Source organism: Pseudopipra pipra, chromosome 17 (genome assembly GCF_036250125.1).
Source record: "Pseudopipra pipra isolate bDixPip1 chromosome 17, bDixPip1.hap1, whole genome shotgun sequence".
In the NCBI taxonomy this organism is placed as follows: domain Eukaryota; kingdom Metazoa; phylum Chordata; class Aves; order Passeriformes; family Pipridae; genus Pseudopipra; species Pseudopipra pipra.
The window spans coordinates 2,889,117-3,023,903 of NC_087565.1; the positions used below are offsets into that span (position 1 = coordinate 2,889,117).

Here is a 134,787-nt window from a genome sequence, read left to right on the forward strand (position 1 = left end):
TCCTGTTGCATTTGACTCTGTGCATGAGCCCTGTCTTTTGGAACATGATCCCTCTATTTTGGTGCAGGGGTTCTGCCTGCACGCAAGCCCCTGGGGGATCTGATGCTTTTGCTTTGTCAGGATCAAGCCCAGAGTCACTTCCTGAGGCAGCCCTGTTTGCTCAGCAGCTCCAAGCAGCTTTCCCTCAGGAAGTTTGGAGCCCTTTGCCACTGGTGCTGTCACCGGCCCAGAGCGGGACCCTCTGAACCCAACTGGTCACGGATTCTCTGAATCCAACTGGTACAGGACCCTCCAAATCCAGTCATGGCCATGGCGCCCATTTGTCTGTCACTGCCACTTCCCTCCTTCCCTCAGCTTTTAACTCCAGAGGGAGTAATGAACTTGGGCAGAGATCAATGCTCTGCTCTGAGCTGGGCTTTATTCTGACATGCGGCAAATGCTGCAGCGGGTACAACTTTTTTTTTTAAATATTGATTAGTAACACTGGTACCAGGCAGCTCAGCTCCTGCCCAGGGACCTGCCTTGCTGGAGGGAATGGGAAGAACACCCCCACTCCTTCTACCAGAGCCCTGCCGAGGGAAGGGCAAGGAAATACAGTCAGTATTTTCAAATCCAATTTAAAGAATCTCTTTGTAGCAAACATCTGTCATCTCGTGGCAGAAAACACCTGAAAGAATCTGATTTTTACTGTTTATCTAGATAGCAAATATCCTTCATATTGCTCTGGCGTGCACAGATACTCTCGTGTGAGTGATGTCTGCCCTGTGCCTCCCCCAGTGCTGGGGCCGGTGTGTAGGGGAGGGAAGTGGCACCACCGGGTCCCTCAGGGCATTTTAAGGCTGTTCAGAAGAGGTGTGTGAGCTGCACAGGTGCCAGTGCTGTGGCTGTGAGCCACTGCAAGGTTCAGAGGCTGGTGCTGTCAGGGGGTTTGGCCTCGAGATTTGTGGAGCCAAAGGGAGATTGGAATCTTGCCCATTCCATGAAATGCTGCTCATGGCAGGAGCAGGGTGGTTGTTCCAGCCGTCTCTGGAGTGGGGGATCCCTGCCTGGCTGCTGCCATCGGCCACACTGTACTGTGTGTGAGCCTGCACCCACCCCGGCCCCAGGGTTTTCATTTCGAGACAAATCTCACACGGTCTGGGGCAGGAATCGGGATACACGTGGGGACACGTGCTCTTGCTCTTTCCTTAACGTTTAAAGACCCCTCAAACTACCCCCAGACGGGCCCCGGCCACAGTCAGTGCAGCCGGAGCCCCGGGCACCGAACCCGCCGGGCACCGCACCCCGGGCACTGCGTCTGCAGACGCTGGGGCCGTGCCGAGATGTGCTGGACCGTACTGAGCTGGGCTGTACCGGGCCGTACCGCACCGGGCTGTGCCGTATCGGGCTGGTCGGGCGGAGCCCCGTGCAACGCCGGGCGCTGTCCCGGGTGCTGAAGCCGCTCCCGCCGAGACCGGCGGCGTCCGGGGGTCTCGCCCTGCGGGGAGCGTACCCACGGCCGCCGGGGGTCGCGGGGAAACACCCTTCCCCGGGTGGGACCCGCGGGTGCCGCGGTGCCGGGGAGTGCCGGTGGTCCCCGCGGGGCGGTGCGGAGGGTCCCGGCGGTGCTGGGGGGTCCTGGCGGGGCGGGCTGGGGAGGTCGCAGCGGTGCCGGGGGTCCCGGGGGGGGCAGTGCGGGGGTCGGGGGGTCCCGCGTGGGCGCGGCGGGCGCGGCCCCGCCCCGCGCAGTTTAAGAATGAACCGTGGGAAAAAAACTTGGGGGGTGCGCGCGGGCCGGGATCCCTCCGCCGGGCGGGGGAGGCTCCGGGCGAGCCGCGGCACCGCCTCGGCGCGCGGCGCCCTCCGCGCGAGGGAAGAGCTCCGCAGCGCGGCGGCGCCGGGACCGCGGCGCAGCCCCGGGGACAGGGCTCGGCCCGGCGGCGCCGCCGCCCCCGGGACGGACGCGCCCGCGGCAAGATGGGCGCCCTGGCCCTGGCCCTGGGGATTTTCCACTACCTGGGGCTCTACCTGCAGCTCGGCGCCGCCTCCCGGCACCCCCCGTGGGACGCCCCGGCGACGGGCAGCGGTGAGGCGGCGGCGGCGGCCGGGGCTCGGGCGGGGGGCGGCTGCGTGGGGGGCGCTCCCGGGGCTCGGTGCCCCGCGGGGCTGGCGGCGGGTCGGGGCGGTCCCTGCACGGGCAGCGGGACGGGTGCGGGGGGTCGGGGGTCCCGGTCGGGCTCCGCCGCCGCGGGCAGCCCCGCGTCGCGGTCCGTCGCGCCGGCGGCGCCGAGGAGCGGAGGGCGGCCGGGGCGAGCCGAGGCTGGGCTTCGCCGCTCCCGTCCCCGGGGCCCGGGGGGCGGCCTCTGCCTCCGCCGCTTCGCTGACGAGTCGGGGGCTCTGCGCGGTGCGTCCCGGTGCCCGCCGCCACCCTCCTCCCGTGTCCGTGAGCCTCCCGGTGCCGCCACCGCCCGCACCCCGTGTCCGTGAGCCTCCCGGTGCCGGCTGCCGTCTGCACCCCGTGTCCGTGTGCTTCCCGGTGCCTCCCGGTGCGCCGCCCGCTGCCGCCGCCCGCCCCGCCGTGCGGTGCCCCACGCCCCGGCACCGGGGCTGCTCCGCCGCCTCCCGCTCCTCCGCCCGCTCCGGTGCGCGGTGGCTCCGCGAGTCGGTGCTGCCGGGTCCGCTCGGACCCACCGGCGCTGGGGAAGGAGAACCTGTTCTGCATCCTGCACTCTCCAGTGACGAACCTGTCCTGGCGTGGGGGCAGTTTCCCTGTGGGTGCCGAGAAGGGGACAGGGGACAGAGCCCCCTCGGAGAAGGCTGCCGAGACCCTCCTCGCTCTCTGTTGGGGTGACACGAGGAAGGTGAAATATGAGCCCGAGGAGTGACCACGGGAGCGTGCTGGGTGCTCGGGGTCCCAGCTCTTCCCCTCGCCCAGCTCCGGAGCTCTGGCATGCAGAGGGATCCACTCTCTGCCCCAAGGAGCCTCCAGGCTCGCAACGCCACGGGCCGTGCCAGAGGGGAAGGTGTGAGGTGTCCCGCCGTTTGCGATGTCCCTCGGCGGTGCAGTGTGTGGGCCAGCAGGTACCTGCCTGCCCAGGGAAGGGGTGATCAGCCTCTGCATTGTGGGGGGATCATTACGGGAGAGTTTCCAGACCTGCCAGCCTGGCATGCCAGAAGGAGAGGTGGGTGAAGAGCCTCCATTAGCCGCTGCTGCTCCCCTCAGAAATTCAGCAGTAGGCAAATAAATAGTGAAATGGTCGCTGCGAGGGAGCAGGGAGCCAAGGAGAAGAAATATTCTGGGAGGGTGAGTGCACTTTGGAGCCACATTACAGCTTGCTACTCGAGCAGTTCTGCAGCAACTCACTTAATCACAACAGAAACCTTTATTAACGATACTGAAAAGCAGTGAATAAGTGGGTCATGTATAATAAGCCATTTGTGTTCAGTAGGTGAATACCAATTTGATAAAAGCCGTGTGTGCTGAAAACCTGTATAAATCGCTGTTTAGCAGATCGGAGATTGATCATTTCATTACAGGCTGCTACAGCTTTCCCTCCGCACCGTGAAGAGTCCGGCAGGTCGGGGATGTGGAGCGGGAGAGGAGGCAGGGCCGGTGGGATGGATTCGGCTGTGGCTGGTGGGGTCGGGCAGGTCCTGCCAGGCTTTGCCCGCAGCAGGCAGTGCCCGGAGCTCGCTGCCATCTCTGCCCGGGGCTGGCGGCCTGGAGGAGCCTCCACAGTGTCGCGAGGCTCTGGCACAGCCCGGGAGTGGCTTCGCTCTTCCTTTTAACTTGCTCACAGCGAGGGAATTGACCGGGAGCAGCATGTGCTCCGCAGGCATGGCCGAGTGACCGTGAGCACTCCCGGGGCACGGGCGGCTCCCCCATCCTGCCACCCCACAGTGGTCAGCAAGGCTCTGCTCGCAGGGCAGCCAGGGCTGTGGGGAGGGAAAAGTCACAGTCAGATAAAGTCCTCTCCCTGCCCGCACAGCAAAGGCTCTGCCTTGGGCAAGGATAGAGCCAGGATGGGCTCCATCTGCCCTGGGAGAGCGCCTGAGCCGCAGGATCCCTCCCGCCATCCCTCCCCTACCCACAGCGCTGCCTCTCCCCCCTCTCTCCTCTCCTCAGGCTGGCGCCTTCAATTATTCATGCCCCCCATTGCAGCCTGTGCACGCTGGGCTGCTGCCATCGGCTTTCACACGCGCTGGCTGGGAAGCTCCAGCCGCCTTCCCAGCCTGCTGGCTCCGGAGCGGGGCAGGGGAGAGGTGCGGTGAGGAGGACAAGCCCGTCTCCTTCCCGGCATCGTGCGCAGGCGGTACCTCCTCACCGTCAGCAGAGCCGCGGCTGGAGGCTGGAGGGAGCGGGGCCCGGGCTCCCCAGGGCACTGCCCCGCTCCGTTCCCGCACACCCCGGTGATTATTCTATCAATTACTTTCATAAACACTTTGCATTCTGCCGGATTTTTTCACACTTCCTGATGGGAATTCTCCACCCGATGTGTTTTTCCTGCTGCTGTTCGTGCAGTCATTCAACGCAATTACATCTGACACCTCTCCTCATCAAACGTCTGGGCTTTCTCTTCCCTTGAAGCGGCTGACAGACGACGGGCCAGACACTGGGAATTATTACGTTAGGACAGTGACAGCTAATTTTAATCATAACGTTCCCCGTGAGCGAGGTGGGAATCAAACCAGCAGCTGCCACGGCTGTGCATGGTCTGGGAGCCGTGGGCAGCACGGCAGGGCTGGAGCAAGGACCTGGAGGGGACCAGGGAGCTGGATGATCTCCACTGCTCCCCTCTTCATCAGAGGCCGGGCAGGCACCCAGGTGGGGACCTGGTGAGTGCTCTCCCCTTCATAGCTCCTCTGGGATTTTGGTTCACTGTCCGAGTGGGACTCATGAGCCTTGGGACAGACAGCCCTTCCTGGCCCCATTGCTGATGGCTCTGGCTCTCTCTGAGCTCCTTTTCTCCATGGCCACTTCCCCTCCTGCAGGCTTCTTTCCCGTCTGGCTGCCTGCTCCCTACAGCTCCATCTGCAGTGGGTGCTCAACTGGGCACCAGGGATGTCAGCTGAGCTCGGTTGTGTTGGGTGAATTGGTGCCTTGTAGTGTGTGCTCCGTGTGGAGCTGGACTGGGATGAGCCCACCAGTGATGGATCCGGCAGAGCTGGGCAGGAGGGGGCCGTGTCCGTGAGCACCGGGCACTGCCGGCTCTGTGGGATGGTATCAGCACTGTGTGGTGTGGGCAGCTCTCAGCAGTGGCTGCCAGGGCCGGTGGCTCATGTTTTGGGTGCTGGGTGTGACACCAGGGGGCTGATCTTGAGCAGAGCAAAGCTCCTGTCTGCCCCATCCCAGCTCCTGCCTGCTGGGAACCATCCGCTGGCAGAGAGCAGCACCAGAGCGAGTGGTGGCTGCAGGATGGCTGCACGTGCTGCTGGGGTCCCACTGGGAGCTGTCAAAAAAGGCCATTTTAGGGCTTTAGTACTTATGCTATCAAATAACAGCTCTTCCTTGTGCCCCTTGCGAGGGAATTGTCTGAGAACTGCGACTCCCCAGGAGCCAGCCAGGAGCAGTGAGTCCCCTTGCCTGGGTAAAGCTTTGTGTACCCAGGGCCAGGCTGGGGGGACTCACCACTGACATCTCTCCCTGCAGCAGTTAAACATTAGGGCAGCAGGACGTACTGGGGGCAGGAGCTGGAGCATCCAGACACGATGGGGCACTGCTGAAAATACCTGCAGGTTTCAAGGTTAATTCCATCTTCCCAGTGAAGTGAGTGCTGGCCTGATCACAGTCTCACTGAATTAGCTGGATATTTTTTTGTTTTTAAATCATGCTGCAAATTTGAGCTCCTTCTGCTGCTAATGTGACAGTAAGCAGGGGCAGAGCAATGGAACTGCCATCCCCAGCATGTGGCGGGAGCCTCCCGGCCTCAGCCACGGCCACAACACTCCAGCCTGACGTGTCTCGTGGGAAGAAAGATGGCTCTGGAGGGGAGCTGCGCTCGCTGCCCAAGCCCTCTGCCCGGCTCAGCGGCCGGAGCCAGCGCCACCTGCCCCCTCTCACCAGTGCCGCCGTCACGCCGTGTTTATGCAGCGGTTTGCACCGTGATGTGTTTTCGGCGCCCTGGGGTCAGCATCCCTGCTCGCAGGCTTGTCAGGAGGAGAGGCATCCACAGCTGTTAGCGGTGGTGGGAAGGGGAGGGAGGCTCTAGCTCGACTTGCGCAGCAGCCCCGGTGTCCCCGCGGTGGGGACAGTGTGGGTCACACGGCCAGTGCACTGGGGTAGCGCCCAGGCCTCTGCTCCTGGATCCATCCGGAGGTGCCTTCTGTGCCTTCCGATGTCCCGGGGTGTGTCCTGCTCAGGCAGCCCACAACAATGGGTGGGGGGTCCTGTGGCACCCAAGAGGATCCATCCCCTTCTGGGTCCCTGCTCGGTGTGTGTGCCGGGATGTGCCTCGGGTGCCTTTGCTGCCAGCGGGACATGGTGCTGCTGCAGCCGGGGCTGTCCCTCCATCAGCCACACGGGTCAGGGATGCCTGGGGAGGGGAAGGTGCTGGAGGGGTTGTGGGTGCCTGGGGAGGGTGCCAGCAGTGGTGGATGCTGTCGGGCACGTTTGTTTTTCCTGCAGTGGTGCAGCTCAAACTGAGCAGGTCAGAGCCGGCCCTGTGCCAGGCATGCAGGGCAGGGTTTGGATGGACATGCCAGTGGGTGCAGAGGGGCTCCTCAGCTCCTCCAGCCTCTGTGCCCAGCATGGGACAGAGCAAGACCCCAGCCCCACTGTTTCCCAACATGTGCCACCCTACCAGCCCAGCTGTGGCTCTGGTGAGGGGCTCCAGCTCTGTTGGGCAGAGAAAGAGGCTTCCAACTATCTGGTACTGCCATGGCTTAGGGGAAAAATCCCTCCCAGACCAGATGCCTATGCTGACCGGGTGATTAACAGGCATTTGCAAACGTCCAATGCATATTTAATTGCCCTCCAATACATGTTTGCACAAACATTAGCCCGAGTGCGTGCCCACGGTGCTGCTCCAGTCGTGGGTGTCTTTGGTACCTTGTGGGGGCTGTGGTGGGGGGCCATGGGAACTGGGGTCTGTGGGTCATTTCCAGGTACTTGGGGCGATGCATGACCTGCCCTTGCCCCCAGCAGAGGGCAGGTGGGGGCTGCCCCATCCCCGCTGCCCACAGACCCGCTCTGCGGTGAGGGATGGTGCCGCCGCAGGGAGGGAGCACACAGCCTGTCTGTCTCCAGTTTATGAGAGCACCAAGCTGTCCCAGCAGGCGTTTTCAATTCCGTTTATCTGTGTTTCCCCATTGAGTTCATTTTATTTCCCCTGATTTTTGTTTCCTGGAAGATTTATCGATCCTGGTGTGCTCAGTTTATGACAGGTAGCAGGCCATAAAGCACGCGGAGCAACGGCCCCCAACGGCCCCCTCCCTCCCGCCACCGGGACACTGCAACAATGTCAGTGGGAGGAGAGGGGTTGTGCTGTGTGACAGAGGGGCCTGGGTGGGCAGGGGGCTGGGGTGGTGGAGGGGCTGAGGCACTGGCCAGCGTTGGTGATTTGTCTGGTGCTGGTGGGAGCAGGGTCCAGGCAGCTTGGCTGCCGTGGTGCAGGGTCCACGCCCGGCCATGGGCCTACTCGTGGCTGGGGGCTGCCTGGTGGGATCCTGATCCCCTCTGCCCATGTCCTCATGGAAGTGCAGAGCTGGGGCTGGGCAGTGCATCAGCTCCTGTCCTCACCCCATCACCTCTGTCCAGGCATCTGAGGTCTGTGTCATCCACTGGGAAGGACACACGATGCTGCTGTAGGGCACATCTGAGAGACATCTGTCCCCAGCAAAGGTGATGACCCTGGTCATCCATCCATGGGACCTGCCCTCCTCTGGACGCACTTGAAGGTGGCTGAGCCCTGGGGTTAATTAATACATATGCTTCCCAACTAAAATCGGAAAGAAAGAATGTGCTTGATTCAATCCAACCTTTTCTCCACTCCTCTGCCGAATTCCTGTCTGTGGGAGCAGATTTTATTTGTGTTTAGAAAAATTCGGACCTGGCTGGAGCCCTCAGGTCATCACTCTGCCTCTCCACTGCTGGAGCTGTTGGACCCAGAGGGCTGGCACAGCCTCTGCTGGACCCACTGCCTTTGGCCTTCACTTCTTCCAGCAGGAATCCTGTGGGGAAAGAGCCTGATCCTGGCTGTGGCCAGGGAATAGGTGGGCGAGTGCTGGTTAACAGCTGGACACAACAGCCTCAGCACCACCGTGGTGGGAGCACAGAGGAACCCTTTTCCCTGTGTCAAGGATACCCTCCTGCTCCTGCCACAGCCCTTGGCCCCCAGAACTGTTCCTTTGGCAGTGGCTCCCTCCACTCACCAACACAGAACCCAAATGGCTGCTGATGCTGGGTCCTGGGCAAATGGGGTGTAGGAGTAACACTGGGAACCCCACCAGGAGACCCGGCCTCGGTAAACCGTGGTGTTGGGTATTTTCCTCAGTTCCCTGCTGAGATGGATTAAAGGAAAGCGATAAGTGGATGGGATTTCCACACATCCAGAGGGATGGGGAGATATTAGAGGTATTAGCTTTTCGTCTGGGCTGATAATAATTGGTTTTCAGACGGATCAGGGCTGGTGAGAGCGCTGCTCCCGATAGGCTGTGTGTCCCAGGGGGCTCTGGTGGCACCGATGGGACCTCACAGTGGCTGTGAGCCGGCAGTGCCGGCAGCATGAGGTGGCGGGTGAGGACGGGAGTCACAGGGCAGCCTCTGCAGCCACAACAGTGATGGGGCGTGCAGGGGGCTGGCAGCCCTGTCCCGGTGCTGTGCCGTGCAGGGGGCTGGCAGCCCTGTCCCGGTGCTGTGCCGTGCAGGGGGCTGGCAGCCCTGTCCCGGTGCTGTGCCGTGCAGGGGGCTGGCAGCCCTGTCCCGGTGCTGTGCCGTGCAGGAGCCATCAGAGAACGTGGCAGCAGCGTTTGGCGGAGCCCGGCACGCCGGGGCCGTCTGTATGGAGGAACAACAATCTCTCCAGAGGAGATGAAAAGAATTCTAATTACATCTCCGAACAATATTTGTTTTGAGTGAGGAAAGCAAACCATATGGCATGTGGGAGCCTGTTTGGGGCTGCATTAACCGAGGATTTGTTTTTCATTTGTGCCCTGATCTGAGAGAGATGCGATTTTTGCTTCATTTATTTATTACACCTTGGAGGCACAGGGGGTCCTGCACTCACTCTGGGGCAGAGGCCCCAGGGGTGCTGTGGGAGTGGGGGGCCGCAGGCTCCTGCTTCCTCCCTTTCCTCCCACTGCTCTTTGGGAAGTGCCAGGGGCTGGGTAGGCCAGGTGGTTCTGCCGGGGTTGGGGACGGGTCACCGGTGCAGGCAAGGGGAAGCTGCAGATGACAGGGACCTGTCTGCTCTGCTGAGGGGATGGGGTCTGTTTGGCTGGGGACAGATGCAGGCACTCCTGGAGACCTCGCTCACATGGCTGGAGGCATCGTCCTTTGCCGGGAGGGTGGTGTGCCCCTGCAGGAACCTGCAGCCCTCGCTCTGTCTCTCGCAGCCCTCTTCACCGAGACCCCCCACGACATGACGGCGCAGGCGGGCGAGGACGTGGAGATGGCGTGTTCCTTCCGCGGCACCGGCTCCCCCTCCTACTCCCTTGAGATCCAGTGGTGGTACGTCCGCAACCACAAGGACTGGACAGACAAACAGACGTGGGCTTCCAGCCAGGTAATGCCCCTCGTCCTCCCCCTCCATAGCAGCACAGAAAGGCAGAGCCCTTCCCTGCTTTGCCCAGGGGAAGGGGCTTTGCTTGCAGCCACTGTTGGGTTTTGGTGGGGGACCCCATACCGCAGCAGCATTCCCAGTGCTGACCGGACCTGCAGAGCAGGGTCTCACCCCTCTCTGCACTGACCGAGGAAAGCCTGGGGATTCCCTTGGTGCAGGATCCTGCACTGCATGGCATCTGTCTGCACTGAGGTGCTCTGAGGCCCACGGGGCTGGGCTGTCCTGGCTGCCCTTCCCAGCTGAGGGTCCGCCTGGCCCATCCCTGTGACCAGTCTGAGGTAGAATCTTTGTTTTTGTGCTTGTGCCTTCCCCTACCTCATCACCTGCTCGTCCTTCCTGGCCCTGCACCCTCCATCCCTCCCTTTTTTCCCTGTTTCCCTGTGTATTGGTCCGGCAAACAGCCTTCTCTTTATTTCTCTCTCTGTTCACACAGAGATAAGGGCCAAAGAATGGGAAGCGGCTTTGGGGATTTTAATGAGCCTTTATTGTCCTGTCTTTGGCAGAGCTGCTGCTGGTGTTGCCATAAATTGAGAAGCCTTGGGGCAGAGCTGCCAAGAGGAGCATTGCCAGGAGCCAAGGGTGGCGGGGCCAAGGGTGGTGGGGGCACTGGGAATGCCCAGCCAGTGGCTGCTGAAGGGGATTATTGGTAGGAATGGGGGCAGGTGCTGGCAGTGATGGGGACAGGGTTCCAGGGATGGGGGGCACTGCTGCAGTGGTGATGGCACAGCGATGGGGGCTCCATCCCCCGTCCTGGATGATGGAGCTGAGATGCCAGGGACCTGTGGGTGAGCACCCCATGCCCCCTGGCCGCTGTAGTGCTGCCAGTTCCTCCCATCCCAGGTGCCTGGTGTGCCTCCATCTGCCCTGGGTGCCTGGCTATGCTGGGGCTGAGCAGCCCCTTCTCCCTTCTCCCTCTTCCTCCTTGCCTGGGGCAGCCACCCTGGGGGTGGGAAGGGGTCCGGTGGCCTCCTACCTACTCCCAGCTGAGCTGACCATTTCTCTTCCCTTTCTGGTCTCCCCCCATGCTGCTCCTCCCACAGCTGAAATCATCACCACCAGAGGAGCCCGGGAAGGATGCAACCAAAATCAGCGTGAGTTTGGGTGATGGTTCTTGGGGGGCTGCACTTGAGGGCTCACTGGAATGTTCTGCTCATCCCACCAGTGCCACAGGCTGGGAACACTGGGGTAGGAGGGCTGGGTCTGCCCTGGCTTGGTGCTGGGGGTGACCTACTCTTCCTGGCACCAAGTGGCACAGCCTGAACCCTGAGCCCCGTCCGGTATCTGAGCGACACATTAATGCCAGGGATAAAGTAATCCAATTGGCTCAGCGGATTAGCATCCCAAAGCCATTTAGGCTCATGTGAGCAGAATGAGGAGACACTAATCAGTTAAACACAACACTCTTGGCCTTCCACTGTCCAGCATCTGCCCCTGGCTCTCCCTGTCTCGGGGGGCTTTGTGTTTGGGGGTGCCACAGGCACAGAGCAGTGTCGGAAGGTGCTTCCCACCATCACCCCTCCCCTGCCAGCCTCTCCTGGCTATTCCATTTTTCCCTCGCTGAGCAAGCAAGGGGGGATAAGGCTGTCCAGATGCCCAGGATTAGTCCCTCATCCCCAGGAAATGACCAAGAGTCTTTTACAAGGAATACAGTGCCAGAACCTTTCCCAGCGGAGGGCATCACCTCTCTATGCCCGTCTGCAGGGATCAGCATGTGATTCTCTTGCTGGTAACAAATCCCCCTCCAGGGTCAACGTCCCTTTTGATCAATTCACACCCGCAATCCACATCCAAACCTCAGCAGGTTCCTCAAGGATCTGTCCTTACCGGGGTGCTGTGGCTTGCTGCCCCACAAACAGCAAAGTTCCAGGGCTGCTCCTGGAGCATCCAGAGCCTGGGCTCTGCCAGGCTTTGTCAGACACTGTCTGCAGGCTCAGAGTGCTGCTCCCCATGTCCCACCCCAGCCCTGCTCCCAGGGCAGGAGGGGCAAAGGCAGGTGCATGGAGCCATCCTTGGGTGAACACTCCCCCTCATCTCAGCATAATTAGGCAGTTAATTGCACTCTGGGATGGAATCGACGTGTGTGAGGGTGTAACTGGGATTTATTTTGAACTGCTAGAGGTGCAACGCCTCTGCTGCCTCCTCCAGATCCAGCCAGCAGGGAGAGGCTGGAGCTTCAAACCTCTTTTATTTATTGTTATTTCGAATGTCCTTGATCATGAAGTGTTTACGGAATGGAGGAGGTAAATGAACACATGTGGTTCTGATGGCACTTGTGGTACTGCCATGGCAGCGGGTGACTGGGAACAAACAGCAGCACCAAACGGTGAGAGGTGATGTAAATCCCACTCAGGAGCCACCATGCCAGGAATCCCTTGGCCGTTTGTTATCCACCAAACACACCTGGTGCTGGAGGCACTGGCTCTGCCTGGAGCCACTGCACTTTGTGGGGATGAGAAGGGAAACATGACGGGTCTGGGTTAATTTTTTTTCCCTGCACGGCACAGGGCTGAGCTGGGTCTGGGCACGGCACATCTGCCCACCCTGGCCGTGCCAGGGGCTCTGCCCTGCTCCCATGGTCAGTGAGGGCCGTTGCTGCTCTGTCTCTGCTGGCGGAGCCACAAGAGTTATGGATGGTCATAAAATCCTCCCTCCTGAGGCTCGGTGACCTGTTGGGCAGTGGCTCCGTGGCCACTGGCGGCACCAGCAAATTGGGGTTTTATTTTATTAGTTCTAAATTTCCCAGCCATTAATTTCAGTGACTTCTGGCTCTCCCGACAAAGAGGTTTTTTCGAAGCTCCTTTCCCATGACAGTCTCAGCATCTGGGCACGCTCTCACCGGGACCTGGCAGCTCCTGCCCCTGCCTTGTCCTGTTCAGACCCCCAATCCTGATGATGCAGGACTGGGACTCATGGCTGCACATGGGCTCTGAGCAGCCCCAAGATGCCCTTTGGGGTGGCTCTGGCCATGAGCTGTAGCACCAGCTGCCTCTCAGCAGCCCATGGTGTGCAGGGCAGCCAAACACAGCAGTGTGTGTGCGCTCATGTGTGCTCACGTGTGAGCAGGTGTGTGCATGTGCCTGCATGTGCTGGCTGCCCTCACGTTGTGTGGCTGTGGGGACACTGAGGGGTCCTGGTCTCCACGCTGCCTCCTTTGCCATTTGGGGCAGATTTTGCCTCTCTCTGGCCCCGTTTCCAAACACCATAAAATCCTCAGCTAACAAATGCAGCGGCGAGTAGAAAAATGGCCTTTGCCATCCAGTGTGATTATAGGGAACGGAGCCAGGGGCCTCGGGGCGGGTTATAAATCTGATTTATTGACCCAGCCCAGAGCAGCCACGGCTCTGGCTAGTGAGTAAGTCTTAAATTTCATTGGGTGATAAATACTGAGAGCGAATCAATTTGGTAGAAAAGCTAATTAGCCGGCGTGGTTCCGCATCGATCTCCGAGCCCTGCGTGGCCGGGTGTGAGCCAGAGCTTCCATCATCCCACAGGCCTGGGCTGGGGCTGGGTCCCCCCTGTGCCAACTGCCCGGCTTTGCCCACCTGCACCATGTCCTCCCCAGAACGCGCCTGGGGCATGGAATGGTGGCACACGGTCAGAGGTGGCACTGAGCTGGGTGTCTGGGGGGAAGTGGGAGTCCTGAGGACCACCTGACCTGCCATCTGCCCTGCTGCAGGTGGTGAAGGTGGTCGGCAGCAACATCTCCCACAAGCTGCGGCTGTCGCGGGTGAAGCTGGAGGACGAGGGGACGTATGAGTGCCGGGTGATCGACTCCAGCGACGGCAAGGCACGGCACCACAAGGTGAAGGCGTACCTGCGGGTGGAGGCAGCGGGGGGCCCGGGGCACCCCCAGGACACCGAGCTGCGGGGGGCCCCGCTGGCAGAGCTCGCCGCGCCGGGCTCAGCCCACGCACACCACCACCACCACCACCACAAAGCCGGGAGGGAGCTGAAGAAGCGCTCGGCAGACACGTCCTGTGTGCTGTAGGCGGGCGGTGTGGGGGGACGCCGGAGCCCCCCTCCGCCCTGGACTCAGCGGAGCCATCGAGGGTCCCGCACCCCCTGCCAGAGACTGGCCCCACCACCCCATCTTGTTCACCACCCCCCACCACCTCCCTCTCCCACAGGCCGCCGCAGGTTTCTCCCCCCAGCCCTGTGGTGCAGCGGTGCCAGGGCTTGGTGCGGGAGCAGGACTGTGTCCGTGCCAGGGGCGCATCGCTGGGACTGTGCCCGGGGCCAGGGTGTGTGCCCGCACGTGGTTGGTCCTCATCCCCACGGCCTTCTGTGGGCGGGCGCCCGCTGCTTGATGCCACCGCAGTGCCGCGGGCTGTGCTGTGCCCGAGCTCTCTACCCAGTGGAGATCCCCCTGCCCATGGTACCTTCCCTGCCCTCCCTCGTGCTTCGCAGAACCAGCCGCCTTTTCCCGTAGGTTGCCCCGTTTAGTTGCTCCGTTCCAGCCCCACAGTGCTTATCTAAGTTCCAGCCTCCATCCTACAGCCCGCGTGTATCTCCCTGCCCTGCCCTGCCCCTGCCTGCCCCGAAGCCCCCCAGCACGTCAAGGCCTGAGCTCAGCAGAGGAAGGACGGCATGGCACACTCCTGGCACGCTCCTGGCACACTCGTGAATCGCTCAGCCAGGCAGCTGCCCGTGCTCCGTGTGTGCCCAGGGAGCCGTGCTGTCGGAGCTGGCCTCTTGCACCCATCGCTCCTCCTGCCCTTTGCATTTGATGGAGGAGAGGGGCTCATCTGCCAGCCCTGCCCGTGCTCCCCCCATCCCGCTGCCCGTGCCGGCGAGGCTCACGGCCCCTCCTGCCAGCTGAGCATCCCTCCCTCCCACGCCAGGGCACCACGTTGCCCTGGCCAGGGTCTGGCTCATGGGCTCCTGTGTCGCAGTGCAAATGGCAGAGCCTGTCCCCAGTGCCCCCTCGGGTGTCCACTGCCACTGGGGACAGAGCTGTGGGGAGGGACAGGGGGTCCCGAGCCTTCCTGCCCGGGTGCCAGGCACTGCTGCCCTGCCGCCCCCTGCCCGTGCCGCCCAGCCTGCCGCCACCAGACCTGCTGCAGCTAATAAAGCTCTTTAAACAAAGCCTCTCCGGCTCTGTGCTCTCTGTCTGTGGCACAGCGAGGGGACACGGCTTTGGCATTGCCTTGGCTAAAACGGGGCTGGTGGGGCTGGGATGGGGATGGCGATGGGGGCGGGCATCAACATGATCACCTGCAGCTGCAGGCTCGGAGCAGTTAAAAGCTGCAGCCTGGGAGCTCCTACCCAGCCTGGGAGGGAGCTGCTGCTGTGGTTGCCCTGAGGGGTGTAGGATACGGCTGGGTCCCAGGTGAGCTGGGGTTGCTCCGAACTGCGGGTGGCTGGGTGGGCTGCCATCCTTGACACCGGCCTGGGTTTCCAGCCTAACAGTTGGGGGTTCCCAAAGCAGGGTGCTGACTGCCCCTGGGACCTGGCTCTGCCTCTCTGGTGGGAAAGCAGCTCCCAGCATTGGCAATGCCCAGCCTGGCCCCAGATGCCTGAAGTCCCCCAGCTCCCTTGCAGCTTGTTACTTGCTCCTCACTGTGCTGTGAAGGAGTAAGGGCAGCTGGCTGGTGTCAGCCTGTGCTAGGGGCAGGAATGGGCACAGGGAGCTGGTGCCTGTGGAGCCACGGTCACCTTTGCCACCCGGGGAGCTGTGGCCTTGGGGAGAAAAGGGCACAAGAGAAAAACATTTAGGTGCTGTAGGGTGAGAGACTGATGGTGTAAAATTCCACTTTGCCAGGAGCAATAATGGTGGCTGTGCCATAGCAATCCCTGGCAGAGCCAAGGGGTTGGGTTTGTATTTGGCTTCTCCCAGTCAGGGAATGGGATGGCTGGAAGGTGAGGGATCAGGAGGCATCGGTCACTGGTGCAGCAAAACACAGTCCACAGGAAGAGCAAGAGACAAGCTGGGGAGGGCAGTAGGCTGCAAATCATCTCAAAAGGGGAGTAAACAAATTGCTGCACAGTCTAGTGATTTGTAAAACCCAGAGGTGAGCTTTAACAATAACAGGTTTTATTAGAAGAGATTAATTTTGCTGAGCTTATATGAAGTCTTGGGAGCAGGTGTTGGAGGAGAGGACCCTGCTGGGTTCATGTGTGGGGCCCAGCAGCACCTGGTGCTGGGAGCTGTGTGTGGGACTGTGCCCCTGGGTGTGGGGGTCCCACATGGTCCTATCCAGGTTTGTGCATGGAGAAGGTGGCTGGACATGGGTTTCTTGGCTTCTTCTCCTCAGGGAGAGTGGCTGGAATGGGGTGAGCCAGGGGAGCAGGGTGCCAGCAGTGAAGCCCCTGGGCTTGTGAAGGGGCTGAGCTAAATATGCAAGTCACTGCTGGGGAGGAACCAGCCTCATGAAAATGCCATTTCCACACAGTCTCTCTCCCGGCCATTATCCTGCTTCAGACAAAAGCAATTTACTCTGCCTCCAATAAAGCAGGGGCGATAACGAAGCTGAGATGAGCTGTGACAGGTGGCTGTGTGACAGGCAGGCCAGCCTCTCCTGCCACCCACACCCACCCGCTGAGGCCATGGGGAAAGTCTCTGGGAGAGCACTGGGAGACACTGCTGCTGTGGTTCTCTGGGGGTCTCAGTGCAGTCAGCTGTGCCAGAGCCCAGGCTGGGGGATGTGGCTGGTTCCTGGGCACTGGGCAGTGATGGGACAGTGCTGCCCTCAAATCCTGTGCCTGTCCTGCAGGATGGTGAGCCTTGGCACGGGCAGGCTGGGTCCTCGGAGCCCCCACTGCTGCAGAGGCGAGCAGAGCCAGGCTGGATTCAGCATCTGCACCTGATGGATGAGTTTTATCAAGTGCTACAACAACCCAGAAAACTGCACCAGCCCCAAGGGTGCTTGGAGACCAAAGGCAGTATTTCACCTCCCTGCTGCCCTGTCAGACCAGCTCTGAAGGCTCCTTTGTACAGAACCCAACCAGCGTTAAGCACTGAACAGATATTAAAAAAGGATAAAGCTGACCTGCAGCCCTGTCCTACTGGGTAAAAAGCCACTGACTTGTGTTTTCCCTGGAGAAGAAACTAGGAGTAAAGCCTGAATAAAACCAGGGAGACGAGGGGAGGTAATCTCAGCTGAGGCAGGTGACACACCCCCCCCCCCCCCCCCCCCCCCGCAGAGACATTTTGGATGCTCACCCAGGATCCCCAGTACTGATGCACAAAGCCTGCTCCATGTAACAATCCATTTATTGCTTTGGGTTTTTTGTTTGTTTCTGAGCTTGCTCCCAAATTTACAGTCAAGATCTATCCTTTTGCTTCCCTTGCATAGAACTTCATGTGTTAGGAGGCTGCCTGCTGCCAGGAGCCACTCGGGTGAAGCTGAGGGATCCAGGAGTCGGTGAGGTTTGTGAGCAGCCAAGCAGAGCAGTGCCTGTGAACAGGTAGATATTTCACCTAATTCTCCTTGGGGGGGAGGGGGTGTTTGAAATGGCCTGAGAGAACCAGGTGACCTGGGCACAGGAGAAGTCGTAAATCACTCCCAGGTGTAAATCAGGGCTGGCTGATTCTCCACAGAACCTCGCAGATGGTGAGATGGGGAGCAGAGCACGTTCAGCGGTCTCTCCAGCCGGTCTCAGCAAACCGCAGCTGTGAGGAGCAGCCCCGATGCTTCTGAGAGGACACGCTGTTCTTGCCAGTAACATCAGTGAGAAATTTATTGGAAATGCACTTTAACTTTGTCTGAGATTCACTGGTTTTAAAAAGAACAGGTTTTTAGTGCACCCCAAACCACATTCTCTTCTTGGAAAGGGTTAAGGCAAGGAAAAACTCTTGCTTTGACCTGGCAGTTGCTGTCCAGCTGAGAATGAGGGATCATCACAGCTGTGAGGAGGTCAGAGGGGTGTGAGGGGTGCTGAAGTGGCACCCCCCAAGGATCAAGCGTTGGGAAGTAATTTCTGGAAGATGACTCACTCTTCATACTGAAGAATTTGAAACAGATGTGCTGTTTTCTCTGCATATGGTGCTGGAGAGGTACAAGGCAGGAGGAGTCAGGGTCATGTACCACCCTCATCCTCAAACAAAAAACCAAACCTTCTGCCATGAGGTGTCTCAGCCAGTGCCCTGGACTGGGCAGCCCTTCCTCTGCTCCTGAAAGACTTGGGGCCTCAATGACGGCATTCTCCCAGGTGAGCTGTGTCCTGGTGGTTCCTCTTTCCCCTCCCAGTTGCCGTGTGGGTCTGTCAGGGGGGAGATGCCTCCCGTGTGCTGGCCCCTGGCCCTGTGCTCTCCTGCTGCTGCAGCCTCTGCAGCAGGAGCAGCACGTTGTCGGTGAGCTCGTTCCGTGGCCGCCCCATCCCGCCGAGCGTCACCGGCCGCAGGCTGGCGTGGGGGGGCTGGCAGGGCCCGGGGCAGCACACCTCGTTCAGGAGCAGCCACGTGCTGTCAGGGTCCACCTGCATCAGGTGCAGGAAAACGCTGTGGAAAACAGAAGGAAGAAAGGAAAGAAGAGTAAGGAGAAGGCCTTTTGGTTGGCACTCGACAGAGTCATGAAGAGCTGAGGAAAACTCTGATACTGGTGATCTCTGGCAGCTGAACAGACTCAGCAGCTCATTACAGAGGCCAGTGCAGTGGCCCCTGTGCCCAAGAGAAGGCAGCTCTGTGTCTCACAGCTACAGGCACATGGGAGAAAATATTTACTATGCTCCACAGTCAGTTATGGACATCAAAGAAGCAGCTGGTGCAGAACTGACCCTGGCATCGTGGGCTGCTGCTGGCACAAGCCTCTCTAAACTAGCCTGTCCCACGAGCAGAGCCCTGCAGTCACCTCCCCAGCATGTGCTGCTCATGTCTGGGATCTTTTGGGCAACAGCTGCTGCAGAGATCTTAGAAGAAGCTGTCTGTTTTGTTCACCACCCCCTCTGATATTTGGAGAGTGAGGGAGTTAACCCATCTGAGCTTCTGTCCCTGTCCCCTTTCAGAGAAACCCAAGGGTATGTTGGGAAAGCTGACTGGGCTGGACCCCAAGGGAAGCTCAATGCTGTATTTGAGGACTTTTTGCTCAAGTGAAGTCTGCCTCCATCCCAAGTCCTTATCAGCTGCCTCCAAATTTTCTTCCTTCAGCACAGCACCTTTCACAAAGCAGGATTTTAAAACAAAACAAAACCTTTGTTAACAACAGAATGAAGGAAAAGAAGAATCACAACTTCCTCCATGGCTTTACTGCTGTGTTGATGGTTTTAACTTTGCATTTCAATACCCCCTTAAGATGGGATTTGCCTTTCCAGCATGCCCTTCACACTGGGCTCCAGCTGAGCTGCTGGGACACAGCTGCTGCTGGAGAGCAGGAAACTCAAGGAGCTGAAGAGCAAACTGCTGATTTCTGTGACCTACACTTACCCACCCACTCCTGCCAGTTCTCCCTGCGGTACCCTTTGGGCTTAGCTAGGTCTGTGTCAGGGTTTAATGCTCAGAAGGTGTACTAGGCTTAACGGGTATTAAGTTCTCTGGCTGTGCCATGGACAAAATTAGACTGGAATTTGCAGGCTGCCCCGGCAGCCCTGCAAGGCCTCTACCTGCCTGGTGCTGAGTGCTCTGTGAGCACCAATGGTACTCAGCACTCCACAAACCTACAGGACAGCTTTCCAAGATTCCAGTAAAGCCCAGCCACAAGACTCAGTTCTCCAGTTTCCACTGAAATTATGGGGCCATGAGAAGAACAGCAGCGCTCAGTGAGCTAATGGGAAGGGAAATCATGTAGGTCTGTCTCTGCTCCCCAAAGGAGCACAGGACTGAACCCCCCTCTCTAAAAGCAAAGATCATCTGCTACAAAAGCCACACAGAATCCAGACCTGATTGCTGTCCAAACTTCTCCCTGAAGGACTTTTATCCCTAAAGTGAGCTTGCTTCCTATGTAAAGCAGGGAGAAATCCCTTTGAGGAGCTCTCCTCTGAAAGGGAGTGCGGTGCCATGGGTAACTTGAAAGAGCACAGAAACGAGATGAAGGCATGAGAAAGCTCCCTCTCCTCTTCACAATAACCCTGTGGATGTGTGACTTGTTACTCTACCAGTAGCCAAAGCTGCTGCTTTTGCCTCTCTGCCATTTACACCTCGCCTGTCCCTCAGTGCAGGTCTCTGAACAGCAGGAGGGGAGATGTCACCACTGAAGCTGCTGGCAGCATCCCCTCCCAAAGGTGCAGGCAGTGCCTATCTGCCTGCTCCAGAGGAGCCAGCAGGAATGTGCTCCATGGTGATAGCTGGGCTTGGCAAGAGCTGCCTCGACAACGTGACTTTTTTCTGGGATGGGATGGCCAGATGCAGGTGAGCTCACAGGACTCCTTGCTCCACCAGCTTTGTTCCTGCAGCTCTGCTGACTGGAAGGGGAGGACTGGCCCCACTCTGTGCCAAACCAAGGGAGGCACAGGCTGGCTGGCAGGGGCAGGGTCCAGAGCTCACACCACTGATATCCCGGCTCCAGCTCTCCAAGCCCTGTCCCTGGTGCTCGCTTGGCTGTGCCAGTGTGAGCACACAGCTCTATCTGCCAGCAAACACCAGGTCCCAGAAGTTCCCCCCAGTTTATGATGGGCTGCTGCTGGTGGGCAGCTGTAGAAAAAAAAATCCTCACCCCTTACAGCTGGGAAAGGACTGGGCAAAGGTGGTGAACAGCTAGGAAGCAAACATGGGAATGTGGAACACTGTTCAGCTGGCTGCTGCTCCCCAGCACACCACAGCTGTAGCTCTTACACTCACAGCACAGGCACTCTGCTCTCCAACCTCTCCACAATCAGCTGCTCCGGGGGAGAGCGACCCTCAGAGATTATCCGGTCCTTGGAGCACTGCTGCCTCTGGTGCCCGTAATGGCTCGAGGCTGTGATTATCTCTGATAGCCCGGAGTGCTCTGCAGCTTAAAGAACAACTTGACTTTTACATGTTCAAACTAACTCTGGGGTAGTTTCCAAGCAACCTGTTTCCATAGCAAAGAATCCTGGGGTTAATCCAAGTTTGTTTTCTATTGTTGCCTTTTTTTCTTCTTTTTCTTAAATATCACTTTATTGAATTTTGCCTTGTGCAGGTGGCTGTTCTGGTGTGCTTCAGCCCAGCCTGGGAATGACAGCTGACAATCAGTATCCTGCAAACCACACAACCAAACCAAAAGAGGTAAGCTGCATAATCAACCTTGGTATCTCAAAAGGTCCCAAAATAGCTCATATTTGTCCCAGGTGTACTGAACTTATTCTACCAGCACAGAGCAGCTGGGTCATTCCATTGCCTTGTGTTTTCCCAAGCTCTAAGCAAAGACAGAGCACAGTGACCAGGCTGGCTGAAGGACAAGGCTTCCTGGCTTTTCATCCCTGCTCAATGTTCAACTGGATACAGCTCACCACAGGCTTCAGTAAGAACTGGGAAAATTATTTCTACATCTAGGGGGAGGGAAAAACCCCATTCCTATCCAGGCTGTTGACTGAAAGGCCAAACACAAACTTCACAGGCTGTAAATATTCAGTAGGAATTAAGTGTAAATTTTGAAACAGAAAGAATGGAAGACTACCTGTCAGTCTTGACAGAGGCCAATGGCAATTTCTTAATCTCTTTTCCTTCAAGGTTTTATTTCCTGGAGTGAAAAGCTTGTCAGGGATGACACAACTTCATGAATTGACAAGAAGCTTAAATTTACATACTGGAACTTTCACCAGCTCCCCTGACCTTGTTCCCAGTGCTGAGGTCTCACAAACCCCCTTTTGCTGCTCAAGTGTTTCTGGGCACTTCACTCACCCTTTGCACTGGTTCATCTTCAGTGAAGGCAAAGACTTATCTAGTGCCCCTGGAATTCCCAAACTGTTCTTCACTAGGTTTGGTCTCTTTGGGGATTTTGGATTTGGTTTTTTGTTTGTTGTTTGTTTGGTTTTTTTAAAAAGCTTTGGAGACTACTCTCCTGGAATAGTCCCAGCAGTCATCTTCTAGTAAAACCTATTGTTATTGTTCCATTTGTCTCTTCCTCAGACATGCTGGAGTTCTTTTTTTCCCAGCATCTATTCTTGCCTGTTGAGTATTGCATGAAGCTGCAGTTACAAAAAATCACTTACTCCCACTGCTTCATCTAATAAAACTACAGGGTCCCATAAATGGGATTAAGCAGCCTCCTTGGGGCATGATAACCTCCATGGATGACAGCCAAACTATTTTTTTCCTTCCTACCACCTTTTTTACTGTGGCTCCAGCACCTTGGCCAAAAATTCCTGCTCAGCCCATTGCATGCCTACAAAATCCTCACAGAGACAGTGCAGGGTGTTTGGAGATACAACTGACTGTTTGAGTCCTGACCTTGTTCTTGACAGGTCACAACCCACCAGTTGAATAAGAATCCAAAGAGCTGAGCAAAGGCCAGTTAGTGTAAATCACTATGGCAAGCTGATTCCAAACATCCTTTTACCTCATATGATTTCTGCAGTGATAAAGCTGAGTTATGTGACGTATGCTGGCACTCAGGCTGGGGCTAAGATTAGTTCTGGTCTATCTGTTTTTAGAAGCATTTAAAATGCAGAATTTCTCATGTGTCAGGCTGATAACGTTGCCCTTGCCTAGATGGAAAGGGCCTTATGTGTGACAGCCTGTGTCAGTTTGCAGGATTACTTTCAGGCACATGCAGAGGAAGGAGAAGGGCCAGAACTTACAGCAATGGGGTGGTTCAGCAGCTGGAGAATGGAAACTGAAGTGTGGCTGAGAGGTGATTTTTATCCAGGTGCTGGAGCTGATTGTTATGGTGCAAACTAATTTTGACTTTTCCAAGCTGAAACCTTGTATTAGAGTACTATAGTTAAAAGTGTGATACCATTAACTCTGATCCATACGGGCTCCGAGACCAGGGATCACACAAGACTAAACCAAAAAAATAAACCCCAGAAGAAACCCCCAAGTGCTGCCATGTGCATGGTTACTGTCAGGCCAGACATAATGCATGCCTCAGTGCATACACATGTCTAGTCAATAGAGTTAAAGAGGAGAGAGCAAGGACTTCTGTGAGCAGCTTGGTCCAGTGACATATGTGATGTATGGTGCATCAAAGGCATGGGGGGAGGAGCAAAACATATGGCATTTTTCCCTTTAAATAGAATAAAAATAGTATGCAGGAGAAAAACGCTACTAGCCCTGAACTTTGCAGCCCTTTTCCTCCAACAAGTGAGCTCGCTTCAGCGTGCAGCTTCTGAAAGGGCTCATTTTGTATTCCCTCCACCCCTGCTGAGGAGGGGGGGGGGAATTGCACAGCTTCTCAAGCTGCTTAGTTAATGATTTAAAAGCCTCAGATTCCAAATATCTAGATGAATCCTGGCGCTCTGCTTTCCACCCAGCACTGCCGGCACAGACGACGCTTTATTGCCGTAAGGGTCTGCACGCCCACAGCGCAGAGCCCCTCTGCAGAACAAATGCCGCCCGGAGCCTGCTGTGCTGCCGTGAAAGCCTCCGAGGTAAAAATAAACCTCCTCCCACCCCCGCCGGGATACAAACAAAGGAATGCTCCGGCCCCGGAGAGTGCTCGGCTCGGAACTGCTGCCCGGCCACACAAAGCCCCTGCGCCCCTGGGAGCCCGTGCTTTGTGAAAGGGAACGGATGGGATGCCCTTCCCTTTGCTTCCCTTTCCAGCAGCCTGCCCTGGAAATCTGAAAGCCGCAGAGCCTGCGGAACCTGCTGGCTTCCCCTCCCCTCGGGGGAGGGCAGGGTTGGCCACACAGGAAGAGGGGGGCTCGCTTTCACCCCCGTCCTTCAGCAGAGGGGCCCGACTTCGTGATTTATGTCCTGTGTTCTGTTAACTGGGCTCGTTTTGTCTCCTGACATCTCCGGCCTTGGTTCCAGGTGACAACATATGACAATAGTGATTTCTTATCCTGACAGCAGGAACATGCTGAGCAGGATTTTGTACACCAAGCAGCAAAATACGTCTGTCAACACTTTATAGAGCTGGTGTGTGTTCACCTAAACTGTTTGTGCTCTTTCAGACTCTCCCGGCCTTCTCAGAGCAACAGTGGTGCCAAGACTGACAGCTTCCCAAACAAACTCCGGTTTACCTGGCAGAGCCTGGGTTGGTGTGATGACAGGAGCCAAGGGAAAATGGAAGGATAACAGAAGTAAATCCCCCAGCCTGCAGAAGGTATTAAGTGATAAAATACAAGGGAATGCCTGGCACATCCCCTTCCATAGCTGTCTTTCCTCTGCAGTTTGATGCCACCAGTGGGCCAAGAGCCTCAAATATTCGGGCATAGGAGTGGGTTAGGAAGAAAGTAAGTAGCAAATCTTCCCCTCTGTCCCCAAATGCACTGCAAGGTCACCTGAAAGTCAACTGTAACTTCTGAGCAAACTGACAGCTGACATCTCTACCTCATTCTAGGGAGTAAATGATACTTCACCACTGAAAACTTCCACAAGACCCCCGTTGTACAGGACTCAAGCATGCCAGAGGGAGGAACAAGAAAGGTGCAAAAGGAATGGGATCACCACGCTCCCTCTGTTCCCCATTATCTGTACACCCAACACACCTGTATTTGAGAGACATTACCTCTGGGCAGCTTCCTGCAGTTTCACGGGTTGCTTGGCGCTGAGGTAAATCAGGCAGGCATCTGCCACTTTATTCAGGTCACTCTCGCCTGCAGAAATGGAACAGGAAAGAAGGGTAGGAGGTGACCTCCTCAGCGGCTGCTGCCTAATGGAATCAGCTCCAAATTGGCAGCAAGAGGCTTCTGAGCCTTTGAGCTGTCTGACCTGGAACTCTTCTGACCTTGCCTCTTAAGCATCTTGCTGCAAAGCCAGGAAAGCAATCAAGGGCAGGGAGAGGAAAAGAGCAACTCGCCAGCAAACCTTCTCCCTCATCAAAGTCAGCTCCAGAAATTTAACTCTGATGAATTTCTGAGAGTTTCATTCAGTAGAAGAGTGTGATGTGCTGGATTTAAAGGGTCACCCAGAGAGATGCCCCAAAATGGAACCAGTTGAGCTAGTCAGAACTCTTATCTGGGCTCCAGTTTGTCAGGTAAGAACAAAGCATGGCCCAACAGCAACCCAGACACTCCACTGCATACCCACTTTCTATGCACAGGTAGGATGAGCAGTCAGATTTTCCATGTGCTGGGAACCTTCTCTCCCATTTGTCTCCTGGGGAGTGAAGTGCACCCAGCACCTCTTTACAGAGCTCCCAAGAGGACAGATTCAGGCTGGAGAAGATCAGGAAATCAATCCCACGGGGTAGCAGGAGGAGAATGCAGCAAGTTGAGATGAAAGAAGAGGCAAGGCTGGCAGAGATCCATACAACCTGTGCTTGCCCTGGTACTCACCCATGTCCAGCCTCTGGCAGAGAGAGCCCAGACCCTGCAGCACAGCCAGCTGCAGCTTGAAGGCGAGCGTGTGGCTGTACACGGGCCCGGCTCTGGCACTTGCTGGGGCCTGGCTGAGGAGGGAACTGGTCAGCTTGGGCAGGACGTCTTTGGAGAACCTCTGCCTCAGGAAGTCCCCACATGTTTGAGCCAAGGTACACAGCACCTAAGGGAGACATCAGTTACAAGGGTGCAGTGCACACATGGGCCTGGGAGGAGCTCAGTGATCCACGCCAGCTCAGGGGGTTCAGGCATTCATTCCCCCTGGAGAACTTTTTTTGCAGGTGAGAGCAATGTGACCACATCTGCTCCAGTTTCCCCATAATGAGCAAAAGGTGAATGTTTGACAGGCTGAGTGAGCTGCACCCTGCTCTGCAGTGTTCACCTGTCTGACCTTCTGGGCTGCCCTTCTCTCATTAGCACAGTAAAGGTAAGAGCAACTGTGCAGTCTTACTCAAAATTACTGGAGGAGCCTCTGATGGAAAATGCCATTAAATATCATCATATCATTAAATCCCCTTCGTGGTGCAGACAGCCCATCTTTCCAAGCACCCAAGGGAGCAGAAAGGCCAACTGGCCACAGCACAGGGCACTCAACACTACTGGTGTGTGCCCAGGATCAAACCCAAACTGGGTAGAGAATGGCCCTAAATGCATGTAAAAACAAAAAGGGATCCATGGGGCCAGAATGCTGATTTCTCTTGAAACTTTACTGAGATCATGGTCTCAGTGTGCAGGACTGAGATGCTGGTTATGTTGTGTTTGCCTTAGACTGATAAGACACTTGTCTTGGAATTTAGGCAGAAAGACACTCCAAGGGGAATTCATAACACAAAACCCAAGCTGGGTGGCTAATTGTAATGATCACTTGAACTTTTCAAGAGTTAATTAGTTTTTGTATAGCAAATCTCTCCCCTCTTTGAGGGCAGGCACATGACAGATATGGCCACTCTGAAATTCTAGTGCATGGCTTCTTGAATCTGGGCAATCAAAACTCTCTTTATTCACACTGAAGGATTCTAAAATGAATCTCATTCTGCCCAGCAGATGAATCCCTGTGAAACCCTGGGGCTCGTAACCTCTGGAAACGTGCTTTACTGGCCATCCTGTGACTCAGGAGGAGACTGTAGCCAGCTGACAAGGTCAGGAGCTCTTTAATAATGTTAAGTCTTTGTTTAACCTCTCCCCTGCCCTGCCAATTCCTCAATCGTGAAATATTCCCTTATCTTCAGCCTGAGACCTCCAAAGAGGGTGCTGGGACTGTGGCTCCAGCAAGGCACTGTACAGTGCCTCTGACAGCTGCTCAGGCTGTAGAACGGTTCTGTTTGTCCCTGCAACAACCACCAGCATTGCTGCTTCCCCCAGGAACAGTGCCAAGGGTTCACCCGTGGACCAGCTGCAGTGGGAGTGGTACAAGCCCACCCACTGCAGGGTGGTGATCCCATGCTCCAAACCCCATTTAAACATCGCTGCACAAGCTTGGGGCTCCTCTCCAGAGCTGCAGCACTGCTCAAGCCACTTCCCTTCCAAGCCCCAGCCTGAAGGCTGCTGGCAGTCGCTGCCGTACCTTGAAGGCTCTGAGCACTGCCAGAGGGTCGTCACTGATCAGCCGGGTGACGAGAGCTGGCCAGACACGGTGAGCCATGGGAAGCAGATGGTTTCCATGAGGATGCAGCACAGTTACACAGAGCTCCAGCACGTCCAGGACCTGGGCAGGAGGGGAGGGAACAGACTCTGAGTGCTGCAGTGCCAGGCATTCAGGTGGATCCCAGCATCCCATTGGGAAGCCAGCAGGGTTTGAATAGCAAAGGGTGTGGTTTTACTGCAGCAGGAACTGGGATAAGTGAACAGAGCTCAGAGCACAGGCCTGTTTGGAAGGGACAAGTACTGCAGTGATATAACTTGTGCTGAGTACAGAGTTGGGCTGGGAGCAGGGCAGGATTCCGGGCCTGATCCCACAGGCTGAACTGCACATTCAGATCCCACGGGGGCAGCAGGATCACCTGGCAGAGCTGGGGCTGCTGGGCTGAGAATCTGGGTTATGCCTCACTGCTGCATTTTCTGTCTCGCTTTGCACTTTAAAAGGAGGCCACCTTCAAAGGATTTTCATAATTACAAAAAAGCCAGGCTTTTAGCCCTGCTTATCATCACCCCAGCAACTTCAAAAACATTCATCAGCCTGTGCACTGCAGCCTGAGGAAGGGGGATGGGAGGCCCAGATGGAAGAAAGATGCTTCTGCTTCTTCCACCAAAGGCTGAGGCACGAGACTTTAACTGTCACGAGCATCAAGGGAAGGTGCCCAACACAAAGCCCCCCTCAAGATTCTGTTCAGCTTGGCTGCCATTCCTAACCCAAACCGCTCCCAGAAAACTGTCTCCCTTTCTCTTGCAGGGCTTGGAGGACCTGTCCTGCTCAAGCATATGGCAGCACGAACCTGGGGATGGCAGGGAGCCCAACGTGCACGGTGCACACGCTGACGAGCTACCAGCCCCTTCGTGGGCACCATCTGTCCCCTCAGAGCCAGCGAGTACCGACCTTCAGCCGCACTCGGAGGCTCCTGTCAGACAGCAGGTGGATGCACCTCTCCATCACATCCCTGGCCAGCTGAGCGTGGATCGGCAGTGGAGCTTCTCCGTCAGTGTCACAGTTGTTGGGCTCTGCCTTAGCAAGGGGGGGAACCTCATCTGGAAGACAAAACCATTCCTGAAGCTACAAAAATGACTTGGGAGCTCTGGGAGATCGCAGTACCCGCCTATAACTACTCTGAAAACTCCTGAGTGAGGCCTTTGGCATTTTTTAGTGTAATTAGACACAGTCAAGCCTATGCTAGAGTTCTGTGAGGTAGTGTCAGGTTCAGATAAGAGGGTTGGGGCTAGGGAAGGTTCGCTTGCTTTACGGGACAATGCAGTTGGTCTGACATTTGCAGTTTCTTCTCACCATGGACTTATTTCCCATTGATTTTTATTAAAAATGAAAAGCCTGGGTATTTAAAGATGAAGTATTTAAAGGTCAGGATTGCAGCACAGCCAAGCAAAGACAAAAAAGTTCCCCATATGAATGTCTGCAGTGCCTGCCCAGGTCAAGTGAGAAGGGAGCGGTGGCATCATTAGCCAGGAGAAAATGGCACAGGGGTTCCCAAAGGAACATGAGGAGGAAAATGCAGTAGGATCCTGGAAAGAGGAAACTTCTGGCACTGAACCCAAATGACCTGTTACGAGGTAAGGAAAAACAGTGTGCTCGTGTCTTAGAGCTAAAGAAGCCTTGATCTGCAAACGTTTTGCTCCCGTCCTCATAAAGAACAAAGCAAGAACACCCAGCAGCACCTTACATGAACCAAGATCATCTCAAAGTAGACCTGAGACTGTCAGCTGGGTCCCAGGTCCTGGATGTGACAAAGGGACACCTCGTAGGTCATGGTCTCTCTGCAAGCTGAACATGCTCCTCTCCAGCCATGCACAGTACTGACCTGCCTCCTCCTCCCCCGTGTCAGGAACATCACCCTCTGCGATCTGCTTCTGGCTCACGTAGTCAAGGAAGAATTGTTCCACTTCTTGCCTTGTCATTGTCACCTCGTGCTGCCCCTGGGACTGAGTCCTGCTCTGCCCCTTGTCACTCTGCCTTTGCTGGTGTTCCTCAGCGCTGCACATTCCAAACCACTGGACTGCAAAAGAGGAACCAACACATCACTGAACAGCCACGATCCCCTCCTGCAAGTCAGCAAGGTGCCATGATTCCTTGAGAGAAGAGCTTGGCTCTCATGTCTCATGGGATAGCACTACAGATCCAGGCACCTGCTGTCACATCCCTGTCACCTCCCTGATGGTATGGGAACATTAAAACCAAAAAGCAATACACTCCAGGTACTCCTACAAGACACTTATGGGAGCACTGAATCCTTCCTTTCTCAGCCACAAAAGGCCACGTTCCTGCAAGGCTGCAGGCCAGACAGAAACTGGAGAGAGGAAGCTACTGGTGATCTTTGCCTGAGCACTGGCCACCAAGCAAAGCACAGTTGCCATCATGCTACAGCACCTCGGCTTCCTGAAACCTCCCACAGCAAATGGAAAGGTCCAAGACAAGCACCCTCAGTGACAGCAAGGCTGAGTTACACAAAGTAAACATCATTTTGGTACCTAGAGCTGTCATGACTGAGTGGAGGACCCTGAGGAAGGTGGAAGCCTGGTTGTTATAAGACTGATCTAGTGCAGACAGGACATCTTGGATAATGTCTTCTACCAGTGGCAGCAGGCTGGCATCCGAATGTCTCAGCATTGTGTCCAGGACCTGGGAAGCATGTGACTGATGTGCCAGCTGGCGCAAATTCAGGGAAATCCCGTTCACCAGATAGTCAGAATTCTCATTAATCAAACACTGCACCGAGTCATAACTGCAGGCCTCGCATATGTCTGCCAGTGTCCCCAGTGCTGTCTCACTGATGAGCAGAGTCCTGTCTCCAGCCTTTTCCAGCACAGGGTACAGAGCTGACAGCAGCAGCAGCCGGAATTCTTTCCCAAGGACGGCAGCAAAGCAGCCAACGCCCTCCAACTGGATGCAGATCTGCCAGATGTTGCTGTTCATGGAGCGGGTCGTGACCTGGGGCTCCGGGGATGGAAGGAGGACGGTGCTGCACGGACCTCCCGGACGGGCAGTGAGTCCTGAGCGCTGCACAGAGTGCTCAGGGCTGGCTTCTTCTGTGTCAATGCTGGTGATCAAATACCAGTTTGCCTGGTCAGTGTACTCATCCAGAATGGAGGTTATGGACCCTTTGAGATCATCCACGCTCGGCGGGACTTCCCTCTCCTGCAGGACATCCACTCCCAGCCCGGCAGCTCCCATGACCAGCTTGTTGAGGACCATGGCTGCCTGCTTTCGGTACAGGCCAGACTCGCTGTACAGCCCCATGAAGTGATCCACCAGCAAGTAGAGGTTCCCGTAGTAGCCAAGAACACGGCACACTTGCTGAAGGAGCTGGAAAACTTTCTCCTCTGTGAAGAAGCGGAAGTATTTCTTCTGGTGCCTGCCCCTCTGCACACCCTGCTGCCAGGAGCCCGGCGGCCCCCAGCGCCGCTCCTCTACGATCTTCACATCCGTCACGTCCAGCTCCAGGACCTGCACCAGCGCCTTGGACAGGCGCTGCAGGTGGGACACGGAGTTGAGGACAATGTTGATCTTGGGGCCCAGCAGCTTCAGGTAGCCCAGCAACAAGCTCAGCGTGGAGACCTTGCCCGTGTCGTCCTGGGAGTTCATCAGGCGAGGAAGGGCTGTGGCCAGGGAATGGAGGTTCTCGGAGAGGACGTCAGCAAGAGCCCTGTTCTGCACCACGATCCTCTGCTCTGCGATGCCTCGCAGAACCTCGTTACACCTGCTCTGGACTTTGCTGTTTTCATCATTAACCAGCCCAACCAAGGCCTTTAAGAGGTGACTGAATGAGTCCACCAGTGACTGACTGCAGTTACTCAGTAAGTGGTGGACCAGTTCTACCAGCTCCAGTCTCACCTTCCAGTGAGGGTGAACTGAAGAAGACTCAACCACTTTATGCAGGAGGAGAGAGAGTTTTTGAGCAGTACTTTTACTCCAGTCAGGTCCTCTGTGGACCATTAGCTCTGATACTCTGCTTTGTTCCACTGGCAGCTTTCCCTTACTCTTTGGGATTCTGGCTAGTTGTGCATCGGACATTACCCAGCCAACAATCAGATAGAAGAGTCTGATGGCAGAAACGGTGGTTTTGTGACCTTGTTTGATGTCTCCAGTAATAACCCGAGACAGCGTAATGGAAATCCCAGGCAGAAAAGAAGCAAACAAATCCCCACATTGCTGTGCCTCCTCTTCATCCAGGTGTCGGTGCTCCTGGCAGTCACACTGCAGAACCAGGACCTGTAAGCACTCCAAAGCAGAGATCTTGATTTGCTTTGCTTTTTCTTGCTCTGCAAGGCCCAGAAGCAAAGACACTGCAAATCCCAAGAGCGGGAGGGTGGAAGGTTGGTACAGGGACAAGACAACATCCCCATAAGCCGAATGCATCAGGGTGTGGAGCGCTTGGATCACGGCCAGCTTCAGCTCCTCGGACAGCGGGGCGGGCTTGCCCGAGCTGGGCGGGGGAGCCAGGCAGGTGCAGAGCTCGGAGAAGAGCTCCTGCAGCAGCTCCCGCTTCCTCACGCACGTCGCCGCGAGCACGGAGGAGATGCACTGCACCAGGCTCTGCACCAGCCGCTCCTGCTTGGGGCCCGGCACCCGCAGGGCGAAGCGCAGCGGGAACAGCACGTACTCCTGCAGCTCCTGCAGGGCCGCGCCGCTCACCGCGGCCAGGTGCGCCTGCAGCTGCCGCACGTTCTCCACCGTCTGCGCCCGCGTCAGCTGCACGCAGGCGGGGCGCAGCGCCCCGAAGGCGGCCTGCGGGGTGTCGAACACGGCCATGCCGGGGGGGCCCTGCCTGGCACCGGGACCGCGGCCGCGCTGGGGCCGCGCCGGGCGGCCCTGAGGGTGCCGGAAGTGACGCGGCAGCACCGGCGCTGTCGGCGCCACAAAGCTCCCGCGGGCGCGGGGCGGGTGGCGTGAGAAAAGTCGCGCTTGCCGGCAGTGCGCAGGCGCAGGCGATGCCCCGGCTCCCTCCGGCGCTCCGTAGGCGGCCGCCCCGCGGCCCGCGGCGGGGTCAGGGCGCGGGCGGCCATCTTGTGGCGGCGGCCTCCGTGGGTTGTTGTCGGTGAGGCCGCGCCGCGCCCCCCCCCGCGGCGGGCGGAGCGGCCCCGGCCCCATGTCCTCCTTCTCGGAGTCGGCGCTGGAGAAGAAGCTGTCGGAGCTGAGCAACTCGCAGCAGAGCGTGCAGACGCTCTCGCTGTGGCTCATCCACCACCGCAAGCATGCGGGGCCCATCGTCGCCGTGTGGCACCGGGAACTCCGCAAAGGTGCGCGGGGGAAGGGGGGGTTGGTTTGTTCGTCGGGGGCCGCTCCGGGAGCCCCGGGGCCGGTTCCTCCTTATGGCGGTGTCGGAGCTCCGCGGGGAGAACTTGGTGACCCGGGAGGCAGGAGTTTAACGGAGCCTGGGCGCTGTTTCCCTGCTGTAGTGGTTGTTTAATAAACTTTGCGGGGAAATGCCCTGTGTGAGGGTGTTTCCCAGTGCATGCTGATAAAGGCGGCTTTTGGGAAGGCAGGGGATGGAGACGCAGCGAAGTGTGGTTGTGAGGATGCTCAACCTCGCTGCTCTCTGCGTGTAAAACAGAGATGTACGGATTGTGTTCCCCTGGGTGTGCTCAGGGCAACTGTGTCGTGCTCCGGCTGTTTACCTTTTAGATTCTGGTTTTAAATTCTTGGGTTTGGATTCCTACAATTCGCCCGTTATAGAATTGCATTAAGGGGAGAAGAGATAAGCAAAGAAAAGGTGGCTGTAGAGATCTACGTGTATATCTCCGTCTGTATCTCTTTGGTGCTGTCATCCAGAAATACTTTGAGTTTTTTTTTTTCCTTGCAGATTAACTTGACTGAAGTTAAATCAAGGTAGTTTTCCGGATGGTTTCATCATGAAGTCAGGGAGGTTGGCAGTGTCAGTGTCTGGTGGAAGGGGGTTGGAATTAAGTGTTCTTTGAGGCCCTTTCCTACCTAAACTATTCTGGGATTCTGTGTGAATACCCTGTCCCCAAGTTCAGCTCTGAAACCAGCCAATATCACCGTTCCCACCCCTGGCACCAGCAGTGTGAGCCCTTTGGAGTAGCTGGAGTATCTTCTGTGTGACTGATACAAAGTTTTGGAAGATCCCAGCTCGACTTGCTGTAGGAATGAGCACTTTTGTTTTCTGCTTTGAGCGTGTTTGTGGCCGTTGTGCTCTGAGGAAACAGTGAATCCCACTGATTCTGACCACGGTGAGACAGAAACTAGTGGTGTCAAAATAGGAAAAGTTATGGTATATGGAAGAAATTCGATGTTGCTCTGTCACAGCATTGTTTGGAAATATTTGGGTCTCTGCAATAGCTTTCTCCTACAGTTTTACTCTGTTCTGAATTATGGGGTTCTGTATCAAGTGTTTTTCCTGAAGTTAATTAATAAAAAATGAAATCCGTTGTTTTATTAATTTACTGGTGGGTTAGGACAGCTTTTTTTAGTCATGTGTTTAAAACTTGTTTATTACACAGCTTTTTTCAGAGTTGAGGGGTCACTGTGCACAAAAAGGATTAAACTCATGTTTGTGTTATGGGTTAAAAAAGAGCAGAAGTGAGGAGATTTAGAACTACGTGGCTTCAGGATTCCTGACTTGCCTTGGTAACAGAGAAATATTTTGAACTTTTAGACTGCAAATCTATAGGCAACTTTGAAAGACATGTTAATGATTCTGGGTGAAAGAAGTGAAAAATAAAGGCAAACTCTCTCTCTCTCTCTTTTTTCTGTCCTTCTTTTTTTCCCTTTCTCAGCAAAATCAAGTAGGAAACTTACTTTCCTATATTTAGCAAACGATGTCATCCAGAACAGTAAGAGGAAAGGTCCTGAATTTACCAGGGAATTCGAATCTGTTCTTGTGGATGCATTTTCTCATGTTGCCAGGTATGTTGCTGCATTTCTTCAACTTTCCTCTCTAGGGATTTGCATCCTTCTTATTCAAAGTTTAATTCAACTGGATTTTGTTGTTTGTTATTGTTTTTTTAAGTCTCAGGGATGCTCGTACCCTGTCTCTAATAGAGATTGGATTCTGACTGCTTTGCAGCTGGGAACTGTTTAGTGTTAATATTTCTGTTTAGGCAAACCTGTTTGTGTGTGAACCAGCCCTTCACACCCTATGGATCTCATTTCAGTTGTTCCCAAAGGATCTGGCAGATCTGTTCCTGAGCAGTGAAACTGAACAGTTGGGTGTGTTTATTAAAGCCATGTAATGAATGGCTCTGCCCCACTGACAGAAGATGTTTTGGGTCACTGGATTGTCACCACCCCCCTGCTTTGAGCATGGTTTCTTTGTGTGTTGCTTGTTCTACCTGGTCTGTAGTGTCCTTGCTGGAGGAAGGAAGGATTTCCTACATAAAAGGGAAGAAGTGATGCAGCCACCACCTTATCAGAAATGGACTGTAGTTTAGTTGAGATTTTCTCTAAATAGCGTAATAATTCCTGTTAGCTAAGCAACATCAATGCTCTGGGTGTTTGGTGTCTGTTCTGGAGGGCTGTCTGATGTCAGTGTGCTCTCTGACTGCATTTAAGTGCCTAATGATCCAATCAACCTGCTTTTAATTGCAACGTTATTGACTGAAACAACTGTTTAAAGTTAATACTCTTGAGTTGTAAACATGTCAGCTTGAGGGTATTTTATAACTCTTCTTGCAAATTCTGAACGATAGCAGGTTTCTTCCTTTACAGCTTTGCCTGCCTTTGCTTTGGGGTGGGAATGTGGGGCACTTGCAGGCAATCTTTAGTTCCAATAAAGGGGGAAATTGGCCACAAATGTGTTTGGCACAGTTTGTCTCAGACACTATGAGAAAGATTCTCTCGCATGTGCATATATTGCAGTGGGTGCAACTGGTAGTTTGGAAGATGCTCTCTTAAAACATCAGGAGTGTTGATCAGCTGAGCTGTAATGATTTCCTAATCTTTGAACAGAGAAGCAGATGAGGGCTGCAAGAAGCCCTTGGAACGATTGCTGAACATCTGGCAGGAGAGGAGCGTCTATGGCAGCGAGTTCATCCAGCAGCTGAAACTGTCTATGGAAGACTCCAACAGCCCCCAAACAAAAGGTAAATGCATATTGCTGGTCATGTGCATTCTGGTTTTAAATTGGTGTGTGTTTCACTGGAAGTACCATGAGGAGTTGAGCTCTGGGCTCCTTTAGTTGAGTTGTAGCCCGAGCTGGTCGTGGACATTCTTCAGGATTGTCTTGAAGTCTAATTTTGTGTAAACTCGTGGTTCTGGTTTGCAGGTGTGTTGCCTTGTGAGTTGTGGCTGGCAGTGAGCTTAACTGGAGGTGATGTGTGGTGCTGCTTGTGCAGACAGAATCCTCCAGGGCTGCCTTTTGGGGTGAAGGGAAGTCAGTTGTGCAGGGAACTGTTGCATCCACCTTGAGTCAAGTGTCCCACTCTGCATCTCTGAGACTGGTCAGCTGGTTTATTATAATGACTTATTCAGTGTTGTTAGTGCTTTCATTCTCGTGTTAATTGTTTTGTTTTGCATAGTTATTATGATTCAGTAAGGAATTTTTAATAATTGAAGTCTGGAATATATGCCCAGAAGCTTGTCTGGTCTCTTTTTTTTTTTGTTACATCATTTGGGGAAAATTTTGCATCATTTAACACCATTAGAACATCACAGTTATAACCTTATTACTGCATGAGACATGAGAAACTGAGCATAAGCTTATGTTTACTGTGCCTTGATACTGCTTTGGCAGTTCCTGCTTCTTTTATAGCACCTGGAAGTGTTTCACTGGTAGTGCTGTAGTGGAAAGAGGGAAGCAGCAGGATGCTTAAGCTACGGAAGGTGAGGTTTGTTAAAAATCAGGAGTGTTCTTGTCAAGGGAATATTTGTCCACTTTGCAGCTAAAAGAAGTGGATGCCCCATTCCTGGAAGTGTTCACGTCTGGGTTGGATGGGGCTCTGAGCAACCTGATCTAGTGGAAGGTGTCCCTTCCCATAGCAGGAGGGTTGGAACTGGATGATCTTCAAGGTCCTTTCCAACCCAAGCCATTGTGGGATTCTGTGAATGTCAGTGTCATCAAATGAGCCTGAGTGACATGGCTGCTCTGGTCATACTTTGTTCTATTCCCCACAGAGGTGTAATGCTGTGAGAGAGTTGGTTTGGTCATTAGTAAAGGGCTCTTATGCTGTACTTAGGTGGTGAAAACAAAGTCTGATGGAGCTGGTATTTAGTGCAGAATTAATATGAAGACATGAGCATTAGTGAGACCTGTATGTGAAGATTTACACCTATGGCTGTAGCTCTGTGGTTTTTTCTCACACTGCTTCAGGCAGAACTGCTGGGTGAGTGCCTTAGTAGCTCCCACCAAAGCCCTTCCCCCTGTTTCTGATTGAGCTATGACTTTTGGAAGGTGTTGCCATTTTTTGCCCAAATGCTGTGAGCCAACTGCCCTGGCCAAAGGAGTTGTCTCATCTGTGTGGGTCAGAGGGAGTCTGTTCTCTGAGGGGCGAAGGTGAACACTCTCTGCATGAACTGGCTCATGTTGGGGTTCCTCTTGTCTGGGTGCAAGGTGTGAGGCACCTGTGTGTCGTCAGAGGACAGAATTTACGTGCCTGAATTCCTGCTGAACTCATTAACAGAGGATTTGAAACTGTGAATTTAATGCACGTGGGTAGGTGTTTCACAAGTGTTCAACTTTGAATCCAAACACATTGATAATTGATACCTTGTGTTGTATTTCCCGATCAGTTGTCAAACAGCTGTTGCTTGGTGTCCTCTCTCTCTGGCTGATGGTATCAATCACTCCTGCTATTGTTGTCTTCTCAACTTAAAAAATGTTTGTACAAAATCAAACCCTTCCTAAGTGTAACAGACCTTTGTCTGTGGGAAGCAGAGTGAAGGAATACAAATGCTGTAAGAAGTGCTGTGTGCACAACTTCACTTGGCGAGGAACTTAGCTTTTGTCTGGATAAGAGGAGATACTAATGTAGTATCTTCTATTTGAGGGAAAGCTCAGGCCTTTTCATGAGTGTGAATGCTGCTGCCTTGTCAATTCGTTGTCAAAAAAACCCTGAGAAAAAGAAATTTGAAAAAATTCAGCTGAGCTGTCCTTTTTCCTTGTTTTGACTGGCTTGTTTTCAAATTAGCTTCTTAATGGTAAAAACTAGTTTCATCTGGATTTCTAAGATAAATTGGTGTTTGAGTTTCTAGTGGGTGACTGTGTTGCAGAAGGCTTTGTTGTAGTTACTGTATTCTGTTTTCAAACAGGTGAACATAAGCAAGATGGAGGTTAAGGTTTCCTGTTTTGTAGCTGTAATGATTGTCATAGATGTGGAAAGCCATAGTCCAGTGCTCATCCAAACCCCTTCTGGCTTCCTGCATTTCTGTGCACTGAGGGTAGACACAGCTGAGACACATGCATATAAGTGTCTGCAGACTGGTTCAAGCTGTGCTGTTAAAATGTTGGAGCTCCATAAGAGCATCTGGTGCTGTTGATAACGAGTACCTGGTGCTTTTGTTCAGCCCAAGGAATGGCAACAGGTCAGTGCAGGTGGCTTTTTCATGTTGCAGAATTTGAAATTCCTGGGCTGGTGGGTGCTGCTCTCTGAGCAAGATGGCTCTGCTTGGCTTGAGAGCACCACAGAGTTGTGAAGCTTGTCAAAATGAAGCTGAGTCCTGTGTCAGTGAGGAAAGATGCCTTTAAAGCTCACTGGTGTGTGTTGCAGTGGTGCAGCTTGTTTAGTGAGTAGCAAGGCCTTGGGTAACGCACAGCAATTCTTTTGGCTGCACATGCTAAATTCCTGCTGTGGAGCAGAGCTGATTGCCCTGATAATGAAGCATTCCCTTCAGAGAGGCAGAGAGGTAAAAGAACTGGCCATTTCTAAGCATTGTATTCCCTGTTTTGACTCCTCAGTGGTGCAGCTGACTACCAGATTTTAGTCTTTCAGGTTCCTTAAGGAGATCTGCATATACATGGAAATGAGCTTTTGAATATTGATGTATTGTTTTATCTGTAAATGTATTCGTTAAGCTTGCATTTGCTTTCTCATTAATCTCATTTTTATTAGAATGTTTCTTTTCACGAGCAATAGGGAAGAGAAGAACCACCCATTTCTCTCAAAGCCTGGAAAAACTAGGTCTTAGAGGTTTGATGTGAAACCCTTCAGGCAATACAACCGATCTAGCTGACGTGTTTTCTTTTTGTTGTCTTTGTAATAAGCAGTTGAAGGAGGTCCTTGAACGTGCTGTGATGTAGGAGTGTGTCACTCTAACACAGAACTGAGCTGCTCCCCGACTGCTCTCATTGTGTTTATGTTGCAAATTTTGGCACAGGAAGTCAGACCCGTATTAAAAAATGGAGAAGAAAAGAGGGGAGAGCAGGCAGGGAGGCTTCTGAGGGCAGCTGAAATAAAGGCACCTGGGGACAGGTCTGGGTGTGGTTTTGGAGCAGGACAGCCCCAGGTACACTTGAACTAGGAGAGACTACCAACAAATACGTGTTGTAATGAGAGCTTAAACAATGACGAGTAATCTACCCCCAAAGAGAGAGGGAGTTAGAACAGTTGGTGGGGGTGCTGGACCATTAGAAGCCTGTTTACCTCTAAAACCAGTCCTCAAGAGATGAGAATGAAAAGGTAAGCACCTGAGATGGGAAGATCTCCCGGGTTTCCAGCTGACAGGAAAACTCATACATAGTCAGCAAGGCCTTTGACTCACCTTCCTCAAGCCACTGGAGACAGTTTGAAGACTGAAAAGTTGGTGCAGAAATACTTCTACAGGTCTCTGTGGACATTGCAACAGCAAGGTAAGAACCTGGAGTGTCACTGCAAAGCTGTTAGGAGAGCTGTTGTTTTGGAGAAAGGAGGTGCCTTGCCCTATGGAGGTTTCTAGGGAGTAGTTTGGTTTCTGAGCTGTGAAGAAGACCCCAGTGAAGCAGGAAAGCTGACTTCATTTGTAGTAGGGGCTTCTCTCTTTTCTTTAAGTCCATTCAAGATGGGCTCTTGATTTTCCTGGATGGAGCTGTCAGTATTCTACAAGTATTCTTGATTTTTTTATTTTTTCAGGTATGTGTTACAGTCTGATCAGTCCTGGTTGCTCTCAATGCTTGCTTTCCCCTTCTCTGGCTGGATTTGACAGGCTTTTCTGGAAGCACAGGCTGCAATGGTTTAATTGCTCCTGGCTGGCAGAGTTTGAAAGCTGCCCAGCCAGGGTATGTTATAATTTGTGCCATGCTTCTGTTCTCTTTCGGGGGTCTTTTTGCTCTCTATGCTCTTGAGTTTGAAAATAAGTGGGGGTCTTTTTCTATTTTGATTAAATTGAGGTGTTGTTTTTAGGATTTTCCAGCAACTGGTGCTTAGGGCTGCAGGTGCTCAGCACCACCTACTTGAGAGTGGTTCCAATCAGACTCACTTGGCCTTGGTCAGATGGAAAATTCAATGAGGTTTTGTATCCTCTGTGTTAGAGTGGTGAGCAAGTGTAATGTGTCTTGTGGTAGACAGTTGGCAGCACAGCAGGAATAGCTCTTCAGTAATTTGAATCTCAGCTCTCTCTCATTTTAATTTTCACTTGTGTGCGTGCTGTGGTCATGTGTTCTTCTGTTGGTTACTATGCTTATCCTCTGTTGGTTAATTACTTTATGATAAGTACACACAAGTGATAAACAGCGAGGGCCTGTTGTGTTGGGCTGGGTAACTTTAAATGCTCTCTTTGACCATTTATCATCTGCTTGTCTCCTGTTCAACCCAACTTGTGTCTCTTGCAGACCCCAGTGGGCAGCAGCTGTTTCCCACATTGATCTGGTGTCTCACTGGTTTGTCAGTCAAATCATCCAGCACTCTGACATCAGTTGGGTACATAGAAAAGGGACAGTCTAATTATTGTAAGCAAGATAGCTTTGCTCTAGCAAACATCAAGAGTTCATTTGTTTTAGGGTAACTGTTTTCTGTGCTGCTTTGCCTTCCTTGAGTGAATCTGTTCTCTAACAGATGTGTTTGTGTCTGCCTTGGGAAGGTCGTTCGGCTCTTTCACCACCATGAGCAGGATGTACAGCACCTGTGACTTACTCTGCATTAAAATGAAGTTTTTTCATGTGTCCCACCTGACAAGGCAGGCAAAACTGCATTTAAGGACAGACCTTTTTGTTTGCTTCCTCGTTAGAGTGGAGCAGGCTGGTTTTTTTTAAATCAAGTGATCTTGGAATCAAAGAATGTGTAGATTCTATCCTTGAACTCTATGATTATCTCAGCAAGACTTGATTCCATTGAAGAGATGTTCTCAAGACTGTCCAAAGCTTTTGTAGCCATTACCCAGGATCTTATTAATTTTGGTGGCAAGTCTGAAGAATGATCTGTCTTCTTCTGAAGGTTTTGTGGCCGGATCAAAGGCTACATTAGAACTTCTGACTCTTTAAATAAGCTGTCTGTTCCCTTTCAAGCTCATGTTTGCCATGCTGAGGTTCATTTGAACAACACTGTCCTGCTTTATGAAATCCCTGTTTCTGAAGTGTTACAGGTTGCCTGCTTGGAGACCAGTCCATGCCGTGCCCATCACTGTTGTTGCTGTCACATCTTGGAGTTGTAGTTTCACAGAGCTGTCCCAAAGCCTTTATTTTGATGGAAGAGTGGAAGGTTGAATAACCAGCAGTTATTTTGTTGATTGTGGGACCACAGTGAGCACGTACTTGATGCAAAAAGATAACTTGAAATTCTTCTGTCTGTGCGTAGTTCGCATCAGTGCTTCATTTCTGCTGGTAGAAATCCTCACCTGCACACACAGTGCATCTAAGGGCATCTAAGCAGGGTTGAAATCTGGCATTTATTGACAAGTGGCACATTTCTTTGCCTTTCCTACTTTCAGTGTAGGAGGCACAAACATGTATGCAGTGCACACTGCTGATGTATGTTCTTGTACTGGCATGTACAGAGCTGCATGTGGGGGCAAAATCAACCTTTTATTGCTGTTTTGCATTTGAGCGTTTGGAGTATGATGCCAGCTTCAGAGTCCAGCTGTGATTGTCCTTCTCTAGAGAGCTTAATCATCAGAGCATCTGGTACAATTCTTTTGAAGTAGGAATAGTTAAGGTGGGCAGGTCTGGCATCCAAGTGAGTTGTTTCTTTGTCTTCAGTTGCAGAGGAGAAGAAGTCTCTAAAGCGAACTTTCCAGCAAATACAAGAGGAGGAAGATGATGATTATCCTGGGAGCTACTCACCCCAAGACCCTAGTGCTGGGCCACTGCTGGTATGTGGGATGAGTTGAGAGTGGGAGAAGCTCTGGAAGTCAGACAGTCATGTCCCCTGTGTCCCAGTCATGTCCCCTGTGTCACAACCACAAGGTGGAGCTGACAACAAGTGAAATAGATTTAACTGAGAGATGCAGTTTGGGGCTGAGAAGTCCATGTGAAATGCAACAGGTTCTTTTTATTCCTGTTGCAACAGTGTGCCACTTCTGAGCAGTTCCAGGTAGTCTAAGTAGTGCTGCCAGGAAAGAATCTCAGAGGACTGCTAGAAGAGCAGACCATATTTTAAATTCTTTCTAAGATAAGTGTGTAACCTCTCAAACCCCAAGTTGTAATACAGTCAAAATGTAATTATTTTTTTGCAGGCCATCTCTTTCAATAAGCTGTTAAAAAGCTCTACCTTTGATAGGTTTGTATGGAGCTGGTAGGAAAACTGGCTCTGAAGACTTTTTGAGGCTCACACATTAGGTGTGTGGAAATAGCTGGAACGAAGTAGCAAATCATTCTGGCCATTTGAGGCTACAGAATGAACATATGTTAAACCAGAGCCTATTTGAAGAGGATAAAAAATTACACCATCCATCTGGTAAACTGTAAACATTGAAAAATAAAAATAAATAACAGTTGTCAAGGAAATAAGTGAAAATTTTTTTGTTGTTTTTACCTCCAGATGCCTTGCAGCTTATGGTTTCTCTTGCTGATAAACACTCTCTCTGTTACTCTTGGAAATCATTTGCAGTTTGCAAGGAAGTAGTAAATATTAGGTAATGGAGTTTTGTTTTTCAGATAAAAAATATTTATTTAAGATTTGTCAGTTTTATTAGTTTTCAAACTATTGAACTGTAGTTTAAACATCAGTGATTGTGTTTACAGGGCTAGTCTCTCCTTTCAAAAACCTCCCGTTGAAACTTCAGTACTTTTAAAAGAAACAACACTTTGTTCTCCCTGATTAGGGAGTCTCTCTTTCTCCTTTTTTTATTTAATTATTGTTTTGAGCAAGGAGGAAATAAGGCATGTCAGGGAAGGTCCTCTTCAGGCTGTCCTCATCCATGTCCTTTTTAAGCTGGGATAAGTTTTGAGTGAATTCATTCAAACTGACACATCTTTCCTCGGTGCACTAAAGCAGCTGAGAGCGGAGCTGAGGGCAGCCCAGTTCAGTTGCAGAAAGCTGTGTTCTTGCAGAGAGCTGGCTGGGCTGGGTGAGGACAGCCATGGCTTTGCAAAATCAGGACATTATAAAGTTGGCTTTAACAGGAAGAACTTTTACCATCATCAGAGTTTATGGTCAGTAACCAGTTACACAGTTCTAAACCTCGTCACGAAGGAAATCTGACACAGTTTTGTTTGGACTGAAAGAAATTTGGGGTTAGATATTTTTGCACCTTTGGAAGAGAAAAAAAAAAAAGGTGTTCATACAGCCCTGTGAGGCAAAGAGTCAGGGATACTTACATAAAAGATTCAGTCCCACCTTGAGGCAGCACACAAGGCTGGTGGCTGTGTCTCAGACTGGTGTGGTCATGTCCTTCTCATCTATGTCTTAACATGATCACTTCTCTTAATTGGAATGAGAAGTTTTCCACTGCAGAGTCTTGGACAAGCCAACCCTGCTGTAATTATGCAGGAGTTCCTGCGCGCTGGGATAGTGTAAACTCAGTGAATGCTCCCTCTGTTAGGAAGCAACGGTTTAAAATTTATTTGAAGAAAATATTCCCCAAATAGTGGCTTTCAAAGGTAGGTGAGCTCAGCTGCAGTGGCCCACATCCCTGGGAAATGGATGTGGTTAAGGTTACCTGGTTTTACTGTTGGCTCGCTTGACTTGTAGACCGAGGATTTGATCAAAGCCCTACAAGATCTGGAAAATGCAGCGTCAGGAGATGCGACAGTGCGGCAAAAAATTGCTTCCCTGCCTCAGGAAGTTCAAGATGTTTCATTACTGGAGAAAATTACAGGTATGAGACCGGTAGATGAATGAACATGGGTCCAAAGAGTAACTCAGAAGTCAAAGTGTGGGGTTTTTTTAAAATAATTGTAATGGTGGAGTGAATTCCTGGTTTTGTGTCCTTGCTCTCTAGCTCCAGGGTAATTAAGAGATAGCAATCCTGTGAACTAACATTGAAGATTAAACTTACATAGCTGCTTCTATTTTTTTTGGCTTGGACCGAGGCTTTTGTACTTGGAGAGCATCAGCAGCATGTTGCAAGAATATATAGGAAATTGGGCCAGAGTTGTCAAATGGGTGTGTTTGCTTTTGAACACCATGACTGTTAGGATATCTTGGAATTTTTATCAGGCTATGCTTAGTACACACAGACTCCTTGATTGATATATTTTTGCGTTCTATCAGACTGCTGAGTATACACACACTCCTTGATTGCTATGGGAAAGGAAACTCACTACCCCCATTAATCTGTCAGTCTTTGTTTAAATGAACTTCTACAATTACATTTGAAAAGTAATTTTAATAGAAGCATTTAAAGGTTGAACTGATATGACTCTTGTTCCTGGAGGGACTTTTAATTTAAAACTGATTATGAACTATCACTCTTAGACTGTGTGCAGTTCCTAGATTTGTGTCAGTACACTGGGAGTTATTCAGATAAAGGAGGAATTAACAAGTGCACACTGTTTAAAAATGGAAACCACTGAAGTTGTGTACCTGAAAGTGCTGCCTAATGTTTAGTTTAATTAACCTGTTCATAGAGGCTGACTTCACAGATTTATATCCCCCCTTCTCTGACATCTCTGCAAGGATAAAATGCCGTCAGTCATGTCAGTGTCTAAAATCCAGCCCAAGAAGAGGGAGTGTGTCCTATTTCCTGTATATCCTGTCATAACAGCTCATTTTCCTGTCAAGCCAGAAGCCTGTTTACAAACGAGACACCATTGTGCCTGTGGCTGGTGGTGAATTGTAAATGACTGAAAGTTTTTAAACTTTGTCCTCTGAATTACCCACCACTTCTCACGCAGACAAAGAGGCCGCGGAGCGGCTCTCGAAGACGGTGGACGAGGCGTGTCTGCTGCTGGCCGAGTACAACGGGCGGCTGGCGGCCGAGCTGGAGGACCGGCGCCAGCTGGCACGGATGCTCATCGAGTACACCCAGAACCAGAAGGACGTGCTAACGGAGAAGGAGAAGAAGCTGGAGGTGAGTGCCGGGTTACCCAAGCTGATTGGCTCGCCAAACACTCCCCTTTCACTCCTAATCTGTGGGTTTCTCCTGAAGGGGGATGGTTCTTGTTTTTAGCTTTACGTTTTATTCTAGTTGTTCTCTTTAAATTTCTTTCCAGGTGTTATCTTTACGTTTGACTCTAGGTGTTACTTTTATGTTTGCAGTATAACGGGTAAGAAAGCTGTGTAAATCTGGAGGATGCAAGTCTGTTCTCATGTTCAGTCTAGATGTTTTAATGGGCACCTGGAAGGCCCAGAGCTCTATACTTCTTAAAATAAAATAGACTCACCTAATACAGTTGCTTCAGATTTACTCTATTTTTTTTATGGCATCCCCCTTTTTCAAAAAGTCAGTCTCCGTTTACCATAATTAGCTTGGGGGTTTTTATATTGCTTGGTTTTTTATTATTCTTTTCCTTATTATTGGGTGCCCCTCATCTGCCTCCCCAGCCCCTGCTTTATAAGGGGAAGCAGTTTAAGCCACACCAACTCTCCATCCTTGAACAGCCACTTACCTGTCGCTTCTGTGGTGGAGTGTAAATGAGGCTGACAGTGAAAGACAGTGCACTGCATTTCCAGCTCCCCTGAACAAGGAGGGCAGGTCCCTAAAGCAGCACGGGGCTGGCTGGGCCTGAGCTGAGCCCCCCTGCACGGCCCAGCACCGTGTGAGGCTGCAGAGCCAGCTGTTTGCAGCTGTTTATCCAAAACGTGCTTTCTCCATGGAAGTTCTTTCGGCACCACGTCGCGGGACTAGTGTGGAGTTTAATTAATGACTGTGGTTGTGTGTCACTGCCATCTGCTAAACTGCCCCTCGGCGGCACATTAAGGGCTCCTCTGCACCGTGGTGCTGGTGATGAACAGCTGCTGCGGGGTGGGACGGGAGGGGACGTGGAGGACAAAATCTCCTGGAAGGAGACTCTGCTGCAGCAATTGCAGGCTCTGTTTACTGTCATGGCAGACCTCGTCCTCTGACAACTCAGCAGCATTGTTCCCAGATAAATTTCATTTGGAGTGTTTTCTTTGCTGTGTGTTTATATTAGAGTTTCTCAATGCCTTGTGACTGAATTTCTTCAAGCGTAGTGTCAGTCTTATGACTGACTCAGTAAAAAGCCCTTTAGACATGGATACGGATAATGCCATAAAACCAAATCCTGTTTGGCACCTGATTTATTTGCTGTGGAAGTCTTGGATCAAGTCTTGGTTTTTTTCTTGTTGAAAGAAGGACACCTGTCTAGTAGAAACATAAATGTGTATATGAAAAAAATCATAAATGATAGACATATTGCTGTTTGGTTTTAAAAAAGGCAAGAAGTAGGTGGCAAAATGTTGCACAGTGATGTTTTAAAAGGCCCAGAGCAATCCATAAATTTGAGTCAGTTGAAGACTGTGAAACTGAGAAATCCATAATGACAACATGAAATTAAAATTTCTAATGCACTAGCTGAAATGTTGTGACAATTGTGGGGTTTTTCTGTTTGAAAAAATATCTTTTTTTTTTTGGAAGGAATGTTACTTGAAAATTATAACTCTGGCAGAGGCAGAAATGTAATCCTGAAAATTAAGTGTTTCACTGGCTGAGCTGCTTTGTTAATGGGAATAATCCTGCTGATGGCAATGGGACAGGCTGCTTGCTTGCTATTGGGTGTAAACACAGGTCTTCACAACACTGGAAAATAAAGAATGATCTTATTTAAATATCAGGATCTTATTAAATATCTGTTTAGATTAGCATCTCTGTCGTTCTACCAGACAAGGTGCCTCAGTGCTGTAACAGTCTAAACAGTTGCAGGAAATGCCACTCTAACACTAAACAGGAGGCATAATTGATATTCGTGTCAGCTCTCAAACCTCAGTGAGGGATGTTGCCTGATTACAGCGTTCCATTGTTCTGGCCTTGTAGAGGGTTAATAAACAGTGGAAGATGCTGGTTACAGATAAGGCAGGCCAGATCTGCTTATCAGTTTTGTTTGAGACTTTGATGTTCTCACAGTATTGATAAGCCTGGATTTTTCTTTGTAGTGCTAATAAGCATTTTACTAGAAGGATCTGAAACTCTTGTAGCAATTATAAATGTATTAAAAAGCCAAAACATTTACTCTGGCAAAGTCTGAAGTGAGGAAATAACTTAAAACAATCTAATTTTACATATCTTCTGATTGTAGGCTTTGCTCTCTGGATGTAGCTTTTGCACTATCTTTGGTACTATGAGTTTTTCCTCTTGTGCTGTAAGTTTCCTGACTCAGATGAGAGGATGTTTTTGGACAGAAGATGGATTGTTTACTTTGTTATCCTAATCTAGCCAAGACTACTCGGTTGGGGCGAGGGGCTTCTGACAGTAATATAAATCAGGGCTTTATTTTAACATGTGGAAATGTCTAGTTTGGAAATCACTCTGGATGGTTTTTTGTATTTTATTTACTCACAAAGTCTTTCACTGTGATAACAATGGAAGGAGCTAATCTGTGTTTTTTGAAAAGCAGCTTTTGTGTTCTAAAGAGCTGCAGTTGTTTATTAATCCTGTTAATGCTGTCCCTCATGAAACAGCAGATTGTCAAAACATACATAAACTCCCTGTGTTTGTGTGTGGTGGGCTAATGCTCAGAATACTCTGTGATGTCAAACCCCTGTGACACAGCTCCTGTCCTCAGTTGCAGAAAAGCTGTTTAATTGAGGGATACTCTGCTGAGAAAGGTGGCTTTGGAAAGGAATTACACATCAGCATGGATACAGCTTGTGTGAGAAAGGGCTGAAACAGCGAGGGGTGAAGAAGCACTGGTGATACGAAGGGAGAAAACTGGCACAGAGCCTGAAGATCATAACATATGGACAAACTCTGGTTTTAGGGTAGCAGTGGAAAAAATTGAAAGTGTAAAAATTAGGATTTCTTTGTTGGGGGGGGTAAGGTGATACCTTGATTGTAGTCTGAGTGCTTAGAAGGAGAAGACAAAGTTCCTTTATTTCTGGCAATCAGCAAAATCAGCTGGCCCAAAACTGCTGCCAAACAGCCTATAGCAAGGTGTATGTTTTTAAGGGTAAATGGTCCTTGGGTTAACTTACTGAAAGGTGTGGTGGATGCTGCTGTTGAGCAGCTGAACACCGAATTTCTCTTTGAATGGTGCTTCATCTCGCTCAGCAGTTGTGGGCTCAGCACTGCAGCTGCTCTCTGATCATCCACGGCTGGGCTGGATCAGAGGTGGCCTGGCCTTTCAGAATAGCAGGTGACAGGAAATGAAATCCGCTTTCAGACAGGTGTAGAACCAAGAACTGTTGTTTTCTGTAAGTGTGAGATAAGATGTCTTTGTATCTCACATGAGTATTTAACTTCTAATGAAAGTTCCCTGATTTGTGTTATTTTTGGCCACTGCCGCCCTCGTTACAATTACAGAGCACAATCAGCTGGGGAGGTTTTTGTCCTCCAGCACCTGAGCCTGCACAACTTCAAGGGGAACGGTTGTCTTTTGAAGTCAGTGCACTCTTCTGGAATGCATGGCAGGCAAGGAGAAAAAATCCAGGGAATTAGTTTGCGTAAAACTGAAATGTAGCAGTGAGATATCAGGGAGAACATTCCATATTGGTGTACCAGGCAACTGTAAAATGAAGTCAGGTAAATAGATGGGACTGGAAGAACCAAGGAAAAGCAGTGCTAGGAAATGGCAAATTGTGTGGAAGCTTTATGGGTACCTGAAATAACTACTGACAGTAGAAAACCTGGAGTAAGTGAAGTTGTTTTAATCTCCTGTGGAAAAGAGGCAGAAAAAATAGAGAGATGACTGTGCATTCAGAATTCCTGTTTTGATTTGCAGTCAGTGGAGGCAGTTCTTTCACATCCCTTCTGTCCCTGTGTTTGTGACAGGAGGAACATCCCATAGCACAGACAGTACACGTATGTAGTGCAGTGTGTATGAGGGGGTGAATACAGTCAAATAAGTGTGTTTGCATGTCTGCATATATAAATATAAAGAACATACTATATTTAAGATCCAGTTTGGGGGAAATGCTCTGACTCTTGACTGCAACTGAAAAACTGTGACTTAGAGTCCTGCTGAGAGCTTGTGAGGGTTTTTAGATGTTTGTGGGTTTTAATATTCATGGTTTCAAGGCACCTTTAATAAGGTGTTAAAGCCGAGCCCACAGGAATTTGCAAACCCTGTTTGATAATGCATCTCTGAGGGGTGAAGTACACTCTCACTTGAGGTTTTCTGGACTGCCCAGCACTACACGTTTTCTTGAAATACAATTTGGTTCAGTGGGTTAATAGGCAATTTGTTGCTGTGCTGCTTCCACTGCCTGGCTCTCTGTAGCATGTCAGTGTTGGCATGGCTTTGTGGCTGCTGCTTCCCTCAGACAGGAATTCTTGGGTTGTGATATATTCATCTCAGTGGTTTACACAGTAAAACAGGAGGTGAACTTTTAGTTTTTCTGCCAGGGAACAAAACTGTCAGTATTTCATGTGCATGGAGTAGCAGGAGCAGCTGTGGGAACCAGCAGCAGAGGGGTCGGCTCTGCGCCTCGGGCAGGGACATCCTGACAGGAACACCCAGACACAGTGTCCATGGGGTCTGTAAAACCAAAATGGTGATTACTGGGACAAGAAGTGCAGGGCTGTGCACCAGTCCTGCCAGCTGTGAGCCAGTGGTGCCTTTGGGGACGTGGGACAAGAGCACAGGATGCAATTCCATGGGGAATCTGGGTCTGTTGGGCCGTGTATGGCTCAAGGCAACATCTGTGTTTCTTTGCACGACGCAAGGATACAATTTCTACATTTTGTAGGTGCTTGTAGGCATTTATAATTATAGTAGTGCTGCAAACAGAATCATACTAAACAGTAACAACAAAAATCATCCAATATTAACATAAAATGTTTTTATGCATTTTACTGAAGTAAATGAGTGTATGACCGCTCTTTTGCTTAGCTATAAAAGCATTAAGATGCTTGGAGAGGTGAATGTGTAGCTGCTTGCTTGTACCTGAAATGATGATTTTTGCTGTGAACATCTAATGTACCCTCCCAATGTTTATTTTAGGAAGGGTATTTTGCAAATGAAGCGAGTTTTCGTGTCCATCATACAGCAGCAGCCTGGGCCCTTTCTGAGAGCTTTTGAACGTTTCAGAGGCTAAGGCTTCTCCAGCAGCTGGAGAAATGCTCTGTGGAGGCTGCTGCTGCTGGCTCTTCTGTTGATCTAAACAAAGAGGAGAGCAAGGAGACGAGTTGCAGTTTCAGAGTGTGTAATTCTGCTAAGAGCAGAAACACGGTCTCTGCTGAAGCGTGATGAATGATGCCACAGAAGAAAGAAGCCTTGTCAAATTTAAAAGAGCAAGACTGAACAAATTTAAGGTCTGAAAATGAACTGAAACTCCGTAAGGAAATACATCATTCAAGCTCTGATTCCTGGACTGCATCTTTCAGATAAAATCCTCAGATTTACTGGTTTAGTGCTGCTGCAGAATGAGGAAACCTGGCTTCACCACTGGCATTTGGTTTCACTTTGCTTTTGAGGTCAGTTCTGCTACACTGAACTTGTGAAATGGCAGAACTTTCCCTTTCTGTTCTTATTCTAACATGTTTTAATGAATATGTTTTAAGAATACTTTACAGTACTTTGCTTGCCTCATAAGTGGCAAGGAGCACAAGCTAAGGAATACCTAATCAACCTGCTGCAGTAGTGTGGTATATTTAATGTTTATAAAGACAGGTTTTACCTGGTCATATAAACACATGCCTGTCAGACCTTTCACTTCATTACATACTCTTCAAATTTCTGCTGAGCCTCTGGGGCATTTTCCCCTAACTTCTGTGGTCTTTTACTTTCTTACAACTGGTTCAAGCTGCAGCATATCAAAACTGGGACTGACTGGCTGCTCTTCCTATTCACTTGGCAAATTCTCATTAATGACTGGATGTTTTTCAGTGGATGCAATTGCTGTGTTGACTTACAGCGTGTTCCTGCTTGACCCTGCACAGGGATGGACGTGTCCAGTGCACGCTCTGAGCCATAATAATCCGAGTCTGTGCTGTGGAACTCGACAAGGTGAACCCGGCCACGCAGCAGTGCTCGGGATGAATTTCCTGTCACGTCGATTACAGTCGCTTGTATAACGTTCAAGCAAGGCTGCTTTGGAATGAAACACGCTTGTCAGATCTGTTCAGTGGTGGTTAGTTCTGATTTTGCATTTGTTTCAAGGACTGAGTATCTGATTCTCTTGGTCAGTGAGGATGTAGAACGCTGTGCACCGTAAGGGAATGTTGATTAGTGAAAGCATCCGCATGGCACAGTGCCAGCTTTTTCTCTATCATCCTGAAACTCCTGCTTACAGCAGAGATCTCATTATTTTGTGTAAAAAAAAAAAGGCAAATAGCATCCAAATACTATTAATCTTAATATAAGCCTACCGTGCAGTGAGGCAATTAGCTCGACACACGGAGTACAAATGAAGGCCTCGGGAAGCAGCGGCTTCTTTTAACTGTGCTTGGCATTTGTTCAGTTTCATGGAGTGGAAGGACCTTATGCAAAAATCTACAAGTTGCAGTTTCAAAGCATGTCATGGGTTACGTGAAAAACATGGTTTCCTGTAAAACCTCCTTCTGGAGTCCTGCATTGCAGAATATGGCCAGAACTTGTGGAAAAAGCAAAGCCCCCAAGCTGGAAGGGGGTTCCTCATCTCTGCTGCTGTGTATTCCCAAGTGCAGCAGCCAGCATTCCCTGTCCCAGCTCCAGCTCCCAGTCTCTCATCTCCTTCCATGAGTCAGCACAGCTCAGGATCAGAGGAATGGAGAGGGTTAAGCATGCAGGGGACAGTTCTCTTTCATGCTCTGTGTTGTGTATCCAATCCAGTCCAATCAAGTTCAGTAAGTATTCCTCTATTCTAGGAAATATTTGGTTCCTGGATTACTCCCTTAGTTTCCATTCCTGAATTTAGTGATGTTTTTCTGAGCCAGAGTTTTTAATGGTTTGGGGACTGTTGCTGCCTTTTCCTTGTATTTTTTTCTCTCTGTATCATATTTTTTTAGTTTGTTTTTTGACACGTAAAATTTAAACCTTTTGTGTGGACTGGTTAAGACTGGCATTAACCTGCTAGTAAAGTGGAATTACTTAGAATTGCAGATCCTCTTCAAAAACCATCGCTCCCAGTCCTGACTGTCCATGAGACATGGCAGATCCTGGTCCTCTTGTCAGATTTGCCCTGGAAGTGGAAGGACATCAGTCTTTCCATGGAGGTTTTTACGTAATTGTTTTATGTGGTTCCATAATTGGATCCATAAATCCATAACTGTTTTGCATGGACCTTGGCAATTCAAGCCACATTTGAAGTATTTTTGGCTTATGTCTGGAATTTGCACCTTCTGCCCATTTATCAGACCTGGAGGACTTGCCAGCTGCCTTGCCTTTCTTATTTCTTTCCTATCTCTACTAAGAATTTTTACAGAAGAAAAAAGCACCTGCTGATACTCACTCTTGACAGTTTGACATTCTTGAGGAATGCCTGTTCTTTCCTGGCTGGATATCCATAACTCCCTGACAGTGGCCTGAATTATGATTTTTTAATTTTATTTTAAGATTGTCTTCTCGGGATGTCTGAGTCCAGCCTCTTCCACCTTCTGTGAGCATTTGGAATAGAGTAACACAGTAGATATTCCTGTCTCCTGCCTTGCAGTGCTGGGGATGTGCCAGCCATGAGCAGAACAGTCTGGGCACCATCTCTCGCTTTCCCCAGTGTTGGCTCCCACATTCCTCTTGGAGAAGAACGCCAAGTGCTGGAATGCTGTGCCTCTATGGCATCCCTCCTTATCTGCTGCTGTTCTCTATTCATGCTAAAAAATCTGGGAGTTTGATTTTGTTCTTTTGTCTTCATCTCGTGGCTTTCTCAACTTGTTTCCCTCTTTAAGAATTCCCTGAAGAGTGTGAGTAGGGATGTGGGTGCATTCTTATTTTGATCCTGATTCTCTGTCTTTCATTAAAACAAGAAAAATCCCTGCAATCTTAAACTAATGTGTCACCTTCTCTTGATTTTTTTTTTGTTTATTTTGTTTTGTTTTGTTACTGTTCTCTAGGCCTGAGAGCAGCATCCTGCAGTTCAAGGAACTGGGAGGGCTTTGTTGGGATTATTTCAGTGTGTATCCTGTGTATGTTTACAGATATGTTTGGTTATGATGGTATATTAACTCACAGGGCCTCAGAAAGGATTTAAGTTTGAGATAGGGTGTTAAAAGACATTCTTATTTGGTGCTGGCAGGAAATTTATGGGATGTATTTACATAGTTATTGCAGGGAGTTGTTGCGATTGACGGTGGCTCTCACTGCTCTGATTCAAAATAAGGAAACACAGAGAGTGTAAACTCCTTGCTTGTAACCCCACAGGAGCTGCTGTGCTTTGATGTTTGGAGAAGGTGAAGAGAATTTCCATCACTGAGAAGGTTAGAAAGTCTGGATTAAAGTTGTAAACTCTTCAGAAAGATGTTTTGATTAAACATGTGCCTAGTTTTGTTTGATCTTCATAGATATAAATTTCTGTTCTCTGGTAAACTGTTCTCTTTGCCAAGTAATTAAGAAATAAAAAGTAAGTTGATATTGCAGCTGGCTGTGTGGGAACCTGTTCTGTGCATGGTTTTTATCTTAATCTTAGTGTTTCCACGAGAAATAGGCCTTGTGTAGCTGGGTAAAGACTGACACATTCCAAAAGAAATTATGTGATATTGGGGTTTTATTCCTTCAATTTCTGTCTACTGTTGCATGAATGTTTAGAATCACAAAACTTTGAAAATTGCATAGACATTGATCTTTAGTTGAGCTCCTGTATTTGATAACTTGGATGTGTGTTGGGCTGTTCTTAAGTGCCCTCTAAACAGAATTGACCAAGGTATGGTTCTTTCTTCCATTTTCAGGGTCCAAACTCCTCTCTCTCCTCATGACAGATGAGTCACTGGTGTCTCTGAGATACGGGGGGATTTCTGCACATGGACAGGGATTTCTCACTGGACTTTTACTGCTCAATTCAGACCTTATTTGTGGAAAAGCTACAAGTTTCCTCTTCAGGGATTTTTAACTTACTGTTTTTCTCCCTTTGTAATAAAATTCTGAATATTTTAGTGTCTGTATCCAGCATGGGTGTATCTTTCCCTGGTTTACATTCAGTGATCCTGCCTGTGTTTCCATGCCAGTCTCACAGCACAGCTGCTGGGGTTGTAACGTCAGTCATCCAACAGCTCATTGAGGAGACCCTCAAATTTGACAACCAAAACTTGGGTTTGATTTAATGACTTGAAAGGGAAAATTGGATTAATTAAATGTTCAAAACTGATCAAGCTTGAAAGCAGTGAGCATTTTGGCAGCATTGTAATACCTGTGGTGTGCCTCAGCCTGCGGCCTCTGACAGCGGAGGAACACTGGTAGCAGGTGAGAGTCAGTCTTTGGGTAAGAACACGAGGATAGAGAGATCTCTGCAGTGAGACTTCTCTCAAGTGCTCTATCAGTGTCCCCCAGTGGGGGGCATTTTTCATGTAAAATAAGTAAGGCAGGGCAGGGATGTTGGTTTAGGGATGCCAGAGGCTGTGGGCAGGCTGTGAATTCTGGTGCAGATGGCGGGGTCTGCAGTCGTGCCAGCAGTTGCTGAGTGCACCAGGGCCTGGCCACCCTCTGTGAGTCCTCACCTGGAAGATACTCCTGGCTTAACTAACAGCACTGTTAATTAACCTGTGCTTAATCTTTGTTCTCCTGTCTCTTTCCCTCAGGAATATAAACAGAAGCTTGCTCGGGTAACCCAGGTGCGCAAGGAGCTGAAATCCCACATCCAGAGCCTTCCAGACCTGTCACTGCTGCCCAATGTCACGGGAGGTCTGGCACCTCTGCCATCTGCTGGGGACCTGTTTTCAACAGACTAGAACAAACCCTGTCCCCCAGTTTCCATTATTACCAGCAGAAGTAAGAAGACTCTGGTGTTGGCTGGAAGTCCAGTCTTCCAAGTTCTGCAGTAGGAAGGAACTTGCAGACCCTGCTTTCAACCTCTTGGCTGCTCGTGCTCACCCTCTCTCTGTGTACACTGGCTCATGTGAGGGGAGGAAGAGGAGTGAGTTCTCTGAGCTCTAAAGGGAGTGGGGGTGGTCTGTACAGGCAAACTTCTCTCAGTCTTTTCCCATACTCCTTAGTTGCTGTTTGCTCTTAGCACTTGCTGCCCCCACAAAAGTCATGAGAATCATGTACACACATGCCTGGGAAGCTTTCAGAGGAAGGTTGACTGTGAGGCATCTTCCCTCTGTAAAAATATTGTGTTATTTCTGAATAAGTCTTGTCTGTTTTAGTTGGGTTTCTGAGCCTCATCTCTGAGAGCAGTGGAGCCTGGAGTGGGCCTTGTAGGGGGGTGTGTGCATGTGAGTTCTGTGCCACATCAGCATGAGGGGAGGGCATCTGCTGAGCAATGGGACAGGGAAAGGCTTTTCCTAAACCTGCAGTTCCTCATTCTGCTGTGGGCCTGTCGTGAGGATAGTTCCCATTTGGCAGGGGCATAAATTGAAATCACAGGCAATAAAAATAAGCAGCTTTTCTTTGTAAATTAGAGATAGACTCAAGTTACACTGTGCTGAGCAAAGCAGAACTGGATGTTACCTAAGTGGGAGTGGAAGTAAATTTTGTTCTAGCTACCTTAGATTTATACCACATTTTTCCTCTTCATTATACAAAGTTAAATGATGATGGAAGCTTTGGTTTAATGAACTGAGAGCCTGGAGTGGTGTATGGCATCTGCTGGTGTCCCTGTGACAGGCATTGTCTGGTCTGCTCTCAGGATGGTTACATCGAAAATACAGTGCTATAAGCTCTCTCCATAGCTTTAGTGAAGTTGTCTGATGCACAGAAGTAAAATGTGGTATAAATATTTATTTATATAGAAAATAGACCCATATATATGCACATATCCTGTATGCACATGTACCATGTCCATGCATGTAGATATTAGAAGGATGTACTTAATTTTGTGTCACAGATTATTGTGAGTTGATTTTTATAATCAGGAAAAGTGTAAAAAAAAAAAACAAAAACAAATTTAAAAAGCTCTTAATTCCATTATTTGCTGGCTAGTGTTTTAGCTGCCAGGGGTGTAGTTACATTTCAGTTTGTGTGTTAGGTCTGACAAGCTGGACTCTGATCACTGAACCATTCCAATTTGGATACAATTCTGTTTAAATTTAGCACCTCTCACTATAAACAGGTTAAATTTCTGGAGACACTTGATCTGGTAATGCAGGTTTTGCAGCACAGAGGCCGAAGTGAGCTGAGGTGCTGTGTCTGTGCCTCCCTGTGGTCTCAAGCTGCTGGTGTCAAAGCCGGGAAAGGAAACCTGCAGAAACACAAAGCTCGTTCTGCTCCACATTAATTTATTTTGCAGGGTGTTCAGTAGCCCATTCAGCACTCAGTTACACCAAACAACACGGCATCTTTGATCACTAAGTTGTTCAGAAGCTCACGTCCTTTTCCTACTGACAAGTACTTCTTTTTGTCCTTTTTTAACGCTCCTTGCACCCTCACTGCCCAGCCAGGAAATGTGTTTTTAGTTTACAGGAATTTTTCCAGTGGCAGAACTGTCTGTTCCCTGAGTTGGTTTGACTGTGCAGCCTTTTATGGTCCAGACTTTAGATAAAGCACTGTACATTCTCTCTGCTTTTGCCAAAAAATGAAAAACAAACAAAAAAAATCCCACCAAACCTCGAGAACCCAAACCAAAAGACTCTTTTCCATCCTGACTCAGCTTATGGAGTTACCCCAAGGCTGCTTAAACCAAGTTATTTTGAGCATTGATTGAATGTGTATCCATTATAGGACAAAAAAGCTGTCAAAAAATGATGTAGACAAATGTGTTGGCATCTCACACTTGTGTTTCAGGCAGATCTGTGAGAGAGTTGTCTTTTTTTTTTCCTTTTTAATTGAAATGTTTTGATTTTTTTTTTTCCAAATATATGTGTGTGTTTTATTTTGCTTAATTTAAATGAAGTCTTGTGGGTTTTAATTGTATTTGTTTTACTTTTTGGGCAAAGGGCATCTGGTGAACTGGGTGACATTCTCTCAAGGTTAAACAGATTTCCCCACGGTGTGTCTTTTTTTAACAAAAGCTTAAATCTGTATATTGAATTGACTTAGGAATTAATTTAGACATATAGGCTGCCATTTGACAGCAGTATATTCTGAAATGTCTGATAGATATCTATTTTTGAATAAAGAGGGTGTCATTGAATAGTAGTGGCTTTACTTTTTTTCTTCAGTGCTCTGGCACCCATTGGGTTTTGTTTGGGGTGCCTCCCTGCAGGAGCACCAGGAGCTGCTGTTCCAGCAGGATCAGTGTGATCGAAGCCTTTTGGCTTTGGGGGTCTTCACATCACCCTGGGAGTTAATTCTGGAGGTTTTGGGGAGGCTTAGGGGGTTCTTCAATTAACTGGTCTGCAACAGCCTCTGTGGGCAAACAGTAATTGTTTCATATGCCTCAGAGAGTATCTGCAAAGCGGATTATGTTTTATACTGATTTACAAATCTTCCCTTAAAGGAACTATATTTAGCACTGCTCTCACAAAGCCGTGCAGGGGTTGGGCTCGTGGCGCTGTGGGAGCAGGAGGGAGCTGGTGCGGTTCCTCCCGGTGAAAACCACCTTTGTGTGGTGGTGTAGGAACTAGGGTGGGGTTTTCAAAGACATGAATGTGACAAGGTACTGGCTGTCCTTCCTTGCCTTTGAGAATTGAGTTTTTGTTGTTTTTTTTAAGAACTGGAACAAACGCCTCTGAAAATACGTGGCTGTTAATGCAGCTGTCTGTGCAGTTTAGTGCCTCAGTGCACCGGTGCGTTCCCTTCGCTGTGTGCTCAGCAGGGATTGCTGTGTAACCAAAGAGTGTTGGCTTACATACCTGCACAAGGTGAGAACTCTCTCCTGGCTCACCAGCAGGTCAGTCTGTGAGATCCCAGGTTGTGATGGTCATCAGGAAGGGGTACCAGAGTCTTGGAGTGCCGAGGGAGGTGGGCAGTTGTGCTGCCGGCATTTCGATGGGGGTGAGATGCTGTGGGCTTCATCCATCTGCTTATTTGGGCCAAATGTTGTTATGTTCCCTGGTCAGTTCCAAACTTCATGTGTGTTTATCTTTGGGATTAGATAGAAAAAGCATAAAATGTGCCTCATGCCATCTGAAAAAAAAAAAATGACCTGATAAAACGATTGGGTGAAATGTCACTGCAGACACGGCGCCGGTCTGCTGGACTGAGGCCGGGACACATATTTGCCAGTGATTTCACTGGCTTTGGGATGTGCCACAGGCATCCACTGCCTCTGTCCTGTCTGCTGGAAGGCAACAGTAGGTAGGAATTGGTTTCTTTATTTGTATTTTCAGTAGCGGCTTTACATAACAACATTTAGCCAGAAGTTTAATAAAGGCCAGTGGCCTCACAGGCCTCCGTGGGTGCTGGAGCAGATGAAACTGTGGTTGTGCTGGTCCAGAATGTGGATCAGTGCTCCTGGCTGTGAGATACCCAGGGCAGTGGGCAGGGGGAAGGCATGGAGTGGAGGTGAGCTTCACCTGGGAGAGAGCAGCAGCACTGGGAAAGTGCCCCAAATCCTGTGCCAGGCATCCCCTTGTTACTGACCTGCCTGGTTTCTGCTGTGTTTTTCAGTGAAGCAGCTGTCCCAGAGAGATCATCTGTCCCACTGATGGCCACAGCAGATGACAGCCATCGACTGCTGCAGGGTTTGAGGCTTTTTGTGTGCTGTCCAGGGAATGGAGGAGGAAAGGATGTGTTAAAACAGGACACCCAGTTGCTTCATGTGTTTCCTCAGACTGAGTTAACTATGAAACATTTTTCTTCACCTTAAACTCTGTCTGTGTGTGTCTTCACAGTTTTTCTGATGTTCTTCAAGGGAAGATTAATGTTTGTCTTGGGAGACTGAGAAGCATCAAACAGGTGTGGTGTGTTCTGACCAGCCCAGCAGCAGCAGCAGGAGGAAACACCCAGGATCTCCTCTAGGAAACCTCAGGAGCAGGCAGGGGATTCCAGGGACCAGCCAGCATGGGGCAGCCCCTGGATGGGGATGTTTAAAGAAAATGAGCACTTTGGGCACAGAAATGCCCCCTCAGCAGAGAGCAGCCTGAGGGGCTGGTGTTCTACATCCCATCAAGGCTGGATTCTGGGTTTGCAAATCCATGTCCCTTGGCTCAGGGATGTGATGGGTTGCAGCCTGGCTGGCTTGTGGTGGCCCAGTGTCACGCTGCTGCTGACAGAGCAAATCTGTGTGACAACTACTAGTTAATCAGAAACAGATTTAGGGTCTTGTCAGTTTATTTTGGGAGAGCTAAGTCTTGTCCCTTCTTTCTGAGAAGAGCTAAGTCTTGTCCCTTCTTTCTGAGAAGAGCTAAGTCTTGTTTCTTCATTCTGGGAAGATAAGTCTTGTCCCTTCTTTCTAAGAACTAAGTCTTGTTTCTTCTTTCTAGGAAGAGACAAGTGGCTGACTGTCAGCATGTCGCTCTGCTGCCAGCACCCAGCTGGCTCTCACCAGTCCTTACTGTTTGTGTGTCAGCCCAGCCTGCTGTGAGGCGCAGGATGGGGACCCCAGGGAGGGATGAGCCAGGGGCTGCTCCCCTGGGAGGCTGCGTGAAGGGAACAGGCAGGCACAGAAAGGCTCTGGGAGTTACAACTCCACGGGATGGCCATGCTGGAGAGGCAGACACCATCTCTCCATGGTGTCTCCTGCACATCCCATGGCCATGGAAGAGAGGGTAGCTTCCTGCAAGGGCAGAGCGGGACCTCCTGCCGTGTGGGGTTTATGGGTCTTTCTCTCACTGTTTGGTGGTGCCTCAGGTGTCTCGTTGGCTCAAGGAGGGTAAAAATGTGTCCATGTGTGGGGGAGGAGGGAGACCTTTGGAGGGGCAGCGGCGTTTGGAAATCCCACAGATTTGTTCCTGTGGAAGCTCTGATTTATGGGAGTTTGTTCTAGTTTTGATCCATCAATGAAGGTAAGTTAAAGGTCCTCAAGTCTAAAATGAGTTTACAGTCAGTTCTTGGCAAGTCAGCATCTCCAGCGAGCTGAGGTGTATCCGTAACCTCCCTGACACGTGAATGCTCCCGCCTGGCTTTGGCACTTGGGCTAGTGCTGAATTACAAACCCTCCCACACAGTGGATGCTGGAAATATTTAATTCATAATTTACTGCCCGCGCAGCAGGAGTGTGAGAGGGTCTGATGGATGCAATGTGGGACCACATCAGTGACCCGGGATGAGCACAGGGAGATGGATGCAGCACAGGACCATGTCAGTGATCCAGGATGGGCACAGGGAAGCTGACCCCAGTTCTGTGGATAATGGAGGACAAACCTGAGAGCCAACCCCCACCGCCAAACCGTAACCACAGCATTTGGAGTCCGTTCCGAGCTCATTTCTCCTCGGAGCAGCCTTGCTCTGCTGAGGCTCAGATGGATGGGAGTGACCTTCAGGAATAGCTGTGCTAATGTTTATTTTATCAGGACCCGGCTCTGAAGCAGTGGAGCTGCTGGTTATTTTTAACCCAGGCGCTGAGCAGCTGGAGGCCTGGCTCAGCAGAGCCCAGTAACAAATGCTCTAAAGCAGGGCCGTGCATCATCGAGGGGCTGAGGAATGTTCCTGACAGGGAAGGCAGTGCTCGTTGTGCCATTAACTCCTTCGGGGTTCTTTGGAACTCCTTTGCTCTTGGGACTGATGTCTGGAGGGTTGGTGCTGCCAGAGCTGGGGGCTGGTGTGGCCCCCACTGTTCGCCCTGCCTGCAAGAGAACCCTTATTCCCATACCTCCTGGAACTCCTACCCTGTCCCCATGCCATGGGGTGACCGTTCTGTCCCCTGGGAGAGCTGCTCATCATTCTTCATCGCTCCCTGGGCCAGACCTCCCCTCTGACCCACTGCACCCCGTGGGGGTCCCAGCCCCCAGCTGCCTTTTCTCGTTGCATTTGAGAAAAGCAGGACAGGGAGATGTGGTGGTTAAAGCTCCACAAGGTAGGGGGAAATGGATCACATGGTTCTCTGGGAGGGTTGTCTTGAAAGGTTTTGTTGGCTAAATGATGTGCTGCTGTGCATGAAGCCTGGGCCCAACAGTGCCCATCCCAGACCAGGGGTGCCCACTGCAGTCCCACACTTGGGAGCTGGGGCTGGGACAGAGCTGAGATGTGTCTGAGCTTGGCCTCCCATGGGGGAAGCAGAGCTGGGGTGTGGGGAGTTCTGGCCATGAACCCCAGTCTGGCTCGTGGGAGCAGCGGCTGCGCCTGGAGTGCTGCATGTGGAGATTTTATCTCATCCTAAAGATAAACACAAAGGGTAGCTGGAGGACAGGCTGTCCTGGGTGGGAAATGCTCCCAGCTGCCCATGGACTATAAGTGGGATGGGAGACACCAGGAATGTCAGGGTGACTGGGACCATTCAGTGTGAGCAGGGTCCCCTTGTCCCACAGACTGTGTCCCTGGGCTGGTGTGTCCTCTCTGCTGGGGCTATGGGACCCTCAGCCAGAGACCACCAGTTCTGTAATGGTTTTTGTGGTGTTTGTTTACAGGAGCAGGAAGGCTCCCACCCTTTTTGTGGGGAGCAGGCTGGAGGACTGTTCTGGCATGGGAAATGTTGATCTTCAGTGGAGCCTCGACCCCAGTTCCAGGCATGAGACAAATCCACACTCTCCTCCTGCATCCCTGTGCTTGATCCAGCTGCCCCTTCAGCCACTCCAGGCTGGGTGGACAGCCCTGCCCAGAGCCTGGGTGTGCAAAACCCATTGGTTTGATTACTGTGGGTAGTAACAGGTAACCAAACAGGGTTCTCTCTCCTGTTCTTTGTGCACAGTAACAGCATGGAGCCATTCCTGATATGGGAGAAATGCCCCAGGAAGGTGTGGGGTGGCTGCCTTAGGGGCTGAATGCACCTTTACCCCACACCATCGATGCTGCCAAGTCGTGCCATGGGACCAGGAGAGCCACTGGTGTCACCCCTCTTCCTGACCCCTGAGCTGCAGAGCAGCCCAAGAACACCAGGCCAGGCCAACTCGGGGCAGAGGGGGTGGCCAATGTGGGGCTGCAGTGCCAGCCATGGCAATGCCTGACTGCTGGGCACCCACTTGTGCACTGGGCAAGGAGCAGCTGGGTGCTGCTGTGGGGAGAGGAAGTGCAAGAGCCATGTCTGGCTTTAAAAGTGAAAAATAGAATTTTTATTCAGTGCTTGCATGGTTGGTTTGTGTGAAGGTAACGTCCCGTCCCTCCCTGCAGTCACTGCAGTGCCAGGACGGTTATGGAAGCCAACGCCTGGCTGTACCCAAGCTGCAGGTTATTTGCAGTAAGTATTTATTTCTGTATGTATATATGGTGTATAGACAGCTTTGTGCTCACAGTATACAATCTCTCTCTACCGAGCTGCAGTCAGAGAATTGCGACGGCGGGTGCAGTCGGGGCTGGAGGGGGTCGTTCTGCTGCTGCCTCTATGAAATGGGCTCTGGGGGCTGGGGCTGCCAGCACAGCAAAGAGGAGGGGGCTGCACTGGGGTCCCGGCTGTGCCCAGTGCTGGGGGACAGGCAGGACAGGGATGCTTCCACCCCACAGGGTGAGGGAACAGCGGTGAAGCGAGCGGCTGCCCTGGGAGCCCTGCAGTGCCACCAGCTCCTTTGTCCTGTCCCTGCTCCCGGGGCGGAGCGTGGCACCGCTGCCGCTGGAGTGGGGTCAGGCTGGGCTCCGGCAGTCCTTTGGTTCCCTGGGACCATCTTGGGCTAAAGCGAGTGGGGGGCCAGCGAGGCAGGGTTTCTGCAGCTTGGGGACCACGGCAGCTGCTCACATGGGCTGGGGCGCGATGATGACGTTGCGGTAGCCCTTCACCCCCCTCAGCTGGTCGCTCTCGAAGTCCACCATCAGCTTCTGGAGCCCCGACTGGTGTGGCATCAGATCCAGACGGAACTTGGCCTCTGCCTGCGGCTCCACCGGCTCCTCACTGCGGGAGGGCAGGGAGTCAATGGGGCCTGTCACCCTCCTGGCCCCCTGTCACCCTCCCTGGGCCTGGGATCCCTGTGGGGTGGCCGAGCCCCTTCCCCAGCGAGGTGTGGTGTAGGGATGCTCTGAGTCCACAGGGAACAGCACAGCCCTGGCTCTTGCTGTGCCCCAGGACCACCCTCCCTGGGGATTCGAGGCACAGAAATCCACCCCACTCCCAACATTCCAGCCAGGTGAAGAGGGAAAAACTTACAGCTGCTTGACCCGCTGCCCATGGGTGAGGCCGGAGCCCTCCACCACGAACACACAGTTGCTCAGAGGCACTTCGAGGGGGTTCACCATGCTGATCTCTGCCACCAGCTTCCGATTCTGCATCGGCTCTCCTAAAATCTGCAGGTAGGAGAAGTTGGACCCCCAGCACCCACCATTCCTGGGGGCCGTGGTGCTCCCCCTGCCCTGGGCCTGGTGGGATGGATGCAGGTCCAAGGAGATGCAGCCCTGCCCCCCCAAACCAGCCTGGGATGGGAGACTGGACCCTCACCCTGATCTTGATTGGCGGATTCTCAACATAGACATCCCTGACAGCCACCATGACGTCGCCGGTCTGGTGATCGGTCAGGAGAGCCACCACCTTGATGAGGTTGTCCTGGGTCAGGCTGTCCTTGTACTGCTCGTACAGGATGCGCATGGGCACCCTCTTCTCTGGAAGGGGAAGCAGAGCAGGGTCAGCACCCACAGCACCCCCAGCCCGGTGCTGGCAGGCACCTTCTGTTGGGATGGTTTGGGCTCCCCAGGAGCTTCTCGAGGCTCCTTGCAAGGATGGGGGAGCTGGGGTCCCTGCAGGATTGGGACTCCAAACCCAGGTGCCAGAAGGGATGTTGAGGGTGTGAGGAGGAGAAGGAGCCATGTCCTAGGGCAAGACCCCAGGATTGTGCCTGCACCAGGATCCCAAAGGGACTTTGCAAGCCCTTGGCAGCCAATGTGGGCAGCAGGAGACAGCCTGGCTCCCTGGCAGCTGCCTTCACTCAGCCCTTAGCTGTTGTTTATCCCAAAGTCCTTGGGGGATGGAGCTGTCTGGAGCTGAGGGGGAAGGAGGCTGAAGGGAATCAGCTGCAGAGGTGCCTTGGCAAGGACCCCTGAGCAACTGTGACCATGGAAAATGGAGCCTGCCATTCCTGGGGCAGGGCACAAACTGCCGTAGCATCAAATGAGGCCATGGGGAGAGGAACAAGCCTGGCTCCCTGCATCAGCACAGAGCACTGGGGTGCCCTAATGGATGCGGTCTGGGGAATCCTGAGGTCTGTATTCTGAGACAGCAGCTGGGGGCAGAAGCTTCAGGAGCTCGTAATTAAAGCTTCAGAGAAAATTACGTCCTTTTGCACAGGAACATTAAGGACCCCAAAGGCCAGCAGTGCTCCTCTAGAGCAGGGTGGGCACACGTGGCCCCCCCGTCCCCATCCAGCCCTGCAAAAGGCTCTGAGCAGGCGCTGGTGCCTGCTGGTGCCTCTGCCAGCACGAGCAGGGGCACGTCCCACTCCCCTCCACAGTGTTGAGAGCCGAGAGCCAGCACATTCCTCATTCCTGTAGCACTGCTCAACACCTGGCAGAGCGCCGAGCTCTGCGTGTGCTACGGGCCGGTGAGGAGCAGGGCTTGGCACAGGGTAAACATCTGGCTGTTCCAGGACAGCAGATGTGTGGCCTTTCCAAGCCCCGAAGGGTCTCTGGCAAGTTCACATAAACCCAAACTCATGTTTAATGAGCAGATGATGATGTTCATGTGTGACAAGGGCGAGGGAAGTTCGGGGGGCCATGCCAGGACAGCTCCGTGGCTGAGTGCCGGGGGACATCGCGCCCACCCAGCGAGACACCGAGAGGTTCAGCACTGCTGGCCAGTAAACCCAGTGCCTCCCACTTCCTCCAACCTGGGACTGTGTGCTTGGGGCTGACTTAAGCCAGTCCCACTCTCCCTGCAGTGGGAGCCCAGCCTAGCCTTGAGGTGTGTGGGGAAGCAGGAGGGATGCAGACGAGTGCCATGGAGTGCCCTGGGGGTGCGCCCAGCTCGCTCCCTCAGCATGACAGCGGCAGTGGCTTGCCCAGTTCCAAATGCATTTTCAGCCTCTGCCTGAGCAATTTCCTCATCCTCTCATAAAGATTAAAAATCCACAGTGGTAGATAGCTAAGGAGGATGTCCCCAAGGGGCACTGCCCACTGAGCAGCTGAACATGGGCATTCTGCTGACCCCACACGCAGCAGAGCAGCCCCCTCTCCACCAGTGGGTCCCTTACCTGACCGGGGCTCGAGGTCAATGTCGATCAAGTCCGTGAGGCCGCACTGGGGCCCGGTGGTGCCGTTGTAGCTGGTGGTGCGGGCACACAGCCTGACACTGCAGACACGTTCCACATCTGTGTTGTTGTTGATGACGGCAAAGACATCGAAGTCACAGCCCTTGTTTGCACCCTCTGACACCTTGATCTTGAGGTGCAGCGCCTTATCCTCCTCTGGGACGGACTTCTTCTCATGCTCTGCCTTCTCAAACACCCTCCGCTCCTCCTCAGACCCTGCAGTGTATGAAATTCCCGTGATTCCCGGGGATATGGGGAGGGAATGGTCCAGGCTGTTCTGCCCTGAACCCTGGAGCCCTCCTGCTGCAGTTGTTTCCCAACAGCCACATCCCCCTCCGGGTGCCTTTGCCCCTGCAGCTCCCGTACCCTCCGGATATTTGTAGTTGTGGGTGATGTCCTCCCGGCTGTCCTTTCCCACGCTCTTGGTGCTGATGTTCTTCCCCACCACTGAGGACTGGATGCTCTGCTTCTCCATCCCATCGCCCTGCACCACCCAGTCCACCACGTCGGCGTTCACCTCCGCGAAGATGAAGGGGATGTCGTACTTCAGCTGCATGTCGCCCTCTTTGATGGCTTTGACGGGGGCCGGCCCGCAGCAGAAAACTCCTGCAGGGAGCAGAGCCGCTGTCACCACCCCCAGGTTTCAGCCACTGCAGTGGTAAGAGGTGACTGTGGTGGGGTGACCCTGCCGTGTCACAGCACGAGGTGGATGCAGTGTGGTGCACGTTGTACCTTCGCTCTTCTCCTGGGGCGTCGGATCCAGCACCTGCCACCCGTCGTAGTCACCTGCCAGGTCTGGACGGGCCATCCAGGACTCCACCCAGCAGTGGAAGTTCCTGCAAGGGAAGCCAGGATGCAGAAGCCTCAACCTCCTCCAGCACCCACCAGGCCCCGGGCCAGGGGCAGAGGCAGCCCTGGGGATGGGCAGGCTGTGGTCCCGCCGTGCTGCTCACCAGATCTTGTCCCAGGACTGCCGCTCCTGCCCCCCCTTCTCGTTGAGGTAGCGGTCGATGGTCAGGTTGGCATTTGTGTCATGGGCTGAGTGGTAGTTGGTCACCACCCGGGTGGGGATTCCCAGGCACCGCATGACTGTGGGGAGTAGGGCAGGGTGAGACGGGGGCCCCAATTTGCACCACTCCCATCCCACAGAGCCTCAGGTTTGCACAGTCCCTGTCCTGTGGATCCCCAGTCCTGCATGACTCCTGCCCTTCCCGTTCCCTGGCAAAGGGGTGCCCAGGGACTGATGCCCTGGGAGGGGCTGGTTCCCACACCTGCTGTGCACGGGCGAGCTGGGTGGCACACGGCTCTGACAGTCTGACAGGTTTGATATTGCAGCAGAAAAAAGGCACAAAAGCATCTGTGAGAGCTTTGGAGGGAGAGTGTGGGCAGCCGTGCTGAACCCCGGATTTCATCTCCCAGCTGTCTTTCACTGCTCACGGAGCTCCCTGGGGAGCAGGGAGGCAGTTACAGTGCTTCAAAAGAAGGCTATAAAACTCTGCGAGTCACTGAATATCTACTTTAGTTTTCTCCTATTTCTCTCCTCTAAAAAGGGTCTCGTCTGTCTGTGAAACATCAATGCATGCACAGAGGCAGCACTTTTTCTTGAGGCAAAGCTGCACGAGCATGTGTGAGTGTTTCCCAGCAGCAGCCAGCCTGGAATTTTTCTCCTCTTTTTCCCCAGCCTGACTGCCCCGGTGGCCGTGACATTAATTTGATCTCGGTGGATTCGTGACTTTATTGCAAACTTGGCCTTAAGGCCACTTCCCTCCCCCTATCCTGCCCTGGCCCCTCCCTTGCTGCCTGGCCAGGCAGGCAGCGCTGATGGAAAAACCAGAGCCCTTTTCTATAATTTTTTCCCTCTATTTGCCGACAAATTAGAATAACAGAGAGCTAATTGCAAAGGAATCATTGCAGGCTGATTGCAGCCAGCCCCAGCTCTTCCCTCTGGCCACAGCACCAGGACTGGGTGGAGGGTAGGGGGCCAGGCTGGGACATGGCGAGGACACAGGTGACCCCATCCTGTGGGGAAGGGGAGGCCAGAGACATCTGCTCTCACCAGTACATTGCACAGCAGCAAAGACCCAGCACTGGCCGTACTTGACTGGCTGGCACCCAAAATCCTTCCACCTCTTGAGAATATCCACACTCCCAATCCAAGACATGGGGTTTGTCCCATCGTCGTAGGGGTCGTGCCACCGCCCTGCCAGCACCCCCCGGTCCTCGTCATTACAGTTTACCTGTGGCAGGAGAAGAGAGGATGGATGGATGGATGGATGGATAGACGGATGGACAGGCATGAGCAGGCCGGGGATGGAGGGGAAGAGCTTTTGCCCCATTCACATGTGCTGTCGCCCACATTAGCATCCTGCATCCATGCAAGAGCTCACTGGGATGCAGTGCTAATCAGGGATGAATTTTAGAAACAAGTCCTCCAGCCTGGGAATTTGAGTGTGATTATCCCAAAGCTGCTCATGGGATGGTCTGTGACTACCCCTGCCATTCCCCCCTCTTAAAAGGCTCTTATACATATAGGAGCAATAACAGGAAAGAATGTATAAAGGGGAGAAGAAACACCACAGAGAAGGAAAATGGCCTAAGTGGGGGGGTGGCAAATGCCACCTCTCTGTCACAGCTGTAGCTGGGAGGTGTTTACACCCCAGGGAACGTGGGGTGCGGGGGACACCCTGCCAGGGGCACCCCAGACTCACCATGGCGCTCACCACCCTGCCGATGTACACGGGGTCATTGCGGCGGGAGCAATCCCGGTTCTGGTCCCTCAGGTGTTTGGGGTTTATGTCCAGCATGTTGAGGCAGATGGATAAAATGTCATCCTCGAACTGGTGGAGAGCAGGGAGAAAAGGCATGTGAGGTCCCCACAGGGGCTCTGGCACGTCTCTCCTCCATCCCTGGCTCACAAGGATGCCCCTGCAAGCAGAACTGCTGGGGCCAGGGGGCCACACCTTCCCAGGGTCCCCTCCCCGGCAATCACCCACTGAGTGACGTCCCCACTCAGCCTGCAAAGCCCACAGATGAGCTCCCGCCCTTGCTCTGGGGCTGGATCTGGCTTCCTGCAGCCACCCAGGGGTCATGCATGGAGCTGACCTCTGTGAAAAACCACCTATTTCCCATCACAGCTGAGTCACAGCCCTTCCTTGAATTGAGGCATGGATCCTGTGGGGGCCACAGGATCCATGTCCTCACTCAGGGAGGGTGGCTGAGCCCCCCCAGTGCAGGCACTGCCTTATCAGCACCCCCAGCACAGCACCGGGGAGCGCGTTATCAGGCAACAGCTCCTTGGCACAGCAGGGCCACCCTGACTGGGGGCACGTGGCTGTGGGGCCCCCAGGAGCCATGTGGAAAACCTCCCCTCGCCCTGCCATGCTTTGAAGTCAGCACATTCCCTCTCAGAAATGAGATTCCAGTTTCTTTGACCCACATCTGCACCCTGAGGTGCTGACGGCATTTGGGGGGCACGTTTGGGGGGGCACACACATGACACCAGTCCCTGTGCCCTGCAGCACCGGGGCTGCACAGGCTGGGGTCAGCTGGGAGTCCTGAGGGTCCCAGGGGGCCATGCCCACTCACCTGGCCAAAGTTCCAGGGGACGGGGAAGATGTAGTCGCAGGTGCCCTGGTAGATGAGCCCCTGCTGGGACAGCACATACTCGCGGCGCTCGTTCTCGTCACGGAGGAAAACCGTGTCCTCTGTGGGGACAGCAAGTGATGGGGACAGGGCTCTGCCCCGTGCCACCAGCCCCCTGACCCCCTCAGGGCTACCCCTCCCCGGAGATGCATCCGGTGGGAAATGAGGCAACAGGGGCTGGAACTGCTCCTGCCTGAAAAAACTGCTGAAGAATTTCAGCACAGTTTGATTTGAGCTGATGGGAAACTTTCAGCGGGTTTGCGGTTTTCTCTTCATTCTTTCTCATTTCTCTGTCTTTCCTTCCTTTTATTTGATGGAGTTGGGTCTTCTCCCGGAAGGGGAGACCTCCCTCCCTCCCCTGAGGGAGCAGTGAGCAGTGGGAGCGGGTGAGCCGAAGCCATTTCACTCACAGCAGCTACTGCTGTGAAAATCAGTATTTACTGGAAATGTTTGCAGAAGGAAACCCCAGACGTCCATCCCCAGTGCTCGGCACAGCACAGGTTGAGCAGAGCTTCCTACAGCTCCTTATCTCTGTGGACCCAGTATGGAGCATTTGAGATCCAGGAAACCAGTCAGTCCAGGGGCAGGGGAGGGACGTGACAAGAGGAAAATCCCAGGGCTGTTAAAACCTTGCAGCACTGAGTTGAGCCTCCCCTCTGGGTTCAGCTGCCCAAATTTTACCAACAGAGTGACGTCCCTGTCACTGGAGACCACAGCTGGGTGCCTGGGTGGGAATGGGCCAGATGGGGGCAATTAGGGACAAATGGGGGCAAGTAGAGACAACTAGGGGTAACTAAGTGTGTGTCCTAGGGTGGGAGACAACTTACTGCAGGGATTGAATGGAAATGGAAGTAAAGTGGGAATTTCAGGTTAGACCTGAGCTCAGGGCAGGGCTCGGGGCACCTGGAGTCTGCAGTGGGGTGAGATCTGTGGTGACATGTAGCCCCTCAGTGCTGGGGAGCAGCTTGTGCTTGCCTGAACCCAGGAACCCCTGGGCTCAGGAAGGTAAAGCCTCACCTGGGTGCCAGGCATTGAAGAGCAGGATGAAGTGGCCGATGTGGCAGCTGGAGCCCTGGTACCCGGTGCAGGTCTCCAGTGTCAGGGTGTAGCGGCCGATGTGGGCGCTGGGAGGGGAGCAGAGCGAGACAGAAAGGGACTCCCCGTCCTGCTGCTGCATCACAGCACTCCAGGATGACTCCTCCGGGCAGTCAGTCATGGCAAAGTGGGACCTGGTTCCTGATGTCTCACTGGGGCAGGGCCCTGCCAGGAAGGAGGAGGTCAGCTCTCTCAGTGCTCTGGGGCCCCTGGGAGCTCCCGGCACGGGGGCTGCACCAAGGAGACCTGCCTCAAACCCCCTGTTCTGTGGCAGCTGCCTGAACCTTGACTGGCACAACCTGGGAGCATTCACTGTGTGGTTTTTCAGGTACTGGGAACACAGGGTAGCCCAGCTGTGGGGGGCTCAGGCACATCTCTCACTGTTTGGGGCAGGACAGACTCACTCCACAGGCACCCCTGGGCTAGCAGAGCACAGGAGGTGCATGTCCTGGTGCCCAGCCCAGGGCCAGGTCTCTCCTCTCAGCTGCACCCCTTCCTCTGCTCCAAGCAGAGCTGCCGAGTCCCTGTGCCCACACAGCCCAGTCCTGCTGCAGCCCAGGGTGTGGGGGCTGGCAGAGCCCAGCCACGAACCCCAGACCCCTGTCACTGGGAGCCCCACTCCATGTGTGCAGCCTGAGGCGTTGCTGCAAACATCCCAGGATTAGAGATGATCTCAGTGGCCAAAATGCCGAGCCCAGGACAGCGTGATCCCTGCTGGCCCTTCCAAGTGCAGCCATGGCCAAGCCACCTGCACTGAGCCAGCTCCAGACCTGCTCCCTGGAGCGGTGACACCCAGCCCAGCCCAGCAGCTCCCTGGCCCTGGCTGGCAGCCAGGGCAGTGGTGCCACTGCCATCCACTCTCCCCCACCGGAGCACAGCCCTGGCTGGTCCCCTGCCAGCCCTCGCCCACAGTGTGGGCAGGGCATCAGACTAGTCACCAAAAATACTCGTGAACTCATAAGAGTGACACAGTTTCTCCTCCCGGGGAGGCTGGGCTGAGCTCACAGTGTCCTTTTGGCATGGGCCAGCCTGGTGCTGCTGTAGGGTGGGCAGCCACGGGAGCCTGCCTCCTCCTCCTTGTCCTCCTCTTCCTCCTCCTCCTCCTTCTCTTCTTGCCTCCACAGCCCACAGCATCCCCCCGGGCTCCGGCAGAGCAGGCTCTGCTAACACAGCTGCTGCAAAAAGACAGCTCTATTCTCACTTTGTTCCTCATCCTCTCTTTCTAGTGGGAGCTGGCACACAGCCTCGGTGTGGCACACAGCCTCTGCTGTCCCAGGGTGGGGGGACAGGTCTGGCAGTCCCTGCCTTGACAGGGCTGCGGGTCCCAGGTGAGGAATGTGCCGGGGCCATTGCCGGTGGGGTGGCACTGCCACATGCCTCTGCAAGCACCAAAGCACCTTTGCCCTCTTTCTTCAAGAGCTGGGGCTCGGCTGCAGCCCAGAGGAGCCTCTGCCAGCCTGAGCTTTGGCCTGGGAGGCTGCGCCCAGGGCTGCTCCTCCAGAAAAACCACCCTGGGACTGCCTGGCTGTAGCATGACCTGAAGAAACTTGGAGAGTGGGAGTGGGTGGGCAGCCCCTGTGGGACTGCCAGGGCATGGGGGGAGCTGCTGGTTTAGGCTGAAGCTGAGGTATTCCAGGTTTGGGTTTGCCACCAGAGCTTTTGGTGTAGAAAAGAAGAGAGTCTGCAAGGAAACCTGGGTGCAGTTGTACTTCTAGTTCTGGACGGGTTGACTCAGCAGGACGTTGCAGACTCAAAATAGCTCTTGCCTGAGAAAGAGTTTCCTCTCCCTTTGCTCTGAGCTGGCGGGGCCGAGCCCCTGCCTGGCAGCTGCACTCAGCCCTGGAAGCAGGAGCAGTGGCCACATCCCTGGTCTTGCTTGGGGGCTGTGCTGGGGTTGCTGTATGGGAACATTTTTTACTCTAGTGTTTGCATTTCCCAAGCAACCCTCTCTCTGGGGAATGCCTGAGAGGCAGCAGGGCTGGGTGTAAAGCCCATCAGCAGAACTGCTGTGATACCCCTGGCTGAAAAGATTCACTTTGCTGATGTTTCTCAGAGGGGCAAGAGGGTTGGGCAGGTTCCCAGCCACGGCCAAGGCACTTCCAGGTGAGCTGGCAGCTCCAGTGTGTCCCAAGTCTGGCTTGGCCATAGGAGGAGGAGGAGGAGGAACAGGTGGTGGTGGCCCCTTGTTTTATTTCTTCATTGCTTCCCTTCCACTCCCATTAAGGAGATGAGTTTCTACCTATTTGTCTTCTCGTGACACAAAAGCTGTGCACAGTGCTGGCCTCTGCCAGGCAGGAACAGGAGGACAGGGACTGTATGAGATGAGTTAGGTCCCCTTGGCACAGCCCTTGTGGGAGCACAGGGGTGCCCTGGGGCAGGGGCAGAGAGTGGTTACACTTGCACAGCCCTCCCTCGTGGCACAAATGTGGGGGCACTCACCTGTGTCTACGTTGAAGGCGAGTTTGTCCACCCCCTCCTCGTAGCCCCGGCCTGAGAAGCGCAGGGTGATGGTGAAGGGCTGCCCCCGCCGCACCACCAGCTGCTTGCACCCCATGTCTGCCGTCCGGTGCTCCCGCCCATTGCGCTCCAAGTGCAGGTCCCACGTGTCCAGCACCAGATCTGCGAAGGCAGTGGCATGTACAGCTCTGACCCTGGCACCAGCTGAGCCATGACACACAGGCCCTGGGGGCCATAGACCACCCTGAGCCCTGGGTTGGCACTTTGGAGAGGGATCTGAGCCTCTCCTGCCCACACTGCCCTGTCCTACCCGGTGTGCCCGGTGCAGCCTTGGGCACTGTGGTTGTGCTGAGCTCTGAGCTCCTTCCAGGAAGGCTCTGCAGGCTGGGCTTGCATCGTGTGCTGCTAGAGGGGCACAGCTGTGGCAGCCAAACTGACAGCAACGTTCTGCCTTCCTGACCCGGCTTTGTGCTGTGTTTGTGTGCCATGGGGCTGCCTCCGTGCTATCACCATGGAGGAGGGGCACCCTGTGCTGCCAGAGCTGTGCCAGGCCCATGGCTCAGGGCACCCACCACAGGAGCAAAGCCCAATGCTCAGCTCTGCACTCGGAGGGGCTGTCACCGGGGCTGCTGTCTGTGTGCCCCCATCGCAATCACACGCTGCTGAGCCCAGGAATGCCTGGGATGTTCCTGTGCCTCAGCCTGGCCTCCAGCAGCTTTACTGTGCTGTTACCGCTGACAAATTGGTGAGAGCAAGTAAGTTCAGTGACAGAGGTGTGTGATGCCCCAGATGCTGCTCTGCTCTGATCCCAGCCCAGGCAGGGCCATGTCCCCACCACTCTGGGCGCCGCTCAGGAGGGATGAGATATCGCTCATCATCGCTTGAGGCCAGTGACCCCTGACTGCTCTGCAGTGACGCGTTAATCACCAGAATAAACAAAAGCATTCCATGCAGGAGAGCACACAGCAAGCTCAGCGCCGCCTGGGGTGGCTCAGTGGGCGATGCTCAGCTTGCAGCCCCGTGCCACAGCTCTCCCCGGCCATGCCCTTCCCTGGTAGTCACAGAGCCCTCCTGGAACCACTGTGAAATGGAAACAGTTGCCCATGAGCTCGCTGTTCCCAGAGCTAAATGAAAGCACTGCTCCTGGCTCTCTGGACAAGGGGACTCTGCAGTAAGTGCCCAGTGGAGGGCAGTGGGCTTGTCACCATCCCCACCACACTGCTAGAGCTGCTGGGACTGTCCATAACTAAGGGCAAGGTCCCTGCAGCCAGTCCATGGGAACCTTGGAGTGTAGACAGAACACAGAGAGGTCCTTTCCCTCACTGCCTCCCCCTCTGTGAGCAGCACAGCCCTGTGCTACAGCACATGGACCACACGAGTGGAACCTCACTGACATGGACCCGAAGTCATTGTGAGTGTGTTCAGAGAGCAGAACCAGGACTCCTGCTTGTCCCAGTCACCCCAGGGTTATCATCCTCAGCACATTTAGCAAAGAGCAGATTTCTCAAAGCACAGGTGCCTCTACCTCAAACCGATGGGTGCCAAGAGATGTGCAGGGAGGGGGCTGCGATGCTGCAAGCAGAAGGGAGGTTCCAGGCACCCAGGAGCAGGAGCTGCCCAGTGTGTTGGTATTGCTGCAGTGGTGCCGGGAGCCGGGACAGCCTGCGGCACTGTGGAACAGCAGGGCACAGTGATGCCGTCTCACCCCGAGGGCCCCGTGCCCGTGAGAATCACACGGCCCCATTTCCTGGGACTCTGGGAGCAGCTCTGCGGAAGGCGGGGGCTCTCTCTGCCCGGAAGGGCCACGCGTGAAGGACTCCCGAAGACTGGAAGCTTTATTTATTCCTGAGCCTCCAGAAATCCTCTAAACCTGTCAGGACGTGGGCACACGCTCCTGGCCCAGCTGTCAACTTTCCTTTCCCGGCAAAGCTTTAAATAGCACCAAACTTCACTCCTACGGGTACTGGCGCCACCCAGGCCAGCGGAAAGTCGAGAGGGAGGGAACGGCGCAGACCCGCACGGACGCCGCACGGACCCCGCTGGGCTTGTTGGCGTCGCCCCGCTTTAGTCCTTCCCGTTCCCCACAGCCCTTGACTTTGTCGGAGGGTCAGGGACCGGCTCCTGCACCGAGCGAGCAGGGAGCGGCGGGGTGGCACCGAGCGCCGGTCGGAGCGGAGGGGGCGCGGCCGGTCGGGACTTCCCGCGGAGCGGGAGCGATCCCGACACGTGCGGGGGGATCGCCCCGCGGTCCTACCTTCGGCCATGGTGCCGGCGCGGGGGGTGCGGGTGCTGCCGGTGCCGCCGGTGCTCGCTCGGTCCCGGTACCTGTCCTGTGCCACCCGCAGCGCTGCTCGTGCCGCTCCTTGTCCTGGTCCCGACGCCGGCGGAGCTGCCCCTCACTACCCGCCGACCGGCCCCACCGCCCGTCCCATTTATCCCGCCCGCCCCCCGCGCCCCCCCGCGCCCCCCCGCGCGGCCGGGCCGGCGGAGGGAAGAAAGGGAAAACAAAGTTTCCAGGAAACGCGGCGGTTTTAGGTCCCACCTATTGAAAATAACCACTCCAGAAAAAAAAAAAAAAAAGGGGGGGAGCAAAGCCGCTGGCCCCGAAGCCCCCCGGGCTGGCCCCCCCCGGAGTCCCCCGGGACCCCACAGCCCCCAGGCTTGAGCTGGCCCCGCTGCCGATCAAGAGGAGGGGAGAACAAGGGGGCGGAGAGGGGCCGCCTGGCTCCCAGTGAGGTGCCAGGACTCGGGAATGTTTTCTCCTTATAAAGTTCTCTCCCTCCTCTGGCCCCATCTCCACCCTGGCCGGTCCTGGTGGGATGCCTCTGTCGGGAATCGCATCCCCTTTCCGCAACTGCATCCCTGACAGATGGAGTCAGGAGGGAAAATGTGTTGAAAACTTTGCTGCTGGACAGCATATATGTTGGAACCGGAGCTGGGATATGAGTGTACATGTGGCAGCGACCTGCACATTCCCTGGCAGTCCCTGCCCCACGCACTGGCCATCTCTCTCCTGCCTGGGGCTCCCTGCCCCATTATCTTGCCAGTGGTACTGCCTGGGGCTGCTTGGCCTGGCCTGGCCCTCCCTGTGTGTCCCAGGGGTCAGCCAACACACTAGAAACCACCTGTCAAGGGCAGAGGGCTGAGACCCCACATCTCCATGGGCTCTTGGAGTTTGGGAGTGCACCCGTACCTGAGCATGGCTTGTTACGAACAAGGTCTTGAGAAGTTTCTGGACCTCTGGAGTGACTTTGTTCAGTTACTGGTTTTCCTTTATGTGAGTTAAGCTGCCAAAGGCCAGGAGCCAGGATGGGGGGTGTTCCTGGGAGAGCTCTGCACTGACCCTCCTTGTTTGGCCCTTCGACTGGTATGGGACACTGCAGCCCCTGCACTGGAGGCATCTGAACATTGGGAACCCTCCTCAGCCTGACAGGTATCCTCCTGTTCCCAGTCCCATCACCCTCTTCCCCTCCCAGGCTTGGTGGTTGGTGCATCACTCCAGGGCTGCTGTGGGTGATGGGACCTTCTTGTGGCTGGTGATGTCCTGCAACTGGTTGGGGTCCACGGCTTGATGTACTCAGGATCACCTCACAAGGCCCCCACACAGGTTGTGCCCTATTCCAATGTGCCCTGTCACCCAAGCACGTGGTGCAGCTGAAACTGCTCTCCCCAGACTTGGGGTGGTCCTGGCAAGGGGTCCCCACAAGTGGGCGATGCTTTCTGCTCAGGCATGCTGGGGCACTGTGGTGGGAGGGTCTGCAATGAGACAGACACCTCCTCCAGCTCTACAAACGGGTTTTTGGTACCAACAGACTTGGTAAGGTCAGAGCACACCAAGGGCAGAGACCAGGAGAAGCCCCATGAGCGGGGGGCTCCTGGTGTGTCCCACTCTGAAGGCACAGGGCTGGTTTTGCAACAGCACTGCCCTGCAATGCAGCCATGGCCGGGGGAGCCCTCTCCTCCTTCACCATCCTTGAGGGAGGCGGGGAGAGAGGTTGGAGTGCGAGCAGCAAATCCTTGCTGAGAGAAAGCTCGGGACAGCTGCTTCCAATGGAAACAACTCATGTGCTGCTCCACCATGTACGTGCATGGGCTGGGGGTGTGCGGGTGGTGGAGGGGGGGCCTTCGCTCATCTCACCTGCCCTGAGTTGGCCCTGCTTCCAGGGCTGCTTCCTGGGCAGAGGAGCCTCTGCCACCGGTGTTGACAAGTGCCAGTGTGTCCGGGCTCATGCTGGGAGGTACCAGGTCCGGCTCTGCCTGCACAGGCCCGCTCTTCCTCCTGTACCTAGCGCGAACTCTGGATGAACTCCGCAGCGGAGGAGCCACGTTGGAATGCGTCGTTTGCTTTAGTTAATGTGTGACAAACAGCGAGGACACCGTTGGATGTGGAGCAGCAGGAAATGACCATTTCTCACTCGGCTGGGAAGCAGAGCAGTTTGTTGCAGGGAAGGGTGTTGGGCTGTGTGGGATGTGTGGGACCAGGCAAGCCGGGGGGCCTGGCACTGGTCAGGCTGTTGGGACTATCTTCTGTCTGGCTTCTTGGCCAAGCAGAGCAGGAACGACTGACAGTGCCTATCCTTGCTCTGGCACCTCGGGCAGAAGTGGCAGGAGACAAGTGCCTGGCTGTCCCCAGGGGCTGTCCCCCAGTGCTGTGTTCTGGGGCTGTCCCACAGGGTTATCCCTCTAAGTCTGTCCACTCAGGGCTGTCCTTTAGGGGCTATCCAGACTTGGTTCCAGCACCTCAGCAAGAGGAAACCTCCCTTGTTTTCAGCTTTAGTGCCCACTTCACTCACACCACATATCGCAGAGGCATCTGTCTGCCCAGGCACTGGAAAATGTTGCCCACGCCACACTGCTGGTATTTTTACTCTCCTTACTAAGACAAGGTTGCATTAAGAGGGTGTTTGCACTGCTGAAGCCCAGAATAACTCCTCATTTGCTCAAGGTGTTCAGTGCAGGACTGCGACTTCCCTTGCCCCCGCCCCGCTCCTGGAGCTGCTTCAAAGCGTGCCGGTCCCTGCCGTGCTGTCCCGCACAGGCAGAGCCGCTGTTTGCTCTCCTGGGTGTGTGCTGGGGAGGCTGCAGCCCCTCCAGTGCCCGCACGTCCTGAGTCAGTCCCTTGTGCAGGCAGATAAACAACCCCTGAAAAGGGACAGTGTCTGCTCTGAGTCGCCCCGTTAAGTCGTCAACCGACTTCAACAGCTCTGCCCATCTCCTGCGGTGCCTCCCGCCCCGCCCTCAGCAGAGCCGCTGCTCCTCCAGCTCCCTGAAGCCAGGGAACCTGTGTTCTCCTCGGTGGAGAGCTCGGCACCATACCCCCTCCGTAAGGGGGTCGGCAGGGCTGGGATGTGACTTTGGGAAAAGGTTAAAGGGTGAGACAATGTCTCGTGCCCATGATGACTGGAGCATTTGGGGCTGGGGCTGGGGATCCTGGCATCGAAGATGCTGCAATTACCCCTCTCATGCCAGAGCTCTGATGTCTGAGCATGGAGAAATATTTCCAAGCTGGGGGGGAAAGACCTGTAGCTGCTCCGTTTGTGGTCGGCTGAGCCAAAGCGCTGGGCAGCAGCCACAGACAGGGTCTGTAAGGGCACTGCAGCCTGGGGTGAGGGAGGGTGGGGCTGGTGATGGCATCACGGGCATTTTGGGCCAGGTGAGCCGCTGGCTTGGTGCTGGCATTGCTCCAGGTTTGGAACTTCGGTTGCCACAGACAGCTCTGGCACTGAGCCAACAACTTGAGCAAGATGGGCTCGGTGCTATGCGGGGTTCCTGGGATGGAGGGGTTTGAAGCCAGCATAAAGGGGGGCTTGTTCCCAGCCCTAGGCAGCTGCCTGCCAGGTCAGGCAGTGCAGGGAATGGGCAGCCTCTCCTTTGGGAGGAGAAGTGGCTTTTTAAGGAAAAGCAGACTGTTTTTCCACCTGGCCCCACAGGAAGGCCCGGTGTGCTCTGATGTTGCAGCCACAGGGTAGACACAGCCCTGTGAGGTTGAGGCATCCTCTGTTCACGGGGCAGGGGGAGGGATGTTCCAGTGCTGTCGGACACAGTCCCAGGCTCTGGCTCACTGCTCACAGCACATGCCGAGCCAGAGGCTGTTCCCGAAAAGTGCAGAGCCTGGACCAGCATGGCCTGAAGGGACAAGCCAGCAGCTGATAACCAGCTTCTCTGGGGAGACCTGGGGCAAGGCATCCCATCCCTCTTCTAGGGGGGGTTCAGGAGGAATTTGTTATGTCACCATCTTTGTTCTTGGGCCAAGTCTGTGTTTTTATTCAAAAGAAACGAGAAAGAAAGAAGCTCTCGAAAGTCTCTTGGTTCATTTGATGTCCAAGCTCGGTGGGGGCAGGAGGGCTGGGGGCTTCCCTTGCAGGGCTCCCCAGAAAGCCCCTGGAAAATGGGTCCTGTGTCAGACAGCAGTGATATCTGCTGGGGAGTTGGATTCTCAGTTGTGCCAAGTCTTTCCCTTCTGGTGGCCCCAGGATGGCCACATGGCCAGTCCTCCTGCAGCAGGGTCCCACAGCAGTCATGGGTGGGCTGCAGTGCTGCAGGATGGGCTTGTGTCCAGTGCCAGGGCAGCCATGAGCCAAACACGATGTTTTGCAAACTGGTCTGGTTGTACCTGGTGCGAGCTGAATTCCAGCCTCTGGCTGTCATTTCCCAGCAGTTTGTTGGAACCCCCCCAGCCCTTCCTCCTCAGGGTGCCTCTTCCCCCAGGGCTCCACTCCCCGGTAATCCCTCACCACCTTCAGAGTGTGCAGGCTCCAACGGGTCTGCAGGGGGAAACAAGAGGGGTCTGTGCTTCCCAGTTGGTGCATAGCATGTTTGTGCTTCTCCTTGAGTACACAGGTCCAGATTTCATGCCTGAAGCTGACGATTTCCCCAGGACTCACACGTGAGCCACACGTGGCCCCCGCTCAGAAGGTCGCCTGTGCCCGACTCTCCTGTCAGCAGCTTCCCAGGGGTAGGTGTCTGCCAAGCCCCTGGGCAAGCACTGGCACACTTTTATTTTCCATCCATCCCTTGGGATGCAGCACAGCTGGGATTTTGGAAAGCAGCTGGGTTGGCCTTGTCCTTGCCAGCTCAGATCAGGCTGAGTTACGTCCAGCCCTCGGAGTTTGACCCTTTGGCGTTACCCTTCAGCCTTCCTGTTTTCCTCTGGTATTGCTGGCTTCTTTGGTTTCCCATTTCTTACAGCAGTCCTGCAGCTCCCCAGAGCACCAGCAACCTTGGCTCAGTGATGGGTGAGACCTCTGTTTGCTCTGCAGGAGCAGATAACAAAGGGGATAAAAAAGCGGATATCTCTCCTCGCAGCCACTTCCCAAAGCCAGGACAGAGCTGGTGGCTTTGTGCCACAGCTCAGCTCCCTCCTGCACCCAGGGCTGCCTTTATATTTACTTCCTGAAACCAGAACCGCTGCCCTGGCTGCCACCCGGGAGGACAAATCCAGGCACGATGGCATTCCTGCTGTGGCAGGGGCCAAATTCCTGTCCTGTGCTTCCAAACTCCAGTGGCTGTTTGAGACCGAGCCCTGATGCCAGGGGCTGCCTGGACAGGAATGGACCCACAACAGCTCCACTGGCAACCAGAGCTGCCAGGGAGCCCATATGGGGGGCTTTGGGACGTCCCACATGCTGTTGTCACTGCTTCTTTGCCTCGTCACCCATCAGCCACGTTTCCTCCTTACCTGGGACAGGGCACAGCTGTGGCACACTGTGGGAGTGTGGCAGCCCCAGTGACTCTTGCTCTTCCTATTCTTTCCTTCCTCTTTCCTCTGTCTTGTCACGGTTTAACCCAGTGACCCTCCAGCCCCTGCAGTCTGTAGGGAAGGGCTTGATGGGAATCTGGCAGTGAGGAGGAGGAGGAGGAAGAGGAGGAGGAGGAGGAGGAAGAAGAAGAAGAGTGCAGTGGATCGGAGCTCCTGGCTCAGTGCCAGCCTGGGTACCAGCTGCTCTGCTGGAGCAGGGTGTGAGGAGCCATGAGGGGATGGTTGCCCCAGGAACTGCCATGGGAATAAGAGGGTTGTCCCTGGGCTGGGGTCTGTGTCTGACTCATGGGCCCTCCCTTTCTCCAGGCTTTTTCATCTTCTGCATCCATCATTTATGAACTTTCTTTCCTTTGGAAAAAAGTATTCCCCGGGGCCTTGCAGGAGGTCCCCTCCAAGGCTTGCCTGAGCCCCATGCCCTGAGCCCCAGCACTGCTGGACCCCCACCAACCTGGACCCCTGCCAGCCCCTGACAAATGATTTTGCCATTTCATGGGGGGAAGGAGACATTGATTAACTCCTGCACTTGCCTTTCTGGAAAGGTTATGGTTTAATTGGTCAAACTTGGAGTCGTAAATCATGTGCTGAAGGATCAGCAGAGATAAGAAAATTTCTGCAGAATGTTGCAAAACACTTTTTGGTAGGCAGAATCCAGCTGTGCCCACCCAGCTGTGGGGGCTGAGAGCAGCTAGTGTGCAGGCCTCTTCCACGAAAATGATTCACCCTCCAGCCAGGGGCCAGAAATTCCCCCTGTGTTATCAATTAATCTCAGGACTTGCAAAATATCCTTTTTTATTTTACTTTTGTAAAAAGAAAACAACAGGAAAGCCAGTGATTGCTTTATTCAGAAGAATCATAATTCCATCTGGTTTGAAGAATGATTCAGTTTCTTACTGGAAAGTGCTATTCCCCCAATCTAAAAACTGTAATGGGGGGGGGGGGATGCAGCAGATCAGCTCTCAGCAGAGCAGAAAATCGAGCGAGGGAACTGTTAGGCCTGTCTTAGTGATGCTGGAGGGAAAAGAGATTTTTGGCTCTTGTGATGTGCTGTGTGCCATCCAGGTGGGCATGGCTTGCACTGGCCACATGTGTGGGGATGGGGAGCAGGCAAGTAAGGCCGGCACAGGGATGGGGACCAGGGACATGTCATAACATGAAGAGCTGAAATGTCCTGGCTGGGTGACCCTGGTGCCATTCAGGACATGGCATTATTGGAGAATGGGACAAAGCCTGCTGGCTCATCCAGGACATGCAGACATGTTCAGGGTGTCTAAGACAATGACTTTTAAGCCAAAAAAGAATGGGGTGGACTCAGCAACCAGGATTTCAGTGGAGGAGGGACGGAAGTGCCAGTAGTAAAATCAGTGCTGAATTGGGGAAGATGGAGTTCAAAAGAACTGAAAGAAGAAGGGCAGACAAAGGGCAGGACTAGGAGTGGTGACAGGCAGGAAGTTCTGTGACGGTGCAGGGCTGGGGTCCACCTTCCAACGGTTAATGATGCGTTAATGACCCAGACAGGAGGAGCACAGTGCCGCAGCCTCCAGAGAGGAGCTCAGCGGGGCTCGGCTTCGGGATCTGGCAAAAACAAGACTGAGGGGGGTATGAGTGATGCTCAGCCGGACTGGGATGGGCGAGTGCCCTTTGCCGAGGAGCAGCATCCTGCAGGGCGCGAGCCATGACCACACCGGGCTGGGAGGAGGAGAGTGTTTTTCTGGAACAGCCTCCACGGGAGAGATTGCTTCTCCTCCGATGTCTCTTGATTAGCTCATGCTGCCGCTGCCCAGGGGGGTGGCCATTCAGCTCCTGGCCCCGACAGCCGGGGTCCTGCCTGCCTTTGCCTGCTCCTGGGTGCCCAAACAGGCAGTGCATGGCAGGGGGGACGCGCCCACGGGGATGGGATCTCTGGGGACCCCAGGCTTCTTTGGACTGGGATCAGCAAGGTCGCACCCAGCTCGAATGGGTCCCCAAGGCTCCAGGGCAGTGCGTTCCCAAAACAGAGTGGGGAGGCTGGGCAGGATGACACCATCCTCGACGTACTGGGAGGGGGAACCAGAGACTGAGGCACTTAACCCTTACAAAAGGGTCCTTTGAGCAGGAACAGGGTGCTGGCAGCAAGCAGGAGAGCCAGGCTGTGGGTGCAGCCCATGTGAGGGGCACAGGGGGCCTCTGTGGTGGCACTGGCTGCCCGTGGGCACTGGGCTGGGGCGGTGGGAGCAGCTGGAGCCCAGGTGAGCAGCCCAGCACCTGGCTCTCAGCAGGACATGACTTCTTGCTCTTCTCCACAAGGAGTACCCCAGGTATTTCTCTTCAGGTTTATTAACGTTAATAGCATTAGTCCTGTGTTAATGAGCACACAAACACAAGGCCCATCGATGGGGATCAGCTGGTGCAGGGGATGGTAAAACCACCCGGAGGAGTGGCCACAGTCAATGGCAGGAACACCTCAGCACAGGTCTGCACTCCCCTGGGATGCTCCAGGCACAGCTGCTGACTGTGGGAACCTTCCCTGCTGCCCAAGATGAGGCTGGCACTGGTAAGGATAAAGGCACTTTATGGGAAGATTGCTACATGCCTGGTAGATTATTAACAAATCTGATGAGCTGGTGATAGGGTTACTGCCAATTCACAGCAGGGAGAGCACTAAGTATAGGGAACCAAAGATTCTGGGACTGAAGGTTGGGTAAGAGTCCCCAGCATCTCACTTCTGAGTGTGGGAAGTCCCATCCAGTTGGTGATTGAGACTTCCACAGCTGGACAGGAAGAGCCTCAACTGGAGGGACTGGTTACTTGGCATTTGCTTTAGCTAGACTCTCAGTGTGGTGGTTCTCCAGGTAAACAATCTGAGGGGGCTTTTCAGAGGGGCAGGGTGGTCTGGGACTCTGAAGATCCTGGGGCAAAGCTGAGCTCACTGCTGGGGATTCTTCCACGGAGTTCTGTGAGTCTGAGTCCTCGGAGGAGAAACTGCTCTGGCTGGAAACCTGAAAGTACTGAGCAGCTTCTGCTTGTGGCCCCAGTGGTGGGCCAGGTGTGCTGGGATCCGAGGCAGTCCCATGGGGCACAGCGGTGGGACGTGCCTGGTCAGCACCTGGAAAGCGCATCCAGGGAGGCAGCGTGAAGGGACGCCTCCGAGGGGGCTGGCTGCGCTCCGGGGCGAGGTGTCCTGTGGCTCCCAGGCTGGCTGCACTCTCGGGTTTGGGCAGGGGGGTGTCAGCAGAGGCACGGTGGTGAGAGGTGTGGGCACCCTCAGGCCCCAGCTGACAGCAGGGCTGTGGGGAACTCGGCTCTGCACCCAGTGTGGGGCCAGGAGCAGAGTTGGCCCAGGGCTGCCCTGGCCCCTGGCGCTGTCCTGGCCCCTCAGGGCTGGGCTGTGGCTGCTCTGCCACCCCCTGACCCCCCAGCACTACTGGCTGGGGGCTGGCGGCTGCTCTGCAGACGGGGGCTTCTGTGCGAGGGGCTTCAGACTCTGGGCTGGGGGGGCTGGAGGAGTCTCCCTGCCTGTTGGCTTGCACTCCCCAGGCCTCCTGCAGCTCCGCCAGCATCTCCTCCAGGACCTGCCGGGTCTCCTGGTACCTGTGCCGTGCCTCTGTCCAGGCTGCCAGCCCTTGGCTGCTCTGCATCCTGCGCACCTGAGCTTTCATCTCCTGCAGCTTCTCCAGGCCAAACTCCATCGAGAGCTTCTGGAAGGATCTCTGCAGGCACCTCAGTGCCTGGCCCTCCCCACGCTGTGCCTGGGCCGAGCACTGTCGGCAGTCCAGCTTCAGCCCCGTGACCTACAACAGGAGGTGACAGCAGCTGGTTTTGTTTCCACCAGCAGCACCAGGTCCTGCAGGGGAAGACCCGCTGCACCCACCTTGTTGGAGAACTGGGCAAGCTCCTGTAGCAGCTCCCATTCTGCCTGCCGCCGCTCCAGCTGCTTGGAGAAGCTCATCAGCTTCGTCTGGAAAAGGGCTGCAGCCACCTGGAAGGCATCTGCCTCGGGAAATGTTGCGTCTCGGACCTCAGCCACTTCCCGGCACAGGGTCAGGCCGTGCTGGTACCGAGCCTGCAGGGATGGCAGGAAGGAACAAGCTCCACATTTGGGAATGGTGCTGGCCTGGGATGTGTGTCCAGGGTGAGGAGCTGCAGGTCAGCACTCAGCATCACCATCACAGCTGGATGGGAAACACTTCTGGGCAAGTGAGAAGAAACAAAGGGAACAGAGATTCTCCAAACTTCTGCTCTGCCCTGGCTTGGCTCAAAATGCATTAAATGCACCTCCTGTCCCAAGTGGGATCACTGTGCCTTGTTCTCCCTGCGGTGTGTGTGACTAAAGGGCCTCCACACCCAGGGGAGTGGGAAGAACAGATCCTCATCACCATATTATTTGTTGTCTGATGGATGCCCAGGCTCTGCAGGACAAGGGAGCTGCATACATGGAGTACAGCAGGGACTGGGGATAGCAGTCCCAGCCTAGCACACACTAAGGAATAGTGCAGGCACCCCCTCACTGGAGCAGGGCTGCCTAGAATCCCTGCAGTGTTAGGCTTGACAACTGCAGCTTGACAACTTCAGTGTGACCCAACAGCACAGGGACACCCAGTTCTGCCCAGAAGCCTCATTCCGAACCCAGGGAACGTGTGTTACGGAAAAGCCTCTCCAAGCATACCGTGGCCTGGGCCAGGAACTCATTGAAGTGCTTGGCAGAGCCCTGGCAGCTGTCGGGGCTCCACTCCTCGGTGCCCATCTCCTGCAGCCGCGCTGCTGCCTCCCCGTCCAGCCAGCACCCGAGCTGTGAGACAGTGGGACAGGGGTCAGGGGGTCAGGCAGGACTGGCCACGGCAGCAGTGTGGCCACGGCACCTCCCCTTCCTGCCCGGGCATCCCAGCCCAGGCACAGTCACGCACAGTCACTCATAATGAACATCAAAGCTCAGGCTATCCTGCTATTCTCCAGGCTTCCGTCATCATCGGAAACAAAGGAAACGTGCCCAGAACACTCAGCCACAGAACACCAGAGAGGACAACTACAACTTGCAGCACTCCAGGAACGCCCAGCTCACCTTGCTAAACTCGGTCTCGAGCTCCCGGACCTTTCGGAGGAACTCCAGGCGCTCCAGGCAGCTGTTGGATTGGGACACCAGGTCGTGAAGCTCTTCCTCCAGCTGACTGTACAGCCCCTCAGCCAACTCCATGCCAGTCCTGGTGGTTGGGAGGAGAGGGGCCGTCAGTGCCGGGTGCTGCTGGGTGGGCTCAGGGATGTGTGGGGTGGAGGGGAGCAGGTCTCTTAGTCAGCTCCTGACTCTGGTCCTGCACACACCTGGACAACTCCCCATCCCGTGGAGCAATACAGAAGGCAGGGACCACGGGACGGGAAAGCATCATCTGTCAGTGCAGCCCAGCCCCGCGGAGGGAAGGGAGCAGGAGGGAGCAGTGGGATTAGTGCTGCCAGTATGCACAGACAATAGACCAGTGTGGAATGGCTGGACCAGTGTGGCATCACCGGATGAGTCTCACCAGCAGCATCACCCGACAAGTGCGACATCACTGGATGAGTATGGAATGACCCGACTATGGCACGGCTGGATGAGTAAGAGCATGGCTGGATTACGGCATCGCTGGATGAGTATGGAACGGCCAGACAAGTGCGACATCACCGGACGAGCACGGCATGGCCGGCCGAGTGCAGCATGGCCGGGACTTGGCCCCATCTAGTGGCTTTTCACAAGCCCAGCCCGAGGCATCGCAGCGCAGAGACGGATCCGTTCTGGCCTGAAGCAGGAGACCCTCCCAGGGATCTGGCACCTTCCCCAGTCAGGATGGGGGCCATACTGCTGTGCCAGATGCGTGCTCTGGGCTTGCAGAGCAGGAGGGAGCACGGCAACAGCTTGTGCTCATAGGGACTGAGCTGACCCTGGGGAGGTGGCTCTGTCAGCTGGCAGAAGCTGGGGGTCCCCACCACTGGCACCCCTGGACCAGTGAAGCCGCCCCCTCCTACCTGACGTGGTCGGAGGCACAGAGGCGAGTGGCCTCCCTGCGCAGCCTGGCCAGCACGAAGCCCCCCTCACGCTGCACCCGCACCAGCTGTGGGTCACTCAGCACCTTCTGCATCAGCTCCTGGTGCCTCCTGATGCCCGCAGCTGCATCCTGCGGATGGAGGGTTGGACAGACACCCGAGACCTCACCTGAGGCCTCAGCCAGCACAGGAGGGGTACCTGGGGCTGCATCCCAGGGATGAGCAGAGGGGACAGGGAACAGCCCCATGGCCAGGAGCATCCAGTCTGGGAGTGGTCATGCCAAGTTTCAGGCAACCAGGAAATGTCGCTGTGGCTGCACTGCAGACAGGAACCTTGGAAATGCCCCCAAGCTGCGGTGCCACCATCCCTCTTACCCGTGTCCCTGCCAGTGTGTCGGTGCTCCGCAGTTCCTGGATGCAGCGCTGCAGCAGCTCCGATGCCTGCCTGAGGCCGGCCGTGAAGGGATGCAGCTTCTAGGGGGGGGACACACAGTGGGTCAGCAGGAACAGTCACCCATGAGGAGGAAGAGGAGGAACAGTGCCAGGACAGAGCAGGGAATACTGTGAGGCACTGGGTTAAAGCTGAGGGGGAAGGGAGTGTGGAGACAGATGGGCAGCTGCAGGCAGGAGCAGGCAGCAAGGAGCTGCCCTCCTGTGCTCAGAGCTCTCCTTTTCCTTCCCCTCTCCCAGACCTTCCTGTTGCTTTTCCAGGGGTGTGTGCGGGACACGTAAGACGCGGTGGGGACAGAGGGGCATGGGGGAGGTGAGGCGATGGCTAATGGCGTGGTGACAGACACCTGGAAGAATTGAACCCACTCGCCGTGGCAGTAGGGGAAGGCACCATCCAGCTCCGGGGGCAGCTGGGAGCTGTCGACATGGCGGCCCAGAGCCTTCAGCGATGTCAGGGTCTCCACCTGCAGGCACAGGGCTCATGAGGCTGGTCCCTCCCCAGGCACATCCTGGAGTAGGAAATAACCCCCTCCTGCCCCAGCCCACAGGGCAGGGACAGGCTCACCAGCACCCCGGGCAGCCTCTCACGGTGGGCGACCAGCTCCTTCTCAGCCAGCAGCAGCACACTGTGGATGCAGCCCGGTGAGACGCTCTGTGGGAGGCAGGGAAGAGTCACCAGGGCAAACCCCACACTCAGCCCTCGGACTCGCTGTGGAGCCCATTTCCCAGTGAGCTCAGGCAACAGGCATTGGGAAATGGGCTCCACAGTGACAGCCCATTGTCCTGGCAGGGACACCTGCCCCAGGCACAGGCATGCAGAGCCCAGTGTACCTGGATGGAGCGGAGGGCCGAGAACAAGACGGGAGCGGGCGGCTGCTTCCTGGCATCCACCACGACCGTCAGCCCAACATCCTTCGGATCTCGCCTCTCGCCATTCCTCACTTCTCGCCTAGCAAGGGGAAACACAGCAGGAGCAGATGGCACTTGAAGTGTGGGTCCTCCCCTGGGGCAGGACCTGCTTAAAGCCCCCTCCCACACTCTGCACCCCCCGGCAGGCAGGAGCCCACAGCCACAAGTAGTGACCTCGTCCCTGTGGGATGCCCCAGCCAAAGGCTCAGAGCATGTGCCTCTGGCAGGGGCACGGCCCAGGGTCCCTGGGGATGTGCCCAAACCAGAATTTGAGGGATGTTGGGCATTCATCTACTTGGCCAAGGAGCCCCGAGCCAGGCAGTATCTAGGGATCACTGGTAGGTCCTGCTGGCCCTTACCTGGGGAGGGAGCAGAGGTAGAGTATGAGCCTCGCCAGCTCAGCAGTTGAGCACCACGCAGCCCCCCAGGCGCTGCCACTGGTGGTCACCAGAAGGAGGGCCCTGCCCAACCTGTCCGAGCTCCCTGCAGGAAAAGGGTGAGTGACCCCTCTGGCAGCCACCTGCCAGCCCTGAGCAACCCACAGGGGGCCAGGGCACTCACTGGTGCTGCCCCAGTTCAGCTCGGGGGCCTGCCATAGTGCAGCCCCTCTGGTCCTTCCAGAGGGGCAGAGCCAGGCTGGGGGGGCTCTGGACATGAATGCCTGGCATTCCAGAGTTTCTGGGGACGTTTTTCCTGAGAAAAAGGTGGAGTTTGTTACTGCTTTTTGGTTCTTGGGAAAAGGAAGGAGCCAAATGTTTAGTGTTTGGCAGCTAAAACTGAACAGCTTCACTAGAGAGGAATGGTGTGGGAGGGTTCGAGGCGGCTGGGACCGGGGCAGCTGCTCTGCTGCCTGCATTTATGTTTTTAATATTTTTGCCAAGCTGAAAGGAAATTTTCTGCTTGGGGGATTTCTGGCCTCCAGCAAAGCCCTGAAACCTTCCTCCAGAACACCCTCTCCAGCAGCCCGCCGTTTCCCTCTGGAGGCCTCTCCCACCATCCCCTGGGATCGCGGTGCCGGCAGTACCTGGCAGGCAGACAATGCCAGAGCGGAGCAGCCCCGCATGCAGGTCCAGCCAGGCCAGTGGCTCCCAGCCAGCAGGGCTGGTGCCAGGCACAGGAGGACCATTCTTACAGCCGGTGCTTTCCAGGGAGCGTTCCTCCACGGGGGCAGCAGCATTCGTACCTGTGCACAGGGATGGAGGAGGGAGGAGCTGGTGACATGCAGTGAGGCAAAGGAATGGCAAAGCCCCAGCAGTGCCTGATCAAGTGCAGCAGCCCCACGGGACGGTACCTTTCCCAGCTGCCCTGGCTCTGCCCATCCTGGGTGAGTAGATGGCTGACATCTTCTTCCAGGCCCCCTCATGCTGGCTGGTGGCTCTTTCATCTGCAGGGGCTGCCCCGAGCCGAGCACCCTTCAGGAAGGAGAACTTGTGGCTGGAGCCTGTGGGGAGCCGGGGGCTGCCCCGCTGTGCCAACGCCTCCGCTGGCACCCTGGGAGTTGCTTGGCGGGGCTGGTGGCTGAGGAGTGTGGGGTTGCTGACCCCCTTCCCATGCTGTGCAGGGGTCTCACGGTGGGCAGCAGGGGGCAAGTCGGGGCTGTAGCCATCTGGCTCCTCCAGGATGGCTGCCATCAGCCCGGGGCCGAAGCTCACCGGGTTCTGCAGCGCAGCCAGGTAGGAGTCACGGTGGCGGCACCTCGGGCCATGCAGCCCTGGGTCCTGGCTCAGCTTCCTCCCCAGGCACGGGCTGCAGGGACTCTCCTCTGAGCTCAGTGCCCCCCCACAGGGCCAGGCATCTGCCCCCAGTCCCCCATTTTCCCAGGGGAGCATCACCTCAACCGCAGCCCCCATTGTCCCTGGTGGGCAGGCGGGAAGCAGGGGCCTGGTTAGGACATGCAGCTGCTCCTGGGATTGCTCCAGCAGGTTCACATACTCCCCCTCCAGGTTCTGGCTGATGATCTCGCGGAGGCTGGGCACGGCCAGCGTGGATGGCTTCTTCCGCAGCCCAGCCTGCTCCACCTTGATCAGTCCCGGGTATCGTCCCTGGCTTGACTTCCAAGAGGTGGCCTTGCAGCCTGGGATGGTGCCTGCAGTGTTGCCATAGGGCGCAGGGACATTTGCCATGCTGTGGGGCACAGGCGTGCCGGGTCCTGCTGGCTCGGGTGCAGTCTGAGGAGCAGGTTCATGCCGGGCACCTGCGGGCACACCATCGGCTCCAGCCCTGGGCTTGTTGATGAACTCTGGCGTGGCAATCCGGCTCCACGGCAGCGGGGTAACGCCGTTCTCGGTGGCCACCAGGCAGGTGTGCAGGGGGTCCCCAGCCCAGCTGCTGTTCACCTCCTCCAGCCACGCCTCAGTGAAGAGCAGTGCGTGGGCGGCCTCGGGGACCGGCGTCTCCTCCACCGAGCGCAGGTCCAGGGAGAGGTGCTTGACGGTGACGCGCGCCGAGTGCTCCTCGCAGGGCTCCGCTTGCAGGTAGAAGTCCCCGGGGCGCAGCAGGAGGGGGTTGAGTGGTGCCAGGTGCACGACCACCTTCTCGTGCAGACACAAGGGCCAGCCTTCATGGAGAAAGATGCGGTTAAAGTAGGGAGCCTGGGAGGGAGGAAGAACACAGCGCGTGAGCGAGCCCTGCCAGCCCCACGCCCTCCCAGCCGCCCCACGCGCTCTCACTGCCCAGCTCTGCGCTTCCCGCCATAGGGACACGATGGATGTCCCTCAGCCAAGTCACCACAGCAGAGCTGTGCAAGCCCACCCCGATCCATGGCTATTCCCAGGGTGTGGAGTCTCCCCACGTACTTACAGGGGGAAACCCCTGCTTGAGCCTCTCTAGGAGCAAGACAAGGTGACCCTAGAGGGACTGCGTGTGCTGGTGCATTCCCAGGGAGCTGGGTGTGCATGGTCCCCTCTGTGGGGAGGGGATGGGACAGGGAGGGAGCCATGCGGGCAGGATGCATTAGGGCAAATTCCCCATGTCCAGGAGCAGGACTCAGGGGCACTGCAGTGGGGGCACAGGGGCTTACACAGGCTGCCTGCCGCAGGCGCTCGAAGAGCCGCTTGGCCGGGATGAGGAACTGGAGCAGGCAGCAGAGCCCATCACCCTGGTAGCTGGTCTCCAGCAGCCGAAACACCTGGCCCAGGACAGTCGGGGCTGTGGCTTCGAAGGGCGGGTAGAGGGCCTGGAGGGCACTCTGCACTGCTGCATCCAGCGACCTGGCATCCTGCTGCAGGGAGGAAAGTGTCACTGGTGGGAGAGCAGCCCCGCAGCAGGGATGCCATCCCCCCCCAACCTGGTGCCTCTGCCCACCATCCCACACTGCACTACACTGCTGCCAAGGCCCTGGGATGCCCACGCTGGCAACGCTGATGAGCTCGGGGGGCTGCAAACCTTCTTGGGCTGGAAATGGGAGGAACTGGGAGTGGAGCATAGTGAGCACAGCACAGGCGGGGTGTGCAGCATGGCAGGTCCATTTCCCAGTGATTAAGGAGCCCAGGATGAGCTCCCAAAGGCTGACGGCCACCTTGCTCGGCCACCAGCCACGTGGAGGTGGAGGAGCCACAGCAGCCGAGGGGTTAAGCGGAGTCAGACCAGACAGAGCGTGGGGATGTGCTGGGCTCCTAAGTTCGCTGCAGGAATGCAGCAGATGGGAGGAAGGACAAACATCTGAAGATGGATAGGGTGTTTTGGTCCAGACTCATTGCTGAATTCGCCAAACTTGAAATTACTCCTGCAAGCATTTTCTGGGAAGCATTCTGCTGCGTTGCAGCCCCCTGAGCTGCCCCAGACTGGGTGAGGACACTGGGTCTGTGCCACACGTGAACCAGCGGTTCCCAGTTCATTCTCCCAGTGCTGCAGGAGCTCTCGGCTGCCTGGACCCAGCTGGCACCACTGCTACATGAGGGGAAGCCATCCCATGGCTCCCGTGATGCCCTGGCTGTGCTCCAGGCAGTATGAGGGTGACTCTGGCACACTTGTCAAAGGGACCCCATTGGTGAGTTGGGAAGAGGAGCATCCTCCAAGCATCTGGGTCCGGCACTTCAAGCAGCTGCAGTTTGCCATCAACCCTGTGCTCCTGTGAGGGCACCTGAGAAGTCCGGTGGAATTAGCTGAAGGTGGGATTAGCTCAAGGTGAGCATTAGTTTCAGGCAACTAATCCCTGGTTCAGGAGCCCATGCAGAGACAAAGGGGCCCTGGCTAATTCAGCTTAATTAGCTTTAATACGTTTTAGCTAAAGCACTTTGCAGTCACGCTTGGTTAATTCTTCTTGACTTTTTCTCCCTGTCTCCACGCAGGAATCTCTGCCCTTGCACCTGACAGGAGAAGCCACAGAGCCAGGTAGAGCAAGAGGAGATCCAGTCTCTTCTCAGGGCCCTGATCTATTAGTGTGTTCCCTATCCAGGCTTTCTGCCACTGGACCTTTCTCCTCACGCTTGGTCTTACTATGCACAATTCCCAGAAGGGACTGGAGATCTTTCTCTGGAAAATCTCTGCTGCAGGGCAAAGCACCCCACTCCATGTTGCTCCAGTGGAGCCCTGGTGCAGCCACTTGATCCCCCGTGCCAAGCCCAACCAGGCACCCACCACCCCTCTGTCCAGCACTGCTGAGCTCAGCTTCTTCCCCATCCCAGCACCAAGATGAGGAGTCACCATCTGCAACAGCACAGGGGGATCCATCCACCTCCAAATGCTGCCATGAGAAATGAGCCAGCACTGCCCACCCTGCCTCCAACAGTCTTTTAAATCCTTCCAGGGATGGTGATGACTCCACCAGCGCCTGGACAGTCTTTGCCAGAGCTTGACAGCCCTTTCAGTGAAGAAGTTTTTCCTAGTATCCAATCTAAACCTCTCCTGGCGCCACTTGAGGCTGTTTCCTCTCGCCCTATCACCCAGGACTTCATCCAGCGGCAGGGACCATGTGAGCCAATGTCAGGAGTGAACCAGGGACTGATGGAGGCACCAGACACAGGACGGGTTGTGCTGGGGAATATTTTGGCCTGGAATGACTGACTAAAAATGTTTTCATGGAATGTCACAAAGCACTTCATCACTGGGGTAGGCTTTTGGGGTAACCATGGTGCAGCAGCTCTGCGTTCGTGGGCGAAGCCACATCTGGGCCGGACGGGAGCCCGTAGGAATCCAAAAGCAGCCAGTTATCCCAGTCCCTCCACCCGCTGCGAGGGAGCGGAGCTGGAACAAAGGCATTAGGGAGCATAAGGAGATTTACATTTGCAAAGCTATTTCCATTTTAATAAGCCAAAGTGCTGTTAAATAGAGATTGATATTTCTCCCCAAATACCCATATTTTTAAAGTGGTTTACATCAACAAGTCAGGCTGGGCTTTGGGGTTTTGGTGCGGTGAAGTTGTTTAACCGGAGCCCAAAGCCACAGGGTGACTCAGCTCCAGCTCCTTTCTCCCCCCTGCTCAGGAAGGAGCGAGGTTTGAGTCTGGGACCAGTCCTGAATACCAATTCCTCTCTCTCTCCAGCAGCTCTTGCTGTCACCGACTTTGGCAGGACGAGATGCAAGCGCCCAGCCCGGCCTGGCAGAGCGGGATCTCTCTCAGCACATAGCCCGGGGCAACGGCACGTGCCGGCTGCGGTGACGAGCCAGTCGGCCCCGGGAGAGTCTGTGAGCGTCCCCCCCACTGGCACAACTCACGCAGCAGCACCCACTCGCTGCACTCCACCCCCCTGACAAACTTTGCAGGGAAGTCTAAACATCGCGGGATGCAGCCCCGCACACACCTGCCCAAGGGGCCACGGCCACGGCCACCTCCACACCTGATCTTCAACCTCACACTGATCTCCAGCCTCGCACTGACCTTCATCTTCGCACGCACCTCCACCTTCACACCCACCTCCCTCCACCTTCACACTTGCCTTCACACCCACCTTCACATCCACCTCTGCCTTTGCACCTCCTTCCACCTTCGCTCCCGACCTCCCTCAGCTGTCGCTCCCGGTGCCCACCCCATGTCCCCCCGGTGCCCGCGGGGCCGGCAGCCACGGGGAGGGGCAGCGGCAGGGAGAGGGATGCCCCAGGAAATTACCATGTTTCCTAGGAAGTGGCGGAGGGGCCGGGGGCCGCGGCACCGACCGTCCCGTCCCTCCTCCTCCTCGCCGGGGCTCTCCGGCCCGGGGCTCCCGGCCGGTCCCCGCTCTGCGGGCGGCTCTTCCCGGCGCCGGCGCCTCCGGAGCCGCGGGCGGGGGCGGGCAGCCCCGGCCCCCCCGGCCCCCTCCGCCCGCCGCGCCTCTTCTGGGGGAAAAAAAAGAAGAAGAAAAAAAAGAAGGATGAAGAAAGAAAAGACTAAGAAAGAGCGAGCGGGGCGGGGCGGGGGAGGGGAGGGAGGGGGCTGGCGAGGGCGGCCCGGGGAGGGCGGGGGGGGCCAGGGGCCCGCTTCCCTGTGCCCCCCGACGGGAGCCCCCCGTGCGCTCCCGAGTTGCGGATCCCCCGGGGGGGTCTCCCTGATTGCCCCCGCCGGCGGGTGAGAGCAGCCCCTGGCAGGATGGGATGGGACGGCGTGGTGTAGGGAGTGTAAGACCCCCGGAGAAAGAAGCCCTGGGGGGTGGCAGGAGGGGCTGCGCTGGGGGTCCTCCCACAGCCCCTGCAGTCCCCTGGCCCCCGAGCAGCTCCAGACAGGGCGTCCTGGAATACACCGGGAACATGCAGAGCCGCATGTGCATGTGTGTATATAAGTGTGCAGATGTGTTCATACATGTAATGTCTGGGGGCATTTCCTTCTTTTCCAGTCCACCCCAGTCAGGCAGAGTTGGTGTGATCCCCAGCACTGGTCTGTGTCCTGGATGGATCCCGTGGCTCCCAGTTCCCGTTCCTGAGTTGCCCCAAAAGTGCAGCAGCAGCACAGTGAGTATCTCTCGGGGGACTTTGAGCTCTTCCAATGATGGGAAGGACCCACTGAGGAGCAGGATCGTGGGATTCAGCAACCAGAACTGTACAAAAACAACCAGCGTAAGAGCCAAAGCCACAGATTTGGTGTCTCCTCAGGCAAAGTGCTGCTCTGCACAGCTCTGCCAGTTCTGGGCACAGACAACTCTCCCAGCCCCAGGCATGGTGGGCACAGACAACTGTCCCATCCTCAGGCACAGTGGGCTCAGGGTTCCCAGCTCTGCCAGCCCCATTCGCAGTGTCCAGCACTCTTAAACCCTCTTGCTCAGGCTGGAGTCATTTCCACTGTCATGTTCGTGGGAATGGGCTCGAGGCCGGGACCAGGGCTGGGAAAGGAGACAGGACTAGGGCGGGTGGGGCGGCCCCGGCGTGGGCCGCAGGCTGCTGGGGCAGTCTCGCTAACGAACATTTGTCCAGGGATCAGTGAGTGGCCAAAGGACAGGCTGTGAAAACAAGCCGAGACGGGAGGAGGTGCAGCTGGGCTGCTGGCGTGTGGGAGGGAGGACGGCGCCAGCGAGGCCTTCGCGTTTGCTTCCCATTTCCTTGGGAGCTGGCGAGAGCCCTCCCGTCGCCCACATGGATCACGAGTGCTGCGAGGGCTCAGGCACCAGGGGTTGTGCAGGTGGGCAGAGGCTTGGCCGTGGGGACCGGGCTGGGTCGCTGGGCTGAGCTCACACACAGCTCCCTGCAGGGCTGACCCTTGGCTCCCAGCCTCCTGCCCGGGATCCCCAATGCCAGCTGGGGCCAACTGGGCAGCTCCACCAGCAGCCGATTCCTCCTGTAATTGTGTTAGTTCGCTTACCAGCTTCAGGCTTTTTGTAGTTCCTCTGAGAGCAGGGGAGTGTGAGCTCAGGGCTATGACCTTCTTTAATTGTGTAGTCACCTCTGAAATGAGCCCAAGAACTTGCTTTGGCTCTCGTGCCTCCTGACAGGCACCAGGCTGAGGGCAGGGAGGAAGGCAGTGTGACTGACCGGGTCCTGGCACCAGCACAGTGGATCAATCCCTCTGTGGTACTGGCAAGCAGGAGGGGACAGATGTGGAGCTGAGCCCAGAGGGACCCCATCACCTTGGCACCGAGAGCAGCAGCTCCCCACCTGCACCATGGGGTGCCTTTTGCCAGCTGTGCTGAGCTGGGCCACCCCATGAGGGCACTGAGCATGGCTGGGTCCAGCCCTGCATCCCCCAAAGCATCTCCCCATCCCCTCCTGCCAGCCTCAGACAGTGAGGCTCAGAGCTGGGAGTCAGGCTGTTGCGGAGCAAGCCCACCCAGTAAAAGGCAGAGCTCTTTGGGGCCTCATGGGTGCCCCTTCCACCCTGGGCCCCCTGACCCCATGAGCTCACCCTGCTCTGCTGCTCCTGTTCTCCATGTCCTGTTTGTCTCGAGCAGCTGCTGGGACAGGCTTCATGTGGCCTCCTGCCCTGTCCCTCTGCCGGCACAGAGCCACCATTCAGATCCCCCCCGGGCTCTGCCCGAGGTCACCATTCCTGCATTTTTATTTTTACTTTTCTGCAAAATCAACCCCCTTGGCTCTCTGCATCCCCCTTTGTCTCCCACGAGGCTCCCAGACCCTGTGTCATGAGCTGGTGTGCTGCGAGAGGAGCCCGCCTGTCTGGGGGAAGGCAACCCTTGTCGGGGGAAGAGACACTGACTGCAGTGCCGGTCCCAGGGGTCCCCTGGGATGTCACTGGGATGTTAGGCTGGAGGGAGGGTAAGGGCGGTGAGCCCAGCATCAGGGTTGGTCTCTGTGGCTGGGCTCCTTGTGGACCCTATGTCCCCACACCCAGGGTCCTTGCCTGCTGCTGGCCATGCCCTGCAGGGGCTGTGTGAGCTCTGGGGTCCCCGGGTGTCCCCGCTGACTCTGTTTGATGAAGCGGTCAGGGCTGGCGTCAGCAGCGACCCCACGCTGGCCTGGAGCCCTCCCAGCTTCAGGAACAGCTGTGGCTGGGTCATGCTGAGCCTGCAGCTGGGAAAACAACCATGGAGGAGCCCCCACATGTCCCCCAGATGTATTTTTAGATGCTGCTGGGTCAGAGGCTGTCAGGGACGTGCAGGTGACTGTGGGCAGCATCAGGCTGGCAGCAACACCACACATGAGGCAGTGGGCAGGAGCTGCAGCTCCCCACACCTCGATGTTGACAGTGTTTCTCTGAGCTCTGATGAAGTGCCTGCTGGTCTAGGGATGACCACAGTGGCCACAGGTCCTGGTCACAGCCCAGTTCTGTTGGTGACAGTGAACTTGTCCTGGCTGGAAATGGATGTGGGAGGTTTTATTTTGAGCTGTTGACTTTTCTTTCCAAGTTCCCTCCAAACCCATCCGGGCTGCTCTCGCTTTCCTTGCCGAGTCCCCGGGTTTTCCCCGGTGTTTCCCCAGCCCACATGCGCCTGCCGGTGGAAGGCTGGTGAGCAGCAGCAGTGCTGCCTCTGGCACCGGCACACGCCGTCGGGGGAATTCCCGGGGTGATTGTGGCACCGCGGGACACGGGTGTGTCCGGATTTCCTTGCAGATGGCAAACGTGCCTGGATTTCCTTGCAGATGGCAAACGTGCCTGGATGTCCTTGCTCACCGAAGCAGCACTGCCCCAGCCCAGCCCCTGTGGTCCCTGGGGAATCCTAGCACGTGGCTGCAGGGTGGTTTGGGCCATTGTATCATGGGAGAGATGTGGAAACAGCTGGGACAGGATGGGGAACCGCCTGCACGGGCTGAGGAGTGTGTGGGGCCACAGGGAACTCTGGCCTGGGGAGCAAGGGGTGTCGTGGGGACAGCAGGGAGCGGTGTCCTGATCTGAGCAGGGGACAGTGGCAGCACAGGAAAGGGAATTCCTGCAAGTCCCTGCCCTCCTGGGCTACTGGCTCCCATCTGACCATGGCCCATTCCTTCTGCAGCAGCCAGGGGGGACTGGCCTCTCCCCAGCAGAGGAGCCCTCACGCTCCTGGAATGGGCAGAGAAGCTCAGCAGGAGAAGCTTCCCATCTGAAAGGCTGGGTCAAGCAGGGCAGGATTTCATGCTCAGTTCCTTCTGTCATCCCTTGCAGGAAGCACTCCTAGGAGCATCCTGTGTGTCAAACTTTAGATGTGGTTTTGGCTGTTCCTTGCCAAACACGGGAGTGTTTGGTTAGGGTTCGGCTCTTTGCAGGCTTTTTTCAGTTCTACCTCAAAATTTGCTCAAATCCAGGAGGAAGACTTCCTGGTTTTGCTTCCTATCCGTGCTGCTCCCTATAAAATTTCATTTCTCCTCATGGAAGATGTTCTGATTCCTCAGTGCTCCTCCTGAATGTCTTGACTGCTGGTCTGAAGTAGCCCTGTTGAGGTGGGGTATCACCATGGGAGGTTTGGGTGCTCATCCTCTGAAACAAGCCAGACTCAGCAAAGAGCTGGTGATGGGTGGCAGGAAGGATCATGGTGCTGTGGAGGATGTGAGTGGGGATTTGGCCTTTCACCCTTCAACTCTGCCCTTGGCTGCTTCTTTCTGGGCAAAAGGAGCTCTGGGCAAAAGGAGCTCTGCCCATGGGCTCCTGGCTCCCAGGGATAGATTGGGCTGGCACTGAGGATCACAGCCTGTGGATGGTGGTGGGTGCCTGTGGAACACGGCTCTGCCCGGGACGGTTTGTCCCTCTCTGAAGGCGCCATCCTTGCCATGTCCCTGTTTCCCTGCCCTGGGTCTCAGAGCTGACATTGACTGCAGTGCCACTTTCCAAAGCTATAGCCATTCATACAGGCCTGGTGGGCATTTGCTGGGCGTCTGCCAGGCAGCCTGTAAGTGACCTCACCAAAAGCTCGTGGGAAGAAAGGCGGAGGGGAACCGAGTGCACTGGTCTCTCCATCCCTGCTCTCCACGTGCCAGGTTTCTCCAGCACAGACACTCAGTGCCCTGTGGCCCCATCCCTTGGGGTCTCCTGGGGCTGCAGCACCGGGGGATGGCCGTGCCATGCCAGTGGCTCTGCTTGAGCAATAGCTGCATTTCACAACATCCTTGCTTGGCTCAGGGATGTTGCCTCTGGCAGCCAGGACTTCCCTGGATCCAGCATGAGATCTGCCTGCATCAGCAGCTGTGGGTTTCCTGTGCCTGGACCCCAACAGGAAATGAAAGTAACTGAATCATTTCTTCTTCCCTCACCTCTGTCCTGCAAGGAGAGATCAGCCAGCCCAGCTCTCCCAGCTGAGGGCCACAGGGTTGCTCCCCCCTTGCCCCTACCTGCCTGCACCCAGCTCCTGCTCCTGTCTCCAGCCATTGTGATGAGAGCTGTGACTTGTCAGGGCCCCAGAAGTGTTGTCTTTGGGGCTTGATCCTGGAGTGATGGATGTCTCCTCTTGTGCATGGCTGCTCTGGGCTGGAGCTCTGTGCCAGAGCCTTGGGGTGCAGGAACGTGTCTCTGTCAGGCTCTGCTGCCAAACCCAGCTCTGCTCCACTGAGCACCTGCTGCTGCTGCATGCAGGGATTGCTGGCACTGACAGAGAGCTGGAAACTGGGCTGTTGCCTCTCAGTTTCCACTGCCCCTTCCCTGCCTTTGATGAGAGGCACCAGCTGTGCCGCTGGGTACAGGTGCCACGGTGCCAGTGGCACAGAGGAGCAGGGCGGTGGCCGAGCAGGAAGCCCTGTGGATCTGGGGACGCCCCGCCTGGCTCCACACGCCTCCCTCTCCAGAGGTTCCCGTTTTGGCAGGGATATAAAGGTGGTGTGGGCAGGGAGAGCACGGCACTGCGGGAAGCCAGGATGGGAGTGCAGAGCCTGGCAGTGGCTTGCGGGGCACTGACCTTATGCTTGGCACTCACCACAGCCACCAACCCCGGCTTTGTGGTGAGGATCACCCAGGCAGGCTTGGACTACGGTGGGTTCTGCTTCTGATTTCTCTCCTTGCAGATGTGCTGGTGGCAGAGGGGTAGAGCTGGGCCCCCTGTGAGAAGTGCAGGGTCCTGGGGCAGGATGGGGCTTCTCAGCCATGGGTGCCCCTGTGGAGAGCACAGGGTCCTGCGTCAGGATGGGAGAATCCTTGGACGGGGTGCCGAATGCGCCATCGCCCAGGGCTTCCCCTTTTACATCCATCTGCCCCCTTCACCCCCCAGCTTGATGGAGCCCCTGCAGAGGGGACCAGACCTGTGGGGTCTTGGAGAGCTGCACGCAGGTGTTGAGGGAGGGGCTGGTCCCATGGCACATGTCCGGGCAGCTGAGCCATGAGCCCTGGAGGAGTGAGCTGTGGAGGAGAGAGGAGGTGGGGAGCTGCAGGGTAGGGAAGTGACAGAGATGGATGGGCCCTTTGCTGGTTTTATGGAGGCAGGCAGAGCCCTGGCTCCAGCAGAGCACAGTTATGGATTGAAATACACTGTGTGAGAAACAGCTCATTTAGCTGGCAGCTCTGCCAGCCGTGCGGGAGAGGACGTGACTCCCCTTCCCAGACAGAGGCAGGGAGGCATCAGCACCCACTGATGCTGTGCTACTCCTTAGGACACAGGCTCCATCCAGCTTTTCCTGCTGGCACTAAGCATGGAGCAGCCTGGAGCCTGGGACCTCCCATGCTCCTCACACAGTGCACAGCCTGGAGAGCGAGGACTGGGACCTCTTTCTCCTTTCTGTGGCCACCACCTTGCCCTGGGGCTTGCAAGCAGGACACCAGGCAACCTCATCTGGGTGCTCACAGGGCTGGCTCTGTAGAAGGAGACTAACTTTAAAGCCCACCTGAGAGGTGGAAAGCATCACCTGGATGATCCTTCCTCTGCATGCCCGAAGTGCGCTCCAGCTCCTGTGGCAGCGGTGGCAGTGATGCTCTCCCCATGTCCCTGCAGCCCATCAGCATGGAATCGCGATGCTGGAGAAGAAGCTGGCTGAGCTGACGCTGCCAGACATGTCGGGTGACTTTCGTGTCTTGCGTGTGGGAAAGGTGCACTATGAGCTCTCCAGGTGAGCCCTGCCAGCGCCCAACCCAGGTGATGGGCAAGGGGGGGGGTGGCAGAGACCTCCTGGAGCAGCAAGGAGCATCCTGTCACCTCCACAGCTCCCTGAGATGTTGGCCCTGTCCTTGGTACAGGCAGAGATGTTCCTGCTTCATCCCCTGCCCAAAGGGAAAAGGGAACTGGGGTGATGGTACTCTGGGTGTGGGTGGAGTTTGTGAAATCGAAGACCAGGTAGTGCAGGTGGCCTTGCCTGTAGGACTAGGGCCCCCCATCTCCACACAGAGGAGGAGCCCAGCCCCTGTGGATATCCCAGCTCCCTGCTGCCTCCACTCCTGCTGCACAGGTTTTGGAGCTGCTGCCTGGGTGGCTGCAAGGACCATGTTCCTAAAGGCACCACTCTGCTCTGTGTGTCCCTGCCAGGCATAGCTTTGCTGCAGCAGAACTGGAGCTGGGGCACTGCAGTGACTCCCCAGCTGTGTGCTCCCACCACTGTAACATAACTTTTCTTTTTATTCATTTATTTTTAGACTGCGCCTTCGCAGTTTCCACCTGCCCTACTCACGGATTTCCCCCGTCCCCAACGTGGGCCTGCAGGTTGCCATCTCCAACGCCTTCGCCGAGCTGGATGGGGACTGGCGGGTGAAGATGCTCTTCATGTGCGTGCCCAGCTCCTCCCCTCCCTGCTTGGGTGCTCACTCCGTGTCTCCCTCTCTGGATCTGGACAGGTTTTTCCTCCTCTCCCTCTCCTGTGTGTTTTGGGCAGCTGTCACTTTGCTGCCCCAGATATGACGGATAAAACAGGGTGGGAGGCAGGAACAGGACACATGATGGGAGAGCTGTGCATGGACTCTCAGGTCTCTTTTCCACCTCCCCTACTTGCTCTCACTCTCCTCTATTTAAAGGTTACCTCTCCTACTTTATGTGCCAGTGAAATTTGTTTTCCCTGAGTTTAACAACTTTCCCAGTCTCCTCTGGATGCACCATACAAGGAGTCTGAGTTAGACTGATCCATCCCAGAGCTGATTTGAGGTCCCTTCAGCAGGCCTTGGCACTGAGAAACATCCCTTTCTCATCCCCCTCTCCCTGCAGCCGGGACCACGGCTCATTTGACCTGAAGGTAGAGAATGTCTACATCAAAATCAGCCTGAGGCTGGGCAGCGACGCCACTGGGAAACCCACCATCAGCACCTCAGACTGCAGCACCCGCATCTCCAAAGTCCGGGTGCTCTTTTCGGGCAAATTTGGGTACGTAACTTCACTGGGAGATCTGGAAGCACTGTGTGTTGGCCCATTTGCTGTGGGAATGTAGCCCTGCCATTGGAATGTGGCCCTGGTGCAAGGAGTAAGATGTTGGCATATCTGAGCTTGCCTGGTCTTAAATCTGGCCTGAATTTCTCCTGCTGTGGCTGCACGTTTAAGGGGGTTAGGGGCGGTTAAGGCAGATACCAGACTTTTGTGGTTTACCAGCAGGTCTGTTTGCAAATGTAAACCCTGAGGCAAAGCCAGAAGTCAAATTGGTATGGGAACAATGTTCCCAAGGTCCCACATCTCTAGGGTAGATAGACATACTGGGCACATACTTCTGCAGCAGTTCCTGAGCTAGACACAGGGCTCCTCTCTGTGTTTCTCTGCAGGTGGCTTTACAACCTCTTCCACAGTGCTGTTGAGTCCAAGTTCAAGAAGATTTTGGAGAGTAAGGTACGTGAGCAGTGTAGGGCAGGGCTCTGCGTTTTTCTGATGGTCTTTAGCCCTCACTTGTAGCTGATGTGCTGGAAGGATTGGAGCAGATGCAGGGATGTAACTAGAACCAGAGCACAGGACTGTTGCCAATTTGGTGAAAACGGGCATTGCAGGCTCCATAGCATCATGTGTCTCAGGCTGAATTTGAAACCTGCAGCCTTTGCCAAAGCCCAATGTAATTGGTTCCTAATTAACAAAGACTTTTCTTTCCATGTGGTCAGTTAATTAGATCTTATGCCTCAGCCAAACTCATTGTAACAGAGGGAACCTGATCAGAGCTGTCCTTTAACCAGCTGTGCTCTTGAGGGCTTTGGGGAGCACTGGGGGGGAAACTCTCATTCCTGGATTTCAGACACTTGCTGTTTTGTTTTATGGAGGGGGGTCAGGGAGCCCTGGTACCGCCGCCTGGTACAGACACTGACATGCAGGAGACCTGCAACAAGACATGGAAACAAGCTGTTAGCAATAATTACTACAAGGATAACTGGCATGAGTTACAGCCTCCCTGGATGTGAACCTTGTTCAGGAAGGAGGCAGTTGGAGAACAGGCAAATCCCACTCCTGAGGCAGATCCCATCCTGCCCGGGCACTATTCCCAATACCATGTAGTGCCTTTCCCAAGGCCCCTGGGGGCTGGGACAGCAGATGGCCCGGCAGCAGGAGCCACGCTGGGACTCAGAGGCCTTTTCTGCTGTTCTGCCCCCTCGAAGGAGGGCAGCTCTGGGACTGTGAGGGGACCCTGCTGCCCTCTCTGCCTCCTCTGGGCACTCTCTGCCCCACACAAATTCCTTGGTGTCTTTGTGTGAGTGATGGTGCGAGGGGCGAGGGGCAGGAGAGGGAGTGCACTGCCCTGGAACCCCCTCTGCACAGCTCGGTCCCAACCCAGCCTGGGCAACCTGTGTCTGCCTCCTGCTCTCACTGCACATGCTTGGACACTCCTCGTGCCCCCAGTGCTGAGGCACCATTCCCGGGGAGATCCAGGTCACAGGGAAATCCAGGTCATGGGGAAATCCAGCTCACAGGGAAATCCAGGTCACAGGGAAATCCAGGTCGCAGGGAAATCCAGGTCGCAGGGAAATCCTGGTCACTGGGACCAGGGCTGTGTTTGCCTGTTTGCAGCAACGTCCTTGCAGGAAGCAATGGGGCTTTTCCAGCACAGACAGACAAATATCGCTGGGCACAGGGAAGAGCAGCAACCTGCTGTCTCTAAAGCCATGCCCAAGGCTCTGTCCCTCCTCCTCCCTGGCACTGCCCAGCCAGCAGCTTCATCACTGTCAGTGTGGTCACTGCCCCTCCGCAGTGCTGCATCTCGCCATCAGCTCTGTGGGCTCCATGCCTGGTCAGAGATGATGGCTGGATCCTGCTGGTAGTTTCTGTGATAATACAGCAAAAGCACTGGAAGGAGCTTTGCAGATTTTCTCAGCCACCTGCAGGACTGTGCCCCACAGTAAATTTCCTGGATTAAATCCCCACTAATGCCAGGGCTTCAGCTGGGTATGACAGCAGCAAAGGGATGTGCTCTTCTGTCCTGGCACGGAGTTGTAGGAGCTCAGGAAAGCTCAGCTACAGTGCAATCAGTGCTTCTGCCCCTGTAGGGTAGGTTAACCCCTTCAGTTGCTCTGCTTTGGCCAAGTCCTGGCAGCTCACGGTTCATTCCTGCACCAGGGAATGGTATAAACCCTGCTTGTATCTTGGACACTTAATGTGCTGTCTGATGAATGGAGACAATCATCACTGTGTACTCTTTTATTTAAGCAGGCTTTGTTAAGGAATAAACCCAGCAGCAGGCAGCAGAGCAGGGAGTGTGGCCTCGGCTCTGAGAGGGGGCTGTGACCTGGCTGCCCCTGCTCAGCTCCGTGGCCTTTCTCTCACACAGGTCTGTGACAGCGTGGCTGAATCTGTGCACAATGAGCTCCAGACATATGTCCGGACCCTGCCAGGTACCAGGGAGCTGCATGGGGGTTTAGGACCAATGTTTCTTAGCCTTTCCCAGCCATGAGAACAGCATTTTACCTTGTGTCCACTCCCTACCTCCTCGTATTTCTGCATCCAAGCTGGGAGCTGGGGAGGACCTCATCAGCAAAGACATGTCACTGTGCACTTTGTCTGGCTGCGGAGACCCCTCCAGGAGCTGTGCCCCAGGACTGGCAGGGGCTTGGGCTGCCTTAGCTGGGGTACCCAAGCCATTCCTCAGGTCCAGGAGTCGGTTTGCATGGCTGAAAAACAGCCAGGAGGAAAATGGGATTTTTTGCTTCTAAACAGAAGCAAGCACATGTGCAGCTGGTACGGAGCTGATGCACCAGGAAGCCCAGATGCAACACTGCCTGAATGCCAGTCAAGGTGATCTGCTCCCAGATTTCCCAGCCATCTCCCTCTCGCTCACCTCTCTGCCTTGTGTTCACAGTCACGGCCAAGATAGACGCCAGGACTGGGATTGATTACTCCTTCGTGGCACCCCCAGTTGCTACTGCCCAGTCCCTGGACACAGGCCTGAAGGTGAGAGGCTGCCCTGGGGACACTTGATTTGGCCGATGCTGTTGCCACAGGCGGGTGGGTAACGAGGTTTCGGTACCTGCTGCAAACGTTGTTTGCCAGCCCGGGTCAGCAGCTGAGCCCCACCACTATTTGCCCTCCTTCTCCAACTCTCTCCCTTCTCCCAGGGTGAATTCTACTCCCTGGCCCACCGCTCCACTGTCCCCTTCTCACCACTGCCGCTGTCCTTGCCCTCGGATCACGATCGCATGGTTTACTTCGGGGCCTCCAGCTACTTCTTCAACACAGCCAGCTTCGCCTACCACACGTCCGGGGCACTGGTCTTCGAAATCACGGATGCCATGGTGAGTGGTGCAGGAGGGATAGGGCTGGCCCCAAGCCCCTGGCAGGGATTCCATTTGCTGAGGAGCTCTGGTGGCAGCCAGAGGTCTTGGAGGACCCCCAGTGGAAGAGCTGGGGCTGTGGGATGAGGCCGGGCTGTTGAGCACGGCAGCGCGTGGGGACGGGTGGGCTCGCCAGGGGCTCTGCTGTGCCACATTGCCCCAGCGTGACAGTCCTCTCCCTGCAGATCCCGAAGGATGTTGATTTCCACTTGAACACCTCCACCTTCTCAGCCTTCGTTCCCCAGGTGAGCAGTCCAGCCCTGCCTCCCCAGAGCACCTGTACACAGAGGTGTTCTCCCCCAGCAGCTCAGGTTTGTGCCACTGTCCCCACTCTCTCCCTGCTTCCATGCAGCTGGAGCAGATGTACCCGAACATGCCAATGAAGCTCAGGCTGTCCACCCCCACTGCCCCATTCCTGAACATTGGACCAGGAGGAATCTCACTCAAGCCTGTTGTGGATGCCCAGGCTTATGCCATCCTTCCCAACTCCAGCCTGGCTCCTCTCTTCGTCCTCAGCCTGGTGAGTTCATGAACAACCTGCAAGTAGTGAGGCAAAGACAGAGTTAGAGTTGTGCTCAGTCCTGTTGCCCAGCTCCTGCCAGGGGAGGTGCCATGTGCTGTCCAGTGCAGTGGGGGTCCCCAACAGAAAAATACCCAAGCTGACAAATGCCACGTTTAATGCTGGGTGCAAACATGCCCCCGGATGGGCAGTGGTCCCGCTGTGTTTCAGCTGCTCAGAGCTGTTTCCTGGGTGTCCGGTTTGGGGTGAGGTGGGATGGTCACTGCTGGAGCTCTGTGCTCTCTCCCCAGACAGGGAATGTGTCTGCTGTCATCGACGTGAGGTCTGGCCACATAGTTGGGAGCCTGAATGTGGGCAGGTACAGAGGGGAGCGGCCACTGCTGGGCAGGGGGTGGCTGGGGGTGTTTCTGTTCTGGGCTCCCAGGGACAGAGATTGGGTGGGGAGGTCCCAGGGATGTGGACCTGGTGTGGAGGGAATGAGCTGAGGCTGGAGGGAGCAGGATCTGCATGGCCATCAGTGGGTGGAACTGCTCCCTCCACTGGGACATCCCTGCTCCCTCCACTGGGACATCCTCCACAGCACCGCTTCTGTCCCTGTGCAGGATCAAGCTCTCTCTAAAGGACTCTGTTGTCGGCACTTTCCAGGTAAGTTATCCTTGAGCATGACCAGAGCCCCCAGTATGGAGTTGAGAGCCTGCTGGGGGCCAAGGAGAGAGCTCATTGCCCCTGCCCCACAACACGGGACCTGGGGGTGCACTCAGGACCCCACACTGATCCTGCCTCAGCCTGCAAGGCTGGGAGAGGATGCAGAGCCAGATCCATTGCTGCTCTCACCCCCGCACTTCCTACCCTGCCAGTGTGGCCAGACAAGGCTGCTGGTCTCTGGCAAAGTGTGTGCTCATCCCGACTCCTCATCCCTTTTTCTTTTCCTAATTATCCTCCAGTGCTTGCACATCTCTTGTCCTGCAGGCTAAAGCTTTTCCTCCCCCTCTCCCCGCTCCCCAGGTGCGACTGCTGCAGTCCATAATGAACATCTTTGCTTCCGATATCCTGCTCCCCCGTCTTAACGGTGAGAACCTTCTGGGGGGAATGGGGGTGCTGGAGCAGCCTCCAGTTGGGTTGCTCCATTCAAGCGGTCCCAGCTCACTAATTAAATCCCTGTTGCCAAGGCTGATCCAGGGGTAAAAAGCCCACAGAGCGTGCAGGAGGTGGCTGTGAAGCGGTGGGATCCTCTTGCCACTGTGACATGCTCCCAGCAGCACATGCAATGGAAAAAATGAGCCCTATGCATATCTTAATGCTTTCCAGACCCTCTCCCCCACTCCCTGTTTCTCCTGCCTCTCCAGCAATTCAGGCCAGAGTGGGGCTGGCGGCTGGAGGGGCCCAGGGGGCTGTCATGGCACAACACGCAGCCCCCAGCCCTGCCGTGGAGCTTGGGAGGAATTTCCTCTGCCTGCCCTGTGAGCAGCAGAGGCAAGGAAGGGGCTGGGGGGAGGAGGTGGCTGCCTTCTCTGCGTGGCCAGTGCTCCCTTCACTCCCCTTCCCATCCCAATGCAGCTATGTGTTGTCTTTTCCAGCCCGGTTAGATGAGGGTTTCCCTCTGCCACTGCCCGACAGGATACGGCTCCTCAATACCTTCGTAAGGTTCCACCAGGTGAGTGAGGAGGAGCACCTGGGCCCAGCTGGGGACCATCCTGCCGCCCCTGAGCCCCTGCCAGCCACCACAGCCTCCAAATCCAGTTCCCACAGCCATGCTGGGAGGGAGCAGGCAGGAGGGTGATCTTAACAGCCCAGTGGCAAACCAGAGCCCTGCTTTTCCCATCTGCACGGTGGATGCCTGGGGCAGCATCACATCCTTCTCCAGTTCTTGAACCCGGGGCTTCAATTTCCCACGACACTTTTTATAGCATCTTTAGCAGCAGTGTCAGCCCCCAGCCCCCTCCCTGCCCCATGGGCAATGTCTGTTGGGACACAGCTGCTCCCTGCAGGGCATGGGAGCCTATCAGCCCCTGTGGAAGGAGCTGTGCCGGGTCCTGGAGAGCAGAGAGAGCCCCTGTGGTGGGGAGCCTTAGGGAAACCCCAGAGGGATGTCACCACAGTGGCTGTGAAATGCCTCCAGAGCCTGCCAGGGTGAAAATTAGGCACAGGAGCTGGCAGAGCCACGTGCCAATCCCATCTCCCTCCTGGGGTATGATGGGTGCTGGGGAGTACAGCTGCCAGGGCTGGTGTCAGTCCAGCGCTTTCTCTCTTTTTCCCAGAATTTCCTGCTGCTCGGAGCAGACGTTCATTTCCAACCTAAGGCATGAAGATAAGGCCATGAGGGACCTCCAGCACTGAAAATACCCCCTTGACTTCTTCACCTTTCCCTCCCCCTGGCCCTGCTGCAGGAGAAAAACACCACTGATCCTGCCAGTGTCCTGCACCACTGCCCTGGCCTGGACTGTGGCCAGGGGCAGCAGCACCCCCAGGGCTGAACCCCCTGTCCCCTCACTGGGGCCTTACCCAGTGCTACTGAGAGCTGAGGGTCCGTTGCCCCCAGCCACCCCCTCCCCTCTGTCCCTCCTCATCCCAGGGCCTCTGAGCAGCAATAAAGGCGCTGGCGCCAGGGCCGTGGTGTCAGTGTCACTGTCTGTGCCTGGGGCCACACCAGGCTCTCTGCACTGGGCCAGGCGGGAGTGGGAGTGGGAGTGGGAGCGGGACCACTGGGCTCATCTTGTTCCCATTGTCACAGCCATGTTGAGGCCCCGCAGAATGCCCGTGTCCTGAACATGAGCCAGTGTGTTCCTAGACAGCCAAGGCCAGTGGCATTTTGGCTTGTATCAGGAATAGTGTGGCCAGCAGGACCAGGACAGTGATTGTCCCCCTTGCAGTGGGCACTGGTGAGGCCACACCTCGAGTGCAGTGTCCAGCCCCTCATTTCAAGAAGGACATTGAGGGGCTGGAGCGTGTCCAGAGAAGAGCAATGGAGCTGGTGAAGGGTCTGGAGCACAAGTCCTGTGAGGAGCAGCTGAGGCAACTAGAGGGGGTTAGCCTGGAGAAAAGGAGGCTCAGGGGAGACCTTCTCACCCGCTACACCTCCCTGAAAGGAGGTCATAACCAGGTGGGAGTCGACCCTTTCTCTCAGTCAAGCAGCAATAGGATTAGAAGATCTAGTCTTAAACTGCTCCAAGGAAGGTTTAGGTTGGACATCGGGAAGAATTTCTTCGCAGAAAGGGTGATTAGATATTGGAATGGGCTGCCCATGGAGGTGATGGAGTCACCAAATCTGGAGCGCTTAAGAAAAGACTGGACATGGCACTCAGTGCCACATGGTGGTGTTCCGTCATAGCTTGGACTTGATGATCTCAGATGATCTCGATGACCTTTTCCAACCTAAATCATTCCGCAATTCCGCGATTTCCGCGGCGGTGCCGCGCGGCAGCGGGGCGGGTCCGGAACGGCGGCGGGGCGGAACGCGGCACCGAGGGGCGCGGAGCGGCGGCCGGGCCGCTTTGTCGGCCCACCCGGCCGGTCCGTCCCCCAAAGTGCCCCCCCGGCCGCGGCCATGCTGCCCGGGGCCCGAGCGCTGCGGGCGGCGGGGCTGCTGCGCCCGCCCAGGGCCGGGCCCCGCACCGGGACCGCCCGCAGAGCGCACTGCGGGCCGGGACAGCGGCCGGAGGGGCGCGGGGCCGCGCTGCCCGCGGGGCCCGACCTGCGGCACTTTCTGAGGGCAGCGGCCGTGAGGGAGACGGGGCCACCGCCCGAGACGGGCTCTGCCCCCGGGGCCCCGAAAGGTCGGTGGGTCTGCAGGTCCGCGGGGTTCGTGGGGTCAGCCGAACGGGGGGGAAGCGGGTTGTTTGGGAGCTTTTGGGGCCCTGAGGGGGTTTTGGCACTAGAAGGAATTTAGTCCTTGGCTCCGCCCTGGTGTGTCTCCCCCGCCGTGGAGCTGGGCAGGGAGTGGGTTGTGTGCCCCCCGTCGCGGATCTGGGCAGGGAGCAGGCTCTGTGTGTGTGTCCCCACCACGGAGCTGGGCAGGGAGGGGGTTCCTCTGGCACCTGCCCGCGGTGTGTGCTGGGCTGTCAGCGGGGCTATGGCAGAGCCCTGGCTGCGGAGCCCTGGGGAGGGGACGGTTTTTATTGCACTGAGAGTTGTATCTCAGTAAGGACACAGCAGCTCCACGGCCCAGACCTGCCGCGTTGCAGAGACATGCTCTGAGCATGTGGGCTTCCTGGAGTGTGTCCTTCGGTTATGCTTTGTGGGCTGCAGGTGAAGGCAGCTGCTTCTCTGACTCCAGTGGTGGGATTGAAGGCTTCTTCCTATAGAGAAGGTCACAGAACAGACTGTGGATGGGAGCTGAGCAGGTCCCTGCCTGTGTTGCAGTTTACCTGGAGACCTATGGCTGCCAGATGAACGTCAATGACACGGAGATCGCCTGGGCCATCCTGCAGAGGAATGGCTATGCCAGGACAAAGGAGCTGGATGAGGTAAGGCAGCACCTTGGCAGCTCTCCTGGAGCGCAGGGCTGCGGGGGCCTCGTGCCCTGGCTGTACCTGCAAGTCCCAACTTTCCTCTGGAGTGCAGTCCTGCAGGATGTTGTGATTTTTGCGATCTGAGTTCTGCGGAGTGGAGGAAACTACCTAACAAGTGTGGTAGAAAGCTGTGGGTTGTCTTTTTTTCTTTAAACTGCTGGGCTCCCTCTCAGTTGGAGAGGGATTGGACACAGCAGGGTCCTCCTGACTCATCTTTGAGTTTAATTCTGTCATTTAGTGGAAGACTCTACTTGTCTCTCTTACTTTCTTGCACTTCTGTTTGTTGAAACCCACTGTGCGCTCAGGCAGGTCTTTTTGCCTGACTTAAGTGAATTTTATAGTCTGCCTCTTCAGGTTACGCAGGCAGGGCATGAGAAACTTATCATTTGGCTTTTATGAATTCTTCCTTTTTCGTTGCTTTCAATTTAGGCAGATGTGGTTCTCCTTGTCACCTGTTCCGTGAGGTAAGGAAACTTTTATCGCTGCTGGTTTTGGACAGTTTTTAAGGAATTTCCTTTTGAAAACCAAAGCAATACATGTGTTGTTTGAGGAAAAGAGTGTGCAGGTGTGAAAGTGACTGTTTAGTTGAGGGTAGAGCTGGCTGATGCCACGATTTACAACATTATTTGTGCTATAAATTGCTTTTTTATGTAGTGAGAAGTTGTTTGGTAGTGCAACCTCTGTGTATATGCCATGAGCAGTGAGAGACCTGCACAGTCAGTGCTTTAATGATTTTATTTTTTAATATTCTGTTTTCTCTTGAAGTGGGTGTCTAGTACAGGGTGTCTAGTACTTCAGAAGTGTGAGAAATATAGTTAAGGGCAATTTGATATAAATACAAAGGGAACTTTGCTTGGTTTTTTTGAATGGGGAAGATCCTGAATGCTCATTGTCACTTGCAGTGTAGCTCATACTGTGGCTATGGTACTTTTTCTCCCCAAGAGCTTAGTCTGTTTTTTCTGCAGCATAGATGCCTCCAAGCAGGTAAAGTGATAATAGATAAGACAGAGTTAAGACATAATCCTCACAACACAAATGGCTTGCCATCGGGTCCATCAGGTGGATGATTCTCTCCCTTTAGCTGAATTCTCCTCAGAAAGTGTTTCAGGCTGGGGCAATTTTAAAGTGCAACAGCTGGAACAACCATTTTTCCCGGCTCCCCAGGGAGAAGGCAGAGCAGGCCATCTGGAACCGGCTGCAGCACCTCAAGGCGCTGAAGGCCCGTCGGCAGCAGGCTCGTGCACCCCTGCGCATCGGGATCCTGGGTACCACCAGACTGCATTCACTGTTCCCCTCTGGCAGCACCCGCCTTTTCCGTGGGGTGAAAGCAGCTGGGAAGGGCTGTGGAGCTGTAACAGGTGGTGGGCACTGCCTCACAAGGACCGTTCTCCTTTTGTTGCAGGATGCATGGCTGAGAGGCTTAAGGAGGAGATTCTGCACAGGGAGAAGCTGGTCGATGTCGTGGCAGGCCCGGATGCCTATCGCGACCTGCCCCGGCTGCTGGCTGTGGCAGAGTCTGGCCAGCAAGCTGCCAATGTCCTGCTGTCCCTAGATGAGACTTATGCAGACATTCTGCCTGTCCAGACTAGTGCAGGTGGCACGACAGCGTTTGTGTAAGTACCTTCTCCCAGTGCTTGTTTCTGTGGCTCTGGTTTGGAAATCTGCTGTGCAGAGCAGACGTGCCGGTGACAGCAGCAGCCAGGAGATGTAGTGCCTGGCTGCACTTGCTCCCGGCAGCCCAGAGGCGTGAATTTACCAAAATATGTGTTTGCTGCTGCTTCACTGTGTGACTGAGTCCTGGAGAGCCTGCCCCAAGCTCTGGCTGTCATGGACTTCTCTCCCTCACCTTTGGGAATGCTGACTGCCTCAGCCTGATGCTGTGCTGAGTGATTTCTGTCCCACTGACGTCTGTGCCCCTCTCATCCCCTGCTTTCTGTGATGCCCTGCCCTAGGTTCTGTTATTTATTCTTCTAATCCCCCCCACATTGTAACTTCTGTTTATTTTATTTCTGTTTGTTTAGTTTTGATAATAACACTCCCAAACATGAAACCTCACTCTGCTCTGTGTGGCCGTAGCATACGGAAGGACAGTATTGCTCTCTGCAGGAGAGTGGGAAGGACCTTTGGTCACTGCCAGGCTGCAGTGGAAGTCTGTGCCTTGTTCTTTTCAACTTTCTTGGGAATGTGCATGAAGAATCGGGAGGTGTTAGCTCAGGGCAAGCCAAAGGCAGGGTGGGTGGAGGGGAGTGTGAGGTAAACTGCAGAGCTGTGCCCAGAGCTGGTCTGTGTGCAGAGCTGGCTGGAGGCAGCAGTGCTGGGCACAAAGCAGGGCAGGATGCAGCATGGATGGTTCTTGCAGAGCAGTCGTGGTGTGACCTGTGCTTTACGTCTGGGCAGGTCCATCATGCGGGGCTGTGACAACATGTGCACCTATTGCATCGTGCCCTTCACCCGAGGCCGGGAAAGGAGCCGCCCCATCGCATCCATCCTGCAGGAAGTGAGGATGCTCTCGGATCAGGTGAGGCAGAGCCTCCTCCCACCTGTCCCAAGCCATGGGAGGAAGGGTGGGTTTTGGTAGCAGTGTTTTCAGTGATACATTTAACCATCTCTGCCTTTATCTGTGGAGATGAGGTTACTCTGGGGTTCCACCACTGGTTTTTTGATTCCTCTTGTAATACTCCATGATAGACAGGGAAAGGAGGGCTTCCTTGGAAAATCCTTCAAGTAAAACCATGACTGCCCTTGCAGCTTGTCCATCCTGCTCAGGTTATATTTTTTCCTCTCTTGTTTATTTTGTAGGGAGTGAAAGAAGTGACCCTCTTGGGTCAGAACGTCAACAGCTACAGAGACCTGTCTGAGGTGCAGTTCCAGTCAGCAGCTGCCCCAGGCCTCAGCCGTGGCTTTAGCACAGTCTACAAAGCCAAACAGGGAGGTTTGCGCTTCGCACACCTGCTGGACCAGGTCTCTAGGATTGATCCAGAAATGAGGATCCGTTTCACCTCTCCACACCCCAAGGATTTTCCTGATGAGGCAAGTGTAAAATAAACACCTGGACCTCTGCTTGCAGGCAGGGAGGCAGCTCTAAATTGTGAGATGTGGACTGTGCTGTCTTCCCAAAGGGAACCTGGAATCCCAGACTGGGAACAGCAGCTCCTGGGACAGGGATGTTGGGGCTGAAGCTTGCAGATTTGCAGCTTGCTGGCTTTTACCCAGCATTCTTGGGACCCTGGTAGAGTTGAGCCATCTGAGACATCTCCTGGTCACTTATCACAGGTCCTGCAGCTCATCCAGGAGCGACACAACATCTGCAAACAGCTGCACCTCCCAGCCCAGAGCGGGAGCACACGAGTGCTGGAGGCCATGCGGCGAGGGTGGGTCACCCCGTGGGGAGCCTGTGCCCTGCACTCTGATTTGGGGTGCTGGTTTCTCCTCACCGATTCGTGGGCTTCCAGTGAGCAAATCCATGTGCTGTTCATTGCAGATACACAAGAGAAGCGTATTTAGATCTTGTGCACCACGTGCGTGACTCCATCCCAGGTGGGCGTTCCCTTTGGCTTCATCTGAGCTCAGCACAGCTGTATCTCACTGTCCTTTCCTGAGTGAAGCATTCCCCTCTTCCATGAGGGAAGTGTACAGCCGTGTCTCTTACAGGAGTGAGCTTAAGCAGTGATTTCATCACTGGATTCTGTGGGGAGACAGAAGAAGATCACCAGCAGACCATGTCCTTGCTGAGGGAAGTCCGCTACAATGTTGGCTTCCTGTTTGCCTACAGCATGAGACAGGTGAGTGCAGGACCTGGTGGAGAAGTCTGTTATCTCTGGACATCTCACCTAACTACTCAGTGCTATTTCTCACAATAACACAGTTTTTAAAAGCTATTGAAAATCATACCCAAAGACTTGGTATAGTGGTAGATTTTTTTTTCTCGCAGGCAGGACTTGTAAGGTGTGGGGTTCTGCAAGGGCTGTTGTTGTGCCTGGGAGGCTTCCAGCTCCTCTGTGGAGTGTCAGGGTTGGTTACTGCTTGGTGACCTGGCTCTACAGATGCTCCAGAGTGATTGCAGGGAAGCAACTCTGTCTGCAGAGATCCAGCTGCTGGTGCGTTATTTGCTCATGAGGACTGTGCTGAGGGAGCTGGGCTGGAGCCCAGCTATAGGGACTGTCAGTTGAGTCAGAAGGTATTTCCATGAGAAGAGTGGATAGTTGATAAATCCCCATTAGAATGCTCTCCAGAGTATATGATGCTGACGGGGAAGAGGACAGGAGGTTGGGAAACATAAGGAAGCAAAGGAATATAGAGCACATTTCAGCACATGGGACTAGAACTAGAAGAATCCATTGCCTGTCCTTGTGGACAGAGGCACAGGCACATCCCACACAGGAGCTGCAAAACTGTTTCACAGCCACTGATACTCAGTGCCCTACATCAAACCTTCTTCCTAGAAGGTGGAGCAGAAAGATGTGAGGAACTTGAGGACGCGGCTGGTGCTGAGCACCCGGAATAATTCCTTTGTGAATACGAATTTAAGCACGTGGGAGGCCGTTGCTGAAAGAGCAGCAGAGCTGGCTGGGGTCAGACAAAGCTCTGAGCTCGGGATGGGTGTTGAGGGGCCGCACTGACCTGGTGTGTTTGCAGAAGACCCGGGCGTATCACCGGCTGCAGGACGATGTGCCCGCGGACGTGAAGAGGCGGTGGCTGGAGGAGCTCATCGCCGCCTTCCGAGAGGAGGCTGCCAGGGCCAACGCGGCGCTGGTGGGGCAGGACCAGCTGGTGCTGGTTGAGGGGGTGAGTGCCTGAAACCAAGTAGTCCTCTTCCCCTCTTGCTGGCCCTGTGCAGAGCAGTCACCACTTCTGCCCTCCCTTCTCACGTTCCCTACGTAATCCCAGGACTCCCCAAGAGTGTTTCTTCACCCTTAAGCAGACAGCTTGTTTTTTCCAGAGCGTTGAGCTGAGCACAAAGGATGGGATCAGTTAGGGACGTGTCTCTGGCCAAGCACAGAATTAGTGCTTTTGGTGTGTGTGTCACCCAGGAGCTCTGGCCACAGGGCTCTGTTCCAGGGGTTGCTTAACAGCATGGAATGTGGGTTTAACACCGTCAATAGCGCTCAATTAATTCCCGAAGCAATAAAGCCCAGCAGTGAATCAGAGCGATTGCCATGCAGGTAATGTTCCCTGTCCTCCTTCCAGCCCAGCAAGCGCTCTGCCTCGGAGCTGTGTGGGAGGAATGACGGCAACATCAAGGTGATCTTCCCTGATGCCGAGCTGGAGGATGCTGCGGACTGCGGGGCTCCGGGCAGAGCCCGGCCGGGGGACTACGTGGTGGTGAAGGTGACTTGCCTGCAGTGCTGTTCTCTAGAGCAGCTGCTGCCAGAAGAGCCTAAAATTAGAGTGGATCCTCCCCAGCCTTTCCATGCCTGAAGACCTGTGTTGTTTCTTTCAGGTGACCTCTGCCAGCTCACAGACCCTGAGGGGAGTTCCACTCTGCCGGACAACCCTGTCCCGTGCTGCTGCCTGTCACTGAGGGTCCCTGCTGCCCGTGGATGGAAGCAGCACGTTTTCTCCAGGAAGAAACAAGAAAGTGTTGTCAGGTGGAGATATATGTATATTAAAATTTATTTGTGAAATAATAAAATACATATATATTTCTGCTTTGGCTACAACGTACCCCTCGTAGATGTGTGCAAGTTCTCAGGCAAAAGGAGTGGAAGGTGTGTGTGAACTTGCCAAACACAATTCCTGTGAGACTGTGTGTTTTGACTTGATCTGAGGTTTGACCCACCCTGGCAGTGCTGCAGGTCTGTCCTCTGACTGCGACCACATCTTCTAACACAGCCCAGCCTGAGAGATGCCTGTGCAGAGCAGGTCCTTCCTACAAGCTCAGCTGAATATAGGAGCTGCAAAAGCTAGTAGTGCCTGAAAAATACAGCTCCAATTTAGCTGCTGGAGAATGGTAGGGGTACTGCCAAGGGGGACAAAGAACTGAAAGAAGGAGAGAACATTGATGAATATTTTCCAAATATTGGCAAAATGCTTGGAAAGTGGAGTCAAGAACTCGCACCGTGTTCGTGTGTTGGAATGTCACGGTGGACTGTGGAATGTAAAATGGTGTTTAGCGTGCACCAGTGAATCTGTTGTGTCTGAGGCTGAGGGAATGCAGCCTTGCCCTCCTACTGGGGAAGATTGGATCTCAGCTACAGAGGTTTTCCTTGTCTCCAGGCCTGGGGGATGCCTGGTAAGATCTGGCTGCCAGCCAAGGGTCAGCTCTGGCCTCTTAAAACTTGGGGTGCAGCTTTGTAATCCAAACATGCCTTTGCTCACTAAAAGAAGTGGTTGTACTGATTTAAATGGCCAGTAAGTTCTATAAGTGCCTCTGACAGTTCCTTGTTTTCATCAGCCTGCAGCTGACCCCAGCTGCACTGTGTCACATTCCAGCCTGCTCTGCAAAATTCAAACAAGGACCTGTGACCTGCACTTATGAGTAAACTGAGATGTGAGAAAGGATCACCCCTTTTCATACAGATAATCGTGTCATTAGAAAAAAATCTTGTAAAAGGCTCTATCCAGTGACCAGTTTTGAAGGAACAGCTGGTAACAGAGCAGTCTTACGTGACTTTGCAGAATTTTTAAATAAACATGAAAGGGTTTTGCTCGAAAGCCTTCTCTCCTGCTCAGCTCTTTCTGGGCTATAATTGTATCTCTTTGAAAACAGCATGGTTCACTGAATATTCATTAGACTTCAAGAAACAAATACATTTTGCTTATTATCTCAGTGCTGACTTCCTTCTCCTAGAAGTGAATCTGCACAGTCAGCACGGTCCCTGAGGGCTCTGAGGTGCTGACAGGCACATGGGAAGGTGTCTTCTGCCCAAGTTCACAAACCAGGGCCTGGTCCTCTGCTGCCCAGCGAGGGTGAACCTTTGGCATGGGAGTTTTTTCAGGAAGAGGCAGCAGTTTCGGTTGAAATCCCAAAGGCAGCAGCAGGATGTATAAGCATCACCCCTCAGAAGTGACCCATGCTGAGGCCAAGGTTTGTGTGGCTAATTAACCCCGCCGGGTAGTGGCCCAGTTTAACTGCCCTGTGGCAGCTCTTCAGCTCATGTTTCCCGGGCATTTTGGGACCATGGCCCAAGCCAGCACCCCTGGAAAGGGCTGACACTCACCTTTCCCTGCTCGTTTTGACCTTCTCCCCACGAGCACCTCTTTCAAGCGGGAAATGCAGACCACAGTGTGCCCTCCCCCCTCCATCCTGCAATGAGGCCATCTGCAGCCGTTTTACAATCATTATTTTAAGAGCGGGAGACTAATGAGGAGGAGAGCTGGGTTTTACATTTTGATGAGGAGGTGATAATGCTCAGTGCACGGCCTCCCCAGGGAGCCGTAGCACTCACCATTTGCTTTGCCTTTTTAGTTTTTATAGGCCTCGGGAATGAAGACTGAGGTTTTAAGGCAGCAAAGCATCCATTAGGAAGTGCTTACGGTGACCTTGGAGACTGAGTCAGTTCTTTGGCACTGCCTGAAAGCAGGAATGTGTTGTTTTTCTTGAAGGCTGGAGGTAGGATGCAGTTTCTGTGTCTCTTGTCAGATTTGCTCCCTGAATCCGGTTGTTGGGAAAGCTGAGCTCTCACCTTGTGCTGATTCTTGCACGTTTCTGTTCCCAAGGGACGAGAGCCCTGAACTCCCCTGGACCTCACATTTCCCACGCTGATGTTCACCTGTGCCTTCTGCAGGTGCAAGTGTTGCCTTCCCAGCCAGTCGTGCCCTGGTTACACCCATGGGCAAACACCTAAGGAGGCATTTGGTGGATCAGGTTTCCCAGCACAGACCTGAAGTGCTGGGATGACATTTACTTTCCAAGCAGACGTGCCCTGAGGCATCTCCTGACACTGGGATTTCGTAAGGCACAGCCTGTGCTTTCCCTTATGCTGGCGGGGTGTGTAGGCAAGGCTGGACATCCCCCTCGCACACAAATAGCTTCACCTGGCAGAAAGGTCGCTGTCAGGGAGAAAAAGAGCCTGTTTGTTCCCTGGAGCCCCCTCACAGAACGAATCTCTTTGTGCTTGGGGAGCGGAGGCACAAACTACAGTCGGCACTCGCAGCCTGTCTTCACTGCTCATCACTGGCATTTATTGGCCCAAGGACAGCCTCAAAACTGATGCCCATCATTGCCTACACGCCCCTGCCCATCCTTCTTCCTTTCTCTAAGGCTCTCAAAGCAGCTTGGGCAGAGCACTGGGCTTTTCCCAGCATCAGAGCTGGCCAGGGTGTGTCACGTCCTTCCCCAGAACCCCCAGAGCGCTGCAGTCTGTTTTCCCTCTGCATGTCATGGTGACGGTGGAGGGAAGGATGGGTGTTTTCCCTGATGGCAGCCTTGCAAGCACAGTTTGCATCAGGTTGGCCAGAGCCTCGCTCTGCTGTGGCAGGTGACAAGGAATTGCCTCTGAGCGATGCCAGCAGCCTGCCAGGCTGTGCCGGAGGGAATGCTTTCCTCCCCTTCTCTCATGGGTTTTCACTTCAGCAGACAGGCTCCATGTGCCTGCCAGCCCATTCCCCCAGGCCTCCTCCTCCTCCTCCTCCTTGCTGCACCACGACTGCTTGTGGGCTGGGGATCCAGAGAGGTTTCTTCAGTGGCTTTTCATCACCATTTCTGAAGCCAGCTCTTGGCACAGAGCTTAGGGATTTAATGCAACATAAAGAGCTTTCAAAAATGTTTTCCAGTTCTAGAATCAGATCTGTCTTTAGTTCACTCCATTCTGGAACTGGCAGCAGTTGGGTTCCAGCAGGACAGGTATAGCTGCTCCTACAGGTTCCTCTGCAGCCAACAGCAAACTCCATGCTCTGCTGGAAATGCATCAGGCTCTCCATTGCCACTGCCTGGTGCACTCCTAGCCCAGCCCCAGGCTGCCCTGCAGCCCCCCCAGGGTGGCATTGTCATCTGTCCCCAGACTCCTTCCATGTCCCTGCGCCTTCCCGGAGCACTGTGACCTGCATGGCAATGACAGAGGCACCAGTGGTGAGTGGCTGCTCTGAGTCCTTGGGGTTTGTGAATTCAGAGGGTATCTCACAGTCTGTCACAGGCTCTGCTACTCTCTAGGGCCTGGGAGTCCTGTGGCTTTCCCTCCTCCCTTGTGAGCAATTTATTTCCTTTACTGACAGGCAACTATTGACTTCTCATTCTCCTGAAGATGAGATGTCTTGTCTCATCAGGTTTAAATTAGTTTTATCTTTAGCCTTTCCTATTAATAGGCTCTCATCGTGGTGTCATTACTTGATATCTATTTTCTGATGTTTTTCATTAATGGCTCTATATCTTCCAGATATTTTTTCAAGTATTTTTTTCCCTGCTGCTGAGTTATTTAACAGTCAGGCACAGATCAGAGACATGAAGATGGTCTGATGCTGGTTAGAGACAGTGTGGAATGGCCCAGTGACTGTTGGGTGTGTAGGGCAGGGCTCTTGGGCTGTGGTGGGGCTGCACTGGGGCTGTCAGGGACCACCACTCACTCCCTCCCTGTCTCTCTGCCTCCCTCTGATCCCAGGCTGAGCTCTGACACGCCTGGGGCTCTCAAGAGCATGAGTCAGTAGAGTAATTAAAATGCCTTCCATGAGGCAAAGGTGCTGCAAATCCTTTGGACAGCTGTGTCTGTGAAAAACAGAGGACTGCTTTCCATGCTTTGTGTGCCTGGCAGGGGCTCTTCCCCATGAGCAGAACTTCCGCTAGGAAATGTAAAAGGGAATTATTTCACATTGTTTCAAGGTGGCCCCTGACTGGGGTCCCTGTTCCTGCTGGGTCAGAGCCACCTTCCCAGGCAGCCGGAGTGGGGAAGCTGCCACTGCCACCAGGAACATGGAGCAGGCAGTGCTGCCAGCACAGGCACAGGCAGGGCTGCCAGCCTGGGGACAGGCAGGGTGTCCAGCCTGGGGACAGGCAGGGTGTCCAGCCTGGGGACAAGCAGGGTGGCCAGCGTGGGGACAGGCAGGGTGGCCAGTCTGGGGACAGGCAGGGTGGCCAGCCCAGCCGAGTGCCTTTGTCTATGGGGGGTTTCTCATTGTGTCTTCAACAGTGTCAAGAGCAAAGCCCGTCAGTGTTGAAGGCACCCAGATCTCCTCAGTCTCAGTAAGACCAGGGACATTTTTTCCTTGGGCTTCATTCCCAGGAGTTGCTTGCACAGGTGAGGAGGGATGTGGGGCCAGGTCAGCCACGTGGGGAGAGGATTAATGCAGGAACCAACCTCGTTGCCCTACATTTATTTTCTCACATTAACGAGGAGGAGAAAGGTGCCCAATTCCTTGAGAGCAAACCCAGGGATGACAACAGCCTGATGCACAGTGACATGTTCAGTGGAGCTGTCAGGGTGCTCAGGGATGCTGCTGGGGGGAGTGTTTGCTACCTGCAGAGCAGGTCACTGTGGGGATCCCACATGTCCCACATGTGGGAATTAATTACAGAGAGGCTGCAGGACCAACGATTTGCAGCAGCGCCTCCAGCACAGGGCTGAGGGTGATTAATATTCAGTGCACTGCCATGAAAATGAACAGCCAGACAGGACTGTCCTCCTCCCCTTCCTGCATCCATGAGGACAGCAAGGGGAATGTCTGGAGCACGGGAACAGAGACAAGATTTGCTTTTGGTCGGGCTGATACAGGATTTTGAGACTAAACAAGATGCTTCATTCTCTTTTGCATTATTTAGTGTCTTTCAATCTGTTTCTTCCTTTTCTATGTCATCTTTCTGTTATTTAATTACAGGAAGTTTAAAAAAGAATAGTAGGAGGCCTTGGTTGAAGCTATGAGAACCAAACAGGAGGCATTTGCAAAAACAGTTTCTCTTTAAAAAGGGGAAGTGTTCTGGTTTTCATTAAAAAAATTCTTCCCATAATTTCTTATCAAAATTCTGGTGAAAAACCCTTTTACTGTTGGCAGAAAAGCTTTCCCCATCCCATGTTCAGCATGGCAGAAGCAGTGGCAACACTAACAGCACCCAGGATGCTCTGGACAGTGGACAGATGCCCCAGGACTTGGGGGACAAAACTCCCACAGCTGGTGACATCCTCAGTGCTCGTCCTGCCCCAGCACTGCTCCTTGCCTGCCATCTGCCCTGCCCGGGGATGGCTCCTCCATCTTCCACCGTCTTCCTGGGGCTCCTTTCTTCCCGTGTTGGGTGGAGAAGTTTGGAATAGGCTCAGACCAGCTGATCCTGTGTCCTTCCAGTAGTGGACTGAGCTGGGGCTGGGTGCTCTCATCCACCAAAGCAGCTGACAACAGAGAAAAGCGGAGCCACAGGCACAGCCAAGGCCACTGTTTGCCTTCAGGGCTTTGGTTCTGCACCGACTTGGGCCAAGGCAAACCCTGGCTGGTGGCCCCAACCCTCAGGTTGTTGTTCTATTGTGCAACCAGCAGCAGGGAGCTTGGGGTGGCTGCTGCAAAATGATCCCTGTGGGCAAACACAGCTTGGGGTGCTCTGGGCAGGAGAGCTGGCACCACTCAGAGCTCTGCTTGCACAGGCACTACCAGCCCCAAGCCAGGCTCCAGCCACGGGGCTCTGTCACAGGTCCCTGCAACATCCATTCCAGCAGCCCTTCCACATATCCCAGCCACTGCAGAGGAACCTAGTGGGCTTAAAGGAACCTCCAGGTGCCCCCAGCCCCAGAGAAAAAAACCATCTCTGTCCTTGCGACCAGGACTTGCAGAGATCTGGGGTGTTCCAGAGTCACCTGTCCTGGCACACTGGGGCCAGGTAGTGCCAGCAACAGGGACATCTCCTGTTGCAGGCACCATTTGTTATTAATGTTGGTGGGTCAGGCTGGTGTGGGTGCTGCCACTGGCTCTGCAGGTCCCACCATGACTGTTGGCTGCTCAGCCCTCACTCTGTGGCAGCGGAGGTGGGATCCAGCCCAATGGCACAGCAGCACCTGGAAGGGTTTGGTGTTTGGCATTTTGTCTCTAAGGTTACTGAGGGAACATTTACACCTCTCTTTGCAATCATTCACAGCCAGTAAGCCTGGGATGGGAGCTGGCACGTTCCTTCATCCTCCTCCTTCTGTTTCCTTAGGAACTGGAAACCAAAGGTGCCCAACGATGCATTACGGATTCAATTGCTTGGGCCAAGGCACTGTCACCCCTCCTGTCCTCGCTCTCACAGCCATCAAAGGGCACCCAGAATCTGCTCTTTATCTCTGTGCTCTGAGCACATGCAGCTCATTGGCATCAAGATCCATTTCCTGGAGTCCCCAGCGTGTTGTGTTGGTGTTACTGCAGCCAGAGTGAAAGGCAGGGGGGATGCAACGGGTGCAGCCCAGACATGCCTAATGACCACATCTCCTAATAACCACATCTCCTAATGACCACATCTCCTAATGACCGCATCTCAGTAGTGTTGCCACCTCTGTGATTAACTGGGAGGGCAGGGCTGACGTTGGGCTGGTTGGGGTATCAGGGTATGTCTTGCTTGCAGGCTGCCATGGTGAGGTAAAGGGAGTGAGGAGCAGCAGGAGAGGCTGGGCCGAGGTTCCAGAGCACTGGTGACACCTCAGTCACCCCATCACCTTGGGAAAAGAGTGGTGGGAACCTCCAAGGTTTTTAGAGGAACGTTTAGCTGCAAGCAGGAGCCCTGGCCGTGGGAATGAGGCACCAGGGTGGTGCAAACAGCACGAGGACTCCCCTGCGCCCATGGGATGGGGGTCTGGGCAGGACCATGATGGGCAGAGGCAGAGAAGGGTGTTGGTGCTGCCCACCAGGGATGCCAGAAGGGCCAGTGTGGGCGCTGGAAAGTGGCTGGTCACACATGGTGCTGTGCCAGTGGATCCAGAGGCTACAGGGCTCAGGAATCTGGCCCTGGCCCCACCAGCTCTTGCCGTGCAGCCATTCTGCTCTGGGGCTGTGGCACAGCCAGCCCCAGGATGAAGTTTGATGCCACTGCAGCTGAGGGTGAGCTCCTGTGCCTGAGAGCTTGCAGGCTACTGCCACCTGCTCACCCCGGAGTCCTGGGGGTCCCAGCCCCAGCCCGGCAGGGACCTGCCTCGATGGGGCACCAGGGATGTGTTTGTTCATGTTGAACAGCTCCCAGCTCTCTGGCAACAGGTGGGAGCAGGAACAGGCATTGAAAGAACCAGCAGCTCAGGGACAGGGGCAGAATAAATCTGCATAAATACAAATGAGGGGAATATTATTTCCCACATTGACCACATTTCTGTAGCTACTTTAAGCTGTGAGAGGGGGGCTTCAGCAGCCTGAGCAGGGCTTGGGCTCGACTCAGGCCTGGCTCTGGAGCTGGAGCCGCTTGTGATTCCCCACCTTCCCAGCAGACTCACCTATTCAATATTCTTCACATGCGAGTTACTCCTGTAGCTGATGGGAGAGATAAATAACAAAACCCTCACAAATGCAAAAATCCTCTGGCAGTTTGGAAAGGAACCAAGTCACGTGCTGAATGCAGACGAAGAAAAATCCTTTTTATTGTAAGGAGTAACAGAAGGGTGTGAATCAGCCTCAAATCCACCTCACCCACAATGCAGCACATCCAAATCCACTCGGAGATTACAAGGCAGGATAGCACTCGCTCTGATCAGTTCAAAGCGTCGCTGTTTGGGAACAAATCGGCTGAGTGTGCGCCTGGATTAGACTGGGGGCCTTTTTGCCTCTTGAAATCACTGGAAACAGCAAAATTCCCTTTTGAAATGGTAAGCTAATCAAGAAGCAGAAGGAGAGCAAAGACAAAGCATTTACAGCTTTTGGGTTCAGGTTCATCCCTTTTCTCCCTTCCCTTCTCAGGGGTTTGGTGCAGTTGGTGCAAAATCCTGAAATTCCTGAGGGGTGGCTGTGAGGGGACCAAACCCCTGCCTTCAGCCCAGCTGTCTGCTTCCAGCACCTGGAATATCTCCTCTGTGCTGAGCCATTACCTGGCCCAAACCCCAGCCCCAGTGAAGCTGGGGTGGGCGTGAGGAAGAAACAAGGGGTGAAGGTGTTCCCTTCATCAGTGAGTGCCATAACAAGTGGCTTGTGGCCGTGAGAACCAGGAGAGCACAGAGGCAAGATCTGGGGTTCCTGCCTCTGTAGTCACCAGCATGGCTAACCACCCACACAGCTAACCACTGACATGGCTGATCATTGGCACAGATAACCCTGGGCTGTAAAAAGACACCAAAGTCTGAGAAGTCTGAAATGTAGAGCAGAGGAAAATGCGAGGTTTTGCTGGGTTTTCTCCATTTTCATGTCTATTCTTCACGTATTGAGTCATCTTCCTCCCTTCCCTCCTCCTCCTCCTCAGGAATCGCCTGTGGAGGCACCTGGAGGGATGAGGTTTTTAGACAGCCCTCCCCGCCACCTTCTGCTAGCAGGCAGCAGGGTCAGGACCCATCCCACCCAGACCAGGCACCAGCGCTGGCACAACTGGCAGCAGAGCTCCGAGCCAGGTCCCCAGGCAGCAAATCCTCCTTACCCCACATACTTCCAGCCTGTGGCTATGGATTGCTCCCGGGATCGACACCTGCGACTGGGGGAGAGACACCCAGGTCAGTGCACTCCCTCCTCCAGGGCTCCCCAGCCCCACGGTCCCCTGGCAGCCCCCACTGCTGGGCCAGGCTTGGCATTGTCCCATGTGCCAGTTGCCCGAGAGCCCCCGGCTTTATGGGCAGAGATGATTTAGTGCCCTGAGGAATATGGCTCTGGAGAAGCTGGGACAGCTTCCAACTCTTCCTTCCCTCCCCTGTATATTAACTTTCCATGCATATGAAGCTGAAAGCTCTTCCAATCACCTCTGCAAATATTAATTAATCCTCGCAGCATCCTGAGGACCATTATTCACTCCTATTAAGCAAATATTATTAAATCCTTTTATAAGAGGTGAAGTGACTTTTCTAGGGCTGTGCAGGGCATAAGTAGGAGCGCACAGACTTTCTCTCTCTGTGTAGGAGCCACTGCTGCAGAATGGCAAAGCTGCTCACACCTGAGCTGGGGGGATGTCTCTGAGGACCAGGCACTCCAAGCACCCCCAGCACTGCTGTGCCATGCTGGGTACAAGTGCTCTGTGGGACTCTTCCAAGATGAGTCGGCAGCTCTGGCAGCTCTGGCTGCATCCCAGAACCGTGAGGACCCCCTTTCCACTCTTGGCCACTACCCAGGATGGTGTCCCCCTTTCAACTGCCCTGTTCTGGCTCACAGACACCACTGGGGATCCCCATAGTGGCACTGGAGACAGACTCACTCTGGAGGAGCCAGTCGATGAACGTGCTTGGGAATGGGGAATTCTGCAAAGAACAAGGAGGCGTTAGAATGTGTGAATGTGGAGGGAGGGCAGCAGTGCAGGGACATGGGATGGGACACGGGATGGGACACGGGATGGGACACGGCTGTACCTGCAGATCCAGCTCCACAAAATGCCCAGACGTCACCGGCAGTTTGGAGAGGGCAGAGTAGATTTTCCCCAGGAGCCCGAAGGAGACGACGCCTGGGGACAGGGAGAGGCCATCAGGGCTGGGCAAAGCTGGCTGTGGGTCCCAGAGCCTGCCGGCGCCCTCTGCCCGCAGCGTCTGGCAGAGGCTGGGAGAATATCGTCCTGCCCACCACGGAGTAAAACCCCTCGTCCTTCCTGTGGATCTCAAACCTCCCGGGGCTCAAAGGTTCCCATGAAAGCTGCTGCCCAGGAACTTCCAGATGCATGTCCCATCACAGGGGAAATGTTGGGGGTAAATGGGGACAGCTCTGCTTGCAGTGAAGCAGCAATCATGTCTGTGTGAGATTTGACATGAACAGATCTGGGGAAGGAAAACCCCACAGGTTCTGCAGGGCTGCAGTGGAGGGTCCTGGCAGAGACACCTCTTGGCAGCAGCTTGAGTCTGTCCCTGGTGGGACAAACACCCACGAGAAGAGCAGGACTGTGGTGTCTGGCAGTGGCAGTGAGCCAGGACTGTGCCGCCCACAGCGGCTTTGCTGGCAGAGCAAAGCTGCTCCTGCTCCATGCAGAGAGACTCCTGCTCCCATGAATTCAGCTCTCCTCGGGACTCCTGCTGCCCGTGGAGGTGGTTGGACACACAAAACCCAAGTGTCACTCAATAGAGAAAAGAAAACTTAACAACTTACGGTTGAGGAATTGTAGTTTCATGTTGATGATGCTGACCCAGATGTTCACTAACGGGCAGAGCTGCAATGACAAGTGGCACAGCCCTGGTGAGAACACTGTGGGTGCAGCAGCACGTTCTCCAGCACGGCTTGAGTTTCACAGACTTAAATCAGGATGGAACAATAGGCTCCTAGAGCCAGTTCCTCCATGGAAGAAGAGCCATATGACTTGTTCAGCCCTCTTCTTAAAACAGCACAGGTTCTACTGAACAGGACAAGAGATTCTCTAACAGGCCCCTTTGCTCTAAGTGGGGCTGTTGCTTCTGCTCATCCCCCCCAGGGAGCACTCGAGTACAAATTATCCCATAACATTGCATGATGGAATTGAAATTACTCCTAACAAATAAATTCTGACTGTAAGGAAGATCAAGGAATTTTGTGGAATTCACTTATGGGCTGCAGTCATAAATATATATTGTAAATATATTGTGTATATATATCATCCCTGACCATGGGAGGGGGGTTGGTATAACTGATCTTTAAGGTCCTTTCCAACCTAAGCTGTTCTGTGATCCTCTGTGTGTGTGTATGTGTGTGTGTAAATCTTCCAGAGAGTTCTGGCAGGAGCACTGATTGCAGCTGAAATGCATCTTCACAGCAAAGAACATTCAGACACTCACCAGTGCAGGGACAAGGGTCTTGAGAGTAGAGTTCAGCATGCTGCTCACCAGGTTGGTGAGGAGGCTGGGGAGGGAAAGGACACACAAAATTACCAGGGAAGTTGTCAAAACCTAGGACTTGACATCGAGACAAAACGGCGGCTGTGGAGGAGCCCCTCTCGTCTTGTCTCCTCTTACATTAAATGATGCCGCAAGCCCACAGCTCCCCCAGGCTTTAGCAGGAATTGCAGATGGTTATCTGAATCCCATAATCTGGTTGGTATGGTGTCAGTCCGTGACACTGAAGTTCTGCCCCACTGCAAACTCACCCCTTCCCACCCTCTCACCCACACACTCACCCCTTCCGCAGGTTGACGCTGAAGCCGCCAAGCAGGTTCTTGCAATCCTTAATCACCAACTTGAGGTCCCCGGGGGTGTCCTGGGTCACGGCGATGTGTGACGTGATGTTCGTTTCTACCGAGGATTCACCCAGAAAGCTAAAAATCCTGGAAAAAAGGGGAGTAGCGTGGAGGGTTATGGGGGAAACAGAAGCAGCACAGGAGCTGCAACACAGGCTCAGCTGGTACAGTGCTTTAGTCTTGGGACTTCTGTCAGGCTCCTGGTCCTGTAGCAGATCAAAGAATCATAGAATCATTAAGGTTGGAAAACACCTCTAGATCACCAAATCCAACCATCAACCCAGCACCACCAGCATGTTCACCACTAAACATGTCCTCTGGTGCCATATCCACAGGTTTTTTGAACGCTTCAGGGATGGTAATAGCACCTTTGGAGTAAGGACAGCTGGAAATGGCTGCAGGGAGAGGCAGCAGTACAGCTCAGAGCTTTCCTCACCAACCCATTTGTTCAGCACGTGGGGATGTTTCTCCAGCAGCAGGGAGTGTCCCATCCTCCCCAGTGCCCTCAGGCCCCCGTGGCCTCACTCTCCAGCCCTGCTCACCCTGGAAAGCGGAGCACCAGCTTCGAGTACAGGTTCAGCACCAGCTCAGTCCCACGAAGGACCTTCCATGACACTCGGGCGTTCTCGAGGTTCAGCACCTTCAACCTGGGGGTCGACACCGAATCAAACCCACCTTGAGATGGCAGGATCAGCAGGAGCAGACCCTACAGTCCCGTCTCTTCCCACTCATCATTTGACCTGTTACCCATTTGGATATTCCCAGGTAAAAGTGAAGGTGGGGAAGGAGCAACCCCTGCTCCAAGAAAAGCCAATCTCAAAGCAGGGTCAGGTTTCTCAGGGCTGTGTCCTGCTTGCTCTCAACCACCTCTGAGGATGGAGATTCCCCCACCTCCCAGATTGCCCATTGCAGTGTCACAGCACTGCCGTGGGGAAGACTTTTCCCATTTCTGGTTGGAATTTCCCCTGTCACAGATCCTCATGTGAGCCCAGGACTGGTGGTTTGTATGACAGGGAGGGTCTGATCCCCTGGACACTATTGGTCACCCTGCAGTGAGCCCCACCATGGGACTTCTGACTCACCAGGCGTAGCGTGATATTTTCTGAGAGGTTCTACCACCCAGCAGGCCTCCTGCACCCAGAAGTCCTCCTGCTTCACCCAGAAGACCATCAAGACCAAGTAGACTTCCATTGCCTAGGAGACCTCCTTTCCCAAGCAGCCCTGTGCCAAGCAGACCTTTATCTCCAAGAAGGCTGTTATTGCCGAGGAGGCCATTGCCAAGGAGACCATTGCCAAGGCCTTCCCCACCAAGGATGCCTGTGCCAAGGCCTTCCCCACCAAGGATGCCTGTGCCAAGTCCTTCTCCACCAAGGATGCCTGTGCCAAGGCCTTCCCCACCAAGGATGCCTGTGCCAAGTCCTTCTCCACCAAGGATGCCTGTGCCAAGGCCTTCTCCACGAAGGATGCCTGTGCCAAGGCCTTTCCCACCAAGGATGCCTGTGCCAAGCAGACTGCTGCTGCCAGGTTGTCCTCCTGCAACAGTCAGAACTCTGTTACTGTCCTGGCCATCACTGCCCGGAAACCCTCCTCTCCCAAGCACGCCTGTGCCAAGCAGATCTTCCTCACCTAGGAGGCCTGTGCCAAGGACCCCAGATCTGCTGGGTTCATTTTCTGCTTCAAGGGGACCTTCGCTTTCTGCTTCACTTGCACTTCCCTTGCCCAGGAGGCCGGTGCCAAGCAGCCCACCTTCACCAAGAACACCTGTGCCAGGCAATCCACTTTTTCCACTGATGAGACCAAGCAGACCTGCACCAGGGGAGTCCCAGTTACTAATCAGACTTCCACCATTGGGAAGATTCCTTTGGCAGGAAAGGTTGATTTGGCCACATTAGGTTGCTCTGCTTGTGAGATCTCATAGGGATCCCTGAGCATCCTTGAGCAAAGCTGGGTTCCCCACAGAGATGATCCTGCCAGGAAGCATCTCCCTGATGACCAGAGGGACATGCCATGAGCCTAAAATGGCACAGGACTGTGCCATGTCCCTCCCCTGGAAACACAGAAAATATCTGAACTCACCACCTGCGGCTTGCTTTGGGTTCAGCAGGTTGAGGAAGCCCTGGGAGGAGGGCAGGAGTCCCACAAAAAGGATGAGACACCAGAAGTGTGGCATCTCCTGACCCAGCATCTGTGGAAAGAGCCACATCAGCCCACGCACCAGTTCCCACACATGGGTACAGGCAGCCTGGGTACTGGTACAGCTCCCCATCCTTCACGTGCACTGCCCTGGGGTGATGGGGCAGGTTCCCCCTGGACATTCAGCTTCCAGAAACCACCACCCCCCCAGATCCCAGGGGATCAGTCCAGGCCTGCAGCACCTTCTTCCCACCCAGAAAGGTTGAACCACTACTGGTTAGCAGAGAGTAGCTGGAGCCCGATGCTGCACTGCTCCAGAACCATCCATGTCTGGGCTCCCACACTGCAGAGTTGGGCACCTGATACTGCAGGGAAGCGAAAATGCCATTTTAAGAGAGGAAGAGGGATGGAGATGAGGGAGGAGGACCTTGTACTGAGAGAGATAGATGGCTTTCCACCGCTCCGAAATGGTCCTGAAAGCGGAACTCTCAGAGGGGCACGGCCGGATAAAAAATGATGAGCATTTCAGCAGTGTCCTTCTGCCCACTGTGAAGAGCACCCTGAGTTATTAAAGCCCAAAGCACATCCAGAATCAGACTCACTTTCCTGTGGGCAGATTGTTTGTTTTTCTCATCTTGCTTCACTCAGGCAGTGAGAAGAGCCCGTTTTCCCTGTGTTTGATCTGCCCCGAGTCGAAAGAACGCACCTTCAAGGACCTCCTGTTCCTGCCCAAACTCGGCTTCTCGGGGTGACAGTGCAGGCTGGGAAGTGTTTGTTTATGCACAGAAAGGTGTTTGCAAAGAAAGGAGAAGAGGCTCTTGCTGCAGTGCTGCCGTGGGTCCCAGCTCCAGGAGCACCTGCCTTCACAGCCTGTGCCCCAGATGGAAACCCCGCCTCGTCCCTCCTGAGGAAAAAAAGGTACGAGGTGCAGATTGCAGAGGTTCAGCATTGAGAAATAACATTATTTAGGTCAGACTGAACAACTCCTTTGTTTCTTCCAGATACTTTTAAAAAATCCCTCTATGACAGTTCTAGGCACAATTAAATTAGACTTTAATTCACTCGACTGTCTTTTACATTTTCCCTTTGATCAGCACGTAATGATGCACAGCTCCTGTAGCCACGATTATTGAACAGGAGAGAAGGAGAGAGGCTCGAGCAGCTTCTATTGAAAATCGTGTCAAATAAAATCAGTGGGATTTGTTGGAGGGGCTCTGCGAGACGTGCAGAGCATTGCAAAAGGGTGCCAAAATGGATGTCAGGGCTCTTAGAAGAGCTCTTAGAGAGAATACGTGACCAAGCAGGCAGCTATCTCTGCGGTTATTAGCAATATCTATCAGGGTGCTGCTCCTCGGTCACACACATTTCAGCGAGCTGAGCATCTTGCACATGCAGAAGGCACGTCTGGCTTTGCAGATAAACACTTATTTTACACCAGCCGAGACAAGGTCTGGAAAGCTGAAAATTGCTCTGAATTCTGGTCACCGAGATCATGAAAAAACTCCCAGTCCTTTTCTGCCAGATTAGTCATTATCACAAACTTAACAACAACAGGAATAAACGTGGAGTTTAACAAGGAAGATCTCTGCTAGCTTTAAAAATTAATTTTCATAAATGATTAAATGCTGCTACAGAAATCAAAGGAAAACATCATTAAAATTCCTGCTTTTCAAGCCGAGTTACACTGAGCTGTGGGTTGCCTGATGGAGCTGGCACGGTGGCCACGGTCCTTCAGTGCCACTTACCTGGACCCTTTGATGTCACAGTGGAGCTGCCCATGGTCACAGCTGCTGGCAGTGGCTTTTATATACCCGACGTGAGGAATGAGGAAAGCCCAGGGAAGGATGGAGCAGGTACATTTCCTCTTTGCTGGCTGTGAAGTGTGACTTCCCTGAAATCACAGGGAAAGGAAACACAGGTCAAAATGTTTGCAATATTTGCCTTTACGGTTAACTTCATATTCCCTTGGTGCGAAATGGCTGCATGCATGGCCTCGCCAAGTCAGGCCCGTGACATTTCCTTCTCCAGAACTCATGAAACCCAAACCCTGCTGCGCTCTCCCATGACAGTGGTGAGAGCAGGGCACAGAGCCAGGACCTCTGCCAACTTCCACAGCTCACCTTGGAGCCCCCTATTCATGGGTACACAGCCCAAGGAGTCCCTCCTGAACCCAAGGGAAATATCCCAACCCCTGTGCATAGATGGAAGGAGAAGATGCAGGACTCACATTCAAGTCCACCTCAAGGAACTGGCCTGTTAGCAGGGGAAGGCTGAACACAGTGTACTGGATGCTGCCCAGCAAACCCAGGGGCACCAGTGCTGGGGACAGAGGGAGTGTCTGTGTTTCCCTGTTGGACTCAGCTGCAAATCCTCCCTTCATTGCCTAGCAGCTCCTTTTCTTCCAGAAGAGCCAGGGAGCTTCTGGAGGTCCCTGCTCCTGGCATGGGGCAGATCTGGGGTCAGGGTGAAGCGAGGGGTTTGCTCTTTCCCCCCAAAGTGCAGCGGCAGAGCAAAGGGTGTCCCAGTCCTCCCACAGCTGGAGCGGAGGTGACACGCGGTGCAGGGCAGTGACAAGACATGGGACCCATCATGTCCTTACAGTTCACAAGTTCCAGCTGGTCATTGACAAGTCTCAGGGCGATGTCGACCACCAGGCAGAGCTGCAGGAGTCAGGATGGGCTGGTGAGAACCCGTGTTCAGAGCCAGACAAGGACACAAAGCCCCACCTGGCTCTGCAGGGCTTTCCCTGGGCACGGGAGCACCAGGCACGTGGGATGGCAGCCCCAACGGGGACTCCACCAGCTCTGGGTGTGTCCCTGGGCACCTTGCCCTTCCCCAGAGAAGTGGGGTTAGGACTGGGGCCCAGGAGCCCATGGGGGATGGCTAGAAAGACCCTGTGGCTTTCAGGTGAGAGGAGAGACTCCATTAGTCTGTAAGATGGTCCAGAGCACCGTTAGGAACTCCCAGCACTTGGCCAGACCTCATGTTGAGAAGGAGGAAAAAGCTTCTCCCAAGCTGCTGGAGACATAGTATGTGTCCCCCACTAATCCCAAACCACTGGGTGGGTGGATGCAGCAGCCCTGGAACACTGACTGTGCTCCTGCTCTGAGCACCAGTGATGCCATGGGGAGCTGCACTGCAGCTTTTCAAACTCATCACTCCTTCCCAGAATAGGTTTTTTTTCTGATTTACCAGATTAGGAAGAAGTCTGTTCAGGACGCTTGCCAATAAATTATCCACAATTGGGAGCAGGCTGTGGAAAAATAAAGGAGCACCATGAAAACAACCTGCTGCAAAGTAAATGGGTCTTGTTAAACAATTCCCTATGAATAGCGCCGAGCACAGACCTCCCGGAGCAAGGCAATTGCAGCAGCAAAGTGAATCGTTTCTGCTTGGATTTTGCATGAGATAACTGTAATTTGCATCCCAAAATAGCCAGTGGGAAATTTATTGCTGCCTTTTATCTACTAGTGCATAGTCTCCTTAAATGAGCAGAAACAACCTCAGCCCGAGTGGCTTCTACAATGTACACACCACATGCTCACATCTCAGGAGACCCCACACCATGTCAGTTAAAATGACCTGTGTATGTGGCACATGGGACAGAACTGTCCCACAGGACTTCTGAGAGAGCACATCTGTTCTCTGTGGCTGTGTGAGGGGCACACAGAGACCATCACCACCAGCCCGTTGTTCAGCCCCGTGACACAGTCTGACCCTTGCTGTGATGTTCACCTCCACAGTGATCTCGAGCAAACTCGAGAGGCTACACAGGGAGAAGGGAGTGACCTTCAGAGCAACAGCCTCTTCTCGAGGGACAGGAACAGTGTTCCCCCCTGAGACACCCTCCGGGAAGGTTCTTCCCCTGGTCCCAGCACATGGCTGGCACTGCCACCAGCAGCTCCACCCCCAGCCTGACCCACCTCTTGCCATTGAGGGCCACTCGGGTGTGGCACCAATGCCAGGCAGGAGCCTCAGGGACACCCTGGGCAGCGTCTCCTCCACGATCCTCAGCCTGCAGGGACAGCGAGGGTGACACTGCGAGTGACAGCCCTGAGCCTGGCACAAACCAGCCCGGCTCCATTGCTCACACCCAGCCACGCTGAGGAGGTGGGCGAGTCAGAGACCAGTTAGACCAGAAACGGCAAAAGATACCGAGTTTTCTCAGTTATTTCCCTGGTTTAGTTATTTTCCAGTTTTATCAGAAGCTTGGTTCTTTTGCTTTATCGTTTTTTTCTGCTTCTGCTGGGCTTCAAAGCAGAGTTAATCGTGTGGGCTGCAGACGGGAGTGTTGGCTCGGCAGCAGCCACCAGCGCGCAGCTCGTGCACCCTCTATGGGCAAACACGTCCGTGCTGCTGCCTCCTCTGCCCTTCCCTGGGCAGCTCAGGAGGCTCCTTTGCGATGCAAACCTGCAGGATTCCCAGGCAGCTTTTATCTCGTTTTTCTCAAAGCATCAGCTCCAAACCAGACCTGAGCATCTACCAAAGCACCACCATTGCTCCCCCAAAACAGCACTGAGATGTTCCCCCTGCAAGGCACCTGGACTGTGCTGTCCTTACCCGGTGAGCCCCTGGATGGTGCTGAGCAAGCCACCTTCCCCGAGGACGCTGAGCAGGCCGCTGCCTCCCAGCAGCCCTCCATTTCCCAGGAGCCCTGCTCTGCCAAGAAGGCCACCAGAGCCACTGAGGATCCCTGCTGTGCCGAGGAGACCTCCGTTGCCAAGCAGACCTCCTTGTCCCTGCGCTCTTCCAGCAACCCCCACAGGGCTGCCATCCCTGGGGACATTGCCACCAGCTGCTGGGCAGCCTCTGGGAGGGTTGCTGGGACCCCCACCATAAGCACCTCCACCACCCCCTGCACCCAGCAAGCCACCACCAGCATCACTCCCTCCACCAATCAGGCCTCCAGCCAGTCCTCCCAGCAGCCCTTCACCACCACCACCCAGCAGACCACCAGTAATACCACCAAGCAGACCACCATCACCACCACCACCAAGGACACCTCCTATGAGTCCACCCAGCAGGTCCCCACTTCCATCAGTGCTGGGATATCCATTTTGGAGTGGCACCTCTCCCAGGACACCTCGGAGGACTTGTTCTTGACCGAGGGAGCCTGTAAGAGCTGGACACATCACTTGCCATCAGACCCTGCACAGAGCTTTCTCCTTTTAGGGGTCTGGCCAGCTGAAATTTTAATTACATGATTTTCACATATTACATAAGTTTCATACATTCCAATATAAGTAAAGATTTTTAAGCCAGGGAAAAGCATTGAGCAACAGGTTATTGGACACCCAGTATCAGGCAGCGCTGTTACCCCAGAGCCCAGGGCTAAAGGGAAGGAAAAGGAGCCCGAGATTCTGTGGCTGTAACAGTGAGGCTGTGCTGATCTGAAAGAGTCATGCTGGGAAATCAGCTTATTCCAGAGAAATCCCTGCTGGCACTTGCACACCAGCTGGCACACACAGGTTACCGTATCAGGGGGAATTTTTTAATTTTCCAGCAAGCACATGAGGAGCCTTCAGAAAAGTGCCAGGAGATTTTTCTCTCCTTTAGTGCTTGAGGAACCTCCAGGAGTGGTTCCTGAGGATTGCCCCACCCACCCTGCAGCTGCCAGCTCCTTCCCAGCAGACAGTACTTCCACAGCCTCCAAAAAGTCCCTGAGCTGGGACACCTCCCCGACCACTCCAGGCTATAAGGGCCCTTTTGTCCAGGTGCCGTCAACACTTAATACCTTTGTGAGATCAAATGTGCTTTTTTGGGCAACCTAGTGCATCTTACACAACCAGGGGATAGTATGCCTCTAAACAAAGGAGGTGTGAGCTCAGGTTATCCATACCTGGTTCTGGACAGAGCCTTGCACAACAAGCACCATCCCACCATGTGGGATCTGCTGCCAGCAAGCCACTGGCCAGGAACTGCTCCCTGCAGCGGCTGGAACAAGGGCTCCAAAGGAGTGGGAGATGTCAGCAGGAGCTTTGCTATATCTGTGCCAGTGCTGCATGGCAAGCCCCTCTCTGCCCTCCATCAGTCAGGCACAAGGTGGGCTGCAGCAGGGCACCAACCACCACCAAACCCAGCGGCCCTGTGAGTGGCTGTTTCACACCTGGTGTCACAGGCTGAGCTTCAGAAATGCTCTCTGAAGGTACCAGTTTCTTGGCTGTAGGTGCAGCCTCCTCACCTTGCTGTGCCACCCCTCCGTGGGCCGTGTGGCAGAGGGACACAGTGCAAACGGGTGCTGGCAGCCAGAACTCGTATAAATAAATATCCAGAAAGGGAAATACTGAGGCAATGAGAGATTTTTATTGAAAGAGCAATACAAGAGTAATCTTTCTGCCTAAGGAATAGCTGTGGATGTTAAAAGGGGCCCTAGAAACACCGTAACATCCACCAGCAGAGCAGCTTTCCCACCCCGATGTCAGC

At 54.4% G+C, this 134,787-nt stretch overlaps 9 protein-coding genes across 13 annotated transcripts in view; 4 read left to right on the top strand and 5 right to left on the bottom strand.

The window, feature by feature from the left end:
• The first annotated feature begins 1,862 nt into the window (after positions 1 to 1,862).
• On the top strand, positions 1,863 to 14,843 carry VSTM2L (V-set and transmembrane domain containing 2 like). Its single transcript, XM_064673775.1, has 4 exons — positions 1,863 to 2,065; positions 9,532 to 9,701; positions 10,799 to 10,849; positions 13,435 to 14,843. Exons 1-4 carry the CDS (start codon positions 1,957 to 1,959, stop codon positions 13,744 to 13,746), a joined length of 642 nt encoding a protein of 213 aa, XP_064529845.1. The 5' UTR covers positions 1,863 to 1,956; the 3' UTR covers positions 13,747 to 14,843.
• A 2,976-nt stretch (positions 14,844 to 17,819) lies between these two features.
• Positions 17,820 to 31,580, bottom strand: TTI1 (TELO2 interacting protein 1). The gene is made up of 7 exons (XM_064673776.1): positions 29,211 to 31,580; positions 28,544 to 28,738; positions 27,613 to 27,761; positions 26,644 to 26,784; positions 25,038 to 25,242; positions 24,269 to 24,356; positions 17,820 to 18,198 (listed from the first exon to the last, which is right to left on the bottom strand). Exons 1-7 carry the CDS (start codon positions 31,489 to 31,491, stop codon positions 17,964 to 17,966), a joined length of 3,294 nt encoding a protein of 1,097 aa, XP_064529846.1. The 5' UTR covers positions 31,492 to 31,580; the 3' UTR covers positions 17,820 to 17,963.
• Positions 31,581 to 31,715: 135 nt separating this feature from the next.
• On the top strand, positions 31,716 to 56,297 carry RPRD1B (regulation of nuclear pre-mRNA domain containing 1B). 3 transcript variants are annotated; one of them, XM_064673778.1, is made up of 7 exons: positions 31,716 to 31,979; positions 33,477 to 33,606; positions 34,648 to 34,781; positions 40,802 to 40,914; positions 42,735 to 42,861; positions 43,880 to 44,055; positions 53,806 to 56,297. In XM_064673778.1, the coding sequence occupies exons 1-7, from the start codon at positions 31,829 to 31,831 to the stop codon at positions 53,953 to 53,955; spliced, it is 981 nt and encodes a 326-aa protein (XP_064529848.1). In that variant the 5' UTR covers positions 31,716 to 31,828; the 3' UTR covers positions 53,956 to 56,297. The 3 variants fall into 3 exon arrangements, with proteins under 3 accessions (XP_064529848.1, XP_064529849.1, XP_064529850.1); XM_064673779.1 differs by lacking the exon at positions 53,806 to 56,297 and adding an exon at positions 44,198 to 44,263 and having other exon boundaries at positions 31,717 to 31,979; XM_064673780.1 differs by lacking the exon at positions 53,806 to 56,297 and adding an exon at positions 52,436 to 52,650 and having other exon boundaries at positions 31,718 to 31,979.
• A 4,934-nt stretch (positions 56,298 to 61,231) lies between these two features.
• On the bottom strand, positions 61,232 to 74,017 carry TGM2 (transglutaminase 2). Its single transcript, XM_064673777.1, has 13 exons — positions 73,814 to 74,017; positions 71,542 to 71,721; positions 69,025 to 69,267; positions 67,951 to 68,069; positions 67,074 to 67,202; positions 66,422 to 66,602; positions 65,319 to 65,454; positions 65,098 to 65,201; positions 64,732 to 64,971; positions 64,309 to 64,581; positions 62,565 to 62,725; positions 62,277 to 62,413; positions 61,232 to 62,024 (listed from the first exon to the last, which is right to left on the bottom strand). Exons 1-13 carry the CDS (start codon positions 73,821 to 73,823, stop codon positions 61,868 to 61,870), a joined length of 2,070 nt encoding a protein of 689 aa, XP_064529847.1. The 5' UTR covers positions 73,824 to 74,017; the 3' UTR covers positions 61,232 to 61,867.
• A 6,122-nt stretch (positions 74,018 to 80,139) lies between these two features.
• Positions 80,140 to 92,907, bottom strand: KIAA1755 (KIAA1755 ortholog). 2 transcript variants are annotated; one of them, XM_064673782.1, is made up of 14 exons: positions 92,712 to 92,907; positions 89,685 to 89,882; positions 87,957 to 89,256; positions 87,690 to 87,848; positions 87,025 to 87,148; positions 86,588 to 86,705; positions 86,322 to 86,408; positions 86,104 to 86,220; positions 85,682 to 85,780; positions 85,289 to 85,437; positions 84,354 to 84,492; positions 83,961 to 84,083; positions 83,166 to 83,357; positions 80,140 to 83,085 (listed from the first exon to the last, which is right to left on the bottom strand). In XM_064673782.1, exons 1-14 carry the CDS (start codon positions 92,712 to 92,714, stop codon positions 82,099 to 82,101), a joined length of 3,795 nt encoding a protein of 1,264 aa, XP_064529852.1. In that variant the 5' UTR covers positions 92,715 to 92,907; the 3' UTR covers positions 80,140 to 82,098. The 2 variants fall into 2 exon arrangements, with proteins under 2 accessions (XP_064529852.1, XP_064529851.1); XM_064673781.1 differs by having other exon boundaries at positions 89,685 to 89,885.
• A 5,341-nt stretch (positions 92,908 to 98,248) lies between these two features.
• LOC135423501 (bactericidal permeability-increasing protein-like) lies at positions 98,249 to 107,199 on the top strand. The gene is made up of 15 exons (XM_064673783.1): positions 98,249 to 98,396; positions 99,349 to 99,463; positions 99,984 to 100,112; positions 100,546 to 100,701; positions 101,091 to 101,154; positions 103,073 to 103,136; positions 103,601 to 103,692; positions 103,857 to 104,033; positions 104,258 to 104,317; positions 104,425 to 104,592; positions 104,883 to 104,950; positions 105,195 to 105,237; positions 105,598 to 105,661; positions 106,170 to 106,246; positions 106,851 to 107,199. The coding sequence occupies exons 1-15, from the start codon at positions 98,282 to 98,284 to the stop codon at positions 106,896 to 106,898; spliced, it is 1,440 nt and encodes a 479-aa protein (XP_064529853.1). The 5' UTR covers positions 98,249 to 98,281; the 3' UTR covers positions 106,899 to 107,199.
• Positions 107,200 to 108,121: 922 nt separating this feature from the next.
• Positions 108,122 to 114,764, top strand: CDK5RAP1 (CDK5 regulatory subunit associated protein 1). Its single transcript, XM_064673784.1, has 13 exons — positions 108,122 to 108,365; positions 108,952 to 109,055; positions 109,530 to 109,564; positions 110,265 to 110,365; positions 110,503 to 110,713; positions 111,498 to 111,618; positions 111,900 to 112,130; positions 112,374 to 112,471; positions 112,582 to 112,637; positions 112,752 to 112,882; positions 113,736 to 113,885; positions 114,288 to 114,428; positions 114,541 to 114,764. Exons 1-13 carry the CDS (start codon positions 108,137 to 108,139, stop codon positions 114,619 to 114,621), a joined length of 1,689 nt encoding a protein of 562 aa, XP_064529854.1. The 5' UTR covers positions 108,122 to 108,136; the 3' UTR covers positions 114,622 to 114,764.
• A 7,771-nt stretch (positions 114,765 to 122,535) lies between these two features.
• On the bottom strand, positions 122,536 to 129,979 carry LOC135423504 (uncharacterized). Its single transcript, XM_064673785.1, has 12 exons — positions 129,071 to 129,979; positions 128,308 to 128,416; positions 127,858 to 128,037; positions 127,314 to 127,764; positions 126,774 to 126,878; positions 126,172 to 126,318; positions 125,834 to 125,897; positions 125,175 to 125,235; positions 124,451 to 124,542; positions 124,300 to 124,342; positions 123,535 to 123,588; positions 122,536 to 123,382 (listed from the first exon to the last, which is right to left on the bottom strand). Exons 1-11 carry the CDS (start codon positions 129,311 to 129,313, stop codon positions 123,557 to 123,559), a joined length of 1,527 nt encoding a protein of 508 aa, XP_064529855.1. The 5' UTR covers positions 129,314 to 129,979; the 3' UTR covers positions 122,536 to 123,382; positions 123,535 to 123,556.
• A 4,666-nt stretch (positions 129,980 to 134,645) lies between these two features.
• The window catches only part of LOC135423505 (BPI fold-containing family B member 3-like), a 9,179-nt gene continuing 9,037 nt past the window's right edge, over positions 134,646 to 134,787 (bottom strand). For both annotated transcript variants that reach the window (XM_064673786.1, XM_064673788.1), the window contains one exon: positions 134,646 to 134,787. This exon is cut by the window's right edge and continues 185 nt beyond it. The gene's annotated coding sequence lies outside the window, so the exon portion shown is untranslated.

What these genes read in the sequence shown, in the direction of transcription:
- VSTM2L (XM_064673775.1), top strand. Translation starts at nt 1,957, where the DNA reads ATGGGCGCCCTGGCCCTGGCCCTGGGGATTTTCCACTACCTGGGGCTC. An exon ending in AGACGTGGGCTTCCAGCCAG is followed by an intron (nt 9,702 to 10,798) that starts GTAATGCCCCTC and finishes CTCCTCCCACAG; the next exon opens with CTGAAATCATCACCACCAGA. An exon ending in AGGATGCAACCAAAATCAGC is followed by an intron (nt 10,850 to 13,434) that starts GTGAGTTTGGGT and finishes GCCCTGCTGCAG; the next exon opens with GTGGTGAAGGTGGTCGGCAG.
- TTI1 (XM_064673776.1), bottom strand. Translation starts at nt 31,491, where the DNA reads ATGGCCGTGTTCGACACCCCGCAGGCCGCCTTCGGGGCGCTGCGCCCC. An exon ending in CTCAGTCATGACAGCTCTAG is followed by an intron (nt 28,739 to 29,210) that starts GTACCAAAATGA and finishes CCTCTTTTGCAG; the next exon opens with TCCAGTGGTTTGGAATGTGC. An exon ending in CACGGGGGAGGAGGAGGCAG is followed by an intron (nt 27,762 to 28,543) that starts GTCAGTACTGTG and finishes TTTGTCTTCCAG; the next exon opens with ATGAGGTTCCCCCCCTTGCT.
- RPRD1B (XM_064673778.1), top strand. Translation starts at nt 31,829, where the DNA reads ATGTCCTCCTTCTCGGAGTCGGCGCTGGAGAAGAAGCTGTCGGAGCTG. An exon ending in GCATTTTCTCATGTTGCCAG is followed by an intron (nt 33,607 to 34,647) that starts GTATGTTGCTGC and finishes ATCTTTGAACAG; the next exon opens with AGAAGCAGATGAGGGCTGCA. An exon ending in CTAGTGCTGGGCCACTGCTG is followed by an intron (nt 40,915 to 42,734) that starts GTATGTGGGATG and finishes CTTGACTTGTAG; the next exon opens with ACCGAGGATTTGATCAAAGC.
- TGM2 (XM_064673777.1), bottom strand. An exon ending in CAGTCCTGGGACAAGATCTG is followed by an intron (nt 65,202 to 65,318) that starts GTGAGCAGCACG and finishes CTTCCCTTGCAG; the next exon opens with GAACTTCCACTGCTGGGTGG. An exon ending in GCCCCAGGAGAAGAGCGAAG is followed by an intron (nt 64,972 to 65,097) that starts GTACAACGTGCA and finishes TGCTCCCTGCAG; the next exon opens with GAGTTTTCTGCTGCGGGCCG.
- KIAA1755 (XM_064673781.1), bottom strand. An exon ending in AGTGGGTTCAATTCTTCCAG is followed by an intron (nt 85,781 to 86,103) that starts GTGTCTGTCACC and finishes TCCCCCCCCTAG; the next exon opens with AAGCTGCATCCCTTCACGGC. An exon ending in ACACACTGGCAGGGACACGG is followed by an intron (nt 85,438 to 85,681) that starts GTAAGAGGGATG and finishes CTCCATCCGCAG; the next exon opens with GATGCAGCTGCGGGCATCAG.
- LOC135423501 (XM_064673783.1), top strand. Translation starts at nt 98,282, where the DNA reads ATGGGAGTGCAGAGCCTGGCAGTGGCTTGCGGGGCACTGACCTTATGC. An exon ending in AGAAGATTTTGGAGAGTAAG is followed by an intron (nt 101,155 to 103,072) that starts GTACGTGAGCAG and finishes TCTCTCACACAG; the next exon opens with GTCTGTGACAGCGTGGCTGA. An exon ending in CCTTCGTAAGGTTCCACCAG is followed by an intron (nt 106,247 to 106,850) that starts GTGAGTGAGGAG and finishes TCTTTTTCCCAG; the next exon opens with AATTTCCTGCTGCTCGGAGC.
- CDK5RAP1 (XM_064673784.1), top strand. Translation starts at nt 108,137, where the DNA reads ATGCTGCCCGGGGCCCGAGCGCTGCGGGCGGCGGGGCTGCTGCGCCCG. An exon ending in GGACAAAGGAGCTGGATGAG is followed by an intron (nt 109,056 to 109,529) that starts GTAAGGCAGCAC and finishes CTTTCAATTTAG; the next exon opens with GCAGATGTGGTTCTCCTTGT. An exon ending in AGCTGGTGCTGGTTGAGGGG is followed by an intron (nt 113,886 to 114,287) that starts GTGAGTGCCTGA and finishes TCCTCCTTCCAG; the next exon opens with CCCAGCAAGCGCTCTGCCTC.
- LOC135423504 (XM_064673785.1), bottom strand. Translation starts at nt 129,313, where the DNA reads ATGCTGAACCTCTGCAATCTGCACCTCGTACCTTTTTTTCCTCAGGAG. An exon ending in CTGGTGCTCCGCTTTCCAGG is followed by an intron (nt 126,319 to 126,773) that starts GTGAGCAGGGCT and finishes CCTTTTTTCCAG; the next exon opens with GATTTTTAGCTTTCTGGGTG. An exon ending in CATCGACTGGCTCCTCCAGA is followed by an intron (nt 123,589 to 124,299) that starts GTGAGTCTGTCT and finishes TCTCTCCCCCAG; the next exon opens with TCGCAGGTGTCGATCCCGGG.